We start from the raw sequence: 144,179 nt of genomic DNA, 5'->3' as shown, positions 1-144,179 counted from the left end.
ACATCTCACTCATATTACTCAGAGAACCGGGGTTATGTAAATAACCTTAAGTTCTCTTTCATAATATTTCGCTCGATGTCTCACTATGGGATATGGTTGCTCCCGTATTGCCAGACAAGCTTATCAAGCGTCCACCAACCTACAGGGGAAATTACTCCGTTCAAATCAGGACAGCAAAACTGCTCATGCCACGCAGGGAGCAGAGACGTCCAGCATATAGAAACGAACAAAAGTGAGAGGCGAGGACCAACTCGCCGCAGCACAAATGTCCTGAACAGAGACTCCCCTGAATAAGGCCCAGGATGTAGCCATGCCCCGAGTCGAGTGCGCTCGCAGGCCCCCAGGAGGCTGCAAACCCTGACTCGTATAAGCCAAAGCAATCGCCTCCACCATCCAGTGGGATAGACGCTGCTTTGTGACAGGTTTTCCCTTGTGAGGATTAGCCCAGGAGACGAACAGCTGATCGCTCCTCCTGACACTCCTCGTCATATCCATATAAGTGCGCACCGCACGGACCGGACATAACGCATGTGACCGCTGCCCACCTGGAGAGGCAGTAAAAGCCACAAGGTCAATAGGGGAACATGAGCCCACCACCTTAGGCACAAAAGCCGGGTTGGGCTTCAAAATCATCCTCACATCCCCCGGGAAGAGCTGAGCGCATGAGGGATGAACCGAAAGCGCATGAATGTCGCTGACTCGTTTAGCTGAAGCCAGAGCCAGCAACAACACTGTCTTGAGAGACACATGTTTCAGGCTAGCTCCCTCCAATGGCTCAAAAGGAGGGCCCTTGAGCCCCTCCAGAACCACAGCCAGATCCCACGGTGGCACCAGCGGTCTGGACACGGGGAGAAGCCTGCGCGCTCCCTTCATAAAGCGGCAAACCAGCGGGTGCTGGCTCGCTGTTTGCTTTCCAAACCCCACGTGACAGGCAGCGATTGCTGCCAAGTACACTTTAACCGTGGAGAAAGCCCTATGTTTGTCAATCAGGTCCTGCAGGAATGATAATATCACCCCCACAGGACACTGAAAAGGGATGTGGCCGTTTCTGTGACACCATCCCTCAAACACTCTCCACTTACAGTCATACAGAGACCTAGTGGAGGGGGCCCGAGCACTTTGTATAGTGGAAATAACCCGCTGTGAAAGACCCACAGCTGACAGATTTAACCACTCAGGGGCCAGGCCCACAGTGCCAGACGCTCCGGGTGCGGGTGGAATATCGCCCCTCCCCCCTGCAATAGCAGGTCCCTGCGCAGCGGGAGCTGCCAGGGTTGAGCGCACATCAGCTGATAAATCTCCGCCAGCCAATGCATCGCAGGCCAGTGTGGAGCTATCAAAATCAGTGCATGGCCGTGCTCCCTCACTCTGGACAGAGTGGGGGGTATCAAGGCCAGGGGCGGGAATGCGTATAGAGGCTCGTGCGGCCAAGCGTGCGCTAGAGCGTCTACCCCTAGAGGAGCATCCATGCTGCGCAGAGAGTAAAACAGAGGGCAATGCGTGTTTTCTCTTGACGCGAACAGATCCACCACGGCCCGACCGAACCGGGTCCATATCTGTTCCACAACTTCCGGGTGCAGAGTCCACTCCCCGTATACTGGCGCGCCCCTGGACAACAGGTCCGCGCCTGTGTTCAGGACTCCCGGGACGTGCGTCGCTCTCAGGGAGAGGAAGCGACCGCAGCTCCACAGGATCAGTCTGCGTGCTAGCATATGCAACTGACGGGAACGTAATCCCCCCTGACGGTTGATATACGCCACGGTCGTTGTATTGTCCGTCCTCACTAGAACGTGATGACCCATGAGAGACGGAAGGAAGTGTTTCAGGGAGAGGAACACCGCCGAAAGCTCCAGAAAATTTATGTGAGAACGCTGAAGATTCACACACCAGCGACCCCTCACAGACCGGCCCTCGTGAATCCCGCCCCAACCTGTCAGGCTGGCGTCCGTAGTGACCACCTTCCTGGACAGGACGGAACCCATGGGCACCCCTTGGGTCAGAAAGGACGGGATTCTCCAGGGGCGCAGCGCCCTGACGCATTCCAGTGTGACCAACACTTTCCGCGTGCCATGACGCACGGGATCCAGTCCACATGAGGCCACCCAAAGTTGGAACTCCCTCATGTGGAGCCGTCCCAGACGGACTACGAGAATGGCAGAAGCCATCAGTCCTAGTAACCGAAGACATAATCTGAACTGAACAGATTTGCCTGGCTGAAAAAGCGCGAGACACGCCCTGAAACCGTTCACTCGGTCCGCCGAGAGGCGCGCTGTGAACGTCACCGAGTCCAGGAATAATCCCAGGAAGATTATATCCTGTGCTGGGGACAGCATGCTCTTTTCCGCGTATATCACGAAACCCAAATCGGTTAGGTGTCGTATGACAATACGCGTGTGCGCTCTGGCCTCCTGCTCCGATTGTGCCAACAGCAGCCAATCGTCCAGATATGTGGCCAAGCGGATGCCCTGCTGTCTCAGCGGGGCTATTGCTGCTTCCGTGCACCGCACAAACACCCTTGGGCTCAAAGACAGGCCGAAGGGGAGTACTCGGTACTCGTAACAGATCCCCCTGAAAGCGAATCTCAGATACTTTCTGTGAGGAGGATAAATTGGGATGTGGAAATACGCGTCCTTCAGGTCGACAGAAGTGAACCAGTCGCTCTGTCGCACGAGGCGCAGCAGCGATGCATGTGTCAGCATCCTGAATTTGTATTTCCTGAGGTATTTGTTCAGAGCACGTAAATCCAGGATCGGGCGAATACCGCTCCCCCCCCGTTTGGGGACCAGAAAATACCTGGAGTAAAAACCGCTCTGACTCTCTGCGGGAGGTACAACAGAAATTGCTCCTTTGTTTAACAGAGAGAGGATTTCCTCCTGTAAAACACGAGCTGATTCTCCCTGAGCCTGTGAGTGTATTACACCGGTGAATCGCGGGGGAACTGCTGCAAACTGCAGCCTGTATCCCCTCGTGATCGTCTTTAACACCCAAGGTGAGGCTGCAAGCGCGGCCCATTTCTCCCATCTGAGGGAGAGAGTGGATGCCACTTGCAGCCTCTCCACCATGAGAGGCTCCCACCGCGGTGCGGAGGCGCCCTCTCTTGGTGGAACAGTGCCATAGCCTGCGAGTGCCGCTGAACTTTGCTGCCCGAGAGGACAGCGTGGCGGCGGAGCACTTACTACCCCGGCGTCGGAGGAAGCCGTGGCTTCCCACCGAGGGGGGACAGCGGGTGTCGCCACCACGCTGTTTATTTGGATTTTCACATTTTGTTTGGCTTTGTTTATGAACTGCGTCCTCGGCCCTCGGCCTGGATACGACAGTGGGACACTTTTTATTTTCGAACTGAAAATATGTGTGTTTGTGCGTGCTTGTGGACATGAGAGAGGGGCAACAGCAAAACCCTCCGTCGTCAACAGTCCACTTCTCCTGGGTTGCACCGGCACGGTCCGCGGCAACCGGGAGATAGGGGCGTGGTGGGCTCCTAAGTGCACGCTGAAAAGCCAAACAGGTGGAGCTGGAGAACGGGGAACATCCAGCTGCATCACCGGTGAAGAGAGGGGTGGTCAGACCGCTCTCTTCTTCTTCCTCGCCTGGTTGTAGACGGGCTGCGCGGGCTGTGCCGGCGGAGCCGTTACCGAGGCTTCGGGTTTCTTAGGCCAGCTGGTCCGGCCGGGTGGGGGGCCCGGGGCGAGCTGAGACTTCGGCAGTTTAGGAATTTTAAACTGCGAACCCTGGGAAGCAGCCTGCGCAAAGCTTTTACGCTGCGCAGGTGGAGAGGGAGCTGGGGGCTTTCTAGGGAGGCACAGCCGGAGAGCTTCATCCTCCTTCTTTTTGGCTTCACACCGCCGGTGCATGGAGTCCAGAGCGGAGCCAAAAATCCCCTCCGGGACAATGGGCATGTCCAGGATTTCCTCTTTTTCCCTGTCTGATAGGTGTGCGAGGTTGAGCCACCGTGCTCGTTCCTGCAGCACCATAGAACCCAGCGCTTTTCCCGTGGCCTGGACCGCGCAGCGTTGGACACGGAGACACAGGTCGGTGATGAACGATATTTCCTCCCAGACAGAGGGATCCTGTGTTTGCACAAAATCCTCACCTAACTCTGCCTGATAAGCCGTAAGTAGGGAGAGGACATTGAGCGCTCTGGCCGAGAGCGCCGTCGCTCTGTACGCCTTCTCAGTCAGGGCTGACTGGAAACGGTCAGATTTGGACGGCAGGCTGGGACTCCTGGAGGACAACGCTGACAGGCGCGGGTGAAGATGCGCTGCAACGAGTGGCTCCATCGGAGGCATACGGAGCAGACCCCGGCTCTCCATCGCTTCACAGTCGAGGGAAGAGGCCCCGGGAATCGGGCTCCTGCTGCTGTAAGGGCGGTCTCTCCACGAGCGCGCTATCTCATCCAGCAGCTCCGGGAAGACAGGGACAAGCTGCTTCGTCACGCCCTTGGCCGAGGGCAATTTCTTCCCTTCGTAGCGGGATTTGGAGGTCTCAGCTACGACAGAGGGCCAGGGGATGGCCAGCCGGGCTGCAGCGCGTTTACACACGTCGAGCATGTCCAAGCTAGGAGAAGAAGCTGGTGTGCTTCTCTCATCTCCATCCTCAGAGGTGACAAAGGGCGCGGGCTGTGCAGCCTGTGCCGGAGTGGCGAAGATGTAGTCCTCTTCATCCTCTGAGATGAGGTATTCCGAGGCGTCATCTTCATCGTCCCCATAGTCCAGTAACAGGACGTCTTCCTCCTGCGGAGGGACCGCGGCTAGGTTGAGCTGGGAGCCCCAGCTGGCGCTAGCCTCTGGTGCCGACACCGCAACGGCCCCTTTCTCCTCTTCGTCTCTGTTGGCGGCGCCGTCGGAAGGGAGATAGGGGTCATTTCCAGACAGGCTAGTCTGGCGGGCTAGCCGTCTACGGAGACTCTTAATTGTGAACACCGCACAGTGTTGACACGAGCCAGGGACATCGATAGCCAGCCGGGCGTGTTCCAGCCCTAGGCAGCTCGAGCAGACCTGGTGTGGATCCCTGCTCGAAATCTTGTTCCCACAGCGACAGGGACGAGCCCCAGAGTCTCCTTGTCCTCTGGTGTGAGGGTTTTTAGCCTCCATTCCTCGCAAGCTGGTGTGCAGGCAGGGAGTCGAGGCAGTTAGCTGGTGTGCTAACGTTTTAACGGGAGATTAGCTGGTGTGCTAACCGTACAAAAGAGATTAGCTGGTGTGCTAAAGCTCGAAACTCGAAAGCCGTGGTGGGGCGTCGAGGAAAAAAGTGCTAGCCAAGCCGTGGAGAGGCAAGAATAGCACAAAAATCGATCTGGTGTGACGGACAACTAGAGCTAGTTAGCGTCCGGCGACGGAAGCTAAATAAGATCCGTCTGTGGACAGTTAAGCTAGCTAGCCCAGGATGCGAGATATGCTCCGAGTGAGAAGAGGTGTTTGAATGACGTGGTGCCGTCCGCATGAAGTATTTAAGGTAGGGGGACTCTACCTATGGCGGACGGACACGTTTCACCAGCCAATCAGGATTGGCGTAATGAGATTAATGCTTCTGAGGGCTGCAGCAGGGGCGTGCATCCCATAGTGAGACATCGAGCGAAATATTATGAAAGAGAACTTTGCTTTCAGGAGTTAGACAAAATAATTTTTTCATAACAATTTATTTATCAAGATTGTATGTCACAGTAAAAAAATATGCATTTCCAACAAATCACATGTACTATATGATAAACAACAAACAACAAAAACTTTGGTCCGGCACACAGGTGGAGAAGACAGGTCTTACAATGCAAGCTACGCCCGCCATGGGCTTGGAGAGCTGCAGAGTCAGGAAAGCTGTCTTAGAAAAAGGGAACCCAGACATGAAAATAACTTTGGGAAGATGGAAAAGACTAGAAAACAACAGTGTTATGGCTACAGATGCGTTAATGAAACATTTGGCATGACAGTGAATTTGCTTTAAAATATATCATTTCCCCTGAAATGAACTCCATCCCTCAATAATACTCCAGCACCGTCATGTCTAATGTTTGGGTGCTCAATCAGAACTGCATTTATGCTCGTTACAAATGTAGCCATGAACCGGCTGCTGCAGGGACAAAAAAACAGGAAAGCTCCAGGCCCTGATGGGGTTTCCCCCTCCTGTCTACGAGCCTGTGCAGACCAGCTAGCTCCTGTCTTCACCCAGCTCTTCAACAGGTCCCTGGAGCTGGGTGTGGTCCCCTCCTGCTTCAAGCGCTCCACCATCATCCCCGTCCCCAAGACACCCACCATCTCAGGACTTAATGACTACAGGCCTGTCGCACTGACATCTGTGGTCATGAAGACCTTTGAGCGGCTGGTGTTGGCCCACCTGAAGACCCTCACAAAGGACCTGCTGGACCCCCTGCAGTTTGCCTACCAGGCAAACAGATCAGTGGACGACGCTGTCAACTTGGGGCTGCATTACATCCTGCAGCACCTGGATCGTCCTGGGACCTATGCACGTGTCCTTTTTGTGGACTTCAGCTCGGCCTTCAACACTGTGGTCCCCCCTCCCTCTGCTCCAAACTGGCCCAGCTCACTGTGCCTCCTGCGCTCTGTCAGTGGATCTACAGCTTTCTGACTGACAGAAGTCAGCAGGTGAGGCTGGGGCAGGCCACTTTGGACATTCAGACCACCAGCACAGGGACCCCCCAAGGATGTGTCCTTTCTCCACTACTCTTTTCCCTATACACCAATGACTGCACCTCCACAGACGCCTCTGCGAAGCTGCTGAAGTTCGCAGACGACACCACCATCATCGGTCTCATCCAGGACGGTGATGAGACTGCTTACAGACAGCAAGTGGATCATCTGGTGCTCTGGTGTAGTCAGAACAACCTGGAGCTGAACACGCTCAAGATGGTGGAGATGATAGTGGACTTTAGGAGACATCCCCCCGCCTTGTCCCCCCTCACAGTCCTCAACAGTGGTGTCCATTGTGGAGAGCTTCAGATTCCTGGGCACGATCATCACGCAGGATCTGAAGTGGGAGCAGAACATCAGCTCCATCCTCAAGAAGGCTCAGCAGAGGATGTACTTCCTGCACCTCCTGAGGACACATGGGGTGCTTTTCAAAGCTCCAAAGTTCCATCCTTGCCTCCTCCACTCGCCTCCTCCACTTGCGTCTTAGTCCCGCCCACCAGAGATGCATGCCAGAGACGCGAGGAAACGAAGAGAGGAGAGAGGAGACGAAGAGGTTCATTTTAAGAGCATTGAGATGTCCTCTCCTCCGGAGCGTCACATGAAGCGACGTATTTTAGTGATGACGGCGTCACAGCTGGATAAACCGGTCTGAACGCACGGGAGAAACTAAATTAAGGAAAATAATGTTAACAACAGGGCGCTCGACCGCGGGAAATTCATATTCACTTTTAGATCAGTTAAACATGAATATGTTCATGAATGAAAAAGAACAATGTCACGTTTTCCCAGGCCCAGATTGATAGTTTTTAATTCTCATGTTGGGGCCACTTTGTGTTCATAAATAATGTGTTTATTCTGCTATAAGCACTGCTTAGCGCACTGGTGGGACAGGAGGAGAGAGAAGCGGAGTTGTCTGCAGCGGTGCCTTTCATCCATTACGCGCACGCAGAGGGACAGAGGTGAAACTGTTGCTGTATCAGCCAATAATGGCATGATCTCACACCGATCACTGATAAAACAACAGTTTGCTACTGTATGAAAATGGCGTGGTTATGTGTTATTTTTAAAGGCATTATTGAACTGGCTGGAGTGGGCCAGTGGAGCGCGCAGTCAGCTGACCTGGAGCCTTTAGTTTCAATTTAAGCCTAAATTTGTTGTCTGTTGTCTGGTCCCTGGGGCTCTTTCTAATTGTCTGTTGTCATCCTCAGTGAGAATGAATGTTGTAACCATCCAGATAAATATCAAACATGTTTGAAAATTATCGGGGCGGCTCCGACGAGTCTGTGAGACGACCGTGGGGCTAAAGATTCATCTGTCAACTGCTCACACTAGAAGATAATCTCTGCCGAACGTCGGGGCTGATTTTCGTCACGACCAGATTTCTTCCCTGATTGTGGGGAGGACCGAATCTGGGTTAAATCGGGGCGAGAATCCTGTAGTGTGAGCCAGACTTTACACTTATACAGCTTATCTTGCTCCATGGAGCTCACGTTTCACACATGTGGACAGCTGACGCTTTATAGCCGGCTCTGATACGTCACAAGGGGGCGTGTCTGTCAGTGAAAAGACTTCCGCAAAGCCTGCACTTGTGTTTCCTCGGTTATGCCTCCTCCACCTCAGTCTCCTCTCTCCTCTCTCCTCCAAGCACATTTGGCGCTTTGGAATGTCCTCCAATATGGCTGCTTACAAAGTACTTCTGGTGTCGCGGAGGAGAGAGGAGATAGGAGACTGCTTTTTGGCACATTGGGAAGCACCCCTCGACTACCCCCTGAGCTGCTGCTGCAGTTGTACACTGCAGTCATCGAGTCCGTTCTGTGCTCCTCCATCACTGTGTGGTTTGGAGCTGCCACCAGGCAGATCCTTGTATGTGTTGCATACTTGGCAATAAAACCTGATTCTGATTCTGATTCTGATTCATTACACTATTTATAAATTTTCTACTCCTCTCCATCTTTGCCAGATTACAGTTAGCTCTCCACTGGCATCTTTGAGTGATGTCAGACAAAAGTATTTTCATGTCTGGGTGCAGGACACGGAGCTGCTGGAGGTCTTCTTTCATGGTGTTGACCAGGCACACACTGCTGACCTCCCCCACATCGTTGCCCTTTGTTTTTAAAGGTAAAAAGCATGACACTGATTTCGTCCCCTAGTACCATAATTTATCAAAGCCCAGGACATCCTGTTTCAAAACTATGAATGTACCAAATTAAATTACAACTAAATTAAACTCTGACTTTAAAGTTTGAATTTTGGAATTTGCTTCTTTTAAGCAGTTTCATAAATCCTGTAGAAAAATACTATAAAAATGTGCCTGGTGTTTCTCAAAGTTAGTAGCATTTAGCGCCATTTAGTTAGGAGAAATCTAGCTTTGTTGTATCAAGAATTTTCCTCTATGACTTTGGATTTTAAATAACCCGTGGCTTAAATGTTTCCATTTGTACATTCACATGACTGATAAACTTTTTTTTCTTTTTATTTTGCTTCAATATTTCGGGTGAATTAACTTTAACAAGTGTGATGAGTGATCCCGGTTGTTGCAGTGAACCGCATCCAAGGAGCGCACCGATGTTGGCATGTAGCTTTTAGCTTAGCCTCGTTTAGCCATAGGAGTGGTTTCACTGCCCAATCATAATCCAGCCCGTCTGAACTCTGGTCCCCGGACCCTCCCCTGACCAGAGTCATGCTAAAAGGAAGACTGTATTTCAAAGATGGCAATGCCTTCGATTTTGCTTCAAAATGCATTTCAGTAACAGACTGGTGACGTCATCCATGTTTTATACTGTCTGTGGCTTTTACACATGTCTGTGTGTTCAGTGATGAAAGTTGAAATTTTGCTCAAAAACCAAAGTTTTATTGTTGTGTGCTAACCGCTATATCAATGCAGTTTTCCTTTGTATGTTAGAGTAATGCTTGGGTTTTATATTGGAGCTCCTAATGTACCAACAACACTATAAAACTTCCATCTGATTCCGTTGCTAGGCGCTGCCCAAGTAGCTGCCTGTTGCAGCAGCTCTCTCGTCTTTGTCCGTCTCTTGTAATTTTTTTAGTCTCTTTTCGTCATCTTTGTATTTGGAGTGGATCATTACTTTGTATGGTTCATTGTTGGTCATAGACACCAAACTTTTTGTGGCTTCGGCGATATTTTTTACCACTTTTCTCCTGTGTTTGTCTGGAGATCCTACATGTAACCATGGCTGCATTGTTTACATGCGAAATTAGCTGTTAGCAGCCTGTAGCATGTCAATGCTAACTAGTGTAGGGCTTGATGATTTTCCTCAAGGTGAGGAGGAGGAGGTGAGGACGACGTGCTGGTTCTCGGATGTGAGCTGGGAGGTGATGACGTGGACCTGTGCTTCCATCCATCGTTGTTGGGAACGTGGGATCTAGCTCCGGGGGATGGACGAGCTAGCTGTGCTAACCCAGCGGCATCGTGCTGTACACGGACGTGGCTGACGGAGTTGACATCGGAGGAGCTTCGCCTGCTGTGGGCAGACAGGATCCAGGAGACAGAGACTGAACAGACTGCTAGGGAGGCTCAGTCCTGGACCCTGTGGAGGTGGAGACTGGCTGGGCTGGAGAGTGGTGGACAAGTGGTGGACGGGCTGTCGTCATCTCATTTCTTATGGACCCTTTTGCACTTTATAAATAAAGTATATTCTATTTCTATTTCTATTTCTATCTAGATGTCTAACATGTTGAATGTATAAAATAGGAATTTCTTGTAAGATAGTTTTGTATTTAGCTATTAACGGGACTTTAGTCCCATTAATATGTTATGCTTTAATAACAGTACAAAATTAAAGTACACATTATTTAACTTTAAATTATGATTGACCTGAAGCTCTGAACTTTAAACACAAAAGCAAATAAAAACATAAATTTTAAAGCTTTTATACCACTGTCTACATTGTGTCGTACTAGATATCTGGACGATTCTCTGTACATCATTGACAGACACTTTAAGTCTAACTCAAGCAAACCCCTTGTTTATTTAACCTCTGCCATCATAACACCATCTACTGTCACCTTCTACTGTTTCTTTTAGCAACAGGAAACGCCGAAGCCACTTCGCTCCAATGCGGAAACAATCTGTGCATATGCTCAAATACAGTGTTAAATAAATCAAACACACATACTTTTTACCCATTTTCCAACACAAGTGACGGAAAAATAACCATAACTTAACTGTGACTAGAAATCTGCGCCAACAACAAGCATGTCAGGAGATGTGCATCACTTTTAAGTGTCCTCTGGAAACACTTCCGTTGTGTTGCGTTGTGGTCTTTGCAGGGCATTTTCTAAATGCTGCGCACATGTTGTCAAATTGATGAAGATGTTTTCTTAATTTGCTTGTATTTTGTCTTTTTTCATGTGTTTTCTTAAGTTGCAGGGCTGTGAGCTCTCAGGGCCACCGTAGTTTGGAGATGTGACAAATTCAAATCAAGATTAAAATATATATGTTAACATTCATTCCTTTCTCCGTCCTTAGTTTAACTGTAAATCATGCAGTCACAGTTTATAGAAGTTGACAATTTTAGTGAAGTGAAAGGATTTGAAAGACAGCCTTGCCCTGTACCATGTGGATTATCAGTTTGATCACAGCATCAATCAAACCTGTGTTTCTCCATTTTCACAACATGATTTAAACACAACAGTTTATTTTTACACAATTACCCTTTTACCTGGAATGTGTGCTTTGTTTGAGTCATAAAACATTTTGAACGTTATTCTTTTAATGTAAAATATGTGTGTGTGTGTGTGTGTGTGTGTGTGTGTGTGTGTGTGTGTATACAACATGAAATAAATCATGAAAAAAGGACAAATTATGAAGAAAGAAGTGTTTTTGTGTTCTAAAAGTAAAGTAAAGTAGAGTAAAGCACTTTTCTTCCTGTTCTTCATGTCGTCTTTCATGAATAAATGCTGGGTAACAGTGTAACCTTGGTTCTCTGAGTGAAGAGACTATCTCTCCACAGCTACATATTCTATATGTACGGGGAACTGACCCACTGGGGCAGTCGACGTGGATATTTCTTTAAGACACACCACTACGTGGCCCATGCGCAGGTATAAAAGCCCCAGGTGCGCATGATGTCACTGATTTACATTGATTGGAACAGTATCCTTGACCTGGAGAGATAGTCTCTTCACTCAGAGAACCAAGGTTACACTGTAACCCAGCGTTCTCTATCATATCGAGACTATCTCTCCACAGCTACATATTCCATATGTACGGGGACACTGTAAGACACCCCCCGAGGAGACAAGGGAGACGGAGCAGATATCACGCCTCAGAAAGCCTCCCCCAGGGTTTGTCACTCTGGTTATCGAATGAAACGTCCCCGCCACCAGAGTGCAATAAACAGTGTACAATAAAACTGTCACCATGTAAAGTGCTATTTGCAATTTACCAATATATAAAAAAACACACACCCCCACATCAAGTAGCTAGTGACACCGCCAGCCGCTAATGTCACTGCAAAGTACTTCGGAGCCCGATGCAGCCGAAAGCACCCTCAACCTCGCAAGACGCTAGAGCTGTGTGTGTGAGGAGATACTGTCACTCAGTAGCCAAAGCTCATTGGCTAACCGGCTAGTCATCCTGTCATCCCCTGAGGCCGTGCTAAGGCCAGCATGCTGCCTCAGGGGCAGAAGTTTCTGGTCTAATTGGTGGTGGCTCCAAGCACCCGATCCCCAAAGGACAGGCTTGCAGCCACATTCAGGTTGTAAAATCTGGCGAAGGTGGATGAACATGACCATGTTGCAGCCGCACAAATTTCAGGTAGGCTAGCACCCCACCATAGGGCCCAGGAGGTTGCCACGCCTCTTGTAGAGTGGGCTCTCACTCCTGCAGGTACTGGAACACCAGCCCGTCTATAAGCCTGCTGGATTGTTTCCACAATCCAATGAGACAGCCGAGGTCGAGAGACTGGCTGGCCCAAACGTTGGGGCTTAAAACAGACAAACAATTGGTCTGTTTTCCTAGACCCCTGTGTTCGTCGGATATAGAGCCGCAAGGCCCTGACCGGGCACAGGAGTAGTTCATCAATGTCCAGTCCACCCTCTTTTTGTTCTTGGTGGAAAGAGCGCAGTTCCACCTTGTCATTTAGATGAAAATCAGAGAGCACCTTTGGTAGAAATGCAGGGTTTGGTCGTGGGATGACCCCTGCATCGTCAGGCAAGAACCTAAAACACCCTTCGTGCATTGAGAGGGCCTGAAGTTCAGACACCATCTTAGCTGACGTAACTGCTATGAGGAATGCCACTTAAAATGATAGCCACTTCATCTCAATTTGCTCTAATGGCTCACAGGGCTCTCGTCGTAGAGCGGCCAGCACAAGGCCTAAGTCCCATTCAGGAATGGTCAATCTCCTGCGTGGCCTGAGCCTTTGGGCACCTCTCAGGAACTGAGAGATAAGGCTGCACTCCTCTTCTGGTAGCCTATATCTGCCTGCACGAGCAGCTTTGACTGCTGCAACCGTGCCTCTCAAGGTTGCTGGTGACTTATTGGCATCAAGGAGCTCTTGAAGATACCTGAGGATATCCTGGGCTGAACATGACAGTGGGTCGACCTGGTTCACCCCACACCATGACCTGAAGAGCCCCCAACAGTAGGAATAAACTGCCCTCGTAGATGGTGCTCGAGCACTCTGGATGGTTTGCACCACCGGGTCCGAAAGCCCCAGGTTTAGTAAGCTGGCCCTCTCAGGGGCCAGGCCCAGAGTTTCAGGCCCTGTGGGAAGGGATGGAGCAGAGCTCCCTCCCCCTGGCTCAGGAGATCCCTGCGAGCTGGATGTTCCCACGGTGACCAGTCCAGCGGAGGTGTCAGTCCTGAAAACCATGCCATGAGGGGCCAGTTTGGGGCCACCAGAACCAGCCTCACATCTTCCTCTTGGATTCTCTGCAGCAGAGATGGAAGGAGACTGAATGGGGGGAAAAGCATACAGTAGGCCTTGTGGCCAATCGTGTGCCATGGCATCTATGCCCAGAGGGGGGTCGTCCCTCCCCAGAGAGAAGAACAGCGGGCATTGCGTGTTGTTCCTGGACGCATAAAGGTCCACCTGTGCCTCGCTGAAGTGATCCCAGATGTCTCTGATCACTTCTGGGTGAAGACTCCATTCCCCTGGGCTCGGGCCCCCTCTGGAGAGCAGATCTGCTCCCTGATTCATCTGTCCAGGCACATGTCTGGCTCTCAGGGACAGAAATTTTGTGATTGCCCATTCCCACAGCTGGAGTGCTATTTTGCAGAGGCGTGGTGAGCTCAGGCCTCCCTGCCTGTTGATATATGCTGCAGCTGTAATGCTGTCCGTTCTCACCAGCACATGACGGTCCTGCAGCTTCCATGTGAAGTGCTGAAGCGCCAGAAAAACTGCCTGCATTTCCAGGATGTTGATGTGCTGACCAACCCATGGGGCGCACCATTCTCCTCCTGTGCCCTCCCCATTGTGGACTGCTCCCCATCCTGTCAAGGATGCATCCACAGAGACCACTTCGCGGCGAAGAACTGGCCCAAGTCTGCTGCCCTTTGCAATATCGGTCAGGTGTTTCCACCATCTGAGTGCCACACACAGCCTTTTGGTGACCTTTACCCTGGCTTGTAGGTGTTTTTGCGGGCATAGCCCCAAGCACCAAAAGCACCTCTGAACTGGGCGCATGTGCAGAAGAGCTAGCGGAACCACTTGCACTGACGCTGCCTTCAACCTAGGAGGCGGAGGCAAAGCCGCCAGGTCACACTGGCTCCCAACTGAAACTGTGAAAGGCACTGGAGTAGAGCATCTTGTCTCTCCTGCGTCAGTGTCACAGTCCCAGCTCTGGTGTCCAGCTGCATACCCAGAAACTGTGTCATCTGTGAGGGTTGCAGCCTGCACTTCTTTTTGTTGATTCATAGCCCCAAGCTCTGTATGTGTGACAACAAAATTGCCATATGGCTGTTGCACACTGCCTCTGTTCGTGCACATAGCAACCAGTCGCCGAGGTAATTCAGAAATCTGAGACCCCTGCGACGTAGAGGCCCCAGGACTGCATCCATGCATCTGGTGAAAGTTCGCGGAGCCAGAGAGATGCCAAAGGGTAGAACGCGGAACTCGAATGTCCTGCCTTCGAAGGCAAACTGGAGAAATCTCATGTGGCCTTCCCATATTGGTATTTGGAAGTAGGCATCCTGAAGGTCGATGGTTGCGAACCAGTCCCCAACAAGAACTACCTGTTTCACTCTCGGCACTGTCAGCATTTTGCATTTCAGTGGTCTGAGAAATTTGTTCAACCCCCTGAGGTCTAGAACGGGTCTGAGAGTCTTGTCCTTTTTCGGCACAAGAAAATAGCGGGAGTAAAATCCTGCCTGTCGAATTGGTGGGTGCACCTCCCTGATGGCTGATTTTGCAAGGAGGGCTACAACCTCCGAGCACAGGGCCTCTCTGTGCTGCTGATTTGCCATGGTTGTAAAAACGGGCACCTTTGTTACTGGAGGGGTGCTCATGAACTGTATCCGATACCCCCAGCAGCAGGCCCGGGGTGACATACTGTCAGGACCGGTGCGGGGGCTGGCGTGGCACCTGGCCACTTCTACCCCTTCCACCCCAACCAGCCCGACCTCTTCGGGATGACTCGAGGTAAGCCCTAAGGTCTTCATGGCTTCTGGCAGGCTGAGGATGGCTGGGCTGAGGAGGTTGTTTTTCTCCTAGCTTACGCCAGTCCCTGTTTCACCTCAGGGTGCTTGATACTTCACGGGCACACCGTCGGGCTTCCTGTGCCTGCTGCAACATTTTGGAGGCATCTGGTCCAAACATAGCAGATGGCTCCACCGGCAATTTAAGCAGGCAGGCCCTGTCTTCCTGCTGCAGCATTGACTGTGACAGCCAAAGGTGGCGCCTAACCGCCCATAAGCCTGTCATGGCCTTACCCGCTGCTACTGCTTGTTCTTTTGACAGCTTGGGGAGGAGTGAGGAGACCTGTTGTATCTCCGACAGCAGCTCAGTATCCCACTTACCCTTTAACTGTTGAATCAGCTGGCGTTGGTACAAGGCTAGTATGGCTCCTGTATTAGTCAGCCGAGTCTGGACTGCCATAGCCGCATGCATTCTAGTTAGCAATGCGTCCATCGTCCTGCAGTTTTTGCTTGGGCAGCCTCCCTGGCCAAGCACTGACTTGGATGATGAAAACAGGGCCACCAAAGCCTGATCTATGGAAGGCAACGACTCTCAGCATATTTTCTCCCTGTTGTCAACTGCAGCTAGGCGTCGACAGAGTGAGGACCAACGACTAGTGCCTGCGGAAGACTGAAACTGACGTTTCATTATGTCTTCAAAATCTGGGAGGAGAGGTATCTTGGGGCGTTTTGGCTGACTCCCTGCTTCGTCGTCAAAGCGAGAAGACCCTGGCTCTTGATCTGGCTCCATCTCAATGTTTAGAGCTGCTGCTGCTCTACCTATAATCTCATGGGTAAGAGGAGTTAGCAACTCATGTTCCCCCAGGTTTGTTTCCTGCTGTCCTAATGGAAGCATATCCTCATCATCAGATGGTTCCAAACTGAGGATGTCAACCTCCCTGTCTGAATCAGGGGAGAGACAGGCTGTAACCGCCCTCTGGCCCCTAACTGAGCCCCTGGCTGGGGCCACAGGGGGAGGCATGAGTGATGGTTCACGTATCACAGTATGCCCATGACTGTCCCCACAATATTTTTTGGCCTCATTTAGGCTCCCTACAGCAGTGGAAGGCAGTGGAGTTGCTCTACCTGCAAGCTCCTGAACTGCTGTAGCAGCAGATCTAGCACGCTTGGCTGGCTGCAGCGCCTCCACAGTGGGGGATGGCCTCTTCCCAAAAGCATGACACCGTGCCTCTCTCTGTCTTGCTGTCATACAGAAGCAGCTCATGCACAGAGAGGGCTCATCTCTAGCTCTTAATGCGTGTTCTATGCCGAGACACAGCACACAATAGTCATGGCCATCCTCCATGGGCATTTTACTGCCACAGCCCAAGCACGGAGGTCCTTCCTGACTCGTCATACTGACGTCACCGGGAAGACCAGGAAGTAAGCGGCCACACGCGCCTGTGTTTTTAGCACCAGCGGCAAGCTGCTTGGTCCTTTCCTCGTGCTGTATTTTCCCCCACTATGTCCACTGTCAGCGACAGTATCAATAGCAGCCTGATGTGTCGTTTAGTACTTACGTACACAAGGAAGAATGTAGGATGCGGAAACCGGTAACCCGGCAATACACCCCACAAAGCTCCCGAGAGGAACGCCACACTGCACCACTGCACCGACCGGCACCGGCTTGGGCAGTGGACTGTACCTGGGCGCGTTAGCAGAGCTACTCGTGCAATACGCCGTGAGGTACACCTCTCTCCAGTTATTCTAAGATGAAACGAGATAAAACAGCAATCCGGAGAAGGGCCCGGAGACCAGCTCTCTCTTCCTACACACGTGGTAAGTGGATATTATGCCGTTTTCACTCAAGATTCTGTCTTCGATCTCACGTCTCACTCCACAGTGGAAATCAATGAATCAGTGACATCATGCGCACCTGGGGCTTTTATACCTGCGCATGGGCCACGTAGTGGTGTGTCTTAAAGAAATATCCACGTCGACTGCCCCAGTGGGTCAGTTCCCCGTACATATGGAATATGTAGCTGTGGAGAGATAGTCTCGATACGATAGAGAACTACCAGTTCAAGTTTTTTCTCGTCTTTGTCCCAGCATGTTCTGACAAATTTTCCCTCAGCTTGGCCGAAATGCTAAGATACAGAAAAGTTTCCTCCTTAGAGCTGATGGAGGAAATGCTTGACTTAGGTGCCCCGCTGTGGAGAAAGTTGCGTATCTTTACGTCTGAAGGTTGCATATGTTTCAAAAATTATACACTGACAGGTAAAAGTTTCAGAGCGCCCAAATTTTCCATTTTTTTTATTGAAATCCATTCAGTTGAAATATAACACAGATTAAAATGATACAAAAGTAAGAGGTGAATTAGTAGAGGTTGAGAAAAAAGGGCCAAGTTACCCAAAACTGAATAATAATGACCATTTCATAATTATACAGAAAGGCCCTTTAACAAGTCAGAGTTGTTCTGCAGCATTGGAGGTTGATCAAACCCTGAAAGTGTCTGACAGTCAAATGCTTCAAAGAGCTCACAGTGTTGCAGTCTCAGTTTCTACTGTGAAGAGAAGACTTTGAGACGCAGCTTTGACAGGTCAGACTGCAGACAGAGGGGGCTTTCACACCAACATCCTTTGGTCCACACGTTCAGACTATTGTGTGTGTTGAACCAAAATCATAGGTGTGTGACCTCCCCTGGACCCTGGCGGGTGGCCCAGGTTCAGGTCCAGCTTGTGGCCTCTTTCCTGCATGTTGCTCCCCCCTCTTGCCCTGTTTCCTCCACTATCCACTCTCCTCTCTCTCCTGTCCAACTGAAGGCATAAAAGCCCCAAAAAACAACCCCCCCCCCCCCCCCAAAAAAAAAAAAAAAAAAAAAAAAAGAAGAAGGAAGAAAACATCTTCATCATCATGTGTGCAGCATTTAGAAAACACCACAACACAACAGAAGTGTTTCCAGAGGACACTTAAAAGTGATGCACAGTGATTTTCAGTCACAGCTGAATGTTTGTTGTCAAATTATTCAAAAAGGTGCACATACAGTACTTTCTACTCTTTCTTTCTTATTTATTATCTATTCTTATTTATTTTGTTTGTTCGTTCATTTGTTTTGTTTTTTTTTTTTTACATTGTTATAACATAGTATCATAACTGTGGGAAAAAAAACCGAAGCTCTCGGAGTAAACCCGGTGTAGAACAAACAAACAAACACACAAACAAAAAAGGTCTTCCTCAACCTCCAACCTACGAGGTCACTGATCCCTAGTGACGCTTGAAGAGGGCAGTGAAAGGCTTAAAAACACGCTGGAAGAAGCCTTTGATGCCTCTGGGCTGTGCTGGGAAGAGGTGTTTCTTCAGAGCCTGAACCACAGACTGGTTCACTTGGTGAGACTGGTCTAATAGTCCCATCGAGAGCCTCACTTCACCAATCTCCTTGATGAGTTCTTTTGTCACCTTCTTGCAGATCTTTTGTAGATTCTTTGGTCTTAAATCTACATCCATGCTGCAGCCTTGAACCTGCTCCCAGAGCAAGTCTGCCACTGTGGCCAAAGCGCCTGTGTAGTCGCTGTCAAAGGGATGGATGGGGTAACCTTTGAGTACTTTGTGTAAGAGCACTCTGACGGTCATTTTGCAGGCGGCTTTGCTCCACTGATTGAATGTGGCAGCTTCAGGCACACTTTTAGCAGAGGTCCCGTAGCAAACCTCTGTTTTAGGAGAGCTCCGGTCTTCATCCTGGTCCATGGAAGAGCTCTGACCTTCTTCAGGCTCAAGTGTGATGTGTGGGGCTGATTCAGGCCCAGGTGTGATGTGTGGGGCTGATACAGTCCCAGTTAAAGGGCAAGTTGAAGTCTTGGTCTCTTTTTCTTGGGAACTAGCATCTTTAAGCTCAGAGACCACAACCTTCTCGATCTGATTTAGAACCATGTTTACCTTGTCCTCCTTCTTCTTGCGCTGCTGTACCTGCTGTGTTAGCCAGATCCACATGCGCTTCATACAGCTGTCCACTTCACGTTGAATCTCAACTTTAGAAAGTGTTCCTCGGTCATCCTCAGGTGTCAGGTCACAGTAAAGTGTGTCACTTAGCTCCTCGACCAAGCTCTCGTGTTTCCTGCTTGAAATGATGCTTGAAATTTTTACAAACAGGTCTTTTGAGCCACTTTCTGTTTCTTTTTCTGCCTCTGATATAAACTCTCTCATATGCTCATCAATACTTTCAATTAGCGTTTTGGTGGTGTCTTCTGTGTGTGATCCACGTTTGTTAAGTCTGCTTCTTAATCTGTTCATTCTGCTCAGGATCGACCCTTGGGCAAATTTACAGATAAAGGCGGCCTTGATTCTGCTGCAAATATTTTTTTTGCTGGATTTTTTAGTTTGTTTGCTCCCTGTGGTATCCAGGTCCTGTTGAATTTCATTTGAAATGAACCCAACAATCTCAAACGCTAACTCCTCAGACTCCTGGGAGGAGCTGGAAGCAATTAAAGCTATTTCTTCCTCTGAAATAGGATTTGAAAGGTCAGAAACAGCTATCTGGCTCCCATGTTCCTCTAAGATATCCTTTGCTGCTTTTACCACAGACATAAACTTGCTGTCCCTAGACTCAACAGATCCTGCTTTCTCTGTTTGCAGAGGATTCGAGGAGGTCTGAGATATTTCTGTGACCCCCTCCATGGAGACATGTTGGAGTGTACTTTCCAACAGTGTGGTAAGAATCACTCCAATGGTGAGAGCATCCTTGTCCTCGACTGTGGGAGCTGCTTCAGCCTTAGTTACAGGGCAAGTTGATGTCTTTGTCTCTTTTTCTTGGGAACAAGCATCCTTTAGCTCAGAAAGCACAACTAGCCTTATCCTTTTCAGAGCCGCGTTCACGTTGTTCTCCTTCTTCTTCTTGCGCTGCGATACCTGCTGTTTTAGCCAGGCCCACATGCGCTTCATAAAATTATCCACATCCTGTCGAAACTCTTTCTCAGACAGTGTTTTTTGGCTATCTTCAGATGTTTCATGTGTCCTGCTTGAAATGTTACTGGAAATCTTCTCAAACAGGTCCATTGAGCTGTTTTCTTTTTCTTTCTCTACCTCTGATATCAACTCTCTCAAAAGTTCATCCACACTATCAATAAGCAGCTGGGAGGAAGATGTATCTTTTTTCTGTGACCTAGGTCTGGTCTGCCTGCATCTCAGTCGGTTTATTCTGCCCCGGATCGACCCTTGGGCAAATTTACGGACAAAGGCAGCCTTGATTCTGCTGAAAACATTTTTCTTGGCCGATTTTGTAGTTTGTATGCTCTTTGATTGGCTCTTTGTAGCATCCAGGTCCTGTTGAAATTCATTTGGCATTACCTCAGCTATCTTTAATGCTGATTCCTTTGACGCCTGGGAGGAGTTGGAAGCAATTAGAGCTAGTTCTTCCTTTGATATATGCTTTGAAAGGTCAGAAACAGCTATTTGGCTCCCCTGCTCCTCTAATAAATCAAAGGCTGCCATGACCATAGACATCCATAAGCTGTCATCAGACTCAACAGATCCTGCTACCTCTACTTGCAGAGGACCTGAGGAGGTCTGAGAGATATCTGTGACCTCCTCCATGGAGTAAGACTGGAGTGTTTCTTTTAAGGCTGCTGTCAGGATCACTCCAAAGGTAAGAACATCCTTCTCCTGGACTTCTTCAGGCTCAGGTGTGATGTGTGGGGCTGATTCAGTCCCAGTTAAAGGGCAAGTTGAAGTCTTGGTCTCTTTTTCTTTGGAGCTAGCATCTTTAAGCTCAGAGACCACAACCTTCTCGATCTGATTCAGAGCCATGTTTACCTTGTCCTCCTTCTTCTTGCGCTGCTGTACCTGCTGTGTTAGCCAGATCCACATGCGCTTCATACAGCTGTCCACTTCACGTTGAATTTCACTCTTGGAAAGTGTTACTCGGTCGTCTTCTGGTGTCAGTTCACAGTAAAGTGTTTCACTTAGCTCCTCGACCAAGCTTTCGTGTTTCCTGCTTGAAATGATGCTTGAAATTTTTACAAACAGGTCTTTTGAGCCACTTTCTGTTTCTTTTTCTGCCTCTGATATAAACCCTCTCATATGTTCATCAATACTTTCAATTAGCGTTTTGGAGGTGTCTTCTGTGTGTGATCCACGTTTGTTCAGTCTGCTTCTTAGTCTGTTCATTCTGCTCAGGATCGACCCTTGGGCAAATTTACGGACAAAGGCAGCCTTAATTCTGTTGAAAATATTTTTCTTGGTGGATCTTATTGTTTGTTTGCTCTCTGACTGGCTCTCTGTGGCATCCAGGTCCTGTTGAATTTCATTTGAAACGAACTCAACAATCTTAAACGCTAACTCCTCAGACTCCTGGGAGGAGCTGGAAGCAATTAAAGCTATTTCTTCCTCTGAAATATAATTAGGAAGGTCAGAAACAGCTATCTGGCTTCCGTGTTCCTCCAAGATATCCTTTGCTGCTTTTACCGCAGACATTAACTTGGTGTCCTCATCAGTGGACCTCTTTGGTTTCAATAAAACACATCTCTTGAAGAGTTTTATGACATTTCTGATCAGTTTTTTCATCAGACCAGGGGAAGGTTTTGTTTCCTCAGTTGTCTCTGCATTGCTGCTTGTAGAGAGTCTTGAGTTTAATGGGTCTGTGACCACTCTGACGATGAGCTCTGTCATATGATTTGAGCCCTGGTAACAGAGGTCATCCACACCCTCCACCTCAGCTATAGTCTGTGTAATAATTTCCCCCACATTTCCCAGACACTCAGACACCTCCTTCTCAGACACAGAGGGGCTTTTCTGTGTTCCTGCAGATCCAGAAGAGGCTGATGGAGATGATATGTCTCCCTTTTCTGTTTGTCTGTGTTTAAAAATCTTATACAGAGCTTTGATGATAATATCTGCGAGCTCTGAACACATTTCCATTACTAAGGCTTCTTTTTCTGGGTCTGGATTATTCCATGTTGTTCCTCTCAGCTGGTCCAAAAACATGCGGACAGTTGAGAGAAAATCTTCTTTAGTGACCAGGGGGAAGCTCTGGTTCATGTTTCCTAACTTTCTGTTGCTGCTCATTGTTTGTTTGTTGTGGTTGTTCAAGTTCACCTTGAAAAATGCTCTGAAATTAAACCTGAAGTCGCTGGTTAAATCTTGTCTTGCACCCTCCTCGATCCTGTTAGGTACACTGAAAGATTCTCTCTGTGTCGAACGTTCGACATGTCCCATCATCTTCTATCATTGTGACGTCATCAGTGTCCTTTATCCAGAAATAATAAAAAAAATGTTTTGATTTGAATTCGTCACATTCCAGCAGCTGCTGGAAGCGTGTCTCTCTGTCACCCGCAAAACGCGATGACGTCACACGCAAGAAGCGTATCTCCGGTCTCAAGTTTTCCAACATGGCGTCAGGGCCGGAGCACTCTAAAGTTTGGCAGTATTTCACGCGAAAAGGTGATACTGGGCTCACTTGCAAAACTTGCAAAGCTTTAATTTCGTCTAAGGGGGGTAGTTACAATACGCAGAAACATATGTACACCTAGCATGCAATTAATTTCCGGAAATATAACGTGTTTGACACGCTGCTTAGCGAAGCTGAGTCTCATCCAGGTGAAAGCGGGAACGGAGCTGACGTCCCGGCGTCATCTGCTTTACATGTCGAAGGTAACGACAAACTCCTCCAGGTTCGGTCTCTTGTGTTTATGCTGGTGCCATGTTAGTCTACTTTCGCCAAATGAGATCTCCACCTCCTGGAATTAAATTTAAGACCACGATGACTGTCAGAGTCTTGCTAGCTCAGAGGCTAGCTCAGAGACTGGCCCTAAGGCTGCCACAGGTAGCACTCGCACACCTTTAAGAATAGAATAGAACTTTATTTGTCATTGCAACTAGTGCAACGAAATTGCAATAACAACCCTTTTCATTGAGGCAGGCAAGACTGAACTGACAGAGGCGAGGGTGTCACCGAGCAGTTACCAGATGTGTTCGTTTGTTGTTTGTTTACACCATTTTGCTACAGCAGATGCCTCGTTAGCTTCGGTAGGTTGAAAAGAGCAATCAGATCTCAGACCCGATACTTGTCACTAAAGCAGCTGTCATCGCTGATAGTTCGACCAGTTTTAGTCAAGCTCATTACCTCAGTCTAACACTACACTATACCAGGGATGGTCAGAATGAAGGAAAGCTTCTCAAAACCAAAGTAATCAGTGAATCTCAGACAGAGACAGGGACAGCTGTTTCAGAGGAGATTAAGGTGATCCTGGAGGAGTCTGGAGTTAGGTGGTGGCAGCCACAGTGGATAATGCAGCAAGCATGGATGTAGCTGTGGAAAAGCCGGGCATTATGAAGTTTCCATGTTTTGTGCACACACTTAAACTTGGGGCTCAGAAGCTGTACAACTGAAGCCCAGTTTCCAACTGGGACGCAATGATTTGTTCTGTGATTGTAAGAATGAAGAGATCCCACATGGCTAAAGTAGTCTGCAACTCCTCAGTAAGAAAACATTTTCATACTAATGTCAGAGTCTGCCAATATATACATTTTTCAACATGTTAATGTACATGAGTACACTCTTATCACCCCTACCTTTGTCACGGCCCTCATTGTGACTCCAGTCTGAAATTTTAGACATGTCACTGCACAAAGGCAAGTAACAGTGTGGTATGAAAGCTATCAGGCTAAAAGCCTGAGCTGGAGGAAAACTCCTCTTTAGATCTTTAAAGAATGAGAGAAAAGATAGCCAAACTACAGCTCTTGTCTCAAAGCGACAGCAGAAAGGTGACTCCTGAAGAAGCAGAGGATTAACGACCAGCAGGTGTGTAACAGCTGGAGCACAGCACTGATCATTATTCCAGCTCTGGTAAATGATCGTAGTAAGTGTGTAATGGATTTCCTTCAGTGACTGAGTCTTATGTGCTGCCTTGTGTGATGCAGAGCTGTTTGTAAACGGCAAAAACCTGCCGAGCTCTGTCTCTGGTTTAGATCACGATATGATCCTTTCATGCGTGTACAAGATCCCTGAACAATAAGATTTGCATGGGAAACATCTGAACAAAGAAGATCATAATTCTGAAGGCATGGCAGCTTTTATTTTGGTGTGGCACTGCACCACAATCATTTACATGAGGCGGAAACCCTGATATAACTAAATGAAGGCAATAAATAATATATAATACAAATAAACAAAATCTCTTCAAATAAACAATCTCAGGTTGGCATGTGCTCAGAGTTTAGGATTTAAGTGTTTCTCTTAGGAAAAACAGCTCTCTGGTGTTTAAATAGGGCATCACAATTGATTTTTTTATTTCAGCCGATTTGAATCTTTACACATTTGTATCGTTTAACTGCCCCGGGATGCATCATTACATCCTTAGAGTCAGGGCGGTAGAAGTGGCAGCAAACACACCAACAGCTGCGGCAGAAGAGGTATTCAAAAATGAAAATGCCTTTAAAAGTAGAACAATTCTGTTGTGAGAATTTTCTTCTTTCTCATTTCTGACACAGTAAATTTATTTTTCAGCTGACAGAGTGGGGAGACACACTGGCAGGCAGAAGAAGAGGATGAGGAAGAGGATGACTATGTAAGTTTCGCTTATTATGCTGAATGATGATAGATGGCATAGAATTTGTGATCTCACTGAACTTTGTGGTTATTTCCATAATTTCAGACCCTGCCCATAAAGCAGCAAAAGAAGTCAGCCCTGGAGGAACTTTTTGAAGAAGAGGACAGTGAGTTTCTGTCTGTGCAGCATCAGCCCCCTGTCTCCATAGTCCAAAGAGTTGATCAAAGTCCAACTGTAAAGAAGCCTTCCTCCCATCCCAATCAAAGACAGCGCTGCTCTCTGGTGGTGGATGAAGAGCAACACACTTCCAGTACTATCAGCTTTAGCTAAGGAGCAACACTGTGTCCAAGCATCCTCCACAGCATTTTGGAGTTTGCGGTTGTACTTCTGTCTAAATATTCCTTTTTTACATGAGAATTTTTTGATTAATCTAGTTTTGGATCAAGTTGAATGCAAAAGCTGCACTAAGATTTTTTTTGTTTCTAGTGCATACTGCTTATGCTGTATCTTCTGTCTAAAGCTGAAGGAAGTAAAGAGCTAAAGCAAACAAACTTGTTTGTATCATTTCATTCCCTCACCTAAGGAGAATCGATAAATTCTTATCAATTCCGATCCCTCGCCCTGACCACCCTCATCACCTTGTGGCTGTTGAAACTTATGTAGGAAGAAAATCTGCTTGAAATGTTAATTCAATTTTCCCTTTTCATGTTTTGTTTGAAGAGCTGACCAAAATATACAGTATTAAAATATTTTAGAATATAATAGAAAATACTTTATTTATCCCCAAGGGGAAATTCAGGAGTCACAGCAGCATTCAAGAAAACAAAAGTAAGAAAGTGTTTAGAAAGTGCAAAAAGGTTCACAAGAAAATAGATGACGACAGCCCGTCCACCACTCTCCAGCCCAGCCAGTCTCCACCTCCTAAGGGTCCAGGACTGAGCCTCCCCAGCAGTCTGTTCAGTCTCTGTCTCCTGGATCCTGTCTGCCCACAGCAGGTGAAGCTCCTCCAATGTGGCGCCGGCGTCCGATGTCATCTCCGTCAGCCACGTCGGTGAACAGCACGATGCCACTCTGCCCTCCGGCAGCCCCTCTGCCGCTGGGCTAGCATGGCTAGCTCATTCATCCCATCGGATAGATCCCACGTTCCCAACAACGATGGATGGAAGGACAGGTCCACGTCGTCACCTGAGAACCAGCTCGTCGTCCTCACCTCCTCCTCCTCACATGTATGATCTCCAGACAAACACAGGAGAAAAGTAGTAAAAGTATCGCTGAAGCCACAAAAAGTTTGGTGTCCATGACCAACAATGAACCATACAAAGTAATGATCCACTCCAAATACAAAGATGACGAAAAAGATACGAAAAAAATTACAAGAAACGGACAAAGAAGAGAGAGCTGCTGCAACAGGCAGCTACTTGGGCAGCGCCTAGCAATGAGAAAATAAACAAAAAACACCCTCTCTTTTTACAATTTTTACTTTGGTCCATTTCTAATAGATGTGTACGTTTCTCCAAAATTTGCTGTGTTTTTATTCTGACTGATCGTATTTACCTTAATGACTGCTGTAAAGTTGTCCCTGGTGCAGCTCTTCTTTTCCTTGAAAATGCTCTGAATACTTCATGTCACTTTACTATGCTCAAACTGAGGTTGGAGAGATACACTGATCCTTTTAGCTGACTGCAGTTCAGGCCTGAGCACCTGGTTAGCGTGTGTGCTGACAGATCCAGGATCAGAGGTGTTGTTTGGCTCACACAGGGTGTGAGGTGACACAGGTAGGCTATATTAGGACACAAGACACAAGATCTGAGCTGGGTCCAACGTGTTTGGCCTGTCGCCGACCAAGTGAATAAGACATAAAGAGAGCGATGACACACCTAGCTTAAAGACGTCTAAATTAGACTTCTTTTCACTTTGGGGAGAGGTTCTTCTTATACTAACACAAACAGAGCAGTGCTTTTGTTTCTCTTATCCTTTATAATGCAGTTTTATTAATAGATTTACTACATAATAGGAGGCCAGGATGAATTAGTTATGCATGTTTAAGGTGTTTTTAATGATACATATACAAGTCATGCAAATTATTAATTCTTATTATAACAAGGTTGTTAAAGAAAATCTCTTCATTATTCTTTTGGACTTTTTACTCTGAAAGTACTTTGGCCAAAATTGTTTCTAGCTGACATCACCTACTGTTGTCAAGACGTCACTCTAACCAAGGTGTGGATTTGATCTTCTTATAAGCTCTACTTTGTTCAAGACAACTTTTCCCAGGATGCAAAGCAGCAAGGTAATGTATTTATTTGTATGTATGCAGAACTATTGTTTTCTATTCAATCAGAGCTAATATAACCTCCCTCTTAATTATACTAATACAGGGTGTCCGCGGGGTCTTAAAAAGTATCAAAAAGTCTTAATTGTGGTTTTATGAGGTATTAAGTTTCATAGGTATTCAAGCTTTGACCCAAAAAATATCCATGAATATTTATTTTCCTCCTTGCAACTGTCCCCTGATTGGGACGTTAAACACTCAGCGGATAAAGTTCTAAAATAGAATAGAATAGAAAAGAATAGAGTTACTTTATTGATCCCAAACTGGAAAAATGTTGTGTTAACAGCAGAAATCGATGGAGTCAGTAGAAAAATACAAAAATAAAAAAGAATAGAATAAAAAAAAATACATAAAGACTCAAGTTACAATAAAACACAACAATAAGGATTGTGAGCTGTATAAACACCAGCTATAAATTAATGTCATTTCTAGTTTCATAAAGAGAAATTAAATACAACATTAAAGCAAATCACACAATCTTTGGCACATGTCCTAAATTTTAAAAATGATGAAATAATTTCTCACTTTCTTCAGCAAGTTGGCCTTGAATAACTCCTGTTTCTTGTTGTGGGAGTGTCGATAAACCTGCCTTTAGTTTAATTTGTTCTTTCAAGCTTTATTCCTCCTTAGCTTACATCATTTCTGTAAAAATGTAAACTACAACTATTAAAAAGTGGATGCCAACAACAACTGAAAGTTGCGATAAAGTCTTAAAACTTTTTTAAAGGTTTTTGAAAAAGTCTTAAAAAGGTATTGAAATCAACCTCAGGATTTTTGCATATACCCTTTAATAGACTCTGAAGTTTGAACAGACCCTCTTGGATTAGTTGATTAGTTGGGTCACCACAGATACAGAGAAATATTGTTTAGAAATAACAGTTTTGAGTGCTGGTGATCTAATTTTAACCATGGATTATGCACAGACAAATATATAAAAGTAAGACTATGAAGTTCACATGTAAAGTCCTCACAGGACCTTTAGAATCAGGTGTCTTAATCTTAAGAGTATTTTCAGAGTGTGAAGCTATTCATCTTGTGGTCACGTTTTTAATTTGAAAGTGCAGACATCAGTGATATTTAGAGAAAGACTGGGACATGAAGATCAAAACACTTAATTAAAGTCAGGAGGCGGTTTGTTGGAGTAAGCGGAATGCAGATCCTATTCAACTCCAAACTCAAAGGTCAATTCAAACTGGTTTTGCTGGTGGATAAGTCAAAAATCCGTCATGCCTTGAACGCATCAAGAGATGCACTTTCTATCTACGTCATCACGCACATCGACGTGTCCCTGTTGTCCAATCAGGTGAGGAGCCTGGAGCTCAGGAAAGAAGCAGATGATATGGCAGCTTTGAGAGCGACCAGGTGGAACTTGTTTTGTTCGCTCGGATCAATCTGAGATTATGAAAACGCGTTGACTCAGACACGGCAGCTGCGCGACATGATTTACTTAATATTGATTTCAGCGTTCTCCGGAGCAGTCGTTACGCTGGTGTTACAGTTCCTGCTGATATACCGGAGGAGCCCTGAGCCCATAGGCAGGACAGTGCAGTATGTCAAAGTAGTGCCTGATAACGCATTGAAGGATTACTTTAATACCCAACATGCCGAGCCAGGCCAGCAGCAGCAGGACAGCACAGCATCTGCTGCATCCAAACAGCAAGAGGCCGCCTCTTCACGGCCGCAGGATGTGTCTGTGAGCGGCGGCAGCCCCAAACAACAGCCGCCACCGCCTTCCCAAAGCGAGCCCGGAGATGCGGCCAAGCCTGAGACGTGCAATTTCCTTAATGCTATCTTTTTGTTCTTATTCAGAGAGCTCAGAGACACCCCCTTGGTGAGGCACTGGCTCACCAAAAAGATCAAGGTGGAATTTGAGGAGCTGCTGCAGACTAAGACAGCAGGTCGGCTCCTGGAGGGACTCAGTCTCAGGGACATCTCCCTGGGTAATTCACTGCCAGTCTTTAAAACCGTCAAACTTATGAAGCCGATGCATCTAAACGAGGAGGGGATGCCGGAGGAACTCAACTTTGAGGTGGACCTCGAGTACAATGGCGGCGTCCACCTCGCCATCGACGTGGAGCTGGTGTTTGGGAAGTCTGCCTACCTGTTCGTGAAGATGAGGCGCGTCGTGGGGAGACTACGGCTGCAGTTCACGCGCATGCCCTTCTCCCATTGGTCCTTCTCCTTCCTCGAGGACCCGCTCGTGGATTTTGAGGCCAAGTCTCAGTTTGAGGGAAGGCCTCTGCCTCAGCTCACCTCCATCATAGTAAACCAGCTGAAACGGGTCATCAAAAAGAAACACACCTTACCCAACTACAAGATCAGGTAGGCTGAGAAAACCAAGTTTGCTAGTACACCTGTGTGCTGAACAAACTCCTCCACTAACTCTCCAACACTGACACAACACAGCTGTCAGCTGACACATCACATCTAAAGGGTCATGCAGGATGGAAATGTCTCTAAAATGAAGATACAGTCACATCAAAGTGTAGAACAAAACTTAAAAAGGCAGTGACCTTTCGTTGAACCAGTGGCAGTGTGTTTTAACATCATGGTATTGTAAAAATAAAAGTATTTTTAAATTCTGATAATAAGAGGAAGGAGCAAACCAAAGGTCACCATTGTAAGTGCATCCCTCTGGAACAATCGAGCAGTTTTATTTCACTGAAATCTCGACCAAAGTCTGCAGCATGGACTGTAAACAAGAGACAGTCCTGCTCTGAAACGCTGGTGAGTCTCAGTCTCATTGTGTTTCAACATTTAGTGTTAGACGACACCAAACCAGCCAGCAAAGTTTAGCAGTAAGAAGCTACATTTACCTTTTTTCTCTGATAAAAATGATTTTTTTGTATCTATTTTGTTGTAATGTTGGCCACTGGAGCTGGACTGTCAAAGAGAAATAAGAGGTCAGAGCAGAAGAAAGCTCAACAGGAGAGTGATAGAGCATGGGCTACAACAATCTGTTTGTGCTAATGTTTGTTCCAACCCACGGTCAGCAGTTATTCTGCAGTCGTCTGTTCAAACTTGAGAGTCTATCAATAAAATGAAGAGTGAGGTTACATTAGCTCTGATTGGTAGATGACTGGCAGGACATAACCAGGATTCACTAACGTTACACAATACAGACACGTCTCAGAGCACCGAGGAACACATAGTCTGCTCACCTGGGCACCAAACTACGAACTGAGTTTACAAAGTTTGACTGTTGTCACCTTTCAAACCATAGTACTACCCAACTGCCATAGACTGTATACATGTAATTAATAGACATGGTCTCCCTGACGTAGGGCTGAACAATTTATCGTTTTCAGATCGAAATCGCAATTTTAGACAATGCAATTTTGAGATCGCCAAAGCAGCAATTTTTTTGCAGCGCTCCAGACTGACTCAGGATCTGTTGTGTCAATTATTATACACATTCTGTTTTACAAATTTGTAGACAATCTATGTGTTAAAAGTGCTGGTAAGCAGGTCAACAACACAAAACCTATGTTTAGGAGAAGAAGTTGATGAAAACAGATTATTTATCATCAATATTGAGGATTAAAAAATCGTGAATTGCAATATCTGCCAGAAAAATTAGATATTTTCCTAAAATCGCTCAGCCCTAGATGTGAATATCCCAAAGCTTGATTTGAAGAAAATCGTGAATCGAATTGAAATCACAATATCTGCCAGAAAAATCGCAATTCAATCTTTTCTTAAAATCGTTCAGCCCTACCCTGACGTCACTTGGGTGTTTCTGAAACAGAGTTTTCAAGTTAGTGCAGCCATACTGGAAATGAGGCAGGCTTTGAGTCTCCACACTGACAGCTATAGGGTGCCTGTCAGTCCCGTGAGCTGAGCTGTGCCTCTGATTGGGCAAACTCATGATCTAAACAGCTTCAAAACCTCAGAGTTAAAACAAAAAGATCCAACCCCATAGTGTGTGAAAGTGAAATTAGTGGTGCAGACAGGAGACCGTTTTTGTAACAGGCTGTAAACATGTTTATATCTACTGTGAAAATGGCTTTTTTTTGGGCTTGGTGTGTATGTGACTGTATGTGATAGCCTTAAAGGGATAGTTCAGTTTTTTTGAAGTGGGGTTGTTTAAGCTCTATGTGACCACTAAGGACATTAGATACAGTAGAAAGTTGTCTCCTCTCCCTCAGTAAGACACAAACTTTAATCGATGGTGACGAGGAAATAGGCGCTAACAGGGACAGACGGTACCAAATTCAAAGGCTATTTTCTCTGCCTACAAGAACTAAAATCAAGAAGTAATACCACAGTTTAAGAGTACGAAACATTAAATATTTTTTAAGTGCATTAAGTCTTCAGAAATATAAACATTTATGTCTGTAACCGGCGCCCGAAGCATAGTTTGTTTACATTCCCTACAGCTGAGAGGAGGAGGGGGGACGGAGCGCACTAGCGCTGCGCGGAAGGATACATGACCAGTTAGTTAGGTCCGGATAAATGTTTATATTTCCGAAGACTTAATGCACTAAAAAAATATTCTATGTAGCGTACTCTTAAACTGTGGTATTACTTTTTGATTTTAGTTCTTGTAGGCAGAGAAAATAGCCTTTGAATCTGGTACCGTCTTTACCTGTTAGCGCCTATTTCCTCGTCACCATAGATTACAGTCTGTGTCTTACTGAGGGAGAGGAGACAACTTTCTACTGTATCTAATGTCCTTAGTGGTCACATAGAGCTCATACAACCCCACTTCAAAAAAACTGAACTGTCCCTTTAAGTGGACACTCAAGAAACAGCAGATTTTTAGCACTTCCTCTTAGAGGCTGCCACTTGGGAAATCCAGATAAATGCATTACCTGGTCACTTTGCATCCTGGGAAAAGTTGAACAAAGAGAAGTAGTGTTAAAAAGAAGATCAATAGCACGCCTTGGCAAAAGTTTGGTCTGTAAGACAGTAGGTGCTCATGCTCAAGGGAAACAGAGTTTGAATCCTGGGAAAACACTACAGATTCCTGCAAAAGGTGTCACTACAATCAACGTCAAATGGATAAATCTCACAGAGAGTTTAAAGAATTAAGTAGAAGGGACCTCTTTGTTTGAAGCATCTGAAATGATCACGCACAGGATTTCCACTGAGGAACTTCAATCTGTGAGTCAGATTTACTAAAGTCTGCTGGCATGGACTTTCACATTTTTTTTAGCAATTTTTGAAAAAGACAAAATCCTACTTCAAATTTTGCTGTTCTTTTAAGTTGCTGTTTAGAGTACATACACTAAGAAATCAGAAAATGTGTTACAATATGATGAAAACAAGATAAAAAGAAAAAGAGGAAATCAAACTCCAAGCGTCTTAAGTCATATCATATAATCTGTCCTTTAACTGCACCAATAAACTACTCAAAGTGTACGATGAGGATCTTTGTAATGGATTCGGCACATGACTTGCTCCTGATGTGTCTCAGTATAACGACTGTCTAGTTTAGACGTGGTTCCTGTGTGTGCTGCCACACTGGCACAGTTATGTTTTAGTGAAACAAAGGAGCCACCCAAACCAAAAACAAACTATCCCTCTGTATGAGTCAGAGGACTTCAAGCTCCCTCACTCCTACTTACAGCTGCTACTCTTTTTTTTTTTTTTTACACCACTTTTGCTTTTTGTAGCATGAATCATGAATGTGGACTGCATGTGAGGATGAAATTCACAGAGCTTTATGAAATCAGTGAAGAATCATTATGATGATAAAGGCTTTAAATGACAGTGCGGTAGGTTTTTGCACCTTCTAAAACACTTAAAGGGGACATGTCATGCTGATCCCTGATTTAATACTTACATATAATACAATCAATTTGAAAACAAAACCTTACACCCCCTGAATTTTCAAAAAATGAGATATTGTATTTTTTCTGATATCCTAGAACAAGATTTGATGCCTCTGAAAATAGGTCATTGCCATTTGGCCGCGAGATTTCGACCTTCGTGACGATACGAGGATCCTTTCTTTTTATTGGAGTAATCTGATAAAGCAGCTCCTCCTCTGTGATGTCAGTTAGTCACACAACTGCCACTGAGGGATACACCCACCAAGAGCCGAGTATAAACGTATAAACTATACATGTTACAGTACCGGTTTGACTCACCACACTGAAGCGTCCTGAGATGATCTGTGCCGAGGTGGATTTTCTTCCTCCTGAGCTGCAGAACCGTCCGGGTCTGACTCGGGGTCCAATACAAAAGGACGTATCCTACACTCTGCCATTTTATTACTGCTATCAATGCCTTACGGTGAAGTTTTGGCAAACAGCAAACTCGCTCAGTCTGCCCCATCCAATATGGCCATTTTGTAAATACTGCCATGCTGCAAAAACCGCCCCCTGGCTCTACCCCCTCCGCCCCTCTGATAGAACTGACCAATCAGAGCACAAATGGCTGTGACGTTGCGAGGTTACTGGAGGTCATTCTCCAATCGGAGCGTCTCAACAAGATCTTCAGAATGGCCTAAAATGAGGATATTGAACACTCTAACACCCCACTCTGTGGGGCAATGAAGGAACTAAATGACTTGTACTGAGGGCAGAAATGCTTTACAGGCATCCTAGTCTGGCATAGTGAAAAGGAGAAACAAGCATGATATGTCCACTTTAAAAACTACAAGACACAGCACAGTTCATGTTTTCCATGATCAGAATCTACACAACCAAACCAAAGAGACTTGTATTTAAAGAACAGACTGGAAGACATGAGATGGAAAAAACGCTGCACCTCAGTGGGGAGTAACCTTCCTGTCATTTATCCATTAACCTAAGAAGATTACGTCACACAGACATCAAGTCAGAAACCAATTTGTCTGAACTGTATGCAGCCTGATGCAGTGTTTAGATGCCAGCTGTCATTCAGCACAGTCTGACTGAAATCTCATGGAGCCACCCTTACCTTTCGTCAGTGCATTTTATTACAATCAGGTCGAGGTTTAATGTGTGACAGTGTCATCATCTCTGTAGCTGTAATGTAACTGCTCTTTCAGCCCTAAATGACACGCCTCTGTGGGTGTTTCACGTCTACCCAAATGTGTTTACTGCTGTGATCATCCTGTAACTTGTCCTCACTGCTCAGACTGTTTCCGCTTTGTTTCTGGCTCTCATGCCTTCCAGCGAACTTGTCCAGATGTCATGTGAAACTTTTTCAACAGAAGCTCTTTTCTTCACCTTTCATGCACAATGCCAGCACCAGAAAAGCTCCAGGGCAACAGTTGCTACGTATATGCCCTCCTTCTCCCATTATAGCTGGCTGGGTCCCTGTGGCTCCTTAAGGCTGCAGGCTTTGTGTCGGCTCGCCTCATTGGTGTTCTTCTCACACAGTCAGTCTGTGTTTGGAGAGGAAGGGCTGCTTTGGCTGATTAAACGTGGTGTTGTTTTATTTCTGTTTTGTCTTACATTTTAGACTTCCTAATTCTGATCTTGTCCATCATATTAGCATCTTACCATGATTATTCACATCAGCTGTCATAAACTGGGTTTAACTAGCGTGAACAACTTAGGGTTAGCAACCCTGCTTGATAATTGTCATTTTAAACTAGAGAGAAGAAACTTTCCAACAACTCAAGTCAGCTGCAGTAGGCTGCGTTCAGTACGAACAGTGTTGGATTTGTGTTTCTCCTGATCACAGTGTGTCCCTTGAGACTTACCGTAGGCTGTGGCTTGTTGTTTTTATATCTCGTCTGGCTTTGCACACGTGTTTGTGCAGTGATTTTAAAGGCCTTAGTGGGAGTTCCTCATTAATGCCCCATTTATTATGCTCTTTTAAAGTTAAGAAACCCAGGACTGAAATGTTGTGGCTCAGTAGTATAGTGGACCATATCCCACTCAGGAAGTCAATGGTTAAATCCTCTGCTTTGTGTGGATGAGTGTGGAATATGGTGAGGAACTAAAAAAAGTCAAACTCATGTATCATGTAGATTCAATTCACACTGAGTGAAATATTTCAAGCATGTATCTCTTTGAACGATGATGATTATGACTAATCGCTGATGAAAACCAAAATTCAGTATGTCTTAAAATTAGATTGTTACATAAAACTAAAAGAAAATTATTTTGAATACAGAAATGTTGACCTTTGGAAAGGTATGTTTATTTGTAGGGGTGTAACCTATGTATCCGTGCCAAACCGCTCCATAAGGCCGTTCGGTTCGGTACAGTGCTGTATTCGAACGAGTACAGTAAGTTTACGTTAGCCACTGCACATGGCTCTTTAATATTCACGTGAGTGCTCGTCTATGATTGGCTGAGCAGGGAAGGAGTTTTAATATTCATGAGGAAAGTGGTCTGTGATTCGAGCTTTGCGATCATGTTCATATCATGTGGACGTGACATCTCACGGTGAGCCAATCAGAAGATGAATATCAAAGAGCTTCCGTAGCCACAGGAGCTTGTGTCTGAATTGTGCATCATGGCTGCTGCTAACAACCTGAGCTCCGACCGGAGCTTGAAGAGCCTCCCCCCTCGCTGTATAATGGCAAGTTTTGGTTTAATAAACATGCTAAACAAGCAAATGGTTTTGCGTTGTTCCATACTGTACCGAAAATGTACCGAACTGTGACCCTAAAACCAAGGTACGTACCATTTTTGTGTACCGTTACACCCCTATTTATTTGTATGCTTAAAATATTTGGTTGGGGCTCTTTTGCATGAATTCCTGCCTCAGTGTGGTGTGTCATGGAGGAGGTTGGCCTGTAGCTCTGCTGAGGTGTTACAGAAGCCCAGTTTGTGTCACTCAGGCTAAGGGATGGGTACTGAATTAGGTACTTTTATAGGTACCACCTGAATTCTGTCAAAAGTACCAGGTACCGATTCAGGTAGAATCAAAAGGTACCATGTTTAGGTACCTAAACCTATCCTTGTGACTGTGAGGGAGTGGAAGAGTAGGTGATTTTCCATGCTGGACATGAACACAGCATTACAGGGTTATACATTGAAGAATGAATATGTTAGATTAAAAAGAATTTACATTTTATTATTAAACAAATTGACATGTTTTACCACATAAACACACAAAAGTACAGAAAATTGGTACTGTTGAATACCGATACCGATTGCTAGGTACCCGGGATCAATAGCCGTGTTTCCACCAAGCAGACCGGTTTGGTTTGTCTTGGTACGGCACGCATTTTGCTGTGTTTCCACTGACTTATCACGGGACAGATCCCTTGAAACCGAGACGAGCTGGCCTACTTTTTTGGGACCCTTCTGTATGGGTGCCAGACTGAACCGATCCGCTCTCGGATGGTGCAGCAACACACTGCAGACCGTTGATTGGTCAAAAGAATCATCACTTACTGTGCGACAGCGGCTGCATTTCTCCTGGCGGCACACAGACTTCTCTGAAACAAAGCTTGATTGCACTTTGTATCAAAGAGCTACATGCCAATCACAGAGAGGACGAAATGCTGCATGTCTTCCATCTGTGCTCTTTGTTTACTGTGTCGCATTTTTCTTCTTTGTTGGATTTAACAGCGGGGTAAACTGCTGCGGCGTCATGCTATTGTTTAACAGCTGCGGCTTCCGGCATCCGGCTTACATGCCGCCTACCATGAGAGGGCACAGTTTGCTGTGGAAAAGCAAACGGGATCAGGCTTAACTGTACCAAACTGTGCCAAACCGTACTGAACCGCTAAACCGACCCGGACTTCTTGGTGGAAACGCAGCTAATGTGAAAGGTACCCATCCCTACTCAGGCCCCATTGTCTCAACTACTGTTTTAGGAAACACAAAAGTATTGTTGCGTTGCAGCCTTGCATTTACATGGAAACGGTGTACAGCCAACCCAAAACTTTTGAAAACGGCCTCCAGGGTGGAATTTTTCGGAAACACTGACGCGTCTGCGACATTTCATTTTTGATGGAGTAAGGCCAAGATTAAAGTTGAAAAAAATTAGATTACAGTCGACGAGAAAAAAAGTCAAAATAACCTGCCCTTATGTTTACCAGTAGTACACCGGGTACAGTCAGCTCCTCAACAGCCACAGGCGCGACTGACAGTAGTGGGAGCTGCCATACAGGAGCCTAAACCACAGTCTTCAGTATCCATGTACTGTATGTAGGACAGGGTCAATCTTTTCCTTTTTCATTGCATCTGGTGTTTAATGAATTGTGTGTATGTAATGACTTTTCCAACTGACCCTGAAGAATTGCCCGTTATCAGCTCATAGGAGACCCGTGTGCACGACTACAGGACAGACCCCAAGCAGCAGATAGCAGAGAGGAACGACAGTGGGACAGCAGCACAGAAAACCTTGTCCTCGCCTGAGCCTAAAAATACCGACCCAGAGAAACAGACTAACTGGTGGTTTGGGAGTTCGAGGTGAACTTTCATAAATTACTGTTCCAGTGTACAATCACATCTGCAGGGGCAACAAGTTGCTGGTAGCTGACAGTCGCCGCTATCCTCTCATGAAAATCTGGAAGCATGTACTCAGGCTCCAAGCCCCGCCTCCAAGCCCCACCCCTCCCCTCCATGTCAAAACACTGCCAGTAAGTTGAAACTGAAAAAAAGGGAATTGGAACTGAAAACCAGTGACGCTAAAAGAAAAAGAGTGTAAAACCATTTCTGCATAGTGGCATTGACAAACAAATCATAACACAAAAAATCCTCAAAAAAATATTGTCTTTTCTAACGTCCGTATTTTGATTTTCAGTTCAACATTTCACAATGTCAATCCTTGTTTCAGATTCAATTCAACTTTTTCTACAATGCCAATTTTCTTTTTCAATACCAAATCTTACCGTCAGTGTTCTGACTCCATAGGGACCTTGGTGCATTTCACTTTAAAGGATAAGTTTGGTTAATACAGCTTTTACATTGTTTATAGAATGAAGTAGAACAAAATACTCACCCAGAAGGTTTTCCTGATCCAAGCAGTGCTTTGGGAGATATTCAGATACAAAATCGTGCAGCGGACGTCCGTATAATGGGATCCATCGTGGCATAGACAACGCCGCTCCTAAAACTGCATTAATCGTCCAAAAACTCATGTTTTTCACCAATATTCCATAGTGGTCCGCTGTGGGTTAGTCCTCTGCTGCAGTCTGTGTCACTCCAGACAGCACTGTGTGGCTGTAATGACCTCTGAACTGACAAAGATTTTAACGTTTGCCCCTCCGCGCATGCGCAGTACTCTCTGGAGAGCTGACTCCACTTTCTCCTTTCTTTGAGCTCGTCATCTGTTAACTCTGGCTCACAACTGTAATGACACCCATCATATTCAAAGTTCTCCTCCACAACATCTTCATCAGATAGATATTCGTCCATTTTACACAAAACTGGAAGAAGAAAGTCATCATGTAGCCTGCCGTCTTCCCCTGAAACAATGAGCCGCACTGCACGTGTGGAGGGGAAAACGTAAACAAAGCCTTTGTCAATTCAGAGGTCATTACAGCTACACAGCGCTGTCTGGAGTGACACAGACTGCAGCAGAGGACTAACCCACTGCGGACCACTATGGAATATTGGTGAAAAACATGAGTTTTTGGACGATTAATGCAGTTTTAGGAGCGGCGCTGTCTATGCCACGATGGATCCCATTATACGTACGTCTGCTGCACGATTTTGGATCTAAATATCTCCCGAAGCACTGCTTGGATCAGGAAAGCCTTCTGGGTGAGTATTTTGTTCTACTTCATTCTATAAACAATGTAAAGCTGTATTAACCAAACTTCCTTCCTTCCTTTAAGAAACCATCTACTTATTTGCATTCATCAACCAGCTTGAGCCTGGTTTATTCTTGTGTTGACTCCATGCTGTAGCCACGCCGCAGTGACCAGCCCCATCACAAACTCTACACATTGGTTCTGTAAGTGTTCATAAGAAGAAAGAGGTGGAAAGCTAGGATTAGACCTGAAGTTTGTCAAAGAACAGATGCAAAACAAGTTTGAGGAAGTGGGAGAAATGGAAGAGGGAAAAGGGAAGTGCACGAGAGAGAAAGCTAAACACCATGGTGACTTGCACTTTTAGTTCCTTTTTGCATGGCTGCTTATCAAATGAACACAGTTTGAAAAGATAAGACTCTGCAGCTCTCAGTTAGCCCACATCCTCAAACTGCTCTGAAACAATGCTCATGTTCTGTCGAGCACAGTGACACAGAACTGAGGCGTCGTCTCATTTCATACTGAACTCACTAAAGTCCCAGCTGTCCTCTGGGGAACAGTGGGCGCCTTCTCACCCAGCAACGCTGCAACAAGACAAATGTGTGTTCTGACTGGAGTCTGGGCCTGAGTGGAGTGAGTCCCGCCCTCAGCCACCAGGGGAAAGACTGGCTCATTATGTGATTTCCTCTCAGTTATCACAGCCCAGTGTGCAACGTTTGCCACTCTCACTAACTCCATTTCACCCTCTCTTTGTCCAAGTCACCTTGCAGTCTTCTTGTGAAAGCTTGGCAGATTTCCTGGGGCAGGGATTTTATCATCCTATGCAGAGGTGGTGAATAGCTCTGCAGATATGAAACTCAAACTTCTATTAATACACAGCCAGAAGGTTTAACCTTCAGCTTCTTCTTAAAACCACAGAACTTCTTTTAGAGAGCATTAAGACAACACAAGTCTGGTATAGTCCCCAATGTAACCATGATGACCTTGGAGCCTTGCATTTGTAGCATTTGAGACTGGGAGGCATGAATTTGACAGCTAAAGGTATGATGTCCTTAAAAAGTTTACAAAACTGGTACATCTGAATAAATTCCAACATTATGAAAAGTTAATTAATTTCAGTCCTTCAATTCAAAAGTTTAAACTCACAATATTTAGATTAAGTAGACAAAGAGTGAAATATTTCAAGCAATAATTTATTTTAGCCGTGATAATTGAAGCATAAGTTAATGAAAACCAAAGATTCTGCAGCTCATAAAGTTGCAGAAGACCCATAAAAAGGAAGTACGTTTATTTATATTCTCTCAGTACTTGGTTTGGGCTCCATTTGCATGAATAACTGCCTTGGTGTGGTGTGTCATGGAGGAGATCACCCTGTGGCTCTGCTGAGATGTTAATACAGCTGAGGTAGCTTTGATAGCAGCCTTCAGCCCAGCTCATCTGCGTCTGTGTCTCATTGCCCCTTAACGATACCTGGTGTATCTTTTGAAGGGCTGTTTACATGACAAGAGTTTAAGGATGAAAAGCAAAGGTATTGTTGTATTTGGACCTCTTGTTTAAACAGAAATGGCATTTCAGAACTAAAACGGAAACTTTTGAGGAGTAGATATCTTCTACAATGCCACGCTCTTGGTTGCCATGTTAGACAGCAAGCCGACATTTCCAGTAGAAACGCTGATGTCATGCTCTGCCTTGCACATTTTACTTTCATTGTGGTGACTTAAACTGCCATTCCTGAACTGGACCCCAACAGTTACAAGTGCGGACTATCATACTGTTGCTGTTAAATCTGTTGAATCTGCTGAATCTGCAGACTGCCTTTCAATAAATGTGCATCTGTTGAACCACTTGTGCAATCAGGGAAGACACATTCAATATGCCCTAACTGGCCACTTTATCAGGTAGACCTTGCTAGTTACTGGGTTGGACCCCCTTTTGTTGTCAGAACTGCCTTAATCCTTAATGGCATAGATTCAACAAGGTACTGGAAACATTCCTTCTGTCAATGTTCACATGATAGCATCACACAGTTGCTGCAGATTTGTCGGCTGAACATCCATGATGAGAATCTCCCGTTCCACCACATCCCAAAGGTGCTCAATTGGATTGAAATCTGGGGACTGTGGAGGCCATTTGAGTACAGTGAACTCATTGTCATGTTGAAGAAAGCAGTCTGAGATGATTCCAGCTTTATGACATGGAGCGTTATCCTGCTGGAAGTAGCCATCAGAAGATGGGTACACTGTGCTCATAAAGGGATGGACATGGTCAGCAACAATACTCAGGTAGGCTGTGGACTTTAAACCATGCTCAGTTGGTACTAAGGGGCCCAAAGTGAGCCAAGAAAATATCCCCCACACCATTACACCACCAGCAGCAGCAGCCTGAACCGTTGATACAAGGCAGGATGGATCCATGCTTTCATGTTGTTGAGGCCAAATTCTGACCCTACCATCTGAATGTGGAGCAGAAATCCAGACTCATCAGACCAGGCAATGTTTTTCCAATCTTCTATTGTCCAGTTTTGGTGTTGCTGTGTGAATTGTAGCCTCAGTTTCCTGTTCTTAGCTGACAGGAGGGTCACCCGGTGTGGTCTTCTGCTGCTGTAGCCCATCTGCCTCAAGGTTGGACGTGTTGTGTGTTCAGAGATGCTCTTCTGCAGGCCTCGGTTGTAACCAGTGGTTATTTGAGTTACTGTTGCCTTTCTATCAGCTCCAACCAGTCTGTCCATTCTCCTCTGACCTCTGGCATCAACAAGGCATTTTCACCCACAGAACTGCTGCTCACTGGATATTTCCTTTTTTTTTGGGACCATTCTCTGTAAACCCTAGAGATGGTTGTGGGTTAAAATCCCAGTAGATCAGCAGTTTCTGAAATACTCAGACCAACAACCATGCCATGTTCAAAGTCACTTAAATCACCTTTCTTCCCCATTCTGATGCTCGCTTTGAACTGCAGCAGATCGTCTTCACCATGTCTTCTACATGCCTAAATGCTTTGAGTTGCTGCCATGTGATTGGCTGATCAGAAATTTGCGTTGACGAGCAGTTGGACAGGTGTGCCTAATAAAGTGGAAGGTGAGTGTACATGCTAGATGATCATCCCACCTCTACCTCTGCGGAGGGCTACCAAAAGACTCAAAAGTCCACTCTTTGTGAAGTTCTTGAACAGGTTATTATTGACAGTCTTTCACAGGCTGCTTCTTCATCTTTTTCTACCACAGCGTTTTCTTTCCGCTCATCTTTCTAGTGCTCTACTTGGATACAGCACTCGGTAAACAGCCAAGTTCACAACATGCTTCACTTTTTGCCCTGTCTAGTCATCTTCTGCAAACTTGCATCTCCACAGTGCTGGAGGTACCTGTTCAGCTGCTCAGTCTGTTCTTCTGTCAGGATTTTCACACTTATCGAGCTTCAGCCAAGCAGCGGCATGTGTTTTTCTTTCTGATCGTAGGGTTTGGGATTGTTTTCCCTGCCTGCCCCGGCTTTGAAAAATTATTAGATTAACTCTTATGAAAATTACTTTCGTTATAATTTATTATTGTACATAATCATAAATAATCAGATTAATCACTTGAGTGTTGAGAGAAACTTTCTTTGTTCTTGCTTCTCAGCTTGGATTTTGTTTTTTTTCTCCTCTGGGATTAACTGCTCTAGCTAATATTAAACGATTACTTTCTATACCAATTAATCTATAATCAGGGTTTGGACTGTGGGACAAAACAAGATTTGGAGGCATTACTTTCAGGTTAAGAAGAGCTGTGATGGTTTTAGATCAGAGAAAAGAGAATTTTATCAACAAAGACAGTAACAGTTAACGGGAGGAGAAAATGTTTGAATTACTTTTGACCAATACCCTTTTTGCTCTTCATATGTATTTGCTTGTTGATGTGTTTTTTTGTCTTTTATTTGAACATTGGCTTTGGCAACATTTTTTTTTAACTTCATGCTTAAAGCTTATCTGAATTTGAATTTGTTTGAAGAACAGCCTTTACCTGCTCAGCCAATTCAGACAGGCTGGGACTCACACTGGCTGGGATTATATGACTGGCCTTGACTTTTTTTTTAACCAAGCTCTGCGTTTTCACTGAGCACGGTTTCATATTTCGAAAAAGTTCAAAGGAAATCTTCTTTGAAAAAAACCCCAAAGTTTCCTGTTTTTTTGTCATTAAAAGTGTTCATTTGTGGATTAAAAGTGTTCTTTTCTTTACCCTAAATTTCTGCAATCCCCATAGACCTCCACACCTGTAGATGTCACTTTTGAGTAGCCGTCAAGGGTCACACAGGAAAAATACACAAATTTTAAGACCAGTTGAAAAATTGCAAGAATTTACATTTAGCACTGTTTGATCTGAAGATGGTTCTAAGTAAAGCTTCAAAATGCAAAAACAAGAAATGGGTCAAAAATAATTGAGAAGGCAATTTATTGAAAACAATGAGTAGAGTGAAATAGGCTTCATCAGTTGATCAAAAGTTCAAGATCACAGCTCAAAACCCCCCAAACCCCCTAAAATGGAAATGGAAGTTAAAAATAAATCACCCAGTAATGAGGAGCTCCACCATTCTTGATGTGAGTGTTTCCAGGAGGTTAGTGGGAATGTTGCTCCAGGTGGTGAAGATGTCTTCATGGAGGATCATCCACTGTATGGCCCTGATGTCCATTTCTGTAAATGTCCCTCTCCATCCATCCTCAAATGTTGTCAGAGTGATTTAGATCAGGGGATGGTCCAAAGAGTGAGCTGATTCCTCTGGAAGAAGTCCTTTGTCAGGCGCCCATTGTGACCTGCAGCGTTGTCCTGTTGAAAAACCCAGTCATTCCACACAGACCAGGGCCCTCAGTCATGAAGGAGGCCCCCTGCAACATCTCCACAGAGCCAGCCGCCGTTTGACGCCCCTGACCAACCTGAAGCTCCATTGGTCCATTGAAGGAAAAAGCCCCAGATCATGATGGCGCCCCCTCCACTGTGCCACCGTGAAAACATCTCCAGTAGGATCTCCTCGTCATGTCAGTAACGCTGAAGCCATCAGGACGTCAAGGTTCAGTTTTTTCTCCTCAGAGAATTAAACTTTCTTCACCTTTCAGTGTCCCATGTTTGCTGCTCTCTGAAAAAGTCCAAACGGCGAGTTTGTGGCATTGAAGGAGACGAGGCCTTTAAGGACGTGTTTTGTTCTTAAAGCTCTTCTCTCTCAGATGGCGTCTGATGGTTGTTCGGCTGCAGTCGGCTCCAGTAACGGCCTTAATCTGGGTCCAGGGTCGTCCAGATCCCCTGGCTTTTGGATCTACCTCTGGACTTTTTTGCTCCATAACCCTCAGGATCTTTGAAGAAATTCAAAATGTCTGTCTTCCTGCGTCCAACCTCAGCAGTGATGGCGTGCTATGAGAGGCCTTGCTGATGCAGCTCCACAATCTGACCACGTTCAAAGAGAGAAAACTTTTTAGCCCTTTTCTACAGGAGGTCATGACCTTTAATTGTTGTTTGCAATAAATTGCTTACTCACAATTTTTTTTTTGTCTCTCTCCTACTTCTTCTACTTGCATTTTGAAGCTCTACTTAGAGCCTTTTGAATATCCAACAGTTTAAAATGCAATTTGTGCACATCATCTACCGTGCTGCACAAATGAAGAAGGCGCTAAAGTCTGTTTACATGCAGCTGTTCTTAAAACGCTGGCTGTGTGTGTGTGTGTGTGTGTGTGTGTGTGTGTGTGTGTGTGTGTGTGTGTGTTTGTCTCTGCTCTGCCCTCCATCAGACCTGCATCCCTCACAGAGCGAAGTCAGGCCCCGTTTACATGACGCCGAAAACGGTCAATTCCGCAAACATTTCGTTGCGTTTTAGCCTTCCGTTTAGATGAGACCATGTTGCGTTTTCAGTGAAAACGCAAACTTTTGAAAATGCTCCCCAGAGTGGAAAGATTTGAATCCGCTCCTCCATCCAGCCTCGTGTAAACACAGAGCGGAGCGTTTCAGGGCGAAACGCTGACGTCACCGCATGTGCACTCGCAGTTTTAGGTGAAGGCTCCGCGCGCAGCCACATTTCCAGTTGAGCCAGTAGGTGGCGGTAATTCGCGTTATGGTTTGATTGCTGACCGACTCACACAACAAAACGGCAGAAAAAGAAAGAACAGAAGAAGTGACTTGTCCTCCTGGAGTCATATGAATGTGGATCGTTTTCATGCCGTCCTCATGTAAACGTGGGTGGCTTTTGGAAACGCATAGGAAGAATCTTTGCGGGAGTCTCCGTGTAAACGGGGCCTCAGACTGAGCATTCAGCTAACACCCACACTCAGTGTGGTCCATATGGCATCGCATTAAGATTCACAAGTTGTATTTGTGTTTGCTGCAGAAAGATGGTCCATGAGACTGTCGCTGATGTCATCTAATGGCTGCCATGATTAGTAAAGTCAAGTTACTTTACAACGTGAGATTTTGGAACAGGCGCGTAGTGATGGTACGTACCGTATCATGAGGTCTTTTCTCTGTAGTAAGTGAGGTTTGTTTCCCATGAGGAGGAATGCCTTGACTTCAGAGAAAACCACTGCAGGAAATGTGATTTGACACTGCTTTTAGAACCGTGACCTTTGAGCTGCTTATTCCAAATAAGGTTATTTGGCAGTCCCTGATTATTGGTGTTCAATACCCCAGCAGGAGCGTGCAGGGGCTGGCAGGATTTACTCTTTCCTTAAAGCTCAGAGGCTCCTCAGAACGGCTGACGTGAGGTATGTTTAAAGACCTCATTAAAGGATCTGTGATGCTGTTCAGCTGTGGAGTGTGAGCATTAAACACATATTTACAGCCTCAGACTCAGTCCTATCTCTGAGCCGTGTGGGAGACTGCAGCCAACAGACCAACACTAAACATGCGTGTGAGTGTGTATCTCCCACGATCATGCAGAGTGTGATGAGGTGATGTAATGAAGAGAGGCCTCAGAGAAGCGAGGCTGGACCTTGGGATTTGCTGAGTGTCACAGATGGCAGCTCAGTGGAGGGAGGGAGGGAGGGGAGGGCTGGGACCGCAGCCCACTAAAGGTAATCCAAGCATTACAGCACCGTGTAGTGTCACAAGTGCAGCTATGGGGGAATACTGTGGTTCAAGCCAAATCTGGGATGCTTTCACTTTGTCACAGTCATGAGTCCAACTTCCTGTTTTGGCTTCATCAAAGCAGTATCATAGAAAACATTGTCCATCCATTCATTTATTCATTTATGTGGTAGCTGAACGGGGACATCAGTAAAACTCCTCGGAGTGTGGAGTGCAGTAAGCTCTCTGAGCTCTTCAGATCAGAGATAACAGTATATTTGTTGTACCATTGAGGCTGTAATCTCCATCTTTTGAACACACTCAGTCAGAGCACTTTTGATCCGAGGCTGTCCCAGTTCAGCAGAGCCGTTTGATAGTGAAAGCACTTTAACGCACTTCTCCTCATTTTTATTTCCACATGGAGCGAATGGAAACTCTCTGAAGTAACAGAAGCTTTCTTTGTCTCAGCTGTGAGCCTGAATGTCAGCAAGGCTGGTCTTTATCAGGTACACCTGTTTGACATTTGACAAAGAAAGGTGATTAAAAAGACTTTGAATGTGTCATGGTTGTTGATCTGAGTGTTTGAGAAACTGATAATTTACTGGGTTACAACCATGAACCATCTCCAGGGTTTACAGAGAATGGTCCCAAAAAGAGGAAATATCCAGAGAGCAGCCGTTCTGTGGACCAAAATGCCTTACTGATGCCAGAGGTCAGAGGAGAATGGACAGACTGGTTGGAGCTGATAGAAAGACAACAGTAACTCAGATAACCACTGGTTACAATCGAGGTCTGCAGAAGAGCATCTCTGAACACACAACACGTCCAACCTTGAGGCAGATGGGCTACAGCAGCAGAAGACCACATCGGGTGACAAAGGATGGGCACCAAATTAGGTACTTTTAGGTCCCGACCAAAATCCGTCTGTAATACAGAGTACCAATTCACGTAAAATAAAATGGTACCATGTTTTGGTACCTAAACGCACCCCTGGTAACAGCAGAGTAGGCGATTTTTCTTGCCAGTTTACATTTTGAGGTATAAATATTTTGAACTAAAAAAAAATTACATTTCATTGTTTAACAAATAAGTATTTATTTCTGTATAAACACACAAAAAATCACCAAAAATTGGTACCGTTGAGTACCGATACCGATTGCTAGGTACCAGGAATTGGTACTTTATCATTCAAAAGTGAACGGTACCCATCTCTATAGGTGCCTCTCCTGTCAGCTAAGAACAGGAAACTGAGGCTACAATTCACAGACTCACCAAAACTGGACAATAGAAGATTGGAAAAACGTTGCCTGGTCTGATGAGTCTGGATTTCTGCTCCACATTCAGATGGTAGGGTCAGAATTTGGTGTCAACAACATGAAAGCATGGATCCATCCTGCCTTGTATCAACGGTTCAGGCTGCTGCTGCTGCTGTAATGGTGTGGGGGATATTTTCTTGGCTCACTTTGGGCCCCTTAGTACCAACTGAGCATGGTTTAAAGTCCACAGCCTACCTGAGTATTGTTGCTGACCATGTCCACCCCTTTATGAGCACAGTGTACCCATCTTCTGATGGCTACTTCCAGCAGAATAACGCTCCATGTCATAAAGCTGGAATCATCTCAGACTGCTTTCTTCAACATGACAATGAGTTCCCTGTACTCAAATGGCCTCCACAGTCCCCAGATCTCAATCCAATAGAGCAGCTTTGGGATGTGGTGGAACGGGAGATTCTCATCATGGATGTTCAGACGACAAATCTGCAGCAACTGTGTGATGCTATCATGTCAATATGGACCAAACTCTCTGAGGAATGTTTCTAGGACCTTGTTGAATCTATGCCACCAAGGATTAAGGCAGTTCTGAAGGCAAAAGGGGGTCCAACCCGGTAACTAGCAAGGTCTACCTAATGAAGTGGTCGGTTAGTGTATGTAACGCATGAGGGTCAGAATTGCTGAACCTGACTGTACATTGTAAGAAATAAATCATCATTCACTTTGAAAAGCCTTAGAAAACAAGTGAAGTCAAACCATCTTCACTTGGGTCACATCACATGAAATCTTGTATTGGCACATTTCCCACAATCCCACAGTACCTGAGCTCTGTGGGTAGGAGAGGAACAGCCAAATGGGCACAAGGGGGATCGCTAACACTGCCCGACAGCAGCCACACTAACGAGGTCGCCTGCAGAGACATAATTAGATTAATTTTTGAATCAGCCTCATGAGTGCAGGTCGGTGCCAATCATGTCAAAATGCCGTTAATCAGGTCAGTCTCTAATTTATCCATCAACATTGCTGTCCTCATTCAGCTCTCGGTGTTGAAACCATACCATGATTGGCTACACATGCAGTGTACGTATGAAGTGCTCCTGTTTACTGCTTCATGTGGGGACTTGGGTCTTTGTTAACTTTAGTTCTGTGCTGTGTAAGAGCTGAGCTGTCTCAAGCAGGTGTTGAAACAAGCTAAGTCAGCTGTTGTTGCTCAGTAACAGCAGCCCATAAAAACAGAGCATGTGTCTTCGAATTTCAAAATTTTCTGTTTCTTTTTTTCTGGTTTTCCATCATAATAAACCATTGATTGGTGAACTGGACTCCCACTTCTGTTGATATGGTTACAGTAAGTCCTGCGGTGTCTTCAAACAAAGCAACAGTTTGCCACGTAAGGGGTGATGTATAGTGAGTAGGTGGTCAAAGGAAATAGAGTTTCAGGAGGTTTAGGAAAGATGAAGCAGAAACCTCTGGTGTAAAAACATGAAGCCTTCGCTGAAGCATTGAAAACTGTTGAGAGTTCCCTTGAGACTTGCAGCAGAAACACCAAAAACCACAAACGCCAAGACATGAATGTCGATTTTTTTTTACAGCAAAAAATAAACATGTTTACATTCTGGTTCAAAAATCAGTTTGAGTCTTTATCTCCATCCATCCATCCATCTATTCTCTATACTGCTTATCCTGTTCAGGGTTGCGAATGGCTGGAGCCTATCCACATACACTGTACAGAGGATAAATTCATTTATAACTTGCTATTGCCAAGGTCATACTCACACATTTTGCTTACTAACAGTCTATGATGTAAACAAGCAGAAGCTAAATGTTCCTAAACGCCACAAATTGACTCAAAATGAATCAGTCTGTCTCTGGTGCTGCTCATGAGTGAAAAATAGTAAAGTTATCAAGAGGTTTGACTTTTCAGAAACAAGCATCTTACACAGGCAAAAGAACAGTAAGAAAGCCAGGTAATAAAGAGGAGTAACAGACCATTGCTTTGAACTGTAGTCCATAAGAAAGAGCAGGGCTCCGGAGTGAGACCAGAGTTTTTAAGGTCGCTCTGGTACACCTGCCGCTGCTGGGGTGAAAACATAGATTTCTTTTAAAAGCCCATCATCTCTGTGTTCTTCTGTGACCGAACCCACACTCCACAGGGTCCAGGACCAAGGTTATAATAGTTTTGGATTTGTCATTATAGTTTAGTTTTAGTTAGTTCGACATTTTATTTTCCATTACAGTTTAGTTTTAATTAGTTTTAGAGCAGGCATTCTAGTTTTTATTTAGTTTTGACTTTTGCAACAAGGCTTAGTTTTAGTTTAGTTTTTTCATACCTTATCAACCAGGTGCAGGATTCAAAAAGGTCAGAGTAAATATTTTGTAATACTGTTTAATTTAAAGTCCAACATAGTGCTCACTGCTCAGTCAATGCAGATAATGAACTGTTGGCTGCTGCCTTTAACACATAAAAATAATATAAACTTAATGTAAAAAATACAAGCATCAATTATATGAAATAGTATTGACATAAATTACATAAAAATAATATTAACATAAATTATAAAAAACGATAAAATATGAGCTTCAATGAATAAAAACTTTGACTCTGTAACAATAAAGGCAGACTCAAATACAATAAAAACTTGGACTCTGTAACAATTGAACTATTGCAGATGCTCTGATTCATTGCTCCACTACATTTCATCGCAGAACAGCGCACAGCCAGTCAGTGCAGTAAACAAGCTCGCCCCTAAACACCGGTGCTGTACAGCACTGACAACAACCTAAAACTGTCTAAAATTGGTTGGGAAAATGTGTTGGATTAATTTAAATCCTAAAGGCTGTTACTATTGTCAAAAACTATAACTAAGGGAATTTTGTCTATCATTTTAGTTAGTTTCAGTTAGTTTTGTGAACACAAGATACAGTTTTAGTTTACATATCGTTTTTGTTTTCTTGTCTAGTTTTTATTAGTTTGAGTTAACTGTAATGTATTTTAAATTTTAGTTTTCGTATTTAGTTTCGTTTTAGTTAGCTATTACAACCTTGTCCAGGACTGAGCTTCTTCCGCAGTCTTTTCAGTCTCTGTCTCCTTCAGCAGGTGAAGTTCAACTTTTTCACATGGGCTTATATTAAAAAAGCAAACAAAAAAAATTTCCCAGATTCAAAGAATCGCAATTTAAATTGAATCTGCTCTCCAAAAATCACAAAAGAATCAAATCGGGAGAGAAGCATATGGTCCCAGCCCGATGGCGTAGCCCAGCGCACTGCACTAACTGCTGGTATATGGCTGGTGATGGTGCATTTGTAAGTGGGTCAACCACATTTTGTATCAAGGCACACCAGTGCAACCAGTGCAAAATGTTAGTCTGGAAGAATCTGATCTAAGCCTTTCACACAGCAGTAGAATCATGCTATTGACTGTTCACCTGAGGAAGCTCTGAAAAGTGAAACAAAAGTTTTTGCCCTAAACCACATCACCGTGGGGCTGCAGGAGGAAAAGATAAAACAGAGGACGTTGACTTTCATGGAAGCACCAGTACATGCACTCACTCCCTCTCTCTCACACACACAGTGTGTGTTGTGGTTTTGTGTTACATAATTACACATCTGATATCTGTTGTGACTCTTTAACCTCTTTCCCTCCATCACTAAGTGTCAGACGGAGAGGATTGATGACAGTACGGTTCTGCACACAGCGAGTCCAGTTCCCTTACAGCTCTGCGTCTGTGTGAGACGATACGGGAGGAGACGTGTGCATTGATTGGACCGTCTCTGTAGTTTAGCGGTTGTTTTGGCTGTTGGCCCAGAAACGAAGCATGATGAGGATTGTAAAGCAGCACAGCTGTAATTGCCCTGTGATCAGAGTCGAGGAGTTTGACACAGTCATACGTAGTTCTATAAGGCAGTATTACATCAGATGAAAAGATGCTCATGTTACATTTCCACTCTCAGCCTCTCAGTGGAGTAAGAGTCCATCTTTATGAGAATGGAAAGTGACTGCTCAGGGGAACGACAGTAGATGCTGCGTATTGATTTAAACTATTCAATAGAGGCTGATAAGTCTGGGAGGAAGTGAAGACAATGCATGTCTGTTTCTGGTTTTAGCATCAGTGTGCACAATGTCATCAAGAATCACTGTCTGATTCATGTTTAACTCCAAACAGATCCAAACTCTCGGGTGTCTGCAGCCCTGTAGTACCTTATCTATCCACCAGGAGGAGCTGTGAAACTTTTATCCATACCAGTGAACTTATAAAAGGAGGTGTTCTGCTTTCCCATGTTTTACACATGAATATAACTCATCAGTACTGGATGTTGAGACTGATTGAGCAGATTTTCAAACCTCTACATGTATTCATATTGGAGAATTCCCTGAATCTGTCTGTGAAGTGTTTCCAACAGAACAATTCCACAGACAGACGGAGTCAGCTTGATGCGTATGTGAAGCTTCATCTGCACCACACCCAGCAGAGGTAGCCATGGTGTGGACAGATCTCAGTGTGACTGTGAATACTTCTTACATTCTTCACAAACAGCAACACCTGAGCAGAAACATTACATCCTGTACATCAGGTTACACTTTTCAAAGCTGGAGAACAGGTTCTACCAACCTAATTAAGTCTCAATTTGTCTCAGCAGGGTCACATTTACTCCTTTTTAGGGATGCACCGATCCAACGTTTGTATTGTCATCATGTTTAAACATTCAATACAAATCTTTTAAATGAAGCGTAAGAATAACAATATTTTACTTTTTTTGCAAGTGATATGGTGTCAGAAAAATGTGTCGCCCATAAATCAATAAATACATAAATAAGTAAATGATTAAAAAAAAGCAACAACAACAACAAAAACAAACCAAAAAAACATTTACGATATAGAGATACATGTATTAGAATTCTTCAAAATAACTGGAAGTAAAATTAAATTAACATGAATCCGTGTTATAAAAATTCATTGATTTTTTTTTTCTTTACCACGATCTTATTCCCTAAAGTTTTCAAGAGATGGACAAGCAAATTAGTTAAGTTATAAACTGAAATAAGATAAAACTAAAGGGAAAAAAGAAGAAGAGTCAAATAAGAAAGAATGGATCCAACTTTTCCGATATGGATACTGATCCAACAGCAGGTCTCTGGATGCTCTACTTTGGGATAAAACTGGTAGTGTCTTGGGTAATTGGCAAAAAAGTAAGTTTATGGATTTACTGAAATTAATATTCATTTAAACTGCAAAATATTTAAATGTTTGCTTGCTTCAGAATGTACAGAAAAAAACTATTCCATGTTGAAATTCTATACCCTGTAGACTTGTAACGCAACAGAGAAACAAAAAAGGGCATCAGAGGTAACATTTTGAAATCAAGTAACCAAAAGCACAGGAGAAAAAGACATAGAGCTTGTTGCCTGGATCGGCACCATGGATTGGCCCCTCCCCGCGGATACCGATCCAGCTTTGAGGGGAACAGATACACTGATACCCGTACCCCAGGAATAATACGGGTTAGGGATGTTTGATACTTTTTTTCAGACAGATACCGGTACGAGCACTCACTGGTATCGAGTACTGATACCACATAAGATTTAAATTCACAGTGACAGATCATTATGAACAAATACGGCACAGTCACTCTGACACTAAGTCCAAATTGAAACACAAACAACTCTCTGAGTTTACGGTTTGTTTTACATTAGCAAAAGTGCAAATAAAACTAACAGCTGTCTAGAAATTAAGTATTTTTTGAAAACAAACCAAAGAGCAAAATAAAACAGTTTAACAGTTAACTCTTCCTGGTTCATTCATGTTGTTTGAACAGGAGCTGATGTATATATGATGTGTTGGCAAACTGCAGCAAGTAGTGCCAATTAATGGCGAAGAGAACTTGCTTGGCTTAAGATTTTTTTGCTTTGAGTATCAGCAGCCTTTACGATTACCAATAGAGGGATTGTCAGTCCATGTCATCATAAAGATGCGCATGCATCTCGACTGCAGAAGCAGCATTTAGCTCCACTCATTCAGACGAGTTAGCATTTTTTAAACACCAAATCCAACCTGTTAGAAGCATCAAAATGTATGTTTGTTCTGTGGTTAGTTGTCAAAAACAATACTACACAACAGAGGCAACTTCTGTCAAGTTTCAACCATTACAGCGCAACCGGTGTTTCGGCGTCCATGGTCCCAGTTAGCTACCATGCTAACTGGTGACTTTCAGCCAACGGCAGCCATGATTAACAGCCGAGAGTCACCAGTTAATAGGGTCACACTTTGCACTGATACCCCAGCGATGTCTTGGTGTGTGTAATTAAATGTGTATTCTTTATCCAACCTCAGTTAACAAGGTTTGACTGCAAACAAGCAATAATAACTGCTTATACTCAAAATTCAGATTTGACTTTGTTTATTTAATGAAAAAGTTGGTTTGGGGCTGAGGTTCTGACCAAACATGAACTCAATATGGACAGTAAATAATGAGTGAAGCTATAAATTATGATTAACAGAAATGGATCTTATAACCAAAGTAAAATTAGGGAATACTATGGAACAATGTTTACATACTGGTCTGTCACAGTCTGATAAGTGTCCACAGATAACGCAGTCATGTTGTCTGTCCACTTGCTGATCTCTTCTGTCCACTCACTGCAATTTCACAAACCTGGGAGCTGTTTACCATCCTTCAAAGTGACATTAAGTTAAAAATGTGTTTTTTGGTGGTTAACTCACCCACATCCCACGTTGACAAACCATTAAACTCCACAGTGCTGCTGCAACCAAGTTGTGCGCGCATCCGCTGTTATTGATAAACAAATAATCCCTCTATACCTTGAAAAAAGGCTGGTATCAGCCTGTTCCTGATTCCAGTCCCTATTATCAGTGCATCCCTAACCTTTCAGTCAAATTAAAGACACTTTTGGATCACTTGTCTGTGCAAAATGAATGCATTAGTTGTTTGTTCTGAAGTGTACTCTTATTATTTAAGTGTAAATCCTAACTCGAGCTCTTCTTTGTCTGTCTCTGTGTGTCTGTCTCCAGATATAAGCCCTTCTTCCCGTTCCAAGTGCAGCCCCCGCTGGGTCCGGCGTGTGATCTGGACCTGTCAGTTCAGGATAGCAGGCTGGTGGAAGGCCGACTCAAAGTCACCCTCATTGAATGTAGCAGGTGAGACTCTGTAATTCCTTTGGTGATTTCCGACACACTTAATGTATCTGACATCCCTGTCCTAGGGTAACCCTTCTCCTACCAGAGGCTGTTTTCCTGGTGTGGGTCAGGCCTTTCTGCTGAACTTTGAGGGAACTTACAGACAACACACGTGGAAATCTGAATGGAGTGACAGTCATACTACTGCATACTTAAAGGGGACATATCATGCTTGTGTCTCCTTTTCACTATGCCAGACTAGGATGCCTGTAAAGCATTTCTGCCCTCAGTACAAGTCATTTAGTTCCTTCATTGCCCCACAATAGCGTTCTCAATATCCTCAGTTTAGGCCATTCTGAAGATCTCGTTGAAACGCTCCGTTTCCAGAATGACCTCCAGTAACCTTGCAACGTCACAGCCCTTTGTGCTCTGATTGGTCAGTTCTATCAGAGGGGCCGAGGGGGTAGAGCCAGGGGGCGGTTTTTGCAGCATAGCAGTATTTACAAAATCGCCATATTGACTGAGCGAGTTTGCTGTTTGCCAAAACTTCACTGTAAGGCATTGATAGCACTAATAAAATGGCAGAGTGTAGGATACGTCCTTTTGTATTGGACCCCGAGTCAGACCCGGACGGTTCTGCAGCTCAGGAGGAAGAAAATCCACCTGGACACAGATCATCTCAGGACGCTTCAGTGTGGTGAGTCAAAGCGGTACTGTAACATGTATAGTTTATACGTGGAAATATAGGCAGACTTCACCAATAAACTATTTCTATAACAGGACTCCATCCTGCTCCTTCACTTTTCTCTGTCTGTTTTATCCATCATGCTGAAAGTGTAGTCTAAGGATCGCCTCTACCATCAGTTCGTCACTGTTATTACCACAGCATTATTGTGGTCCAGGTTCACAGTGCATGTCAGAACAAGCATGCAAATATCACAGTCTCACAAGTATTACGACGTCTGCTAAAACTACAGTGTTTTAACTAATTCACCATGTAAAGCCGAACTGCTCAGCAGAGCAGAGTCCCTGCATCCAGCACTCAGTCAAGTTAGCCAGAGCTAGGAGGGAGTTGTATTTATACTCAGCTCTTGGTGGGTGTATCACTTGGTGGCGGTTGTGTGACTAACTGACATCACAGAGGAGGAGCTGCTTTATCAGATTACTCCAATAAAAAGAGAGGATCCTCGTGTCGTCATGACGTTTGAAATCTCGAAGCCAAATGTCAATTACCTATTTTCAGAGGCATCAAATCTCCTTCTAGGATATCAGAAAAATACAATATCTAATTTTTTGAAAATTCAGGGGGTGTAAGGTTTTGTTTTCAAATTTATTATATTATATGTAAGTATTAAATCAGGGATCCGCATGATATGTCCCCTTAAAATGAGTGCTGAGCAACATTCATTTGATTTTGTTTTGGAAATCTCAGGTCAAATTTCTGTTTAAAGAAAGGACAAAACGCCAAAGCTCAAAAACTTAAATGAACATTCAAACATGATCAGATTTTCTTCATGCTCGTTTAAATTACTTTCGGCTGCAGATGAACACTAAATCAAAAGATTTCCACTAGCATGTTTAGAGTGCAAAAGATTTTGAATACCTAACACTCTGTAATAACTGAGTGAGGTCAGGGCTTTACTCATTAAGTCGTCATTTTGTTTAAATCACCTGATTCCAGTGATCAATAACTCATGAATCTGTAATTTCAAAGTTTAGTTTGATGCTGAATTTCAGTTGTATTGTCTCTATGACATCAACAGCTGCTGTTTCTGTTTCACAGCGTCTTCATACCCTTGTGTGAAAAGCTCTTTATACCAGCCTGCCCACACACACACACACACACACACACACACACACACACACACACACACACACACACACACACACACACACACACACACACACACACACACTTTCTCTCACTGGGCCCTCCTTTCTGAGACACACACACTCCGTCTTTGTCCAAAGCTGGCATGTTTAAATTTTAATAGGCCAAAGAGTCAAATCAATTATCACAGGCCTGCCGTAATAAAGAGGCTTACCCTTCATAGCCTTGGAAAGAAAGACAGGTTTTGTGTGCTCCACTATACTCATGTGAGTGTGTGTGTGTGTGTGTGAGTTATGGCTGGGTGTGTTTGATAGACCACAGATTAGGCTCTTCTGTGAATAATTCATGTCCCTCCCATTATAATCATAAAGCCTCTCTTCCTTCCTGAGTTCCCGATGTCGTCACCTTCTCTGGAGGTGTCGGATTCTGGGTTCGAACATTTTCGTCTTCACGCTCACCAAACGAGAGCGTTAGATTATGTCATCCCACGTGCTTTGTGGGGCAGGGATTGAACTTTTTCTGTCAAACATCCCAGATGGTTGATGCTGTCAATGTCCAGCAGAGGGAGCTGTCCCTCTGTGAAATCTTCCACAGAAAAGAGTCGGTCAATCAGAGGAGGATCACCAGGTCTCTGCAGAGCCACTAGGTCCCTGAAATATTGAGATATTAGTCTGATATTTTAAGTTTATTCTGGAGGTGCTTTGTAATCAGACTGATGAAGTCACACAACACATTTTCCAAAATGCTTGATGTGTTTCTTAATTTTGTACAGCAGGGGGCAGCAGTCACCAATGTTGTGCTGCTGTGTCCTCTGCTTTTGCCAGTTTACAGCCAGGTGTGGTGCTCCAGAGCGGCTTTATGCTGTTTGTTAAATAAGATGTTTAACTCAAAGGTACTCTACAGCAGCTTTCATACTTTAATCAACGTGTTGGAAAACTAAATGGTCTTATTTTCTGTTTTCTTCACACCACAGAACATGCTTTCCTTTTTCACTCAAATGGTTTGAATTTATTTGTAATTGACAATAAGTTAATCGAACGGGACAGTGAACCATGAATGGAGACTAAATATATTAAAAGAGTAGGTGTTCTGCTTCATACTTAATGTGTGTAGATTTTCAAACCTATACATATGTTAAAGAAATCCCTGAATATGTCAATATGTAAACCGATCAAAATGCTGTTGATAACAAAGCCTCAGATTTTCATAAGACTTGCTGTAATGATGAGTTCATTATATAAGAATCCCCTGATTGGTCCATGATACAGTAGAGGGTTGGGCCTCAAACACCAAGGTCTGCCCACAGCTCTGCCCCTGACATGCCTCCAGAGGGCTGGCCAGTCATATTGAAAAGAGTTTGAGGAGTCTTAAAGTGATACTCCGGGATGGAACAAGTTGGGTCCTATCACAAGGTTTAGGGCAGAAATTACCCCTACAGCAGTGTTTTTGTGCAGCAGAAGCCCAGAGCGCTCGCAGCAAACCTCCTCTCTGCTCCTCTGCTGGTTTCCTCTGCACTCAGACAGGGCCACATTTTACTTGACCAAAAAATACAAATAAACGGACTCCCACCAAAAAAATCTGATATCTGTCTGCATTCACGCTTTATTTAGAGAATTTTCAGCACGTTACTTTCACACAAAAACCCCGCTAAATAAGGCTCTAGTTCTCATCGTGTCGTAAAACGGCGCTACCTCCGCTGCAGAGCCACAGCTGGCTATGAGGCGCTCGCCGCTTAGTGTATCAGTCCGTGCACGCGGCGTGCCAGATATAAACAAACGCAGGTAGTCTGCCAGGACGAAGAGGATATTCAGAGGATATTAAGATCCCAAGCTCACCCAATCAGAGGCACAGCTTAGTGTCACATGACTGACAGGCGCCCTATGGCTGTACGTGAAGCCCTTGTCACTACCAATATGGTGGTAGTGACAAGAACGTCGCTATAGCTGACGTTGTTTGTTTTCTGTTTCAGAAATGGACGGATGACGTCAGGGAGACAACTTCCATGTTTTATACAGTCCATGGTTCAAATATTTTGTTTCTTTATTTATATATATATATATAACTAATAAAACAATAGTCATCAGCTAACATAACAATGCATGTTTGGTATTGCGAATTTTACTATTGTGCATTCTTATTCTTTTTTTCCCGTCTAATTAATTAATCATAAATGTAATCGTCAGACTAATCAATTACTAAAATAACCATTGGTTGAAGCCCTTAAATCATTTAAAGCTACTACAGGGGTACCAGGAAGAATTTAATTTAACTTAATTGTCAGATGTAATCATATTTCATAATCATAATGTTCTTAATGAAGGAATAAAAAACATTAATCAACAACCAAATAAATACATGAAAAAAAGGTTTTAAACTCATTTAAGTCAGAGTGTTGTAATCCTTTCTTCCATAAAGGTTGTCTTTAAAATATCTAAATGATCCTCACTCATGCAGTAAAAACAGGAGTTAAAGTTTAGATTAAAGAAACAGTTATGATGATATTTTAAGAGAAAAAAAGGTGACAACTGAAACGTGGAAATTTAAATCTTATTTCTGAGCTGTAGAAATAAAAAAAACGATGAAAAAGTGATGTTGTATTTCATCCTCACGTCTCCACACTCTGGTTATGAAATGTGAAATGTGAGGAAAGATTTAAGTATCTGTGGATGAAGAACAATCAAAGATTTGAGTCCTCAGGTTGGGGCTTCCCCTGAGAAATTTATGGAGAAACTATGTTTATTATTCTTCTAACTGCTGGACTCAGAGAGCACAGAGATGAAGGTTTTCAGCGTCTTTGAACTGAGCTTTCTGCTCATGAAGGATGAATCTGATGATGGATACATTGATTTCATGCTTTTAAATGTTTTGCTCTAAGAATCTCTCAGACTATTTATTTTTTCATTCTGTCCCTGCAGACTGTTTATCCTGGGCTCGTATGACAGAGAAACTTACGTCCACTGCACCCTGGAGCTGAGCAGCAACCAGTGGAAGGAGAAGACCCGCAGCTCCATCAAACAGGTGAGAAATGTCTCCTTCCCCGTCTGTTTCCTCTCTTATCTCTCTTATTCCTCTGAGTTAGGATCGCTAGAAGTCAAGCTTTAAGGTAAAGATGTGCTTTTTCACTCCGTCTTCATAAATAAATACTAGCGTGTGTATTGAGGGAGTTCTTAAAGAAACATACTAACTTAGAATTATCATACACACACACACAGACACACACACCTCTAATACGCATACCACTCTGGACGCTGTGTTTCTGACACATTAATACAAGCTCATTTTCATCTCCTGTGCCCTGATGAGATTGTCCGATTGTTGACATTTGAGCGGAAAGGAAAAATTTCAGGCCCCTCCGGGAAACCTTTTGTAATTGTTGCAATTCAGAGATATTACAGCTATCACATCAGGCTTGTCTGGAAGTGACTAATGAGCATTTTTGAGAGTGAAATGTCAGCATTAATTACCAGCTCTGCCCCCAGCAACGCCTGACGCTGCTCTCCTCACGCGCGTCACGGTTATATGCAGTGGCTCAAAGATTATTCTGTTGAACACTAATTGTCCTGAGCTGTGCTTTCACATCATGTTTATTGATTCTGATGGACGACCTGATCCAAGCTGGGGCCAGTGAAATATCAAGTCTTTCTATGGCTCTCCTTCCAGGACAGCAGTTTGCTGCACATTTACTACATTTACTTTCAACTACAAGTTTTATTTGGATCATGTTTTCAGCAAATTAAACTTCAGTACCAATTTTTATTTATTTCATTTTGTATTTATTTCATTTACTTACCAGTGAAAAACTTCTCAACCCAGAGATGGTGGGAAATGTCAGGCTTATACTGCAATCAAAAATATGGTACTAAGTACCGTATGTTTTCTGCTGGTAATTTCTCATGTTGAGTCAAAGCTTGGGAGACTCATCTCTGATGTGTTTTCTTGAAATTTCAGAATAAAAATAAGAAAAAAAACCCTCTCATGTTGCTGTAGTGACATTAAACCAGCGGTTTGTCTCTGTTTATCAGGTATCGGGTGTGTCTAAATATGCCTGGCTTGCAGTTTTTTGATTATTGGAGAATCCCTGTGTTGAGATATTAAAGAGGGGCTATTTTGAAAAAATACCCCCTCTTTAATATCCACCTTTGGAGGCCTTTCGAGAGCAAGGCCATGGGCAGACCTTGGTGTTTGAGCCCCCCCCCAAAAATAAGTCATAATCCTGATGTGATGATGCCATCATTTCTGCAAGTGTCATGAAGATCTCAGAAACATCTCCTGCCATTTAAAAGACAGAGTGTTTTGATCAGTATAAAGACAGATTCAGGGATTTCTTCAACATATGCATATTTAGAGGTTTGAAAATCTATACATTTTGTCTGAATGTCCAGCATTTGTACTTTATATCTATTTAAAATATATGAAAGCAGAATACCCCCTCTTTAATGTTGCTACATGGGAAGTAAAGGTTATCAAATCCACAGATACCGACAACTCTCACCCCAGTTGCCATTCACACACATCATGGTTTCACATGAGGCTAAACTAAACATAATTTCAGATCCTGTGAGGCTCATTAAAATGGACTCAGTTGACCTTAGGCAGGTAGAACTTTGTAATAGCCTTTTAGCTTCATGTCAGCAAGGAGAGCAGAATATCTAAAGTGTTAAATAATAGAGTAGAATAGAATAGAATAGAAAATACTTTCAGCCAGCCTCCACCTCCACAGGGTCCAGGACTGAGCTCCTTCAGCAGTCTGTTCAGTCTCTGTCTCCTGGATCCTGTCTGCCCACAGCAGGTGGAGTTCTTCCAATGTGGTGTTGGTGTCTGATGTTAGCTCCGTTAGCCATGTCTGTGAATAGCATGATGCCTTCACCTTGTGGGGAAACATCAGGCCTTGCACCAGTTAGCATTGACATGCTACAGGCTGCTAACGGCTGATTTTGTTGTAAACAATGTGGCCATGGTTACATGTAGGATCTCCAGAAAAACACAGGAGCAAAACTAGAAAAAATATCACTGAAGACAAAACCAGTTTGGTGTCCATGACCAACAAATGAGCCACACAACGTAATGATCCACTCCAAATACAAAGATGATGAAAAAGAGATGAGAAATCACAAGAAACAACAAGGAAGAGAGAGCTGCTGCAACAGGCAGCCACAACCAACATGGCAGCGGCCAGCAATCTGTTGTGCTTGTTGCATTTTGACTAATTCAGTCAGTCAGTGTATTACAGTTAATGAAGAACTGAACCTGGAAGCCTTGATGAAATAAAAAAGAGAATAGCATCCTCCACATGTTGCATATTTACTTCGATAGAGAGGAGTAGAGGACTGTCCTCTGTGTCCAGTTTAAGCTGCAGCCAGTAATCCAATAATTAATGAATATGTGAACTACCCCCCACCACCACTCAAACTACGAACCATCAGCACAGCCGTCTCCAAGTGGACCCACTTCAAAGCACTTGTGTCTCTTTTTTGTTAATATACACATAGAAATGCAGATCCACGGTGGCATTTGGGTCTGATTTATCAGACTCCTCCAGTCTGCATGTTCCCAGCAGGACTCTGTAGTACGGATTAAAGGCTATACCATCTGGAAAAGGTCAATTCACCATCTTTCTCTCACTCTGCCTTTTTTCCACAGATGATTGCCAGATATGAGCTTCCTTTGCTGTCTTTCTGAAAATGGCAGCTCGTCTTGTGTATGTTAATGGTTTCATGCAGTTTCCCTCATTTGAACCATTGTGTTCACCGTTCACTGCATCATGTGTTTCTCCTGCTTCTCGAGAGGCCAACCAGCGCTCCTTTAGATAGAGCTCGGACTGTGTTCAACTTGTTTGTCATCTGTCTTTCTTTCACTTATTTATTTATCACTGTTTGTGTCCTGTGACTCTGTAGCGTCACAGAAACACTTGTGAAAATTATCCAGATGTTTGTTGGACATTTACAGGATATAATTGGGGGATGGGTGGACAAAGGTGCTGCACTGATGCATCAGTATTGTTAAACTTGTGTCTAATGAAACTGTAAGTGTCCTCAATTTACTTGAACTGCATGTTGATGCACCAAGATCAAACTCTGTGCAGTGAGTTCAAACTGTCTGACATTTATCAGGACGAAACTTTCACTAGTCCACAATTTTTCATCATTTCAGAGAACAAATGCCAGTCACAAGAGAATGAAACAATATAGTTTACAGTATTTCTGCTCAGTATTTTTCATAATACAGATTATTTTGTCACTCATGAAAAGTAAAATGAGCCAAATCAGTCCTTTGTTTGGAATTCAACCAGTCACAATCCTTCTGGGATAACTTCAGCATTTCAGCAAGTCTCATGAGGGTTTGGAGACTATCATTGTGAAGATGTCTTGTGATTTTTTTGGAACAGACAGATTCAGGAATTTTTACAACATAAGGTTTTAAAATTGAGTGTTTAGTCAAAACATTCAGTGGTGGTACCATAGACTGTTTAAAACATGGACGTAGTCTTGCTGACGTCACCCGTCTGTTTCTGAAACGGAAAATGAAGCACATCGGCTATAGTGGCCATATTGGTAGTGGCAAGGGCTTCGCCTACAGCCATAGGGCGCCTGTCGGTCATGTGACCCTCAGGTGTGCCTCTTATTGGGGGAGCTAGTGATCTTAATATCCTCTGAACAGCCGCGTTAGAAAAAAATTCACCCCCCCGTACAGTGGGAGCCGGTAGTAAAATTAGTGACTCAGACAGGAGACGTTTTTTGAACCAGGCTGTAAATCGGTTAATTTCTGCTTTGAAAACAGCTTTTTTTGGCTTGGTGTGTATGTGACTTCTGCTACTCCCGGAGCCAGCCTCAAGCGAACACTCCAGAAACAGCAGATTTTAGCATTTCTGCATTGTCTCATATTCTGAGACTGGAGGTTGCCGCTTGGGTGTTACTTTATGTCTATGTTTGAAATATGAGAAAGCAGAACACCAACTTTCTAAACAAATTCACACCATGTTGATAAAATGCATGTAGTAACCCCCAGTTCACACATATCCTGTGCACTTCCGTTGGCGCCATACTTAACTGCCACACTAGTCAATCATTGTGTCTTTCTCCAGCGCGTGCCACCAACAGCATTAAGTCTCTGCTGCTGTGCTGCGAGTCTAACTTTGCTGGAGTTTGCTGCAACCACCGTAGAGCAGATCATACCAAACAGGACAACGGACATAAAAAAAAAAACACGAGTATCAGGTCGATTTCAAAATAAAGCACCATGTCCTGGCTCCAGCCGTTAACCTCATCCTTGCGAACATACTGGTCACAGAATGAGCTCAGAGTAAACCACAGACTATCCTCTGGAAGGTAACGTGCCTGTTGTTTACATGTTGTTTCTTCATTATACATGTTATTTTCATGTGGTTTTACTATCCCCATGGGAACACGTGGTTCCCCTGTGATCTAGCTGCTATTGAGTGCGCTGCCCTCCACTCCAGAGACTAGAGATTAGATTTTATTGTCACATGAATTTATTAAAGGTCTCATATTCTGCTCCTTTTCTGCAGTTTAATATGGATCATTAATGTCTTCATGAAATGGTAGTAACATGTTTTGGTCCAAAAAGCCAATAAATCAAGCACAGCAGCATTGTTTCCAGGCTCTCATAGCCCCTCTGTTCAGAACGCTCTGATTTAGTGGGCGTGACCTTCATATGTAAATGAGCCACCGCTGATACCGCCCCGCTCTTCAGCGTCCCTGAGAGAGGCACCACGAGCTCCGAGTGCACAATGTTTAGAAAACAGCGACGCTCGTTTACAGTAACATTACAGGCTAAAACAACAGGCTAACCACAGCTAAAGTTAGCATCCTGAAGCTAACACAGAGACAAGTGGGACACAGGAAAAGCTCTTACATCTGCTCCACAGCACACAGCATTTAAGATACTCACATTTCCAGGGTCCGGGGTTTGTTGGCGGATAGTTGGTAACGTGGAGTGACTAGCACATGCACAGTTTTACCGAGTGTAGCTGGCACATTTCCTTGATAAATGAACTCTAGCCACTTAGTCTTGTCTTCCTCCGAGATGGGAAGCTTGTGCATGGAACTATGTGGCTGTTTACAGCCAAATACAAAGCAGTGATGGCTCTTCCACTTTGGCATTCTCCAAAGGAGGAGTGGGTGGGGAGGGGGTTTGGGGGTATTTACTCTGGTGGACCAATCAGGTCAGACTTGCTCCTGATTGGTCAAAAAAGGGAATCGCTGATGTCGGCAAACCCTGGAAACTCCAAACAGCTCGTTTTAGGTTGGGATTTTACATTTACAAGCACTACTAAGTACAGGTTTTGTCATTAAATATCACATTTTGTGGGCTGGGAGGAAAGCCAAAGACCCACATATTTCACTAAAAGACTTAATAAAGTGATTTTTGCATAATATGGGAACTTTAAGTGTTCTGAATCTAATGTATTTTAGATATTTTTAAAAATGTTTTTGTAGATGTATTGGCACCAAATATAGTTTAAGTACAGACCAAAAAGAGATATATTTTTGCTTTGATGGCTACAGCAAGGCAGTGATTCCAGCTCTGAAAAGATTCAGTTCTGTCATATTTACTGTACAGAGGCAGAGATCCCTCCGTCCCCTCTGTCTCCTCTGCTTTCATTGGTTGATGTTCACTTCAGCGTGTTCATTGTGTCGTGTGTGAGCTCGCATCAACAACACGGACCACCTGTGCTCCGTGTGAATGAAGCCCTGTTCCATTACAGATTGGGCAGGTGTTTGGTTTTCTTTTATTACTCATTTATGGTGTGTCAAGGTTAAGGTTCTGTGTGTGTGTGTGTGTGTGTGTGTGTGTGTGTGTGTGTGTGTGTGTGTGTGTGTGTGCGCCTGTGTCTGTGGCGATGGGGGTGTGACTCTGTCAGGCGTGTTTACACATCTGCCCCGTCGATTCCATTGCCGGCCCTGAGTGCTGATGCTCGCTGACAGCCTGGCTGAAGAGGGAATGATGAGTGTGTGTGTGTGTGCACACGTGTGCTGCAGTGACACACACTAGTTGTAGTTGATGGGTTCAACTTTAGCCTTCATTAAAGAATGTGTGTTTGTCTTTGCTTATTGAGGCTGTTCTCTGGATGCTGCTTTGATGCCGTGGATATTTGTGGACTGACAATCGGTCTGAAATAATCCAGCATTCACTGCCTGTGTAATGTTTTTTTTTTTTTTTTTTTTTTTTAAAGAAGACAAAAAAATGATAACAGTTGTTATTTTAAAGGGACAAGAAACCGTTTTTTTCCTTTTATGAACTTTTAATGTTTTATTATTATTATTTTCAATGTTTTTTGTTGTTGTTTTTTTAACCTGTAAAAGTCTGTCAACCCCCCCGCCCCAACATCCTCACTGAGATCTCATCCTTTCCCATTTTTGTTTCTAAGCCTCTCAGAATGTAGTCAATATTCACCTCAGACACACATATACACACACACACACACACACACACACACACACACACACACATGCGCACCCACGTACACACAACACCATTGAGACAGGGAGAAGACACACAGGCAATTTTTATAGCGACCATTTAAGCATCTCTGACGCACACCACACAAACTCTTTGCGTGCACACACATACACACACACACATACACATACACACACACCTCCTCTTCACTAGGTTGTTTGATGTTCCACTCAGGGTATCTTTGTGTCTTTAATCTGCTGTGGACACCTGATGAAAGACAGTTGGCTGATGAGGAGGCAAACACACACACACACACACACACACACACACACACACACACACACACACACACACACACAACAATGAGTCATCTCAGCCAGGGTTCTCATTCCATTCAGGCCTATTTAATCACAAGTTATCAGTCTGGATTATATTATCTGTACTCTGATTTAATCCTGGTACATCACATGGTTTTTTAAAATATCTTTAAAGAATCTGGATTAAAAAGGATTTTTTAAGAATAATTTGTGAGTTTTTTATTGATTCTAGAAAAAAACAGAGGTCTGTTGCTCTGGAGGTCCAAACATCCCACTGAGTGATTTTCTCTCTGCTGACTTTAACAACTCAACAAACACTTGCTTCACCTTCTCAACAACCTCTGCCATGTGTGTGAGAGCCCCGGTCAAAGAAAAAAAAAAGGCGTAGAGCTGGTTGCTTGGACGTACTCCATGGATCGGCCCGTTCCCATCACTACCTGATCCAGATTTGAGGATGAGTGCATCTCTACTTTTGATACACAGCTTTAAATAGTTATTAAGCTCCCTGTTCTTGCAGTAGGGCGCATAATAAATCGGTATCAGTATGAGTATCAGATGATGTTGGTAATTTTTTTAACATATCGGTATCAGCTGATGTGTGAAAGTGGGCTGATATTTACTCATTAGCTGTCGGCCATTTTCAGAGCATCTTGAGCAATCTTTCAAGACCCAAACAAAACTTTTTTCTATGACTACATAAAACAACGAAACTACCTAAGAAGAGTGGATCCTCTTCTTTTATGTCTCTCTTCCTGTTTTTGATCCTAAAAACAGGCAAAACATACTTTTCATGATCGCGTTCATCTTGGGCTCTCCATCCTTTGATCCTCTTCATGGTCTCTGTCATCTTATCTCACAAACGCGCCGCTCTTTCTCTATGAGCTACCTCGACACATCATCCCATATTGTTTTTATTTTTGTGGGGGTTTTTTTTGGTAATATTGATATCACTGAATATGTGTGATCAGCCATAACAGGCATCTTAATATCGAATATGCATCTTGATTTCTCCTCTAAATCACTATATTAATATTAAATCCAACCCTTTGATGTATAAAATGACATCAGTATAATGATTCAAGCAGACCTTTTAGTTGGATTTTTAAAATTTGAATGAAAAAAGGGGAAATCTCAGTCAGGTGGAGTTCAGCAGACCTTTGATTTTAAACCAAACTTTATGTAGTTACATATGTTTAGTTCCGGTAAAATAATTCATTCAGATTTATTCAACTGGCTTAGATTATTATATTATATTATATTATATTATATTATATTATATTATATTATATTATATTATATTATATTATATTATATTATATTATATTATATTATATTATATTATATCATATTATATTATATCATATTATATCATATTATATTATATTTTATTATATTATATTATATTATTTTATATTATATTATATTATACTATATAATAGTATATTATATTATATCATATTATATTATACTATGTTATATTCTATTCTATTTTATTATATCATATTATGTTACACTATGTCATATTATATTATATTATATTATATCATATTATATTATATTATATTATATTATATTATATTATATTATATCATATTTTATTATATTATATTATTTTATATTACATTATATTATACTATATTATAGTATATTATATTATATCATATTATATTATACTATTTTATATTCTATTCTATTTTATTATATCATATTATGTTACACATGTCATATTATATTATATTATACTATATTATACTTTAAAATATCATGAACTAAAGTTGAAGATGATTTAATACTGTTTAATTACCATAAATCAGCTGCTGTATATTGTTGGTCATGCTTAAAGGCATATCGTGACTTCTGTCTGTTGCAGTATTTTGGTATTCAGCTGTGACATCAGACTCCTCTCTGCCAACATGTATCAAATAGTGCAAAGCTGAGTGCCGTGATTGAACAACAAGCAGAGGAGGGGGAAGGGGCAGCATATGCAGAAAAAGGAAAGTGAAACTTAAGAACATGTCGCTTTTTTTTCACGTTGTGAAGAGCTGGGAGAGAATCAGGCAGGGATCATACGGACAGCTTATCATATCCAAATGAGCAAGTACACTCTAGAAAACAAGCCCCAGGAACCCACAACCCGCGACTTTCTTTCCTCCTCCCATAATACCAATACACGCATGCACAGGATAGTTTTTCTGGGTAGGCGGGGGAGGGTGTTGCTCGCTGTGAGAGGAGCACCTGCTAAGCAGCAGAGAGTGAAACAAGCGAATCACCGAAAAGATTTACATTACGATGTCTGAAAACATTTAGGTTGCTGTTTGTACTCGATGATTGCGATACAGCCATTTTATATATCTCACGCGCAAAAACCCTCGATACATCGAGTATACTCGATATATCCCCCAGCTCTATCCGTGCATCCTTATTTTGCAGCATGGGAAGGTCTCTTTTTGGGTGGTGTATTTTGTAGGGAAAACAATCTTTTTTTCCAATCTACAAAACATGCGAATGCATACATTTTACACACTAATGCTAAAGCAAAACAAACTGTCACATCATTCACTGTCTCATCACTGACGTTTGGCATTTCAAAATTAAATTAGAACGGACTGAACAAATAATCCCACAGAACTCACAGATAAGATTAAGTACCTGGATAATCACCTGATAAGAGACAATATCACACGGACTACAGCTGATGATAGTTTATTTACAGTGCAGAAAGAAACATGAGAATGTAACTAATGGGGTACATAACAAAAAACCCAGCAAATAAAACCCATTAAATAAAAGCAGATGTTAGAGTCTGTAATGGGTTTGAGTCTTAGCTTCATCCCTGTTTGCTCCAAACATCAGGAAATGAGCCGACAGAGTCAAAACATCAGGCTGGGCAGAGGAAGTGTCCAGCCGCTCGAACCCATGGCTTCTGTTTCAGTCTGACCATTAGTGAAAGTCGTCAAAGCGTGGAGACACTGAGAGATGTTTTTAAATAAAGTAAGGCTCGATCATGTCGTCATTCACATCTAACACATAATCAAACCGTCGGGGAGCCAATCACCTCGGTCCTGTTTCCAAACACCTCAATCGACTTCTTGTGAGTGACACATTTGCCATCTATTTGCCGATTTGAATGGCCTGCTGTAATTCTCCGTGACAACAGCTGACCGGGTTTGAAGAGCAGATTAAAGGCATGAGAGATCGGCCGCACAAGCTGCTTGTTCCTAATCGTTTCCTCCACAGATCAATTCATCTCTGAGGAAACTCAATAGACCAGCCGCTACGTGCATGACAGACAGAGACACAGCTACATTACAGTTTGCTGGCTATTTTCATTTCGAGTGATTTTTTTCTGATCCTATAGACCTGCTCTCTCATTAGACAGGAAATGACTTTTACATTGTGTTCATACCACAGAGGGACAGAAAGTCTGCACTCGTATGGAAGTACTGATAGTCGGAGCAATAATTGATCCTTGATCATTTTACCCAGCTGCAGGGATCCTGTGATCAAAAACCTTTCTCTATTTGTTTATTTTTATTCTCAGGCCTGAAGGGGAAAGATCTTCTCCACAGATTTTGTTTTGGGACTTTTTAAGGTTTAGTGTTAACTCTGAAGAGTGAGGTTACATTAGCTCTGCTTGGTAGATGACTGGCAGGACATAACCAGGAGTCATTAATGTTACACATTACGGACATGTCTCAGCACCGGGCTGCAAGGAACACTGATCAGATAGTCTGCTCACCTTCTGGACACGAAACTAGAGCTGAGCATTTAGTGAAATTAATTAAATGAAACTGGCATCACAATTAAACTAGTGAAACAAAAAGAAAAAATAAAGAATAAATAAAGATTTGCTGGTATTAATTCATGCATGCATCATCTCATTTAACCATAACATGTAGGCCTGGCCTTTAGGATTAAACTGTTTATATGTTAACAGTTGTGTTGGTCATACAAAAGAAAGATTTATTGGTTGTGTTTGGAGAATAATGTGAAAGACAAAAGTCCTTTCCAAAAAATTGCAATCGCAATATTGGTCCAAAAAAAATTGCAATTAGACTACTTTTCAAAAAGGTTCAGCCCAACTTTAAACTAGAAACTGAGTTTACAAAATTTGATTGTTGTCACGTTTCAAACAACTGCTCTACGTAAATTTTCTTGTCACTTAGAGGTTGGGGATGTATCAAAGATACTCAGTATATCCCCCAGCTCTAAGTTGTTGCAACTAAAATGTATCATGTATCATGTATGACTGTATCGCGACCATTAAGTACAAATTGTCACGTAAATGTTTTAAGACACCACCAACCCAGATAAAAACTCTCCTGTGCGTGTGTTTTTGTTTCAGGAGAGGAGGGAAAACCGTTGCATGTATATAGGATTAGCAAATGCAACTTTTAAAAATCCAACTGGACGGTCTGCTCAAATCGTTATACTTGTGTCATTGATTGTGATATAGCGGAGAAATCAGAATATTGAGATTGTGTATCACAACATAGCTTAAAAATATTGAGATATTGTTTTTAGGCTATATTGTGCAGCCCCATTGTCACTTAGCATCCAACGGAAAAGTTGTCTTGAACATAGAAAAGACAATCTGCTCTCCAAAACAAATGCACACCTTGGCAAGAGTAGCATCTTTATGACGGTGGGTGATGGCGCTCATGGGAAACTGAGTTTTCATCCTGGAAATACTACAGATTCCAGGTAGTCCTCATAGCCCTTCTAAGATGTGGTGTTGCTCTTAAATTGATGCATACACAAAAGGGACTGGTTTGAGACCTCCCCACTCCTCCTGATCTCTTCCTGCAGAGCGTGTTCGAGAACATGAGAGGCAGAGAGCGACACCAGAGGCTTTAAAACATGGAGGTGGATGGTGGTTAAGATAGATAAAAAAGAGAAAGAAGAAGCTTTGTTGAATTTTTAGGAAGGAGAAAAATGATTTTTATGCAGCCCATCCAGGTATATCTCTGCGTTTGGAAACTCTAAAGCTGGATAGCTGCTTTGATGCTAATATTTTATAAACTAAAAGGAACAGATCTTGATGATCTTCTGCTACAACAACAAATACACTCAGTAAGTTTGAACATCCCCCCACAGTCTTTGACGGAGCAGAGATAACACAGGCTCTTGAGTTATGAAATTACTCTGATTGCTCTCTGAAAACTGCCGTGACGTAGGTTCGTCTGTTTTTCTTCTGCTATGTCTCTGTTATTTAGAGTGATGGTAACTGCTCAGGATATTTACTGTTTGTACTTCTCCTCCACAAAAAAATGATATTATATCAGATGTGTTGTGCAGAAGTAGAGACAAATGGCATTAATGCCTTTTTTTTTTTATGTCTTCCTGTCCAGCTCACTGCAGGGAGAGGGTTGGCGTGAATCGCCTGTTGTTACGCAGCGGTGCAAAGAGCCAACAGAGCCCATATGTTCATGAATCTTAGCCCTGTTAATGCATCTGCTGAAACGATGTGATGAAGATGAGCAAAAGTTGAATGAAAGATAAGGAAATGTTACGTGGTCAAGCAGTCAGGTCACTCTGGCTGAAGCAAAATGACACCGAGCGTGGAGAAACTGAGGAGGGAGATACGCGCAGTGTTTGTTCAAAGGAGAGCAGAGACTGAAATGCCAACATGATAACACGGAAAATGGTGTCCTACTTCTTTATGGACCAGCAGCAGTGCTTCAAAATGTAGTTGCCATTTAATCAACTCTGATGGTGTAACCGTCACCAAGGATCCCTGTTTGTTTAATGTGAGGACAATGACAGAGGCACATAAAGGGAGCGTGTGGGCAACCGGCCCGCCGCTGCCGTCCATACAAGTGCAAATCAGGCAGAGCACCTTTTTGTTTGCCCCGGTCTCCATAACAACTCTTTGTTCTTAGTCCTTTTGAAACCTGCTCCCTTATGATAAAAAGGCAACTTGAAAATCCAGGTTTAGCAGCTCCATGAACAAAAGTGTGGAAGTAAACTTCACGTGATTTACTGCTCCGCTCCTCCACAGCACATCTGACTGAAAGACATGAACTGGGCCATGTTACTGGAGATGGAATGAGTCATTTTAATTATGCTCTTATCTGGTCCAGCTCTCTGATTAACCCTTTAATACCTCAGCCTCAAAATGTCCATAAAAACCATAAAAAGGTCAGAAAATGTTCTGTGAGGAAATGCTTTGACCCTTTTCCATGGGATGTTTGGAATTTTTCCGATTGACTTCATGTTATGTGAGAGTAAAACAGTTTAAGGTGAAGAAAAACACAAAACAGAATTAGATTTTAGAGATTTAATGAAGGAAAAAACACTTCAAGTGAACATAAATAAATTTTACAGGATAAACTCCAAAATTATTTGTCTGCTTCTCAGTATGGGACAAACTGAAACCGAAAGTAAAGGAGAGAAAACGTATTCAGCTGGTCACACATTGTACACTACAAACAAGGCATGGCACATTATTCTGCTAAGATTAGCTCACAATACAAAATTCAAATTATGCTCATGCAGGACAGTGAAAACCTGGTTCACTGCTCTAACATCACTTGATAAATACATAAATACATAAATACATGTGCCGTTTTACCAGTGGTGTCAAGTAATGATGTAAAAATACTTTGTTACCTTACTTAAGTAAAATTTGAGTAGTTATTTTTTTAGAGACTTTTTGCTTCTACTCCTTACATTTCAGGCAAATATCTGTACTTTCTACTCTGCACATTTTAAAAACAGCCTCACTACTCCTGTTTCATTCCAGCTTGTCATCGTTCAAAAAGACACAAACCAAAAATAGTAAAAACTTATCCTAAAATCTCTGAAATCACATGATCTGGAAACAGTGAATTTGATTGTGAATGGAAAATATGTTTAAACATAATACCATTCCAACACCCTGCTGGTTTGTACGTGATCCATCCAACCTGCACATGACACAAATCATGCCACACTTCAGCAATGACATAACAGACGTATGTAGCACAGTGTGAAGATGTCCGTTTCAGAGACTCTGGAGTGGAAATGAAACATATAAACTGTAGGTCCCTGTAGGGCATCCTAAGCTTTTGACCTTGATGGCAATTATCCCCCTTTGAGTTTCTTACTTATATACTTTAAAGTGATACTCCAGGATGGAACAAGTTGGGTCCTATCACAAGGTTTAGGGCAGAAATTACCCCTACAGCAGTGTTTTTGTGCAGCAGAAGCCCAGAGCGCTCGCACCAAACACCCCCTCCCTGCTCCTCTGCCGGTTTCCTCTGCACTCAGACGGGGCCATATTTTACTTGACCCAAAACACAAATAAACGGACTCCCACCGAAAAAATCTGATATCAGTCTGCATTCACGCTTTATTTAGAGAATTTTCAGCACGTTACTTTCACACAAAAACAGCGCTAAATAAAGCTTTAGTTCTCATCGTGTCTGTTCGTCCTGGCAGACTACCTGCGTTTGTTTATATCTGGCACGCCGTGCGTGCGGTTTTATACAGTAAGCCTCGTAGCCAGCTGTGGCTCTGCAGCAGAGGTAGCGCCGTTTTACAACACGATGAGAACTAGAACCTTATTTAGCGGTGTTTTTGTGTGAAAGTAATGCGCTGAAAATTCTCTAAATAAAGCGTGAATGCAGACGATATCAGATTTTTTCGGTGGGAGTCCGTTTATTTGTGTTTTTGGTCAAGTAAAATATGGCCCCGTCTGAGTGCAGAGGAAACAGGCAGAGGAGCAGGGAGGGGGTGTTTGGTGTGAGCGCCCTGGGCTTCTGCTGCACAAAAACACTGCTGTAGGGGTAATTTCTGCCCTAAACCTTGTGATAGGAACCAACTTGTTCCATCCCGGAGTATCACTTCAAGGATTTTTGAAACCAGCACTTTTACACTTTTACTTGAGTAAAAAGCTTGAGTTGATTCTTCAACTTCTACAAAAGTCTTTTTAAACCCTAGTATCTATACTTCTACTTGAGTAATGAATGTGAATACTTTTGAAACCTCTGTGTTTATGGGGTGCACAATGCACACACTTACACATACAAAGTACAAACACAGCATGGTACTCTGCTCAATCCTAAATAATAAACATTGAATTATGGACATAGCCAATACAAAAAACAAGCATCAATCAAAACGTTCATCACATGTAATTACAAAGAGAACTTCATTCATTGTGAAATTCATCCCATCTAAATTACATCTTTACTCTGTCTTTAGAAGCTGCTCCTTCAGATGCCCCTTTAGTCTCAAAATCATGTGGAACCCTCAGCAAAGGCTTTTAAACCTGGGAGGAGCTTATTTTTTGGCATTTTTGGACAAACTCGACTTTATTTTTCTGGCTTCCTAAATAACTGTCAAAACCGCATACAAGCTGAAAGAGTAACATCTCAGCTTCTACAAAGCACAGGAAGTGTTTCGTTTGTGAAAAGCGTTTAGGAAAAATCGGCAATCAAAATATGCAAATGTGTCAACTAGGTATGGAACTAACAATTACTATAAATGTTGACTTATCTATTGGTTACTTTTTCGATTAGTCAACTAATCACAATTATTTTGTGTTTCAACCTAATTTGGCCTTTAAAATGTAAACCTTTATAATTCAACCTGTGTGTTGCATTTTCACTGAATATACTCAGAGTTAAGTTCTCAACTCTGATTGGTCAGCCCTGTGTCATGCGTTTTTGTTTTTATTTCATTCATGATGACATAAAAATATTAGTACAATGCAAAAAAAAATTAATAAATCTCAAAATGAAAGAAGCAGGTAATAAGTAAATTAAGTTGTTGTTCGCAGTGTTGGTTGACGAGACCGCTTATTAGTGACTTTGGTCTTATTTTCTAAAGTTTATTTGTTTATTGGGGCTTGCTTTGCTCTCTGTATGATCCCACCTGACTCTCTCCCAGCTCTCAGTGACAACACGTTTAGTTTCATTTCTCTACACACGCTACTTCCACTTTGCTCAGTCCTGAGAACCAGCATGTCATCCTCACCTCCTTCTCCTCACCTTGAGGGAAATCATCAAGCCCTACACCAGTTAGCATTGACATGCTACAGGCTGCTAACAGCTGAGTTCACATGTAAACAATGCAGCCATGGTTACATGTAGGATCTCCAGACAAACACAGGAGAAAAGTAGTAAAAATATCACTGAAGCCACAAAAAGTTTGGTGTCCATGACCAACAATGAGCCATACAAAGTAATGATCCACTCCAAATACAAAGATGACGAAAAAGAGACGGAAAAATTACAAGAAACGGACAAAGAAGAGAGAACTACTGCAAAAGGCAGCCATAGCCAACAAGACGGCACCTAGCCTATATCAGACCGATATCAATAGTGAAAAAGGTCAATAGTGAAAACCCTCAGACCTCGCTGTGGGTCAACAGAACAGGAAAACTCATCTGAAGACTGTTAAAGCAAGGAGACACATTGACATACTAATTGACAGCCCGCCCCTCCTGTTTTTATCAACTCCTCTGTTAACGGCCCGTGAATGGGACTGCAGCCGGGGTGACACCTGAAATGTTCAAGCACAGACTTCATACCCCATCTCATCAACCTTCTTTGATCATCTTCTGTCTGAAAACATCCACCACACCAGCGCCACAGCCCAGTTAGTGCCCATGTAAACACCTGAGCAGCTTCTGGCCGTGCCCCCCTCCCCTCACCCCGCTTCACCCCCATCACCACTGAGGTTGCTAATCAGACGTGGCAGGGAATTGCTGTGCACTTGCCTCGCAGCGACTTGTACCCTATAACCATACACAAATCGATCTGACATGTGGTATTAGATTAAATTACCAAGCAGCGCAATGACAGGGGAAAGGATTTGTTCAGCCCCTCCTCCCTCCATCACACGCACCCTCCCAGACCTGCCGCCGAGCTGAGGGATGTTCAGCCAAGCAACAGGAGATGCTGCTCCGTCTGATTTATTTGTCAAGCTGGGTATCAGAGCAGCCTGCAGCGAGCCGCCTCTCTCCGTAGACTGCTGTCAGTACTCACGTCACTGTCTGAACCCGAGCTGACTGAGCTGAGCGAAGCAGACGTGAAATCTGCCGCTCAAAAACTCTACAAGGAAAGATCTGAGATAAATCTGAAAGCCTGTTGTATTCCTCACTTCCTGTCTGTGGAGACCTTTGACTGTTCATAGCGGTAAAAGGTGGTGATGGACATTGACCCCCTCCAGCATTTTATGTTCCCAACAAGTTCTCATTTCAAGAAGGCGCTCAGTTAGGGGCTGAGCTGTGCGAGTATAGTGGCCGGCCCATCAGTTTGAAATCATAAAGGCAGAGAAAAACTGAGTTATAAAAGTGATGTGAACTCGTGAAGGAGCTGTGTGGCCTGATTCGATTTTAAAGCTACCAAATGTTTCCCTTTTAGAAATCAGAGCTTCCTGGTGTGGTGGTGTACTGTCATTTATCTGCACTACTACTTTGCTTTGTATGTCATTCTCTATCGCTTTTAAGTATTTATAAGAACACCCTGTTCCCTTTCTTGAAACAGGCAGAATTTTATACCAAGTCTACAACAGAATCATTCATGTGAGGACACTGATTGTCTTCCTCCTAGATTTTCAATTTTATTACCTCTGGTGATTCCAGGATTTTAGAAATGCCAAAAAAGGTCTAAGGTATTTAATTTATCTGATCAGTAGACAACAAGTCTACCTATGTGCATGTGTTGCTGTGTTTCCCAAATTCATCCGCCTCCACTGATATCGTCGTTACCCGGGTTTTGTCACTTCAGGGGTCTTCAACAAAGGAATGCAGAAAACAGATCAAACATTTTCTGTTTGTATGGTTTTGTATGAATCTGAACCAGAGCTATTTGTATTTTTTGTACAGTAATGGATGAAATGCACCGTTTAGAGGTTTAGTTTTTGCTTTAAAAGGCATTTTTGTGATCCACACTTTTGGAATTCCTGGTTCAGACAATACACTCCTGAACAAAACTTCAAGACCATGGTAAGAATAACAAGAATCTATGTTTGGCAATGGCAGATCACTGGCAGGTTGTAAGTGGAGCTTAAAAATGCAAGATCGAAGAAAACAGGAGGAAGAGACGAAAAATCAAGAGGAGTGCTGTGTGTCAAATGGACCACCAAGTGGTCCGGTATGGATCTCTTAAGTTTGGTACAGGTTGGATGAGTAAAGCCTGATCCTGTTTGCGTTTCCACAGAAAAACTCTACCCCCTGGTAGAAGAAAAATGCTACACAGTAAACAAAAAGCAACGATGGAAGACATCCGGCAATTCATCTTCTTTGTGATTGGCATGTAGCTCTTTGATACAAAGAACAATCAAGCTTTGTTTTAGAGAAAACTGTGTGCTGCCAGGAGAAATACAGCAGTCGTCGTGCGGTAAGAGACGATTCTTTCGATCTTTCAACAAATTAACGGTCTGCAGTGTTGCAGCTCCAACTTCCAAGGTTTAGTCTGGCACCCCAACAGAAGGGTCCCAAAAAGTGGGACGTCTCGCCTCAGTTATCAGTGGAAACGCCGTAAAATGCGTGCTTTACTGAGAGGAACAGAACTGAACCACTTCGTGGAAACAGGGCTAAAGACCTGAGGAGTGTGTTACATAGCACAATCGCGCTTTGTTTCAAAGAAGACTGTGTGAAAAGAAATGGGGAAAGAATACAGCAACTGTGGCATGGGAAGTGATGATTCCTTTGACCACTCAACGGACAGCTGAGTTTCTAGCTACACCTTCTGGGGTTGGACTGTGTGAATGTTCAGTCATTAAACAAACGGGACAAGTAGTCCTAACTAACGCAGGTATAGATTACGTCATAATTAAGAGGAACCTCCTGGAAAACCCCATCAAACTAACTCAAACTACATGTCTACCACTCATAGAGAGCAATAAACCTGATGAGCAGTAACGGTGTGACTGAGAGAAGATCAAGAAAATACTTTTCAGAGTAAGAAATGGAGATTTTATTACAAGAATACACAAACAGCTGTTATCAGTGAGTCAATCAGGTAAACAAAGAGAAAGAGAAAGTTTGGCTAAAGATCCTGAACAGAGTAAATGCGTATGGTGTTTCTAAGCACAAAGTAGAAAACCTCAGTAATAAAATCAGTAATATGAAAGCTGCTTTGAAGAAAAAGCGCTGCAGCAATGCCCCAGTACCTCGATGAAGAACTCCTAAAGCAGTTTATGAACTCCAACATTTGACCTGGATGCAGACAATTGAAGAGCGAATCAAATTTGTAAAACTGCCGGCAAAAAATGTTGTGTCTCCTAAAACTGAAGTTGCTGTATGACTACACATCACCACCTTTCCAAAGGATTTTCCTGTCTTTGCATATTTCGTCTTAAACTGTGACGTATTGCGCTTATTGCGTATTGCGTATTGCGTATTGCGTATTGCGTATTGCGGCCCTTTTTTCTTTGCTAATTGGTGGCCATGCATACAGGCCCTGATCTCCAAGATTAGTTTCAGGAGTTTATACCTGATCCTCTAGGTATGTTGACAATATTCCATTGTTGTTATATATTCAGGGACCTGTTGTTTAGATGCGACTGAGGGTTACAGAGGATGAGCCTGGTGAAACAGAAAGTGTCATTGATGATTTTTCTCTTCACAATGAAGGTTTTTATTTCAAAGATCAAGAGCAGATTTGGTAAGGTTTCAGTCCTGGAGGTGAAGGAGAGAACTTGAAAGAACTGATAGCTGCCATCTGAGCACATTAACCTTTCATTTGTCCTGTGTATCAGAGCAGATAAAAGACAGACTGGATCTGCTGAAACACAGGCTAAATTGCTCCATCTACATCCATCCTGTTCAACGTTTGCTGAGTTCTTTGTTTGCGTTTTCTGCTCAGAGACAAGAAGCCGAGACCTGCCTGTCGGTCTAGTCGATGCTAACAAGGTTAGCCCAGTCGCTGCTGCTCGGCCCCCAGAGAAAGCTCCATTACACAACAATTAAACTCGGCAATTTGGAGAGGCACAAACGGCTACTTACACCCTGAAAGTCAGAGGGGAGAGGATCCAGAGCTTGCTCTTTCATGGAAGTCTGATTCTGATCTGCAGAAAAACAAATGTTGTCGTGCAAATCACACACTGTCGTAGTAACATTTTTAGAGAATCCTGTTAATGTGTTTTATTTTTTTCTTATTGAAACAAGGCGTTTTTTCAAAGGAAGGAGCCATGAAACTTGTGTGTGTGTGTTAGTGTAAATGGAGCAGACTGTCTTATCACTGGAGTTTTGTGTAAAGCAACATGTGTGATGAGGTTTGAGTGGGCATGTTTTACTGATGTAAGTGTGTTAAAGACACATTGCTACTTTTTGTGCTGCAGCAGAGCAGCCTTGTGTGCTTTCTTTTGTATATCTATCATAGACACAATGGCTACATGCAGCCAGCAGCTGTACACACACACACAAATACGTAAGGATTAAACAACGAGGAAGCGTGCATTAGACCGTTCTAAAGCACGGCGTGGAGTGGTGTTACTCCACAGGCAGCTCCGACGAGTCTGTGAGACGATCGTGGGGCTAAAGATTCATCTGTCAACCGCTCACACTAGAAGATAATCTTGCCCGAACGTTGGGCCCGATTTTAGTCCCAGACCAGATTTCTTCCCCGATTGTCGGAAGAACCGAATCTGGGTTAAATCGGGCGAGAATCCTGTAGTGTGAGCCAGGCTTTATAGAGACGGGGCCCAGTAGGAGCGCAGGCTGCCCTCACATGCGTTGAAATGTGTGTGACGCGTTGCTATGGTAACGCGCACAGCGGAGTGATACAACGGTGATTTAACTTGCCAAACTAACTTTTCAACTGGCGTGCATTAGACCAATCTAAGGCACACCAGTTGACATTGGAATTCTCACTGACCATGGTATTAATAGTGATATACAGTAACCACTTTCATCTGTTCTTATTCTAAGGACGTATTATTTCCCCTGTTTGACTCTTGGTTGTCTGGTCAGGCAGAAGGTGATTGACTCAAAATCTGTTGTTGCCATCGAACATGATTCTGATGCCAGCCTATGTGGGGTAAACAAGCAAAATATAAAACCCCTGGAGGAGGATTAGTTCCTTTCCATCTTTGATCAGACTTTATCTCCAAAGTGCACATTGTCCTTTCCTTTTTTTGTCTTTGTGCATGAGCTTTACACTGCTTGTTGATTATGAATATTTTGGGTTTAGTAAGCACGGTCATGTCACAGTCAAGGACCTACAAGATAGAGTCCAATTTAATTCAAATTGACGATGAGTAGTAAGAGCAGAACTGACTGATCATGTAAACTGTTGCAGATGCTGATAACTGACTGCTTTGCATGTCTTGATTCACGGCATCAACTTTCTGAACCACAGACAGCTCTGTTCGGTTCAGCTATGCAGTCTCTGGCAAACCAGTTTTTAGATTTTTTATAGCCTTAAATGTATTTTCTCTGTCTGCTAGAGCCTGTTGCATTGATTAAATAGCACAAGAAGAATAAAAACTTTTTTTAAAAAGATTTATTTAGAAGCTTCAAAGCCATTTTTTCTGCCGGCAAAATCAAAAAGCTTTGGACGTTTTCAGTGGTTCTTTGTTCTTTGTGAAGCCATGCCACAAAGATAGAGGATGGTTCTGGAGGTAAAGTGCAGTTTAAAGGGCATATTGCAGGTTAAATTTTTTACTAGATTAAAGCTATGGTCTATGACCTGAAACCCAGTTTGGCTGATGAGACACATTTGAAAAACACAGCCTCACTCCCCCCTTCCCCCCAGTGTTCCAAGATCCCGCCCCCCAGCTCGTATCACCCTTCTTTGCCTCCTAACAACACGCCCCCTCCGACAGAGCAAGAAGCGGCCGGCAGAAAATGTAACAAACAAGACAGTCACCCTCCTTGTAACACACAGTGGAAGCTTTTTCAATTGAACCGGCGCGATCAAAACCATGAATTAGCCGGCAAAGCAGGTCTGACGTTGCCACTGCCAGATGATCAGAGCAGAGCCGACTGTGGGCAAGGCTTTACCTTTCTCAGTGTGTCTTCACCAGCTCAGTTTACAATGCTAAAGATGTGTGGCTAACTTGTGCTAATATCTATTGACAGAGCCGACCTGTTTCGGCCAGCAGCGTTCAGTCATTAGCCAGTACAGGCACAGACTAACCAGAGTTATTCAGCTGACATCTCCCACTGTGGTAAACAAAGTCATTACCTGTTCAACAGAAACTCAGCTGTCTCGGCGTCAGTCTTCTGTCCCAAATCCCTCTGCAGTTTTGTTTTCATTAGTTATACAGCTATACATTTCTCCAATATTCAGTCTCTGTTGGCACCTGTATCGCTCATAATTCTTCCTTGCTTTGGCCTTTTCCTTGAAACTTTTTCGTTTTCTTTCCTTCCCTGTGGAGGGTAACAGTAACAGCTTCCTGGTTTCGTTTTTTAATGTTAAACAGAGGCAGAAGCAGGGGGACTCCCAATTGTGATTTCACCTTCAAATGCTGGTTTTTAATGTGGTAGTACAAAAACCCATACTAAAACATCTCCAGGAGACACTGTGGTTTATTGATTTTGGAATTTCTTTCAGGATATTGTTTTTAAGTTATTTTCCTATCAATTTCTTAAGTTGTCTTTAACCTGCAATATGCCCTTTAACCCAAAAGATATAAGGAGCACCTGTTAAAGAATCACTGAGTCAACACACCCACACGCCATGTTTTTTTTTTAATTGCACGATTCTCACTTTTACCTGGTGACTGAATGGTCTACATGCTGTAAATAGCTGTGCCATTACATATTGAGCATCGTGCTACATGTTGTAGAGGTTTTGCATCTTCTCCAGGTCAGAGCTGCAGAGCCTCCACTTATTTACTGTGTGATTTGAAGCTCAATAGGCCTTTAGCCTCCACATTCTCCCCCACAGCAACCTGTTGCCTCCACAATGTTGTTAAAGTCTTCATGGAAGACCTGTAACATGGTCTAATCAGATTAAAGCTGGAGACAAACACACACACACACACACACACACACACACACACACACACACACACACACACACACACACACACACACACACACACACACACACACACACAAACAGAAATGTGTTTGATGCTGAGGCAGAGCTCTGTGAAAGGAAGGGATGTTCAGCAGCCCTTTAAGTATCATGTTTAAAGATCTGCAGCCCTGAGAATTATGGGTAAACTGGAGTCATCAGGTCTGCCTTTAGTGTAAGTACTACTGTTCTGTTATTGGACCACATTAATTAGTTTTAATAAGTATTTAACCTTTTGTAAGAAACTTTCATCTGTACCCTGACATTGGAGGGTAATATTCACAGTACAGCATCTGTTTATAACATCTTAGTCCAGTCTCCTCACCCTCCTCACCCTCCTTGCCAGCTTGTATAGATCATCTGCTTATTCATGGCTAACCCTAACTCAATCACAGCCTTCCACCAGAACTGTAACAAATGACAGCAGGGAAATTACAGTCATTTGTCTTCGTCTTCCCACATCAGTCTGTCCTCCTCTTCTGCCTTTTAAACCAGCACACCTGTACCTTCTTCTCCACCTCCTCCACCTCTTTTCTCCTCGTCTTTGGATGCGCGCCTCTGTAAAATAACAACCCCGACCAATCACAGTGAAATCCAAGATTTTTTTTAACATTTCTGTCCTCTGTCATAGACAATGTGAGGTTTTTTTAAATTTTTGCATGAAAGTGGGAGTACTTGGGATCTTGCTAGAGCCCCTGTAGTCCTCCAGCAGCTCACCTCTACATCACAACAGGTGTTATGTATCACATGATGTGACTGTGGCTGTACGCTTCGGCTGTTATTAAGGCAGACGGGGGTGGGGGCTTTAATTACTGCTCTCCCTCCATGCAGGGGCAGAATTGCCACTTTCACTTTGGCTGTCACGTCAAAGAGCTGGAGGCGCATGTCAGTGTTACACTTGTGTTTGACAATTTGCAGCCTATTCAAATCTTTTGTTTTTCATCTTAACGGACTGTTAGCTATTTGTTGAGTGCTTTTAATGTACACTACAGTGAGAATAAGGCATTTGATTTATCCAGAGGAAGTGGTTATGACATTTTAAGATGTGTTTTATATTTATTTGTGTTCCTTTAGCATTTCTGTCCTCCAGATAACCTCTTGGTGTAATCATTTTAAAGCAGTGTGATGATTGTCTTTAATAGGGATGCACGATATTGGATTTTTGCCGATATCCGATTTGCCGATATATCGAAACCCCTTTAGGCCGATACCGACAATCACAATTTGTTTGTTTTTTTCACTGTAAAGAAAGCTAAGTCTATCCTGTACTGGAATTTATATGTTACTCTTATTGTGACGGTCTTATTTGTTTAAGAAACACACATAAAACAAGACAAAAAACTTTTGATTTTACCATAAATAAGAAATGTATTATATTTTCAAACTCAAGACATTCAGTATTGAAATACAGAAAAATAATTTCTTTAGATCACATGAACTTTAAATGTACAATGCATTTTTAAACATAACCAAGTTGCATTTGATTATTTTAGAGCTACTGTAACAACCTGGTGACAGACACAGAGCTCTGCAGTGCAAATAAATGAAGTGCTACATTTTGTTTAAGGAGCTTATTTTTCAGATGGAAAATAATAATAATCCTAACTGAATAGCACCTCATTGGCTGTGCATATCGGCAGAAATTTTCATATCTGCCGATACCGATAAATGTGTTTTTAAGCTTTTATCTGCCGATACCGATATTGTGCCGATAATATCGTGCATCCCTAGTTTTTAACTAATGTTTATGGTTAGCGAAGTGTTTTAACATTCGTAGATACTCAGCTTGCAGCCCATGGTTTGACTGTCAACAGGTGTTGATTCATTCTTTATTTCTCTTTTGGTTTAGCGCTGACTCACATACACTTCATTCAGGTTCCTCTCCGCTCCATCACAAATGCATTCGAGCTGCGTCTCAGCTCTGGCCATAGACTGTAAATAAAAAATAGACGTCCGCTTGCTCGATGCGAAGTGAGGTCTCCACAAAAAATGCTCCCCCTGGTGGCTGGCTGCAGTATAGGTTAAAAAATCTGGTTTTCCAGTCATTCCAGATGGGCTGTGGTTAAACTTAAAAAAATTGATACTCCTCGTAGAAATGTTTCTCACGTCCGATTGTTGTGGTGATTTGAAGATATCATTACGCTGCCTTGTATTCAAGTCCTCTTTTTTCTGAAAAGTTTCGTTTTCATTAGTTATATGAGGTTAAAAACATGGTTTTGCATAAAATTTAACACTGATTGACAGCTGCTGTTCTCGTGTATTTTTTTCGGGGACTGTAAAATATGTTGGGAGGTAGAGTCAAGAAGTGATTAGACTCTCAAAAGAAAAAAAATATGTATTATTTTTGTCACCCAGCTCCACTTAGAATCTCCCAGAATCCCTCACAGTCTCTACCACACAGACTCTGGCTGCACAACTGTAGAATGGTGGCGCCTGTGACGGGGGAATTTTGGCTTCAAAACTGTACAATGATAAATGGCGGAGCCATGCTGTCCACTCTATATACAGTCTTTGGCACTGGCAGGTTGGAGCCCTCTGGATCAGGGCCCATATTCCCCAAAGCAACTTAAGTCTAAAAGTAGCTCTTAGTGCCATCATTCTTTGCAAAATCTTAGAAATCCTTGAATTCTGGATTTATTCACAAAGCGTCTTAAGCCTTAAGAGAGCTCAGAAGGTGAAAAACTCTTAGGAGGAGTGAGGACTTTAAGAAGCCTAAAAGTAGCTGGTGATACTGATGTCGGACTCTTCCAACGCGCTAAAAATCTACCTTAGTTTTTTGCATTTCTGTCCTTCATTGTGGTGCATCACTGCTGGTTTAGAGAAGAGAGCCGGCAGAGGAACTCACATGCTGGACAAACTGAACTACTTTTATGGTCAAATGCGACTGGAAATGTTGGTAGTGTAGAGATATCACACTGTTTTTAAGACGTGTTTTAGAGACATCTCAATAGGAGGGAGCATCCGCAAAAAATGATCATACATGTGTTCAAGTAATGCAAAAGTTATGGCGTCAAAATCAGCGTTCAAACTAGCCACAAGTTGAGAAAGGTGTAGGTGTTAAGAGAATTTTTTGCTTTGTAATTGAAAAACGGATCATAAACCATTCGACCACGTCTACAATCTCTGGTCACGTTCAGTTGATCTGTGATGAAAATACTGAACCTGATTTTTCTGTTTTGTTGTGCATCAGACGGAGGTCATCAAAGGAACATGTGGCAGCGTGGGGATGACCTTCAGACACGTCCCTGCCACTGAGGGGGATGCTGTGCATGTCAGCATCGAGACAGTCACACCCAACTCCCCTGCAGCCCTGGCAGACCTGCAGAGAGGGGATCGCCTCATCGCCATTGGAGGTTTGTAACATGTCATTGTGTCCATCATGATTTACAGAACTTTTGAGTTATTTCAGGTACCAACACAAACCTGTTCCTGTTTGTCTCCTTCAGGTGTCAAGGTGACATCCTCGGTTCAAGTGCCAAAACTGTTGAAGCAAGCTGGGGAAAGGGTGATAGTTCTGTTTGAGAGACCGGTCCGTCACCAGCAACCCTCTTTTGGAAGTCTGGGAACTCTTCAGGAAGGGTTTGGGCAGCTTGAGGAAACAGGTTTCGTTACCCAGCCAGGGGGTTACGAGGAAGACCCAGCCCCCATCACCACCCTGTCTGACATATCTGACAGCAAAGACATGGACTCTGAGTTTGAGGAGTTAATTGTGGACTCTAAACCTAACCAGACTGGTGGCTCTCTGAGCAGCATCTCAAGCTCCAGCGACATCAAGGAGGATTCATTGCTTACAGTTAACCAAAGCCCAAAAAGAACTGTGGCCAACCTGGCCTCTAAACCCCTTGGTACCATATCACCCATCCTCAACCGCAAGCTAAACCTGGTGGGTCTCCAGTCACCACTTAAACCCCACTCCAAAGAATCACCAAAGCCCTCACCACAGAAGACCAGTACTGATCCAGGGGAGGGTCTGCAACGCCCCAGTGTACCTCCCCCACCTCCTCCCTCTCGACCCCCAGTGCCACCAAGACCTCAGATCAGGTTGACATCAGCTTCGTCAGAGACCAGTCTAGTGGAGGGTGCTGAGACAGTTGCACTAACAAATGCTGCAGTTACATCGACTCCCCCCAGCACCACCACTGCTTCTGAAAAGTCTCCTGAAAAAATCTCTGCAACTGGAGCCATGGAGGACAAGGCTGGCTCTGAGAAAACCTGTGCAAAACAGCTTGAGGCACGGCAGTCCACAAGGCCAGCAGAGCCCAGTGACGAGCTGCCGGTCTCTTCCACTGTGAGCGGCAGCGGCGGCAGCGGCAAGGCCGATCAAGCAAAGGACAAAGCATCAGAGAGCTCCTGCAGCACTCGAGACAGTTTAGAGGATCATTCCCTCTGGGAGTCCCCTGAAACTATGTATCGCAACCAGAACTCACGCTGGCCAAAGGCCTCTGTGGTGTTTGAGGTGGAGAGCAACCATAAGTACCTTAATGTGGCCCTGTGGTGCAAAGATCCCTTTAAGCTAGGTAGTTTGTTGTGCCTGGGTCATGTCAGCCTTCAGCTGGAGCATTTAGCCCTGGAATGTATGGCTACATCTTCAGCAGAGTACCAGAGCACCTTTAGGCTGGGGCCCCCAGAGCCACGGGCCAACGTTAGCCGCACTGCACTGCGCAGCCTCAGCACCCACAAGGGCTTCAATGAGAAGCTGTGTTATGGGGACGTTACTCTGAACTTTTGTTACCTCGCTGAGGGTGAGTTTGAGTATCCTGTGGCAGAAAGGGAGCGGGAGGGAAGTCTCCAGGATGAGGATCTAAGAGAGAGGGAGAGAGACCATATCTCCCCGGCACCACGGGATGATCTGGCTTATGGCGCCATGCAGTTAGTCGAGGTTCGTCACAACTTCCAGGACACCCAGTTCCAGAATCCCACCTGGTGTGAATACTGCAAGAAGAAGGTTTGGACCAAGGCGGCCTCTCAGTGTATGGTCTGCGCTTATGTTTGCCACAAGAAGTGCCAGGACAAGTGCCTTGCTGAGAACCCCTTCTGTGTGGCAGCAACTGAACGCCGCGGAGCTGATCCCGAAGCCAAATCAACCATAAACCGGGCAACCACTGGCCTAACGCGCCACATCATCAATACCAGCTCCCGTCTGCTCAACCTGCGCCAAGTGCCCAAGACTCGGCTGGTGGAGCAGGTGGCTGACGTGGTGCCTGGAGCCGTGGAGCCCTCACCCAAACATACCCCTAACACCTCAGACAATGAAAGCAGTGACACGGAGACCTACACCAGTGGTGCGAGCCCCTCGAAGCAGCCCGCCAGCAGTGGTGGCAGCAGTAAACTCGTACGCAAGGAAGGCGGTTTGGATGACAGTGTGTTCATCGCTGTGAAGGAGATAGGCCGTGACCTGTACCGCGGGCTGCCCACAGACGAACGCTCCCAGAAGCTGGAGTTAATGCTTGACAAGCTGCAGCAGGAGATAGACCAGGAGCTGGAGCACAATAATGCACTTCTACTGGAGGAGAGGGAGGCGACAGATGCACGGCGCAAGGCACTCATTAGTACTGCCCTGGCCAAATCTGGGGAGAGACTCCAGGCCCTCACCCTGCTAATGATCCACTACCGGGCAGGCATTGAGGACCTGGAGTCAGTGGAGAGCACCTCTCCGTCAGAGCAGCAAGGCTTCAAAAGCAAAGCAGAAGGTCCGGAGGAGGAGGCTCTGATGGGAGCGGAGCTGTATGACAGTGACATATGCAGCCCCGTGGAGGTGCAGCTGCTGGATGACATTACCGAGGAGCAGATCTGCGTGGAGGCTCTTCACTGAGCACGACTTGAAAAAGAGAACACGGAGGAACGAGTGCCCTGGGCGTAGCCTCCCAGCTAAAACATGTCCCGTTTGTATCCTGAGGTTGAGTTGTTTCTGAAGTTTGTTCTAGATATCGAGGATTTGGGGTCCAGTGTTTGATGATTCACTCTTTTTGCTTTGTTTCGTTTTCTTTTGTTTGTTTTTAGGTGAAAAAGGGTAAAGGTATTTCCTGCCTAAGGATTCTCTGTAAACCTGTTATTGATATTTTGATTTGCACAATGTAATGCTGTTTCCATGCTCTTGGTTTAAAAGGGAAGCTTGAGAGCCAGACTTTTATCTGCCCTCAGTAGTGCTGCATGTTTATCCTCAGTTTTTTTTTTCTTGTGGCTTCAAGATTACATTGTGAGCTTCTAATTCAGTTTGCTTTCTTGTCTGTAACCGCTTTGCCATGAGGACTGAAAAAGACGAGCACGTGGCTGTGCTTCACTGGTCTGATTTAACTCTAGTGATAAAAAATGTGTTTAATTATTTTCTTTTTTTTCCTGGAACAAGCTGATATGAGGGTGAACATCTTTAGTCTTTACAGTGTGAATAAAACCAGGGAAAATGGGCTGAGACATCTGCCTCAGTGGGACAGACATTGACTCGGCTACAGTCACATATCTTTTGTTTTGAGCACTTTTTTTTGTACTGTGACACATTTGGATTTTAAAGTGAATCCACTTTCTTGCAGAGAGCTCTTTGGGATTTCAGCAGCTGCATAAATATCAGTGAATCTTTATGTTTTGCTTCTTTATTGTGGTTTACTCGTTTGTATTGGTCAGGCCAAAAACAATTGACTATCTTACCCATTTTTTTGCTTCTTTATTGCTCAATCCTGTACCCCCTGTCTGTTTACTTCAAACTTCTTATGCATTTTGGAAAGGCACACTTTGGCGTCTTTGGCTGAGCTCTGAATGAATGTTGCACAGCTTGCAGCTGGATGCTGCTCGCTCAGATTGATGTTCTGATTTTCAAGTGTTAATTTAACTTGTTTGATGTCAGTTTGTGCGTGTATGAAGGTGGTTTTAATGCTTCCAAAAGTTCTGTGATTTAGTGCGCTTTATTTTGGCTTCATCGTTTTTTTTTTTTTTTTCAGACCCCGATGAATGTATGTCCAGCCCTTGCTGTGTGTTTTGTGCATATGCAGCCGATTGGCACTGCCTTCCCCCCTGATTCCTCACATTACATCAATCGTCAGTGTATCCTGTTAGAGTAAGTCCATCATAACCAGTTACAGCTCTGAACTGCTTTGCTGCTCATCTGTTCTACGAGCTCAGAGAGCCATGGGAAAATCATGCAAAGAGGGAAAATTACAGCATGTGAATCAAAAGGAAAAATCTACCCCAACCCAAGCCAACCTCAGTGTGCTCCAGGTGTCGTATTTTCACCCGATTGCTCTTTAGCTGTGCTTCTCAACTGGTCTGGCTTCGGGACCCACCATCACCCTTTTATGACAAACCATGACCCACAACGAGGAAAATGTTCAACCTCAGATTCATTAAACTAGAATATGATAGTTTGAACTTGTGATATTAAAGAATATCACAGTCAGCCAGTTTTGACAGCTTCATTCGTGTATTGTTCATGTGCCAACACCTCGCTGCACAAAAATCAGGAATTTTATCCTCTCCTTGTTAAGAGCAAGATATATGACAACAACCTAAAATGTAAAAGAAAAAAAGGAATAAAAACCAAAAAGATATAACTGATCAATAATAATAAAATAACAAAAGTGCTGAGCCAAAAAAAAAAATGTAATAACTCCCAAAATGTAACAATGCTGAGCCCAAAATGTAACAACTTGTAACATTTCAGGTCAGTTATTGCATTTTGGGTTTTATTACATTTTTATAATTAATACTCTGGCTCAACACTTTGTTACATCATCGACCAGTTAATACATGTCTGGTTTTTGTTACATTTTCTTTATTGCATTTCAGGTTCTTGTTACATTTTGGGTCGTTGTTACAAATTAGGCTCTAACAGTCCCAAATTAAGAAAGTCCACATCCAATGGTTGTTTTCGTTCTGGTGTATCGTCATGCTCAGTTCACACATGAAAGCAATCTTTGTGGTTTATCTTTTATACTGTGAAATGGAGGTTGTTGCGACCCCCTGAAAACAGTTCGACCTTGACCCACTTTTGGGTCGCGACCCACCAGTTGAGAAACACCGCTCTGTAGCATTGCAGGAAACAATGTTTCACAGCATTCTAGTTAGAAGGTGTCATCCATCAAAACTGTGGCGCCAACAAGCACGGGGAGGAAGTGTTCGTGCAGAGTAAAAAACAATTAACAAGCTGGAAGACTGGAAACTAGTTATTAATGAATAAGAAAAGGGACAGTATGGCACATTTGGGCAGCCATCGTGGCTAAACACGTTTTTTGCTGAAGTAAAGAAAAGGATCTCATAAAGTAGTTTGAAACAGACATTACGCCTTTAATCAAACCACACTAACATATAAACTCAAACCTGATTCCTGAACATGTTTTTGTTGGATCTTGAAATATCTGCTCTTGGATGAGGACCCTGTTTCTTTTAACAATCATTCTTACTTGCAGTGTGAAAACCAAAGTGATAGTGATTGCAGAAAATGCATAAGAATGACATCATCCAGGTTGTGGGTAGATTTTTCCTCTCCATGCAGCGCTGCTCTACAAGGACTGTTTAAAGAGTTACCGTCAGACACACTACATGTTCTCTTCTGTTTTTGTGCAATCGATGTGTCGCTCATGTAGATACCGGCTTCCTGGCTGCTAAACCCGTCACTTCCTCTCATTTCTGTACATCCAGATTTTTTGTGCAATATTTTTGTAAAAAAAAAATGAAGCAGATAATCACGAGTGAATCCCCAGTGTCTTTGCCCTCTCTCCTCTGTTCTCCTTCAAAACGTGCAGTCTGTGTGCCCTCATGTCTGGTGGTTACATACCTGCTGGGTTTTGGGGACCAGTGAGAACCTGAGTGGAGTGGACCCCCTCTGTTGGCCTGAGAAGCGCTGCTTTTTGCTGCTGCTGCTGTTGTTATTATTACGATGTGCTCTTCCACAGAACTCATAATCACACGCTTCTGCTCCCACCTCCAACTCCTGAATCTGCACTCACGGTATGAGCGCCCACCACAGCTTTCAGCAGGTCGAGATGGCGTCCTTTTCTTTGTGTGTATGTGAGGGATCTTGTACACAGTTTTTCAGAAGGCCCCTGTGATGAAGCTTTACTGTACATAACCTGAATAAACAAGCTCAAATGAACTCAAAGCTCTGCTGCAGGAGTCCTCATTTCTGATCTCCACATGTGCAGGAATCAAACACAAGATCTGAAACTTCAAGACAAGACATGCAAGACCTTTCAGGACAACAACAGTTATACTTTTTATTTGTTATATTGACCCACACATACAGAAACAAATACTTTATTAATTATTTAAATTAAAAACATTCATGAAGTATTCTTTTTAAGCACACTGGGAATCTTTGTGCTCCAGTTAGAGCCACTGTAAGGAACTGTTTCGCTTTGTGTTGGTTCTGGCGCCCCCTGTGGTCAATGATGGGCATTTAACTTTTGCTGATTTGGTCCAGATAGGCAAAGAAAGTAAGTCATAAAGTCACTGATACTTTACTAAGAGTGTTTCTCCAGCATCCTGTCAATCATTTAGCCTGGCTGTCATCCTTTCACAGCTTCTACAGGCAATAGAAGTTACTGTACAGGAACTTTCAGTCCTGTTTGCTTCGTAGATCATAGACATGATGACTGGTATATTGAAGGGGCAACCTTTCGTATTCTTTTCTCTCAGACTTTATTTCACTTAGTGCCTGCCCTCTTTGGTTTGGATGGGGATGTACATTTTTCTATGACTAATATGAATTCACACAGGACATAAATACTTGTCTGTTAAAGTTTGACGGATTAGCTCTGAGAAGAAAATATGGGGAGTTTAATGACCATGGTCATTGTTCTGTTAAGTTTACAAAAAAACACAACAAAAATTGGTTGAAAAAATTCCCTGAGCATGATACCTCAGGAAGCTAAACTGGTGGCCCTGATGTTTAGCTGAAATACTGCAAAAACCAAAATTAAAGCAAGTGTTTGTCTTGTTTTTAGCAGAAATTATTTTATTTGACTAATTATTAGACACGTTCACCTGGCAAGCCCAGGAAAATGTCTAATTTAAAAATATTAAATAATAAAAAGTGATGCCTGAAATGCTTGTAAAGAGGGAAAAAATGTCAATTTTTTTCCATACCTTGTTGACAGAAACATACAGAGCCTCAGTCAAGACAATCTCAAAAAATAAACTAGAAAAGCACTTTGAGAGCGCAGACCTCCGCCAAACATATTGTGATTATCACCAACACTTAAGTCCTACTTTAATGTTATACTCCCTTTCAGCAGACTGTCTGCTACAATTTGGTGGTAGTTGCAGGTTTGAACGATAATTTGTTTCCTGACAGTGTTGAAAATTATGATGACCTAGTTCATATTTCATATTCTGGATCTTAGTATCCAGAATATTACCAGGATCTAAATCGTACTTTTAAATCTGTCAAAAATTATGGTGACCTTGTCTTGTATTGTTTTGCAAAGCAATCAGACCGTTTATGGTGGAGTTATATACACATATGGTGAAAACGGCCCTATCTCACAATGATAAAGAATCCTTTAGAAAAAAAATACTGGATCCAGATGGTGATCCGGATCACCTCCAAAATTTAATCACTTCTTCCTTATCCCATTTTGAACATTTCCTGAAGATTTCATCAAGATTGAGTTATGTTGTTCACAAACAAACGAACAAACAAACAAACAAACAAACAAACAAACAAACAAACAAACGGATAAAGTCTCCAAAATACATAACCTCCTTGGCGGAGGTAATACATTTTGGCCACAATACAGCTAAACTGTGTGTACAAAATACTAACACATAGCCGTTAAATATCAATTTGTTGCTATGAAATAGGTATAATGTTCGCACATTGTACTACATAATACTAAAAACATTCCTGGACAGCTGGGTAGGCAAATGGAGCGCACCTTCTCTGAGGTCTAAGGTAGAAGCAGTAAGGCCAAAACTACATGATGGAAAGGGACAGTATTATAGATTTTATTTTAGGCAGGGAATGAGCAACAAAGATTCAGAAATGCAAGGACCCATTATAAGAGGCATTTAAACAGGAAACTAAGAGCCAGGTTGTTTTACCGGCAGAGGTACGACTTAGTACACTGGGGTTGATTTCATTGCTGACCAGCTGCAAGTCCCTGGAAAGAATCACAGTTACAGGTGGATGTAAACAGAGCGTAAACAACAGAATGTTTCTTTCAGTAAAGAAGAGAAAATCCTCCTCTCTTTACTGGACCTAAGTTAATGTGGCACAGAGGCTCGTACCACAAACTGAAGCTTTGTGAGATATCCCTGTCCAAAGTTTTTATGGTCTATCTTATACCTCAGGGAAACTGCACTTGATTTGCTTACCCATCTGTACAGGAATGATACATTATTAATCAGTATTTGTGCACATATTATAGCAATGCTGTGGCCACAAATTAGTGAGTTTTCAGTGTTGAAACAGATGATTTCTCAGTAGATTTAACTTTTGTTACTGTTCAAGTAAGCATAACTTAAAATCATTAGATTTTTTCTTTTCTTTTTTTTCTTTTTTCTTTTTTAACAGAAAATAAGACAAACACTTGACAACCCATAGCGTCTATAATGGCTCTGACACTCATCTCACTACTAATTGTTCACTCCCTGGTCCAGTTTCTATGGTGGCCCTGAGGGCCAATGGGAATAAAGATTTTAAAAGTGCAAAATAAATTTCAGAGGCACTAATAAATCTCACGGACAATGTATTTCAAAAAAGAGCAAATACATTTTACAGAACGCAAATTGAAATCACAGATCACAGATTAAATTTCACAGAGAAGCCTCATTACGGTCTCCCTTTTGACACGCAGACCATAGTTTGGTGTGATCTATTTTGTGATTGGTTAAATTTAATTTGTGATGCGTGATTTTGATTTGTGTTCTGTGAAATGTTTTTGTATTTTGTGAAATATATTTGTGGTTTGTGAAATCTCTTAGTACTTCCTAAATTTATTTTGCACTTTTGAAATAATATTCCTATTGGCCTTCAGGGCCACTGTAAGTTTCACTCGATGGCTGGAACAAAACCCATATCACAAGTCACACCTCCCCCCTCAGCCCAAAGACCAGTCCAACAAACCTGAGACCTCCTGTAATTCGTCCCTCACTGTTTTTGCTGACCGTGTTCACGGTGAGTTTTTTCTGTTCCTCATCACCTGCCACAGAGCTGTCACTACAACACATCCTACGCTACAGGAGACTGAGGTGAGTGTTTCACTCTTTGTATACAGTCTCTAAACTCCTTTGTGTTTCATACGCAGGTTTCTCTCAGCAAACACAGCTGGTCCTGCTATGGTACGTACATAAAACACAGACTTGTTGAAGCTCCCCTGAACCTGTGCTGTTGTTGAGCTACAGATGTCCGTGTTTTTAGAAGAGGAGAGGAGAATGTGTGGGCATCTGCAAAGTAATTGAAGCCCAATGTTCAGATGGACAGGCTGATTACAGTGTGTCTGCTCCCACATTTCCCCACCACGGAAACTCATTCTGCTGTCTTCACCCACCAAACCCAGGCAATCAGCGTCAGTGTCTCTGTAACCAAACTGAAAAGCATTCACCTTCTCAGCTGTTTGATGTTTCATGGCACTGAAACATGAGATTCCAGTGTGTGATTTGAGATATCTCAGAAAGAGGAGAAGCATACGTTCAGTTCAGTCAGCGCCAGTGGCGTGGCGTGGAGATTTTTTTTGAGGAAGCCAAGTGAGACAAAGCCTGTTATCTGTATTATTTTTAGGGAGTGGGGTACATAAAAGGCTATGTTGCAGTTTGTATCGCTATTTCATGTAACGGACCTGTTAGAGTGCCCAGAGAGCGCTCGTTTTACTTACTTTGAACACCGACACACGCCCTTTAGCTCTCCCACCCTCAGTCACTCATTCACACATGTACATTGTCCTCTTGACTTAGCTTAAACATCTTATTAATTCATTCAGTGGCCCGGCCACTGAATGTTACTTTGATTAAGAAAAAAGGAAAAACAAAAAACAAACAAACAAACAAAAAAAACAATGATAAGTTAAGGGTGGGCCTGTCGAAAAATGGGTGGACCTGGGACCCTTGGTCCCACCCATATTGCCTCCCCTGCTTCATGCTTCTTCTCTGCTGACGTTCTTTATGGTGATGCTGAATTTTTGTCATTTCAATCATTTCAATAAACGAGTTTCACTTTTTGAAATTTAATACTGAAATAAATTAAATTTTCCATCATATTCAAATTATTGAGTTGTTCTGTATAGGGACAGTCATTCTCTTTAAAGGTGTAAAAAAAAATTAAGGTCGGAGCCAGCTCGTCTAGTCGAAGTAGAGTTGTAATCAGTGAAATGTTTATTAACTCCCACTTGTTCTTCAGTTGAAATCAATTTAAGCTATAATAAATTCAAGTTTAGCAACTATTTCTTGGCATTTTCTCGGCTTTACAAAGAAATTGTGCAGAAAAAAAACCCCTGACTATGAGTTTTTGAAACAGCAGAATGAGTTAGAAAGCTGGGTAACATATTTTTCTTCATCAATCTGCGGGACAGATTGATCACGTGATCTGTCCCGCCAGCTACTACCGGAAACAGCTGATAAAAAGACACGTCACAGCTGTCAGGATGACAGCTTCTGAAGAAGACGGCAGAGTATGTTGAAACATGTCAAGTTAACCATACCTTTTTGTCTTTAAAAAAGAACACTAAAACACTTATGTTCTAAGAAACAAGATGAACCTAATCAGTAAGTCTTCGTTCATGTTTAAAGGTCCCATATTATGCAAAAATCACTTTATAAAGTCTTTTAGTGAAATTTGTGGGTCTTTGGCTTTCCTCCCAGCCCACAAAATTAATAACAAAACCTGTACTTAGTAGTGCTTGTGAATGTAAAATCCTGACCTAAAACGAGCTATTTGGGAATTTGGGGATTTGCCGACGTCAGCGATTCCCTTTTTAGACCAATCAGGAGCAAGTCTGACCTGATTGGTCCACTGAAGCAGATACCCCCCGAACCCCCTCCCCGCCCACTCCCCACCCCGCTGCTCTGCTTTGTTTTTGGCTGTAAACAGCCACATGGTTCCATGCACAAGCTTCCCATCTTGAAAGAAGACAAGACTAAGTGGCTGGAGTTCATTTATCAAGGAAATGTGCCATCTACACTCAGTAAAACTGTGCATGTGTGCGCTAGTCACTTCACGGCCGACTGCTTTTCCAACTTTGGACAGTACAACAGAGGGCTAGTGAATAGACTGGTCCTGAATCCAGGTGCATTACCAACCATCCGCCAACAAACCTCAGACCCTGGAAATGTGTTTTGAATGCTGTGGAGCAGATGTAAGAGCTTTTCCTCAGTGTCCCCCCTGTCTCTGTGTTAGCTTCAGGATGCTAACTTTAGCTGCGGTTAGCCTGTTGTTTTAGCCTGTAATGTTACGGTAAATGAGCTTCGCTGTTTTCTAAACATTGGTCACACGGAGCTTGTGGCGCCGCTCTCAGCGACGCCGCTCTCAGCGACGCCGCTCTCAGCGACGCCGCTCTCAGCGACGCCGCTCTCAGCGACGCCGCTCTCAGCGACGCCGCTCTCAGCGACGCCGCTCTCAGCGACGCCGCTCTCAGCGACGCCGCTCTCAGTGACGCGGAAGAGCGGGGCGGTATCAGCGGTGGCTCATTTACATATGAAGGTCACGCCCACTAAATCAGAGCGTTCTGAATAGAGGGGCTATGAGAGCCTGGAAACAATGCTGCTGTGCTTGATTTATTGGCTTGTTGGACCAAAACATGTTACTACCATTTCATGAAGACATCAATGATCCATATTAAACTGTAGAAAAGGAGCATAATATGGGACCTTTAAGCTTCAGTTGGACGTCAGTGGGCATATTTTCCAAAGATCAGCTCATTCCTTTAGTGTAGACTGCTAACATCAGTTGGAAATGGACAGATCTACAAAATAACGTCTGTCATCATGTAGCCTCCACTTGACATCATCTAACAACAAACGCGACTCAGAGAAAACAGGGTGTCCTGTCATGAACATAAATACTCAGGTGTAAGTAATGAAATAATGATAGCTCAGGGCAGAGACACAGAGAGGAGCAAGATGTCAAAGAAATCCTGTCGCCTCCTTCAGCCGCCAGAGGGGAGATCCATCCAGCTGTCAATCATAACGCAGTGTACTGCAGCTCTAGCTGTCGCTGCTATTTTGGCTCATAATACGGATCAGGAGCTACATGAGTTACATCTACGCAGTGTTGCCAGTATTTACGGCTCACCCCACACGCTACCTGCTGATGTCTAACAGTTTGTCCCGCCTCACATCAAAGATGAGTTCATACCTCAGGTGGATCAGCTAAAACACTCACAACATGAATCTGATGTACCGTCATACCATTCACTGTGCTGCTCCACGAAACAAAATGCTGTTTTTATGGACAAACTGATTCCAGCCTTTCAGCTTTGGGAATGTTAACAAACTACAGTCATTAAATCCTTCATAGAGTTTGAAAGTAAGGCTGCAACTAACGGTTGTTTAAGTAATTGATGACTCTGACGATTATATTTACGATTAATCAATGAATCAGAGAAAAAAAAAGGATGAGAATGCATAATAGTAAAACTTGCAAAACCAAATATGCATTATTTGGTTGATGACTAATCTTTGCGTTGCAGCCCTAGTTGAAATCTATCACAGGTTCAGCATGGACCAGGTCTGATCCAGGCTCCCAACACAAAGCCAAAATTCTTCAAACAACGTCAGTACACCTCTGTCCACTTTGACAGCTGACGAACAAACAAACTGAAACACGTCTTTGCAGCTGTGATCAGATGATTGGGGGGTTTGTGTCTGTAGATATTCCATGAATAAAATTTCTCTCTGCATGAACTGGATCAGAGCAGCCTGTACTGAAAGGTGTCTTTACTTTAAAGAGGGGGTGTTCTGCTTTCTCAAATTTTAAACATGGATCTAAAGTAAAAATGCTGGATGTTCAAACTAAGTGTGTGCTGATTTTCAAACCTCTACATATTCATGAGTTGTAGAGGTTTGCCTGAATCTGTCTTTAAACTCATCAAAACACTCCGCTAAAGACAGCACGAGATCTTCACGACATCTTCGTAAAATCTGCTGAGAGGAGGAGGCCATCGGTACGGATCTCCCAACTGCATCATCACAAGTTGGAAGGGCAGGCCTTGGACACCAAGCTCTGCCCACAGCCCCACCCCCAGCAGGCCTCCAGAGGGCTGGCCAATCAGAAAGAGGGGTTTTGTGGAGTGCGAAGCCTTAAAGAGACAGCGGCAAAAAACGAACCATCTGACAAGTGAAATTTGCAGAAGTGTTTGCAAAAAAAAGATGATCAATAAGAGTTGACGTTTGGCTGTGCTTGTCCTTTTCCACACACACACACACACACACACACACACACACACACACACACACACACACACACACACACACACACACACACACACACACACACACACACACACATACCCCAACTTCCTGTGGGTCCATTACAAGGTCAGAAAAATGAAAATAAAAATGTGATTCCTTTTTTTTCGGTCAGATTTCATTAAAGGTTCTTCAAAAAGGTAATCCAGGCATTAGTATGGATCTTTCTCAGCTAAATACATGAACTTTGCTTACAGGAAGTGTGTTGTCTGTGTATCAGAGGTGATATAAAAAAAAACTAAAACCAATATTTGACCAGTTGAAATAATAATTTATTTAAAAAAACAAACAAAAAAAGACAAAAGCAGCTTTTATTCACGTTTCCCTCTGAATGTAGACTCTGTGTATTAAAATGAATAGTTTGTATTGAATAATATGTGTTTATATTATGTTTAACAATACATTCCTTACAGTCTCTTATCAGCATGCAACGCCAGCCATGACATCACCCAAATATTCCGCTTGCATTTGGTTTATTTGCTCAAACGGAAAGAATTTAACCTTTGTAAACACCTCATTCTGAAAGAAAAGTGCCAATCTGTATTGACATTTAATCGGTTTCACAGGGGTGGAATATTCCTTTCCCCAAACCGATTGAGGTATCATGTATCCACTCAAATGGAAAGTTGTCAGGGCGCGTTCTTTCAGCGCATGCTCAGATATGACGTAAGACGCAACTAGAGACGTTCCTCAACTTTAAAAATGGTGGCGAGTCGTCAGCACTGGACTGCTGCGGAAAGTTTGTTTTTGATCCAAACTTTGAAAGAAATTAACATAATTTCAAGACTGGATGGACGAAAAACTCGCAAAAAAAAATCTGTCATCCTCCATCTTTGATAAATCACGTGTTTCATTACAGCGGCGGATGAAGACCAGAGATTGGAATATTCCTTTCAATGTACACTATTGTTTCCGTAAAAGTCATTCGGAAAGATTCCATTCGGAAAGACGAAAAATTCCTCATGTAACCGTGGCTAGTGAGATTACATCGTTTCTGATCTGGACGTCGACATGATGCAAGAAGCTGATTCGACTCCAGGCCCTGTCTCTATTTCCACTTCTGTTGCTTGAGCCGACCTGGACGAGGAGCGGTTTGTCATGACCACAGACTGTATAATTAATAGGGGTGTAAATCACCAGTTTCATGAAGATACGATACGATATCAATTCCTTGGACAACGATATGATATTTGCCAATATCACAAAGTCTGTCACAATACAATACAATACGATACAATTCAGGGGCCTTCAATCGATTTAAGACGATATAATGTCCTCACTGAACACAATTAGCAACATTTCACCTGAGGCAAGAAAGAAATACAAAACAATTTTGATAGTTTTATTACTGAAATGTGGAACGATGTGCTGACCTTTAGGTATGATAGTTTGTAGAGGATTATAGCCATCTGTATGATCTAATTATGTTTTAAAATTAAAACTGCTTAAATTCAGGTTTTGCCCCCACAATTACCTTATGGGTCTTTCTGTTATACTGTAATGTTTGATTATTATATCAAGTAATGATGCAACACTATAATTAAAAATGACTGATTACATAAACTTTATTATTGACCTCCAACATTTGACCATTTTCTATCAAACCAAAAATGTGAAGCTTTGATTTTAATTAAACCCAAACATTTCTATTGTTCAAAATTAGAACTATCAACTTAACTAACTTAACATTGATAGTTTTTTTTTTTTTACTGTGATGCCTGACAACCACAGTTTGTATGTCAGTGTGATCAGACTTTGTTTCACTGTGTAATAGTCGATGTGGAGGAGGAATGAAACTAAGCTCTCACCGTTTTACTTTTTAACTTTATGAAATTTCATGAATCAGTGGCTACAAAATCAAATTATGAGATAACTCACTGCAGACGTGTGATGATGCACTCCTGTCCTGTGTGCAGCCTGCATCCTCTGCAATCAGGTTGACCGGATCTTACCCGGATACAGGAGAGCTATTTTATGATTGGCCGATATGTCTGGCTCCCTTTTAGCTCTGTGATGCTAACAGCGTCTTGCTACACGTTCGCCTACAGCGGTGTGACTCGGTGGGCGCTAAACAGTACATTTTACAGCAGGAGAAATATCAGGCGTGGCGTGTCAGAGAGTGAAAATGTTCAAATGTGTGTCTCATACACTGAGTGCGTGAGGCTTGAGAGGAAACTTCAGAACAACTTGCGGTTGGCCGGAAATGGACATGGGTGTCCGGTCAGGATTTCAAAATAAAGGCGAACATTAAAGACCACGATGTTGATTGATGTTTTGACTTTCCATCGATGTGATTGGATCATTGCTTAACCAATCGATGTATCGATCTTTATTGGTGGATCATTACACCCCTAATAATTAATGGACGTAGTCTACCTGACGTCACCCGTCTGTTCTTGAAACAGATTTTTGAAGCACATCAGCTGTAGCGGCTATATTGAAAGTAGTGGAGGCTTCAAGTACAGCTATAGGGTGCTCATCAGTCATGTGACCTGAGCTGTGCCTCTGATAGGGCGAGCTCATGATCTTAATATCCTCTGAACTGCCAAGTTAGAACAAAATTCACCCCCTGTACAGTGCGTGCTGATAGTAAAATTAGCGACTCACACAGGAGACATTTTTTGAATATTAATATGTTGATTTCTGCTTTGAAAATAGCTTTTTTGGCTTGGTGTGTTTGTGACTTCCAGTACTTCTGGAGCCAGCCTCAAGCAGACACTCGAGAAACAGCAGATTTTAGCACTTCAGGATTGTCTCATAAACTTATGGATCTTAGTTGAAGTAGTGGTATCTTAGCCTGATTAACAGAGATGGTGGTGCACCTATAGCCTCGTATCTGTCTGTGAACTGTTGTGGCTTTACTTGTGTTTACACTTGTGTTTCAAAAGTGCAAATGCAGGAGGAAACATTGGACATCTCCAGCGGCTCGTCCATGTGGTTTGTTCTGTGTTTCTGAAATGTGTATAATGGCTGCTGTGTGGATGTGGTGACTGGTGTTGCATGCTGATAGGACACACTGCCATCTTCTTTAAGCCTCACAACTGTTTCAGCTTCTCCTCATTGGGCAGAAAATTCTCTGTAAGTTGATTTTGTAACAGTGCTGACAAAGACCATAAACAGGGACCACAAACCCCTCTGAGTTTCAAACAAACAGTACATTACATACCACACAGTTATCCAGTAAAATAGCCACTTGCACACCAAGGTCTGGTAATAATACTCCGGACAGAATCATGGACACACAGCAGATAAACAAACACATGAGTCTAGACAGGTTTGTGTTTCAAATAAACCAGCAAAGCGTGCTTGTAGCTCAGCACCTCCTCCTGTCCAAGAGTTACTCACTTCTCTCTACTGAATAAGGCGGTTGGCTAAAAAAATATCTCTCAAACAATGCACTTGCAACCATAGATCGAGAACAACTTTGGTTTCCCCCAGAACAACCGCTACGAGGACACTGGACAGTGAAGACTGAACGCAGGACATTCACATGGAGATATCTTGGCTGTTTTTCCCCCTCTGTGTTCCTTTTTTTGTACAACAAAATATATCCTCTGAAGGGTTACCCTGCATGGCTGGTGGTTCTGTTAATCATAATCGTCGTACTCTGGGTCCATGTCTTCACCCTGGTAGTACGTCCCCTGAGCCGAGTAGGACCTGGTCTTCATGGAGCAGTTGGTGTCCATCAAAATGGCCTGAAAAGAAAGTGTTGAAAAAGATAAATGCAGATATTTTCAAAGTCCCAAAGTCTAAGGTCAGACCACTCTTCATTCACGCGAATACATGTTAAAGAGGAAAAGAGGTCAGTGTGTTTGTTTCCACATTTAACCCCTTGATGCCTGTTGTCTCAAATTTGGGACATACCCTGTCAGGTCTTGATGCAGGTGAAATGACCTTTGTATCTCATTATTACCTATTGATTCATCTTCTACACAAACCAGAGATGGTATCAGATCCACTTTGTCACTTTACATTGGTCAGGGGATGAACTTCTCATGTCTATATATATAATATAACTTAGTTATAACTATTTTGTGTACTATAATCAAATTTACAATCTACACTTAATCTAACATCTGTAAGAGTGCTAGATGCCGCCCTGTTGGCTATGGTTGCCTTTTGCAGCAGCTCTCTCTTCTCTGTTCGTTTCTTGTGATTTTTTTTGTCTCTTTCTTTGTATTTGGAGTGGATCATTACTTTGTATGGTTCATTGTTGGTCATGGACACCAAACTTTTTGTGGCTTCAGTGATGTTTTTACTACTTTTTCTCCTGTGTTTGTCTGGAGATCCTATATGTAACCATGGCTGCATTGTTTACATGTGAACTTAGCTCATATCAATGCTAACTGGTGTAAGGCCTGATGTCGTCCCACAAGGTGAGGAGAAGGAGGTGAGGACGACGTGCTGGTTCTCGGGTGAGAGCTAAGAAATGACGACATGGACCTGTCCTTCCATTCATCGTTATTGCGAACATAAGATCTATCTCCAATAAGATGGACGAGCTAGCCGTGCTAACCCAGCAACAGAGGAAATACCAGAGGGCAGAGTAGCATCATGCTATTCACACACATGGCTAACGGAGCTGACATCAGACACAGGCGCCGTGTTGGAAGAGCTTCACCTGCTGTGAGCTGGCTGAACTGGGGGATGATGGACAAGCTGTCATCATCTATTTTCTTGTGGACCTTTTTGCACTTTCTATACACTTTCTTACTTTTGTTTTCTTGATTGCTGCTGTGACTTTAATTCCGTTGTACTTGTTACAGTGACAATACAGTTCTATTCTATTCTATATTCTATTCTCCAGCTATCAGCCGAATTACCGATCTTGGTCCATCCATAAAACAGCCACTCTCTGGTTGACAACCCAGGTCCTAGTGGACTGAGCTAAATCCATCTGCATAATGAGTTCAACACTCCACCTCCCCACCTGTTGACACTGTGGTAAAAATTTTATTGTTAGTTTCAGATTTGCCTTCAGAGCTGAGAGATAGTGGCAGTCATGATAAGACCAGACTCGTTTGCACAACTGAGACTTTTTTGTTTGTTTTGTTCTGATGCTTATTTTTGCTGTTGATCAAATCACTATGTAAACTCATGTTTTCAAGGGTGCTATAGAAATAAATTCATTTTCACTATTAATTCTCCAGGTCACTGAAAATCTAACGTGTGTAGTCACCTGATAACTATACATCATCTCTGACATCTCTGGGTGTGATTTCAAACTCACAACTTTTTCCTCTTGTCCTGGTGGATTCCTGAGAAAGATACAGAGCGGAGCAAAGAAAATATCCACCACGCCAATGATGGTCATCAGCCAGGGGAAGCCAATGTTCTCAGCTACAGATCCTCCAATGGACGGCCCTGGGGGAGGAAACATCACATGACAGATGAGAAGGAGATGGGAACATTTTTAAGGGTTTTTCAGGGTAACAAAAACTGACTACATGTGTTTTATAAGTCTGCATACATATACTGTAGTACTCCGTCTTACCCAAAGCAAATCCCATGCAGAAAGCCACATCAGCAATGGCGTACACACTTCCATACACAGACACATGCCGCAGGTCTACTAGATATCCCATTATTGGCATCATAGAGGAGTCCACCATACCTGTAATAAACCACCAACACTGAAGATATTACATCCTGAAATGGAAGTGAGATTTTCAGCTCAGAGTTCATTTAGGTCGACTTACCGATGGCAAAACCAACCCCAAAGTTTGGAATTATCAGTCCATAGATGTCTTTGGCAAATGGGACCTAAAGCAGATAAATATCAGCAAATGTATACATTTCTTTGTTTCTAAATTATGTTGCAGGCTCAAGGCTGGTACACATTACAGGATTCTTCAAAACTTTGCACATTTAGAGAGCACACACTTGATGATAACAAAAGACAGATTGCACAGATCGCAAAGATCTCTCCGCTTCCAATCTTATAGTGTGTGTTGTGCACCCTAAGGACACCACACAGTGACAGATTCTTCAGCAGAGCTTCGGCTTCTTCACCTCAATATTCCAAATCAGTAAAAAAGCAGTAAAACTAGGAATGCACCGATCACAAAACTTTAAAAAGCCTGACCTGCCAATACCGATTTGGACTGATACCTATTTTTATTTTTTAAAACTCTTATCATCTACCTTCAATGCTCCAATTTTATTTTGTTGAAAATCTTTGAACAGTATATGTGAAACAATAAAATCTTTATGTTTTAACTTAAACAACCAATAAAGTGTCCTGAGTTTTAGGTCTCAGAGCAAAAAGAAAAAAAGGCTGGCTATTAGACCTTCCTGGAGGAATATAAGACCAGTTTCATACCATGTACAATGTAATACCATGAGATGAGAAACAACCCCATGCCATGATGCTTCCACCTCCAAACTTCACTGTTGGTGTAGTGTTTTTTGGGTGATGTTCAGTGCCATTTCTCCTCCAAACATGGTATGTAGTATGACAGCCCAAAAGTTCAATTTTGGTCTCATCTGACCAGACAACATTCTCCCAGTATTCTACAGGCTTGTCAAGATGCTGTTGAGCAAACTTTAAACCAGCTTCAACATGCCTTTTCTTGAGAAATGGAGTCTTGTGGGCTGAGCGTCCATAGAGGCCATGGAGGTGGAGTGCATTGCCTATTGTTTTCTCTGTAACAATTGTACCTGCTGCCTCCAAGTCTTTCTGGAGAACTTTCAGGGTGGTCCTTGGCTCGTTGGGTACTCTTCTGACTATCTTTCTGACTCCCTGGTCAGAAATCTTGCAAGGAGCTCCTGTGTGTGGCCTGTTGATGGTAAGGTGGTGCTTCTTCCACTTGTGAATAATGGCCCAAACGGTGCTGACTGGAATATTCAGGTGCTTTGATATAAGTCTGTAACCAGTTCCATTCTGATGCTGAGCAACAATCAGGTTGTGATTGTCTTCAGAGAGCTCTTTGCCTTTTCCCATTATGAGGTGTGTTGTATTTAACTGCTTGGTGAAAAAATGACCTTTTTTATAGGACCATCAATTTGCTCTAGTCCAGCTGATGTTGGTTTGCACTAATTGGAAGTTCAAGTAATAATTACTGACAGATTTCAGGTGGTATGGTGCATTTCCTTGCCAAAGTATTCAGCCTTTCCATGGTGTGTTCTATACTTTTTTCCTGTGTTATCGTACTTAATTCCACATAATCATTATTTATGGACCTGAACGTTGTGATTTCTTTTCATGTGTGGATTATTTGAGTTAATACCAATGTCTGGGAGAAATTTTGTTTGAATTGCATCTTTGAAAATAAATGTAATGGGAAAAAAATTGACACGTTCAATACTTTTTTTCCCCACTGTACATCTTCTACCTAAATAGGTAGACTAAACAGGTCTATGATATACTTTAATTTTGACATTGAAATATTGTGAATCTTGATATTTTTGTGTCTGTTTGAATTATTTGTAAATCTGAAAATGAGGGTTCGGGTTCAGTAATGTGTGTAGAGTTTGTGATCTCTGCATATCCATCACCTCCAGCAGCAAACACAGTGTACTCTGACGAGGTGAATACACAATAAGGATGATGAGTTGAGCCATTATTGAAAACAAACAAAAAAACAAACAAAACAAAACTGTGAGAGCTGGAAGTGTACTTTAAAGACACGTTTCCACTCAGTTTTTCTGCCCTTCCTTACAGTTCCCTCTGAGCTGACAGTAGCAGTGGTAGTGAACTGTTGATACTCACACATATTACACTGATGCCAACCACGGCCATTCCAATGAGAGCACAAAGCCACCTGTAGAGGACAGAAGATGTGATCAGTGACTAATAACTCTCACACAGACAGATGTGATCTTTCTGAAAAATAAAAATATTGAATACACATTTCTATATATGTGCAGGAAATAAATGCTGCATCATGCCTGATTTTTAAGTTCCAAGGTAACTGCTTACAGATATATGCAAAAATTAAAAGCTCATGCACTGATGGCTGTGCTTCTGGTATCTTAAATTCAAGTACGCTCTTCTCCCTGCTGCAGAGAGTAATGTGAGGAATATCTGGAGTGATATAGATGAAAATGTGGGAGCACTGCAAAGACTTTCAGTTATAATGAAACAGGAAATCACCCAGTGGAACTCCAGGAAGTTTTCCTATCAACAGATTAAATTTGAAAAGAAAGACAGAATATTAAAAAGTTAAAGTTTTTGGATGATGTTGGTAAAATACAGAAATCAAATCTTTATACCTTCAGTGCTACTACTGAAGAACAAGTTCAGTTACTTTTAGGGAATGAACAGTTCACAAAAACCACGGTTCAGTTCTTTTCACTGTTTTGTGGTCATGGTTTTCAGTTTAGTTTGGTGTATTTTGTTGTTTTTAACAGCCCAGATTTCCATATGCCCTAATAATCCACTATTAACAGATGATTTTTAATTAATTCTGCCATGTATAGTCATGAAAAAGCTGAAAGAATGAGGCTGTTTCCCATTTCAAACATCATTAAAGCTGAGTGAAATATTGCTTGTTTCAACATGCCAGCTCCTCAGTAAGGAAAGTCACTATTGGCTGTCCCAGAAGTTACTAAAAGTCACTAAATGACGCTGCCAAGAGTTGCAGAGTAATGCATTTGCATGTAATTGTCTTAAGGTGGGAGAGGCAGAAAGCAGGTAAAACACAACATCATGAATATGTTTACAACTACAAATGAACTTTCCTCTGTCCATTCTTGTTTTTTTAATGTCTAAATATCAACCCTCCTTTATCTGGGCTGGGGACCAGCAGAAGTGACCATGATGAGACACACACTTGGTTGCTTTATCTGCTGTGAGTGAGGAAGACTGTCAGTCTGTTTTGGATAGGGAAGGGACTCACACACACCAACCACTGAGGAGATTAAAACCCGCTTTAATCTCAGATTCCTCAAACACCAGAAGAGTTTTAAGAATTGTTGTCTTTAAAAAACTCATCGGAGGGGTCTGAAAAGTCATTAAATGTAGCGACAAAGTCTCTAAGTTGGCAACACTTTGTCCTCCACTTTTTTACCGCCGTCATCAGAGCTCACAGTGGCCCTCATTTATCAATCTTGCGTGGGAATTGGCGCAGATCTGGGTGTAAAAACAATCCTACGGCAACGTTCACGTGTGATTTATGAAACGTGCGTACCAGGGCCAATCATGGCGTACGCCTGATCAGCTGTTGATAAATGTGGCGAATGAAAATAATCGTACTTTACGTAACACGCCCCCAAATATTCAAGGTTCAGCTGGCCGAACCCACAGAATTTACGACATGGAGGGACGCATTACAGGAAAAGGGAACTTCTCCATGCTTCTCCAAAGTAAAGTGAATCAGAAAGAACTCACTTGCAAGGAAATCACTGCAGTGATTCAGCAGTGTGGATGTGAAAAACTAAACTACAGTAAAGTTTTAAACGTTTAATTTACAAATCCTTTGTTTATACCTTGATTAATTAATCCATGATGTCTGACTATTAGAAGCCACAATATTATAAATTTTTTCTGTTCAGGTCCAGAAACGTGGAAAGTTGTCTTAAAGATGTGTTTAAACTCTGAAGGAAGCTGCAGACTCCAGCCTGAGCCTGTCACAGACTGAGGAGGGAGTGGAGCTGAAGTGTGTCCATCGTGAGCAATTACGCACGGGTAGACCAGAGTTTATGATTATTTGTACCACGAGATGAGCACATAGGTTGTGATCTCATGTAAATGAACATCTTCTGTTAATAACTAGTCACTTTTTCACAAACAGTTCACATTTGTATGATAATATTATGAAGAGTGAAATAATAATCTTCACAGTGAATCCTGTAATCAATACAGCTTCCTTAAAAATATCAGGCTAAAAGTTTGATCCAGCATCCTCTGAATGTTCTCTGCAGAGACTTTATTTTGAACATGGGAGAGTATAACTGATTACCGCCTCCCTATTTTAGTTGTTAATTTGTTTTTAAGTAAAACGATAAAGAACACAAATTTTTGGGGCGAAATCAGCTGACAGCTTGCACTGCTCTTTTATAGTGATGTATTTTACAGATCGGCAGAAGAAGAGTGAACTGTTAGAAACATTCTTGGTGTCATATCTAAAGCCGCGTTTCCACCAAGCAGTCCAGGTCGGTTCGTCTCGGTACGGTGCGCTTTTAGCGGCGTTTCCACAGACTCATCCCGGGACGGATCCCTAAAAACCGAGACGAGCTGTCCCACTTTTTTGGGACCCTTTCGTATGGGTGCCAGACTGAACCGATCCGCTCTCGTGAGGTGGAGCCACACACTGCAGACCGTTGATTGGTCAAAAGAATCGTCACTCACCCCGACAGCGGCTGTATTTCTCCTTGCGGCTCACAGGCTTCTCTGAAACGAAGCTTGATTGCACTTTGTAACAGAGAGTTACATGAAAATCACAGAGAGGACAAAATGCTGCATGTCTTCCATCCGTGCTCTTTGTTTACTGGGTCGCGTTTTCTTCTTTGTTGGATTTAATCGCGGGGTAAGCTGCTACGGCGTCGCGCTATTGTTTACCAGCTGTGGCTTCCGGCATCCGGCTTACATGCCGCCCACCATGAGAGGGCACAGTTTGCTGTGGAAACACAAACGGGATGAGACTTTACTGTCCCAAACCGTCCCAAACCGTACTGAACCGACCCGTACTGCTTGGTGGAAACGCAGCTTAATTCAAGGATCTAAATATTAATCTAAGAACATCAGTTTTTATTTCTGAAAATGTTTTGTGCTTATATGATCTGATAATTCTCCTCCACAGACAGATTTCCCTCGCTGCACCGCGCTCCCCACTGATATGAAACTTGCGTACACGAACTCAGACCTGGCGTGGGATTTGAGCGTACCCGACGCCCACGTTCAGATTGATAAATGCTGATCTGTGCGTGGAAAGGAGCGTACACCCAGTTTTTGGGTGCTCGTTTGATAAATGAGGGCCACTATATCTCAAGTGCTCCCAGACAGCAGAATGACACAATGCCACAGGTACACCCTCTAACTCTGACTGTCATGTATACAACACACACACTTCCCCACAAAGTGTCCTGCTGTACTCATTCACCTTGAGTTGTGCGTATGATTCAAGACAGGATAACAGAATGGTTTGTGTTTTTTCATAAAGCGTTCCATTCCTAGTTACTTTGGTGTAATTTTACTGGAGTAAAAGTAAAAGTATCAGTCTGTAAATCTACTAAACTCAACCTAAAGACCTTGCTCCAAAAAGTGCTGAGTACTTATTTCAAACCAGGAATTGTGGAGTTGTAAAGATGTCAGTAAGATCTGGACTCCAAATGCAGTCAGAACGTCTCTTCCTGTGACTGATAGTTGAAGTCTGACCAACAGGAGAGCTTTTTATGTGAGAACAACACAGATTTAGGCTGAAGTTCCTGAATATTTGAGTTTCCTGTGTTTTTATTTTGCCCTTTGTAGACGCTCCCTACATCAAGTCACAGCCAAGAGTTGAATTCAGTTTAAAAAAATATCCCAGATTTAAGATGAATGGTATGTGATGATGATAAAACTTTTGACATTGGCAGTGATAAATAAAATATTCTGTATGGACACACCCTGCTGGAGACAGACACACGCAGAAATTACAGACGCCCTGTATCATCAAGGCTTCAATAAAGCCGGCCTCTCAACCCCTAAAACACCGAAAACTCATTTAGAGGAGCGGAAACAGATACCACATCCACACAGGGAAAGAGACAGAGAGCAGATAAGGATGATTTCTCCCCTACCTCCCCATCTTGTGCGCCAACGTGCCAAAGATGTTGGTCCCAATAAGGTAGGAGATGGACGCTGGTAAGAAAGCGACGCCTGGGCAAAAGAGAGACAGAGGGAGGGGAGGAGAGTGAAGGTGTGAGCAGATAAGCAGATTTCTATCAGGGCCTCATCACTGAGCTGCTGCACATCTTCTGTTGTCTCTAATGAAGACTTGTGCCTTCCACCTGCCAGCATATGACACCCTAATATCCTGTTTCCTCACTCACTCGTTTTTTTTATCTGACCCAGACTTCATATACAAGATACTGAAGAAACTAATATCACCTCAGGCTGACAGATACCTCTGAGGAGAAAATATCCAGCGCCGTGGAGGAGTGACACACTCACTCAGCACAGGTTTACAAAACAAGAGGCGTGGCTCCATTATGTTAATGAGAGACATGAGGGCAAAGCTGATGGTTTTAAGAAGCTCGATAATAAACCAGTTTACCATGGACAGGTGAGAGAAGAGAGAGGTTTCACTGCAAAAAGTGACTCTAAGCAAAGGTTTGTGTCTTATCTTAAATAAAAACTGTCTGTTAGGCTTTATATGAGCCGCATTCACCTGAAAAGTCCAGAAAAAAAAATCTTATTTAAAGATATTAAAAGGTAGAATGATGCCTTTATTTTGTGGAAGTAGCCTCTTTTTTTGTTTATGTGTTTCTGCCTTTGTGATTGTTGTCCCCACCCTTACTGTCCCCACCCTTACTGTCCCCACCCTTACTGTTCCCACCTGTGCCTATTGCCTCGTGCACAAATGGACTGTGGCTGTTTTCCAAACCTCCTACAACATACTACCTGTGAATGTAGTATGTAGCGGACACTGCATGCTGCCTACTGCTTATTCATGTAGTATGTAGTATGACTGTTCTGTTGGGTCTGTTTTGTCGTATACTACTCTAGTTTCCAGTTTCAGAAAATGAAGCTACAGGTGATGGATTTTTATTTTGCCTTTATCATAAATGTACTATTACGGTCCTGGTCTCTGATGTGTGCTGCTGAGTGTGTGTCTCTGAGTGTGTGTGCGTGCGCCGGGTGAGTTTCTTTTAAGGCTGCTAGGTGGTGCAGGTGATTGCGGGTTACTTGGTGTCCACCAATAAGGAGCAGAGCTCAGCCAGAAGGGGAAGATTTCAAAAGGCTGGCTGGAGTTTCGGGCAGGAACGGCTGTCGCCCGAAACTCCGTCTGAGCTTGGCTCTTTCGTGGAGACTGTTGTTAGATTTGTTATTTTTGTTTTGTTACAAGGTTGTTTGTTAACAAGATTCAATTTGATGAATAAAGCTTAGTTAAATTCTTCCTTTTAACATTTATTTACATGAAACATTCATGATTTTCCTTTAACACCTGGCTCATGTTACTTCCTTTACCCCCTTAAGAGTTGTGGTGGTAACATGTACAAAACAAACTATGGGTAGACATTAACATTTTGGTTATTCTGCTATTACTATTGCTAGGTGCCGCCCTGTTGGCTATGGCTGCCTTTTGCAGCCATAGCCTCGTCTCGTCTTTGTCTGTTTCTTGTAATTTTTTTTGTCTCTTTTTCGTAATCTTTGTATTTGGAGTGGATCAATACTTTGTATGGACCATTGTTGGTCATGGACACCAAACTTCTTGTGGCTTCAGTGATATTTTTACTACTTTTCTCCTGTGTTTGTCTGGAGATCCTACATGTAACCATGGCCACATTGTTTACATGTGAACTTAGCTGTTAGCAGCCTGTAGCATGTCAATGCTAACTGGTATAAGGCCAGATGTCTTCCCACAAGGTGAGGAGAAGGAGGTGAGAATGATGGGCTGGTTCTCAGGTGTGAGCTAAGAAGTGACGACATGGACCTGTCCTTCCATCCATCGTTATTGGGAACGTAAGATCTATCTCCAATAAGATGGACAAGCTAGCTGTGCTAACCCAGCAACAGAGGGAATACCAGAGGGCAGAGTAGCATCATGCTATTCACAGACATGGCTAACAGAGCTAACACCAGACACCAATGTCACATTGGAGGAGCTTCACCTGCTGTGGGCAGACAGGATCCAGGAGACAAAGACTGAACAGACTGCTGAAGAAGCTCAGTCCTGGACCCTGTGGAGGTGGAGACTGGCTGAACTGGACAATGATGGACAAGCTGTCATCACCTATTCTATTCTATTCTATTCTATTCTATTCTATTCTATTCTATTCTATTCTATTCTATTCTATTCTCCAGCTATCATATCACAGCAGAGTCATCATCACTTTTGATCTTTAACTTAACACCAAAAGTTATACTGTTTATTTAACACAAATATATGGAAGGGATTGACTTTTTATTTTTACAGCTGTTGAAAAACCACTTGGATGTGGCTCATATGAAGTCTAGAGTTGCTGTCTTTGTTTTTATGAAGCATTGGTTCATGATTGACAGATTTGTCAGAGACTGCTGCTATGATAATGCTGTGGATAAATTAAAGGCCTGAGAGTGGGGAGTGGGGACAGCCCTGGAACACCTGGGCCAGCTCATCAAGCTCCACTTTTAAAGATATTACTCACTGACTGGTGCAAAGAGCAGATTTTTAGTTTGATAAAGACTCAACCACCTTGCTTTTTCATCATGTAACTCCTGCAGATTGTTCCAGTAGGATTAAGTATAAAGATAAATGCCTACAGATATGAGAACATTCAAGTGCAGCTTCAGTTTAAGGAACAGAGAGCCAGCGTGTCAGAAAGAGTATTTTTAGAGTTATTACTCACTGAAAAACTTTTTATGAAGCCTCTGGAGTCATTAGAGAACCCTGCTGGTTTTAAGTGTTTTAAGGTGTCTGCCTGTATTTTCAACCTCCTACCACTTCACACTGAGCAGAGGCAGAACAGAGCTGCCTGAATCCATAATGTGATGAAATTTTATGGGGAAAAAAGTGCTTTTTCAGGGAAAGAAAAACAAAAAAAGTTATTAACTTTCAGCATCTTTTTTTTTTTCCACAAAGTTGTTTCACTAAGTTTCTCTTCAATCATATTCACACATACATATGGAGATCAGTTTGGGCATTTCAGACATTTTTTCTTTAAACAACAACAAATTAGTAACAATTAAAAGTTTATAAGTATTGTCCTTACCTAGCTGCCATTTCCTCGCACACATGGTCTCCATCATCCAGATTGGCAGTGTTGGCTCCATCATGGCGATGGCCATGTTCCCAAAACAAATGGCACCTGGAGAGGAAGTGAAGAAGCAGGGTGAGGTGCACTGCTGTCCTTTGGGTGTTTCTGACAACTGTCAGAGCGATACAGTCAGCTCCTCTAAAGGGCTGATCTGAGAAGTTTGCACTGTTTGTTACAGTCAGCACATCAAAGTGAGGTCAAACCTGGGTTTGGTAGACTTTGACAGGTAAAGCTCTTAGAAAAAAGAGAAGTTTTAGTCTCAAAAACATTTTTTTCTTCTCTCTGATGTTTTAGAAAACCCTTATTTCAGCCTCTGTTTGAAACTCTTCATTTTAGCTGCTGTCTCTTTAAGGCTCTCCACTCAACAAACCCCCTTCCCTCTGATTGGCCAGCCCTAGGGAGGCCTGTCGGGGGCGGATCTCTAGGCAGACCTTAGAGATTGAGGTCTGCCCCTCCAACATATCATAATTTAGTTAAGAGATCCTTCTGTGATGACCTCATTTCAGCAAGTCTCATGAAGACCTCGTGTGACTTAAAGAACAGATTGTTTTGATCGTTTTAAAGATAGATTCAGAGATTTCTACAGCACAGGAATATGCAGAGGTTTAATATTACATACCCTAATTCTGAAAATCCAGTGTTGTTCTGTAATATCCATATTTGAAGTATAGGAATGCAAAATACCCCCTCTTTAAAATTTAGCTATCAACAACAGGAGTAACCTCTACCTAAACTTATACAGTTATTGTCACAGGTCTCAGAAGTATTGATCTCAGTTAGCGCTTGAAAAAACAGTTCAAACAAACATTTTAAACCCTGAAGTTGTTCAGATATCTGAGCAGGATGACCCCCCACCTGCATGCTTCAATTTTGGATTTCTTGGGAAATAATATTAAGACTGCAAAGATTACACAGAAATTAGTTTCAAGTCAGTTTTTCTCTCCTCTTGTACTTTTCTCATTTCAAAAAGCAAACTATAGAGATGACACAAAGCACATCATCATGTTTTTACTTCCTCACCTGCAGCGATCAGAATGTACGGATCCTTCATTAGGGTCAACAGTGGGGTTCCTTTCTGAGTCTGTGAAGGGTGAAGGCAGAAGTTTAACAAATAGAGTTAACTGAAGTCAAATAAGCCTGAGAAGATCTCAACATGTATGTCTACCATTAAAAGATTCTGTCAGGAAGGATCTCCTCCAAACAAAAACGTTTCATTAGGTAAATATATTTCACCATTTCATGAGCTTAACTTTTCATGCGAAACATCTAGACAAATATACAAAAAATACAAATTGACAAAATGACAAACAGGCAGAAAGAAAAAAGGACAAAAAGACAGATGATTAGATAAAACAGACCAAAAGACGACTGAAAGACAAAAAAATAAAACGACATACAAAAAGACAAAGAGCACCAAGTGAGTTGATGTCAGTGAAAACTCAGTGAAAAGTAAGTGAAAAGTCGCTGCCTCTCTGGTTTTCTTCCCACTTGAGCGCTTTTACACTACAGGTCACATTCACCCATTCACACACTGATGTAAGAGGACACTAATGTGCACATCAGTATTAAATCATTGCATTTATATTCATTCACACACTCTTGAAAAGGGAGCATTATGGGGCTTAGCTCAGGAGCTTCTGCCTTTGAACATGTCCGTCTTATCCCACATGTTGAAGGTAGAGCTGGAGCATCCTTTGTAGCCCAACATAGCCCATACATTTTTTAAATGCCATTTGATTCAAAGTGTTGATAAACTGTTTGGTGATTGTATTAAGTTTAAACTTAACAGAGAATCCTCAACAGACCAAACCATATTGGTTCAGTTCTGCTCTATGCAGGCTTTGAATACCTGGTCCTACTAGGGCTGCAGGCCCTGGATTGGGTCACACCTAGTGTCTTGCCAAAAGGACACTACAACATGTCTGAAGACCAGTGCCTTGCATAGACTTTTTGTAAGGCAGGGGCACAAAGGGGGAAAAAAAAGGCATGTTCAACATGTTCTCACCACTGTAGAAGGAAACATGTTTGTATTCCAGGGTACTTTAGTCAGTGGCGGTTTTTCACGGAGGCCAAGGGAAGCCTGGCTTCCCCAAAAAATATTGCAAGAAAGAAAAAAAATAGCCTATAAACACGCTTAACCACAATGTATTTTATATTGTTATTTCCTTGTCAAAACACTACATTGGCGCACTTCTGCTTTGGCTGAGCGTGCGAAGCAAAACAGCGCCCTGCTGTCAACCTCATATTGTGTATTACACTACGTGTCTCATGCCCTCTGCCCTGTCAGTCAGCTTGGAGGCCCGCTTCACTTTGCCTCCCTTAGAAAAAAAAACAGCCCGTATTAGCCAATCAGGTTGAAGCAAGGCTCATTGCTTACTGGTTGATGCTTCATTAGAAAAAATGTGAGGGAGGCCAGATCGAATCTGGCTTCCAGACACAAGAAAGAAAGAAAGGAGTCAAGAGCCGACTGCACATGCGCAGTACTTTCTGAAGCGCTGACTCCTTTGAGGGGCAAACGTAAACAAAGTCTTCGTGAGTTCAGAGGTCAGTACAGCCAAACAGCGCTGTCTGGAGTGACACAGACTGACGCAGATGACTATCTCGGAGCGGACCATGAAAGAATATTGGTGAAAAACAAGAGTTTTTGGACGATTAATGCAGTTTTAGGAGCGGCGCTGTCTATGCCCCGATGGATCCCATGTTACGGACGTCCGCTGCACGAGTTTGGATCTAAATATCTCCCGAAGCACTGCTTGGATCAGGAAAGCCTTCTGGGTGAGTATTTTGTTCTGCTTCATTCTATAAACAATGTAAAAGCTGTGTAAACCGAACTTATCCTTTAACGAAGGGTAGAGCCGATGGAAAAGTCTGCTCTGAACAATGAATTAAATTCGTTGTCCAAGCTGGCTTCCTCTGTAATTTTTATCACGGGCCGCCACTGACTTTAGCAGGTGTTTTTGACACCCAAGAGGGCACTCTAACCCATGTTTTTGCTACCCAGGAGGACAGCTGGATTTTGCCAATCAGAAGGGCACTTTGGTGCATATTTTTGCAACCCAAGAGGGCATGGTTAGTATGCATTTTGGCTCCCAAGAGGTCAGTCCAAGTGGCTCCACCATCAGACCACAGCAGCTCCATAATCACATGCCTGTGGGTCCTGGTTCAGGGGTATGTATCGTGAAACCTCTTCTGACATCTTAATGGCTAAAATCAGTTTTAAAAAAATCACAAGTGATGTTGCCTGATGTTGTTTGTTAGATCTTCCCTCCAAGCCCTGTTAAAGGGCTGACCTGAGGTGTGCTGACTGTGTTTTTTACAGCCAGCACAACAAAGTGAGACCTGCTGGCCTCACCCTGGTTGGGTGGACTTTGACGAGTAAAGGTCTCAGAAAACTTTTATTCTGTTGATGCTAAAGCCCAGATAGACAATCCAAGAAAAACACACAGGCTGTTTAAACCACTCATCAAAGCTTACTGTAAAGAAACGGTTGTGCCCCACTGGGTTGGCCACTTGGAGAGCGTGACAGGAGTATATATGACCTGGTCTTTTTTACTCTGATGATTGTTTTTGAGAAGTAAAATTCTCTGCCCTGAAACTCTGACCTGTAGAATGAGTGAAGAGACGTCATGAAATGAATAAAAAATACTAACCTGAGTTTGAATCCCACATCCTCAACTCTCTCCATGTATGACCCAGTTTGTTTTATTAAAGCCATAAACCCTCTGTCAAACGTTCTGCAGCTGTAAAGGTCGTCCTAATGAAGTCAGACAGTCTACAGGAAATTAATCATGAAGATAAACTCACCTCAGGTTCCACCTTTGTGGGCTGAAGAACAAAGAGCTGTAGAGCTGTAAACACACAGAGGGTTCACTGAATACGAGCCTCAAACTCCTTTTTTAAACAATGAGGTTATATCTAAAATGTTGATGACTGTACCTCCATCAAACACAGCCAGGAAAGCCAGGATCAGGAACGGGGCAGTCTTCCCGACAAACTCGTACATCACACTTCCGAACGGAGGACCCACTGTGGATGAGACGCTGATGGTCAGTTCAGGTTTTAAAGGTCATTTTTCTTCCACAAGGAAACAGTATTTTATACGGCACTATAACGTAGATATGAGATTGTTTTATTTTCAAACTGATATTTGATGCACTAAAAAGCGTTCATGAATCTGTACTGATGAGCGACAGCTGAACGTGTGTTTTGTTTGAATACAAACCTAACACTCCCAGAGCCAGACCTCCCAGTGCGATCCCTATGGCGTGACCTCTCTCCTCGTCGTCTGTGTACACACTCGCCAGCATACCCATCCCTGGAAAAACAAAGGTTTCTGAAGGAAACAATAACACCAACATGTGCAGACTGACATGGCGCTCAAAGATCGTCTTTAATTGACAGGACGGCTACAGAGAGACAGGATCTGTGGTTGGTAGGGAGCAGGTCGGACCTGGCAGGAAGCTGAACCAGTGACCACTGTGTTGAGGACGACGCCCTCTGTACATGTGGTGCATGCTGAAACCACTTTAAGGATACAGAGCTTTACTGTTAGCCTGGTGTCTGCTGTCCATCAGTTTGTGACACACTGGATCCAGAAATATGAAAACAATGTATTTTCTTTACTGTGCCACTGTTGTATTTGTTTTATTCTATATATCAAACCATGATCAACACCATGTTATGTAGTCACATTTCCAGGGACAACAGTTCTTCATCTCCTCTGAATATTATTTAGTAACTAATTTATTTATTAAGGAGCTAACACAAATATCTGCAGTAATGCTAAAGGCTTTATTTATAGTCATTTATAACGTGTTACAGTCTGTAAAGCACAATTTGCCTTCCTGGTTAAGTAACAATATAATATAATTAAATAATGATATAGGTTGACACAAACATTTGGGCATTTGTGGGCGGTACCAAGGGTGCCGTTTTTTTGGAGGTGCAAACAAAGCGCCAAAGCAACCATAACAACCCATTCTAGAACAAGACACGCCATCTCAGACTTGATGGCTCAAAAAATGGTAAAGTGGTGCAGTGAGGGGACTTGTAAAAATAATCATTATATGAAGGAAGAGGATGGAACACAGCAGTACTCATCCTACAGGTGTCTTGGTTCGGGTTTTTGGTTTCTGTGTTTCTGAGTTTTCTTGTGTTTTTGCCCTTGTGTTTCTTAGTATTCTGTTCTGGTTCTGTGTCACCTGTGTTAGTCTTGTGGAATGTCTGTGTCTCTTGTCTTTAGTTTGTGCTTCTTGTGGTTTTGATTTGCTTCTTGTCATGTGTTTGTCTTCTTGTGATCATTTCTAGTGTTTTGGTGTCTTATATGTATTTAGTCTCTGTCTTGAGTTTCCCTGTGTTTGGTTTGGTTCTCCTTGTGTTTCCCTCCTTGTTGATTGCTCCTCATGTGTTTCACCTGTGTCTTGTTTCACACCTGTGCCAATCACTCCCTGTCTATATAGTCTCTGTGTTCAGTATGTTTCGTGTGGGTTCATTGTATGCTGTCCTTGTTTGCTGTCGCCTGTGGCTGTGTCTTTGTGCCTCCTGTGTCTCCCGTGCCCCTAGTGAGTTTCTTTGTGTTTTTTGGTTTTGTTTCTTTTGTTGGAGTTTCATGTTTGGTTTGAGTTTTTGAGTTCAGTTAAAATAAAGTTCCGTTTCAAAATGCATTTGGGTCCTCCACCTTTTTGGTTTTTTCCCTCTGGACTTTTCATGACTACAGGTTTCCGTCCCATTTATAAGAGCCTGTAAGCCAGCTTCGTTGCTGTCGACAGCCACAATATACTCGTCCGGCTGTCTGATCCCAAAAAGCACACAAATAAATTAAATACGTAACGTTAAATCAGAACATCATGATGACAAGGTGAGGTGACTAGAGATATTGCGAAGTATCCTGTCATTTTTCTTAGCTGCTGTCACTTGGTCATAGTAAAATTACAAATATCCTACTGAATGAATGAAACTTTAAACAGGAGAGCCTCATCAAGAATAAAAATGTCATTTCACATTACCACACGCAGCAAAAGAAAAAAACAAGAGTTATTTCTGAAGTAAAAGCCCACCCACAGCCTTAGCTTCTTTACAATTGACTATGTATCTCATATTTGTGACTTAGTACCTCACTGTCTCATACTTATGAAAATGCATCTCATAGTTATGACTTATCTAATAATTTACGATCTCGTATTTATGACTTTGGCTGATTCTGCCAGACATCCCATGGCAATCAATATGGACACTCTTCCAGACCGCATATATTAAGCTTTAATTTATATCGAGCAAGGGCACTGGGCTCGAGCTAAGTTATGTAGTCCGATGACATGGAAGTTCACACGACCTTACCAAATGAACTAACAAACAAACAAACTTACAAACTGGCATAAAAGTCTTAAAAAGTAGTCGGACCGCAGATTTGTGCCGTTGTTCTGAATGTGTTGCTATGGACGTTGCTGTGGATTGTTTGCACCTCGGGAAAAATGGCTTTGCGTTGCATGTTACGCGTGACGTCAGCCTGTGTGTCCCAAAAATATAACTGATGGACATTTCAGATTGGCTGCCAGTCTCATCCATGATTGATTCTAATTTTTTTTTTTTTAAATCATTATTATTATTTATTTATTATTGATTTTTAAATTTCTGAATGGTCTTGCACACTTTAATTTATCTGTTTTGCTTCATACGTGTCTGTGAGAGCCCTTAGGTCAAGGGGATTTTTCTTATTTTCAGCTGAACGCTATACCCCACTGTATAATCTACTTTAAAGTCTTGTTCATCTTGTTCTCTTTCACTGCTCCAGTCTTTTAGTCTTTTACTGAGTTGTTTATCATCTTATAAATTCCTTTTTATTTTGTTGTTTTATTTTCTTATCTTGAGTTCTAACACTGCATTCTACCTTCAGTGTTTCCTCATTAAGATCCCCTGATAGTGTTTCATCAGCTGGTCAGCACAGGTTTTAATTACGCTGTGATCTTTTTGTGTGCTTAGGAGGGGGGGGGGGGATTATTGTGTGTGTTTTTGTGGTCTAATTATCATCGTCATTAGTTTGTGTAAACTCTTTGCCTATGACAAGTGTTATATAAATGAAGCTTGGTTGATTGTTTTTCATATGAAGAGTGTTTTCTCTACCAACACTTCAGTTGACTGACCCACTTCCTGACTTTGGGCTTTCAGCATTTAGGGAACAACTTGACACATCGCTGGAATGGCCTTAGCATGAGGTAGCATTACCAACTCGTGAGTCTCAGGTGGAATTAACTGATGGATCTGAAACGGTGTCTGAAAAGTAAACAGATGAGCAGGGCCGGCCCTGACAGTATGCTAAATGACAGGTATCATCTCAAAAAAAGCCAAAGCCTTCAGGAGCCCAGGGAGGAAAGAGAAGAAGAGAGGACGAGGAGAAACGCCAAAAAGACAGAGGTATGTGCGTAATGTTATTTAGAAGTTTTACTCACAGTTATGCTAGCTTGTTATCGGTTGGTAGTCACGTTTGACTGTGTAAGTCCTAACTTCTACTAAAGTTAACGTCAGTGATTTTCACTACTTTTTAATCAGGTAAACGAACATATTTATACATGTAGATAAAATAACCAGGTATAGATTTACAGTTTTTCTTTTGTGAGGCAGGTATCATCAGAGTCCTGCTTCTTATCAACATCGTTGTGCACTTAGTAAGCTAACATTCTGCTGATTTCAAATACAAATATTGTAATAAATAGTTTGAAGCTCACTTGCCCTGCTGCTCTGATGGAAAGAAAACAAACCTAGGAACCTCTGGAATTAAGCTTTTCAAACATTTGGTCTATTATCAGTAAATATTCACTATTACTAACTTGACTGATATATGTGACTAACTTGATTTCTCATTTATTGTATTTTGTTATATGTTCCTGTGATAAACTTATTTTCAAATCTTCAATTTGTATTAATAGATCTTTGTATTTCTTTTTTTAAAATTTATTTAAATTTGATTAAAGTGTTTATTTGCAGGTTTTTCTTTTATAAAAATAAAGTCACTAAAGCGTAGAGCTGTATGATAGTTTTATCTAAGTATGTTTTTTTTTTCTTTACCACATCACTAAATATAGAACAACATTGACTCTTTGTATTGGTTCCTGCCTGGGGCTCTGAAAGACTCTTTATTTGTTTAAATCAATCTGTGACATCAGAGACACAAACCCCTCACCCTGCATTTAACCCTTTGGATTTAAACATCCCATCATCCATTGCTAACTGAGTGTAAGCACATGAGAGCTTACCGGCCACAGAGGAGCAGGAGGAGCCAACACCCTGAAGGGATCTGGCCAGAAACAGCAGCGTGTAGCTGGATGAGAAGGCAAACACTTTACGGAGACAGGAGAAAGAAAACAGGACGTCAGACGTGATGTAAGCTCTCTGCCGTTCTCGTTATAAAGACATGTTGGTGTGAACTTACTGATGGTGGAGAGGAACATGATGCAAAAGCCAACAAAGATGGGCAGCTGGTATCCTATTCTGAAAGACAAAGAGAGGAAAAGTCAGATTTTCAGATTTTATATCTATGGTGCTTGAACATATCTGCGCTCTCTGGTGCAGTGAGATCTAAAAATGAACATCTGCAGCTTCAGAGGATCTTTGAAGTGGAAAACACTTCACCCTGTGAGGGGAGAGATCATGTTTAGAATCACACACAGGGAGTCAGCGGTCGCTTCATTAAAACGTTGCTATGGTCACCACCAGGCCAGGTCTGAAACATACACTGACCCTAACAGAGCTGGTGTCACAGAGGAGAAGCACAACGCTATAACAAGCTGTGATACAACACAAAGTCTGGAGCAGGAGAGGAGATCGCAAACAATGAACACAAAGTCAGCATTGTGTGACAGATACAATTGTTGCTCTGACATTTTAGGAGGATGACAACATCTTTGATGTCATCAGCGGGCTAAAAGCCGGCGTGCAGATGAGGAGTGTTGTTCCCCCTCAGATACCTGACATGCTTGACTGGCCTTGAATTGTCCTCTGTCAGAAAGGAAGGTGACTAAGAAGCTGTAATGGGAATGTGTTCTTTGCTTCAATTACAGCAAATCTGAACGCCCAGCTGAGACACTAAACACGGGCTGTGAGGTGAGAGCACACCTCCCTCCCTGTTCTTCACACACACCTCATAACCCAGATCTACACAGAGGAATGACTCAGAAATGAGCAATTTATGTTTTTCATTGTTAGATATTAAAAAGGTTGAGTAGAGTTTCAAAATACAAAAAGAAGAAATGGGAGTGAGAAAAAAAAATTGAGTGAGAAATTTATCGCATACGACAATTAAAGGAAAATAGTCTGATCATCAGCTGATCAAAAGTTTAAGACCACAGCCTTTAAAAGACAAAATCTGCAAAATGTGGATTCCGTGATTTTCTGTCGGGTATTGTCTCAATCATGACCTCCTGATGGTAAAGGCTAAAAATCTTTCTCTCTTTGAACGTGGTTGGATCGTTGACCTGCATCAGCAAGGCCTCTCACAAGACGCCATTTCTGCTGAGGTTGGACGCAATAAGACCGCCATTTGAATTTCTTCAAAGACCCTTAGGGTTATGGAAAAAAAAGAAGTCCAGAGGTAGATCCAAAAACATTTCACCAGCGCTGAGCCAGAGGATCTGATTGGCTGTTCATCAAGACACAGGACGATCCATGACCCAAACAAAGGCTGTTACTGGAGCCAACTGCAGCCCAACAACCATCAGACGCCATCTGAGAGAGAAGAGTTTTAAGAACAAAACAGTCTTTAAAGGCCTCGTCTCCTTCAACGCCACAAACTCACCGTTTGGACTTTTTCAGAGAGCAGCAAACATGTGACACTGAAAGGTGGAGAAAGTTTGATTCTCTGAGGAGAAAAAACTGAACCTTTACGTCCTGATGGCTTCAACGTTACTGACATGATGAGGAGATCCCACTGGAGATGTTTTAACAGCGACACAGTGGAGGGGGCGCCATCATGATCTGGGGCTTTTTCCTTCAATGGACCAATGGAGCTTCAGGTTGGTCAGGGGCGTCAAACGGCGGCTGGCTCTGTGGAGATGTTGCAGGGGGCCTCCTTCATGACTGAGGGCCCTGGTCTGTGTGGAATGACTGGGTTTTTCAACAGGACAACGCTGCAGGTCACAATGGGCGCCTGACAAAGGACTTCTTCCAGAGGAATCAGCTCACTCTTTGGACCATCCTGATGTTCCCCTGATCTAAATCACTCTGACAACATTTGGGGATGGATGGAGAGGGACGTTTACAGAGATGGACATCAGGTCCAGACAGTGGAGGATCCTCCATGAAGACATCTTCACCACTTGGCGTTGTGGTCTTAACCTTTTAATCCGTTGATGAACTGCCTATATTTCAACTTAATTGTTTTCTTTTGTTAAATAAATCCCTTTCTCATTTTTTGTCTCACTCCCATTTCTTATTTTTGCTTTCTGAAACTCTACTTAAAACCTTTTTACAATGCGAAAAACGTAAATTCTTGCAATTATTCAACTGGTCTTATAATTTTGATCAAACCTTTTGTAGAGTAACCTCATTGGCTAAGAAATGTTCGTTACCATGCACTTTTTTTTTTTTTTTTTTTTTTGCAATAAACAACTTTATCAGTGTTATCCCTTTTCAAACTGTACTGAAATGCAATACTGGCATCCAATTTGAAGTGAATATACTTTTTAAAACCTTTGACATCTGATAAGTTGTCTCTGCCCTATTTTGAGTTCACATATGCTTTGCATCAGGCATGTCAAAAGTCATGGCCTGGGCCCCCAGCTTTCATCTCACAGTGAATTAACATGATTCACTAAAATCAATAATTTTTTAATTGATGTGTACTTTTACATTTTCTGTCAAAGTCACAAACTAAACATGAAAAATGAGTAAAGAGATCCCTACACCAAAAAGTAGCTCCCAAGACAATAGTTTAATAGAGGTAAGTGACGTTTTGAGCAGAATCGCTCTTCCTCAGACTTTCAAAGACACAAACTAAACCAAAGTCTATCCAGTAGCGTCTCCTTAAAGTGATACTCCGAGATGGAACAATTTGGGTCCAATCACAAGGTTTGGGGCAGAAATTACCCACCAAAAAAATCTGATATCGGTCTGCATTCACACTTTATTTAGAGAACTTTCAATGATTACTTTCACACAAAAACACCGCTAAATAAGGCTCTAGTTCTCATCCTGTCTCTTCGTCCTGGCAGACTACCTGCGTGTGTTTATTTCTGGCACGCCGCGGGCGCAGACTGATACACTAAGCGTCGAGCGCCTCGTAGCCAGCTGTGGCTCTGCAGCGGAGGTAGCGCCGTTTTACGACACGATGAGAACTAGAGCCTTATTTAGCGGTGTTTTTGTGTGAAAGTAACGCGCTGAAAATACTTTAAATAAAGCGTGAATGCAGACCGATATCAGATTTTTTCGGTGGGAGTCCGTTTATTTGTGTTTTTGGTCAAGTAAAATATGGCCCCGTCTGAGTGCAGAGGAAACCAGCAGAGGAGCAGGGAGGGGGTGTTTGGTGCGTGCGCTCTGGGCTTCTGCTGCACAAAAACACTGCTGTAGGGGTCATTTCTGCCCTAAACCTTGTGATAGGACCCAACTTGTTCCATCCCGGAGGATCACTTTAAGCTACATTTTGACTGTGCATAGGCTACTTTTATAACAGTAAATCTCTGTACATTTTGCAGAAACTCAAAAACTCTTACAGCTTGACGACTTTAAATAAATTATCATGATGTGAGAATGTTAGAATGTTCAAAAACACATTAAAGGGCACAAGACCAGATTAAAGTTATAAAATAGAGCAGAACAGACAAAAACTGGTGCGTAAAACAGTTCAGAATGTGGGATGTTTGGATAATGCCTGTCACTTTAACGCATTAATTAGAATAATTAGTTACACCAAAAATTAATGGGTTAAAAAAAATAATGTGACTAACTCACTGGCTGCCAGCCACTTTTAGAGCACCTTGAACGATCTTTCAAGTCCAAAATGATATAGTTTTCTCTGACTATGTAAACGCCAAAACTATCTAAAAAGGATAGACTCTCTTCTTCTATGCCTCTCTTCCTGTTTTCGATCCAAAAAAAGACAAAACATACTTTTGTAAAAATTGCATTCTTCTTGGGCGCTCCACCCTTTGATCCTCTCCATGATCTCCGCCACTCTTTATCTCTGAGCTACAGCAACACATCCTCAGTTGGAGCGTGAGCTGCCTGAACTTTTCTGACTTGCAGCGTCTCTCTTTGTCTCTGTCATCTCACATCTTCTCCTCATATCCATGCTGAGCTCTCTTCCAAAGAGCGCAACGCTCTCACCCACAGTAGTTTACAAGCAGGATTTTACTAGCAAGCTCCGCCATACCCGGCCTACATAATTGACTTTGTGATCAGATTGAAAAAAAAATTGATTTGTCACACAACACAATTTGTAATGTCCTATTATTTAAATCCTTTATTTGGGGACCTTAAGCATATGTGAGTTAAAAAAAGTGATTCATTGGATTAATTAACTACAAATCCTGTAATTAATCACCTGACAGCACTAATTTGGATCTAAATAATATGTAAAAAATTTAAAATATAACATATTTGACATATTTTCCTCATATCGCCCCCTAATGGAGAACATGTTCCTTAGTCAGCAGAGTTTGCTGGTGTTTACACATCATGTAACACTGCAGAAAACTGACCACTGATCATCTGGTATCAAGAGACACCTGGGGGACAGGTGAGCTTTGATTTCATAAAATGATGTGCAAACTATCAAAATCTCATCATTTTCCACAGCCCAGAGTCCTCCTCAGCAGACTTTTCACCAGAAGACTATTTGTTTTTCCACTTATTGTGACTAGTTGCTACAGCCCTAAGAACAACCACCCTTTAACGTCTGCTTAATGTTGCTGAGTCTTATTTCAATGTGTGAGCCCAGCCAAAGCACCACTGATTAAAATGTGAATGGCTCCTCCATTGTGCAGCAACCCATGAGCAGAAAAACACACACATGCATAGAAACACACATAATCAGGAATTCCGCTCTGCTTGATTCAGTAAGATGAGATCTGTTGGAGCTGACAGGACATTAGAGCCTGGAAACTGCATTAAACCCATTTATTTACCATATGCAGCATCTGATTTTCCTTCTCAGAGCACGAAGAGAGTCTGCTGGAGCTCCTTCTCTTTAATTTGTGTTGGATGATGCATTAGATAAGAGCACAAATGTTGTTCTGTGTTGACCTCTGGTTGTTGTTTTTTATAATACAAAAGGATATATTGGCCCTGGGCTGGGAGGAAGCGGCTGTTGTACGAGAAGAATCCTGTCTCACTGCGATACCGTTGCTCTGTTTTTCGTCATAGAGCTTTTAATGCTTTTGTTTCCTCTCTGATATTTGATCAGCTCAGATTCATCAGGATACACACTTTGTAACATCAAGTGACAGGAACTTTCAGATTATTCTGCGAATATCTTTTTATACGAGTTCAATATTTGTTATTGTATCAAGCTGAATACTGAAGTTTCATTTTCAACTTTCTGTAAAGTGTTATTTCTTTTTTCATTTTTTTTAAAGGGGCTGTGAGGAGTTTGAAAGTGATCTTGAAAAAGTCTCCCTTCAAGATATATGCCAGATTGTAATCAACACTTTAAAATGAGATTAGGTTATTTTTAATTGCTAATTGCTTCCAGCTCAGGTCGTCCGAACTGTTTGTAGATCAATCTGGGCTGTATCACTCTAACACAGGGGCTAAACTGTTTGTGCTAATGTTGACTCCAACCCACAGTCAGCAGTTATTCTGCAGTGGTCTGTTCAAACTTGAGAGTCTATCAATAAAATGAAGAGTGAGGTTACGTTAGCTCTGCTTGGTAGATGACTGGCAGGACATAACCAGGATTCACTAACGTTACACATTACAGACATGTCTTAGTGTACCTGGCTGCCAGCTGTGCTACATATAAACAGCTACTAAACTACAAACAAATTGACAGTGTTCACTTCTTGTCACGTTAGTCTACAGATAAGGGATGGGTACCGAATTAGGTACTTTTGTAGGTACCCACCGAATTCTGTCAAAAGTACTAGGTACCGATTCACGTAAAACCAAAAGGTACCACGTTTAGGTACCTCAATGCATCCTTGTGGCTGTGAGTGGAAGAGTAGGAGATTTTCCATGCTGGACATGAACACAGCATTGCAAGGTTATATATTGAAGAATAAATACGTTAAATTGAATTTTTTTTTAATTTCATCATTAAACAAATTGATATTTTTTTACCACATAAACACTAAAAAGTACCAAAAATTGGTACCGTTGAGAACTGGTATTGAATGCCAGGTACCAGGCATCAGTACTGTACCATTTCAAATGAAAGGTACCCATCCTTACTGCAGATACATTGGAACACCGGGCAAACATGCAGCCAGCAGCTATGTTTGCTTGATGTCTTATTTAAAACTGTAGCACTATGTAACTGTACTGATAAATACCTTGCTTTGGCTCGTTGTACCCAGTAAAAAGTTTTCTTGAACATAGAAAATGTGTTTTTATCCAGTCTCCATTTAATTCCAAAACAAATAAATGCCTCACTTAAAGTAATTTCCGACAGTGTGCGGAGACTCCGGGCCAGAAGGTGGTGAAGGAGTTCAATTAAAACAGATCCTCCTCACAGCAGCCTTGACTGATAGGTTAAACACAGCACAGAGGAGATCACATGAAAATGGTGGACTCAAACTGAAATAATAACAAAAACAACAAAAACAAAAAAGACAAAACAAACAAACCAAAAACACAGGAAGCTGATGAGCCTGATGTTATCTTTCACATGATATCAGCTAGTTGTAAAAACAGGCTGGATTCAGGGAGGCAGAGAGTACGAAAATATTCTACACAAGTAAAAGCTGATGAAACTCTACTGAAGTAGGAGTAAAAGTATCAGTCTGTTAATGTACTTAAGCAAAATTAGAAAGTCTGTTCTTTAAGATCTTAAAGTCCTGAGTACTTTATAAATCCAGGGGCTGGGCTGTGAGGTGAAGGGGTTGAATAGATGTCAGTAAGATATGAGCACCATGTTAATCTTCTTTGTTTCTCTGAGTAGTCAATGACCTGAGCCTCTATGTAAGTCCAGCAATTATCGATATACTAATGGTGAAAAAATCAATTAATGGTTTGCATGGCCAGGTTAACGCCCCAACAGAACATTAAATTTAATGGCTTTAGCTTGCTAGTTAGATAAATGAGCTTCAAGACCTCTATCTTATCAACATGAGAAATAGTTTCCTTTGGGGCATAGATGGCCTCGAGGTCTTGGTCGTGCCCCATGAAGTCTGCCCTTGAGCAGGTGGCACAGGCTGAAATCCAGTCTGCTGCCTGTTTGTTTTTCTTACTGTTTTCTCAGTGGCACTGTTACAGCTTGCCATGCTTATCACGGTTTATGCAGAGTACACATACTTTATTATATTGGTGGCCAAATGGGCCTTTCCATAACTCAGTGTTGTGTCTAATGATCCTGTTTATGCAATGACTGGACCTGCAAATGGGCCCTGAAGGACCAACCTGTCAAAGTATTTGTTGTGGTTTCAGCATGAGCAGCGTGTTCTTCTCCTCCCTTACATTAGTTCACCTGATCACTGGACCAGAGACATTAGCCAATCAGCTGCAGGGACACTGCTGATGGACAGCTTGGATCCTATCTGCCTTTTTTTTTTTTAATAACAGAAAATATTTAAGTAAAGGTAAAGTTGGTTACTGATTAAACACCCTTATCTCATTGGTCTAATCAAATCAACTCACATTTTACCTCTGCCTGTTAAAAATGTGACTCTTGGAGAAGTCCCTGCTTGGGTTGTAGTATTTTGAAAAGTTCCAGGAACTTTGGGTGCTGGGGCCTGCATGGCTGAGCGCTTCTGGTGGATTGAGAACTTGCATATTTGGAAGACTAAATCTGGCAAACTCACTTTTAAAGAAACATAGTTTTTTCGTCTGTTGTTGCTTTACTCATGACTCTGTAATTATTGAGCATTTCAGACGGATGATCACTCAAACACATGAATCCACACAGAGATAAAAAGATAACCCACCTGTTTGTGAGTGGTCCTATAAAGGGGTTGGTAATCAGCTGTACGGTGGCCTTGGAGGCGAACAGCATCCCCACTTTGACGTTCTCATTGAGCAGCATGCTGCTGGACTTGGGGCAGTCGGAGGAGTTCTGGATCAGGGCTGCAGCGGTGGGGGCTGGGGGGATCACACCAGCAGACCTCGCTGTGGTGTTGGAGCCTAAGGACTTGACCGTGTTGTCGTACAGAGAGACGATGCTGTTGAAGGCCCCAGGAGCCCCCGGCTGTGAGAGGGTGTTGTTCTTCATCGCTGCCTGTGATGACTCATCGAGGTTGTACAGGTAGCTGGGGATGATGGGAACTGCCGGGCGTAAAGAGGTGAGAGGAGATGGATGCAGTGAAATTTGACATGACCACTGACTGATGCTCACTGGCATGATGCTAATCCACGTGTCGCTGCAACATATGTCAGAGAAGAGGGAGGTGGTTCACAGCTGCTTTACCCCTGAGAGGAAAGGAAACCCTGACAGATCTGTTTTGACTAAATCACAACAAATGTCCAGTTTAAGAGTCGACATCCCGCTTCCTCTGACAATCACTCCCGTTATAAGCACTAAAGCTGACAGGTTATCATCCAGTATTAGTTGGTCTTTGCTTTTTTAGTCATTTTCATACTGAGAGCACAGAGTGTGTCCCATCAACCTCCTCTCTATCAGTTTTATGGGCTTAATTATGTAATTTGCAGATCAGTTTTCCTTTAGAGTAGCTTTTAAAATTGGGCTACCAGTCTGAGTTAAAACGTGAAAATTTGGCTAAAAACTGAAGACCTGTGGCTTCTTCTCCTGAGCATTTTTGATGCACCCACAAGCAAGGCATAAATTATTTTAATCAAAACAAAAGCTGTATTGGGATTAATATGAGCCACATTCACAAGCAACTAACCAGGCACAGGCAGTTGTTTTTTTTTACTATTGAAACAATTCAATCAAGTTTGTCTTTAAATATCTTCAATATGACTTTTTTTCAGGACTTGTCAGATTAAAGTGTCTCATGTTAGGTCCGTCCATCCATCAGCAAAGACCAGTGACCAGGGATGGGTACCGAATTAGGTACTTTTATAGGTACTGACCGAATTCTGTCAAAAGTACCGGGTACCGATTTATGTAAAATTAAAAGGTACCATGTTTAGGTACCTAAATGTATCCTTGTGAGGGAGTGGGAGAGTAGGCATTTTCTGTACTGAGCATGAACACAGCATTGCAAGGTTATAGAATAATGATGTTAAATTGAGAAAATATATTTTTTATCATTAAACAAATTTATATGTTTTACCACATAAACACAAAAAAAGTACAGAAAATTGGTACTGTTGAGTACCGGTACCAATTGCCGGGTACTGGACATTGGTACCGTATCATTTCAAATGTGAAAGGTACCCATCCCTTCCAGTGACCTCTGTCCCCAGCCACTTCCACCAGCTCCTCTTGGGGGATACTCTGGTTTGTCCCAGTATGGCACGCATTTTCACTGGCTAATCCCTGGACGGATCCCCAAATAAACAAGATGAGCCGTCCCATTTGTTTGGACTCTTCCATTGGGGTGCCAAAAGCCTCGTCCCCACTTAGCAGTCCGGTTTAGATCAGTACGGTTTGGTACAGGTTGGCTTGATTAAGCCTGGTCCTGTTTGCGTTTTCACAGTCAACTGTGCCCCCTCGTGGTAGGCGGTATGTAAACCAGATGCTGATAATCGCATCGGTTAAATAATAGCGTTACGTAGGGGTGTAACGGTACACAAAAATCACGATTCGGTACATACCTTGGTTTTAGGATCACGGTTCGGTACATTTTCGGTACAGTATGGAACAACGCAAAACCATTTGCTTGTTTAGCATGTTTATTAAACCAAAAACTTGCCATTATACAGCGAGGGGGGAGGCTCTTCAAGCTCCGGTTGGTCGTTAGCAGCAGCCATGATGCACAATTCAGACACAAGCTCCTGTGGCTACGGAAGCTCTTTGATATTCATCTTCTGATTGGCTCACCGTGAGACGTCACGTCCACATGATATGCACATGATCGCAAAGCACGAATCACAGACCACTTTCCTCATGAATATTAAAACGCCTTCCCTGCTCAGCCAATCATAGACGAGTACGCACGTGAATATTAAAGAGTCATGTGCAGTGGCTAACGTAAACTTACTGTACTGTTCGAATACAGCACTGTACCGAACCGAACGGCCTTATGGAGTGGTTTGGCACGGATACATGTACCATTACACCCCTAGCATTACGCCATAGCAGCATAACACAGTGTACCGTGCTAATTAATCCAACAAAGAAGAAAAATGTGACACAGTGTACCGTGCTAATTAATCCAACAAAGAAGAAAAACGTGTCACAGTAAACAAAGAGTAATGATGGAAGACATCCAGCAATTCGTCTCCCTTGTGATTAGAAGGTAGCTCTTTGAAACAAAGAACAATCAAGATTTGTTCCAGAGAAGTCTGTGTGCCGCCAAGAGAAATACAGCAGCTGTCACATGGTAAGTGACCATTCTTTTGACCAATCAACAGTCTGCAGTGTTGTAGCTCCACCTTCTAAGATCAGAACTGTTTAGTCTGGCACCCCAATGGATGGGTGCCAAAAAGTGGGACGGTTTGTCTTGGTTATTTGGGGATCTGTCCCAGGATAAATCAGTGGAAACACTGTAAAATGCATGCTGTACCGAGACAAACCAAACTGAACTGCTTGGTGGAAACAGGGCTTAACTAAACCAAAGCTTGATCTAAGCCTTAATCTGACTGTTGAGCTTCAGGTCAGGCCCCGTTTTAACCCCTTTTTATTATACTGGGCCAAGGAACCCAGATCTACAAGGGAGACTCACTGGTATTACCAAGATCAACCATTACCTCTGTCTTATTATAATCAAAATTTAAAAAGTTCAGAGCCATCTTCACCACAACAGACTAGTAAAGCATGGACATCACTGCCTACGCAACCCTGATCGTCTGTCAATCTCGCTACATTTTCCACTCACTTACGAACAAGACTCAGAGACACCTGAACTCCTCCAGTTGTGGCAAAGACTCTTCTCACCTGGAGTGAGCGGTCCATACCTATTCAGCTGAGAACCTTCATGGCCTCAGACTGAAGCTGGGCATACACTGTGCGAATGTCAGCTTGTTTTGAGCCAATTTGCCATTCGGATTGGGCTGAATTTCAGCTCAATTGTGTGTCATGTAGTACAGTAGTGGGGTAACGAAGAGAGGTTGACACCTTGCAATGTGCTCACAATTGTAAATCTGTTGATTGCAAGATAATCAAACGTTTGAAATCCTGGTCACTCCTCCTACTCCTACTCCTACTCATGAAGGTATCACACAGTAGAAGCAGCACCACAAGCTGACTTGTCTCAACCTCTCTCAATCTCTGGAGTGACGTCTAGAGGTTGGTCTAAAGTTCAATTTAGCTGTCGCTGCATACCTCCTGGCTGAGTCTGATGCGTGGACGCATAATGTAAGCAGTGAAATCACGTCAGAGCATCGTAGCGGGTCGTATGGTGCGAGAACATGATTCTAGGCTGCAAAATTTTGAGCTCAGCGATAGAGTCGTGCAGTTTCAGATGGAGCTGAGTCAAACCATTTAAAATATTGCACAGTATATGCCTGGCTTTAAATGGCTGCTTCACTCAGCTGCAAACCGCTTCAGTGGGAGCTGGAGGTCGGTGTTTGATGAGGCCAGTAGGACCACATCATCTGCAAAAAGCAGAGGGACCCTAAGACCCCCAGACCTGAGCCTAGAAATCCTGTCCTTAAATGTAACAAACAGAATCAGTGAGAGAGGGCAGCCCTGTCGGAGTCAAAGCCTGACTAAGAACGAGTTCAACTTCCTCATATTAAGTCTAATAACTCAGTTCTATCACTAAAACAAGAAATTAGCTCTTGCTTTGATTTCGTTTTTTGCTGTGGAGCCCCCTCACTCTAAAGCAGGGATCTCGAACTCGTGCCATGGAGGGCCAAGAGGCTGCAGGTTTTCTTTCCAACCAAAAACTCCACCAGCTGATTTCATTGATTACCTCACCTTCAAGCAGAGAGCAGGGAACAATCAGTGAAATCAGCTGGTGGAGTTTTTAGTTGGAAAGAAAACCTGCAGCCTCTTTAGATCCCTGCTCTAAAGTTTCAGTGTCTGTTTGTGTCTATCCAGGTGGGTATTCCACAAAGCTGTCAGCTGACCCAGAGCCTTTAGTTTCACTTTGAGCCTGCGTCTGTTGTCTGCTGTCCGGTCTCTTGTAAGGGGGCTTTTTCTCTCTCTTGGCTGTTGTCATCCTCAGTGAGAATGAATGTTGTAATCATCCAGATAAATATCAAACATGTTTGAAAATTATCGGGGTGGCTCCGACAAGTCTGTGAGACGATTGTGGGGTGAAAGATTCATCTGTCAACTGCTCACACAAGAAGATATTCTTGCCTGAACGTCGGGCCGATTTTACTCCCAGACCAGATTTCTTCCCCGATTGTCGGGAGGACAGAATCAGGGTTTAATCGGGGCTTTAGCGAGGCTAACTGAAATAAGCGAGGCTTTGAGCTACAACAGCTTCGTGGAATAGCCCCCAGGTCAACATGCTGGTTCCATACTGAGTAACAGAAAGTAAACATTTCATTTCCCTTTTTTTTTATTAGCAAAATTTATCATCTTTTTGTATTCATTTAAATTTCCTTTAACATGACAGCAATCAATAAATCAAAAGCCCTGCAGAGAGTGAGAGATCAAAGTTTATGGCTTTCCAGGGGCCTCTTATTAGTCCATCCAGTTGTTCCATTAGGAAACAAATAAAGCAGAGTAATTCAAGAAGGAAGTGTCACAAGACTGCCAGCTGCATCATTAGACATGTACATGTGTCAGTATGTTTTTTTTTAATAATGCAAGGTTGATTTTTTATATCTGTGTGAGGTAGGATCAAATTTTTGGTCTGATTTGAACCAGGAGGTCTTGATCCCAGATGCTGCAGTGTATGAAGGGAACTTTATTTATAGTTAAGGAGGGAGGGGGGGTTAATAGAGCGCTCCACATGACATGATTCAGGCTGGCAGAGATTTGCCCTCAAGCTGCTGGTTCCAGAAAATAAAGAGGGGGTTGCATGCAGACATTTATAGAGATTAAACACAGGCGCACTACGAGCTGAGAGAAAAGGAAGAGAAGAGACGGGGATCAAGGCTGTTCAAAGCAAAAAAAAAAAAAAAAAAAATCCATACACCTGTGCTGCAAACTAAATGATTTTTGAAGAGGACACACACACTGCTGCTTCTCTCTAAGTGAGGACAGTCAGTGTCTCAGGAGAGCATGGGAGCATCTTCTGCAGATTTATACAATTCAACAGATCTAAAACAAGGTGAAGTGAAGCTGCCACACCCTTTAAGCAAAGGTTTGAGGGTTTACGTTACTCCATGATGACGAACACGAACATTTACACTGTTTCTTCACACATGAATCACCATCAGGTAGCAGTTTGTGCAGATAAAGACTAAAACAGCTGATCCTTTGACTTCATACAAAGAAAAAATCATATTCCTTATTTTCCTGTTCGACATTGTGAGTGTGAGTTCACATGAACCAGATGTTTTATTGATGGACTTGAATCATCTTCTCATTCTGCTTAACGACAGTCAGCGCATGGAGTCAGAGATATCTGCAACAAGTATCAGAAATCATCCATCACTCTGACGCCTGACGTGTGACTGTGAAATGAGTTTAGTTTTAAACCACGTCCGTCAGGATCTGCTCCAATTTGGTCTCATACGCTTATATTCGCCGGTTTATTCATGAATAACTCCGCCATGATCAGGCTCTTTTCTCTCATCTAGGTAGAGATAATCTGCTCTATCTGACAAATCTGACTTTCATCTTCAAGTTTTATCCCTGAAAGTTACAAATTTGACCAGAGACAATATGAAAAATAAATTTAGACAGGATTTCAGCTGGACACAGGTGAGATTTAATCAATAGAAGTTTCGAATGATTAAAAAAAATTCCACAGGCGTGAAGACGAACATGTTAAAAACCCCTGAAATCATGCAGCTCATTCTCACAAACCACTTCACATCCTTCCGTGAATTCATACGTTAATTTATCAAAAGGCTCTGATGAAAATGAACAAACATCTCATCAAATTTTCATCATTTGGCACACCAAAACCAAACACCCCAACCCAATGACAAGCCGACTGATAACCCTGCGAAACTCAGAGAGGAGGAAAAGTTTCTGTCTCACATTGGATGGTAATCTTAATTTAAGGTATTACTGATGAATTATGGGCGATAGACTTGTTTTCTGTCTGATTTAGTCACTCTGTCACCTTACAGCGCTGGCTCACAGCAACCTCCCAGGATCTTCTATGGCTGTTCTGTTCAGTATGATATAAAGCTCAAAGATGATCAACTTTTTGCTTCTTTCTCTCTGTCTGATGGAGCCATTGATGTTGCGAACAGACTCAAACATCTCGGGGCGCTTTATCAGACATGACCTCAGTGATGATGCCGACAAGAAACATTCACATGACGTTAAAACAGAGCTTTTCAGAGCAGACTGCACCGCTGTCTTTAAAGCTACTATTAAAGTTACAGGTGGCAGATGATGATGTTTAACCCCTTGATGCCTGTTGTCTCAAATTTGCAACATACCCTGTCAGGTCTTGATGCCGCTAAAATGACCTTTGTATCTCATTATTACCTATTGATTCATATTCTACACTAGTGTTTCCCAACCCTGGTCCTGGAGGACCCCCTGCCCTGCATGTTTTAGATGTTACCCCACTCCAGCACGCCTGATTCAAATGATCAGCTCGTTACCAGGCTCGAGCAGAGCTTGATGACGAGCTGATCATTTGAATCAGGTGTGTTGGAGTCGGGAACATAAAAAACATGCAGGGCAGGGGTCCTACACAAACCAAAGATCGTATCAGATCCACTTTGTCACAATATATTGGTCAAGAGATGAACTTCTCATGTCTATCGATTTTATGTAACTTAGTTATAACTATTGTGTGTACTATACTTAAATTTACAATCTCCACTTAATAACAGATCTGTAAGAATGCAAAAAAAAAACCCATAAAAACAATCTACATTTATAAATGTTAATTAATTCAGGCGGTAAGGGGTTAAAGAATATATATTAAAATACCAAGGTGAGCAAGTTTAAGTCATGTGCCCACATTTGATGCTGTACTGAGAAATTTAATGTATATATATATATACATATATATACATATATGAACTCTATATATACATATATATATACATATGTATATATATACATATGTATATATATACATATGTATATATATATATATATATATATATATATATATATATATATATATATATATATATATATATTTTACATATTTATTCTTCAATATATAACCTTGCAGTGCTGTATTCATGGAAAATTGCCTACTCTTCCACTCCCTCACAGTCACAAGGATGCATTACGGTACCTTTTGATTTTGCATGAATGTGTACCTGATACTTTTGACAGAATTTGGTCGGTACCTACAAAGGTATCTTATTCGTTACCCATCCCTACTCACTCGTCAGTGACATAAAATAACCCCCCTTGCTTCTGGAAGCACTGGAACAAATCTGACAACTGAAGTAATTTTATATTTTTGTTGACTGTATTTGGATGGTTTTATGAAATGGATCTACTGGGTCTGAAATAACGTTTCTATACATCTAAACTAAAAAACAAAAACAAAAAACAAAAACAAAAAAACAAAAAAAAAACAGTTTAACCTGAATCAGGTTTATTAATAGTGAAAAAAGTATAAAGGAGAAAAAAAAACAGATAAGAGGAAATCAGTTCTGATTCTTTGCCTGTAGTATCTGGATTTCAGATTTGCTTCTTTGACACACACACGTAAAGAGAAAGGTCTATACCCTAGAGGAAAAATAATTTATCCTTTAACTATTCGATATAAAAAACGTTTCACATTTTTATCCAACCCACTGTGATGACATTTTAGGATAATAGTGCCTCCTCTTCACTTTTAGAAAACGTGATGTTATTAGATGATAGTTTAGAGAGAAATTAAAAAGAAATATCACTGTTTTAAATTTATACTTTTCAATTTAAAGTCTCTGTGAATTTTAACCACACACACTGTGAGGACTGTTTTAATAAAAGCTCTCTGCGTGACTCGTGTCTCTCATAACCCTCTCAGATATCGCTGAGCTAAAGTGATAAAAGTAATAATTAAAAAGTCTACCATCATTGCTCCAGTTTGGAGACCAACCTTCGCGCTCTGCTTTCATATGTTCAGGACTAAACTTAACATCTAAGAGAAATCCACGCAGAAAACCTCCAGTGTCACGCACACTCTGACCACCCTGTGTTAAAGAGGCATGTTTGTAAATGTACAGACTCGGTGAACCTGTTGCGCATAAAACTTGGCACAGATCTGCGTGAAAGAGCAGAGAAGCACCTACCGACTACAGTGAGCAGCATGTTATCCAGGAGCAGAGCCACAAACACGATGAACAGAATCAGTTTCCTCGACTGCCTCTCCTCCCGGAGCCAGTTTAAAAAATTACACTGCCGGAGCGCATCCAGTCCCCCCATGGTGTTAGATCCGAAAAGAGCAGGACAGAAGAAAGCAGACGGATGGGAGTCCTCCTGCAGGGAACAAAGCAGCAGAGGAGGGTGAAAAGAAATCCTGCCCGTCTCTGTCAAACTCTTGGTGAAAGGTGAGAGGTGTCAGGGAGCGCTGCGGGAGTCTTACCTCGGACGCACAGGGACCAGCAGCAGCAGCAGCAGCTGTGCAGGGAGGAGGAGGTGCTGCCTTTACTGTCTGGACCCGCTGCTGACGTCATTCAACCTTTATGTGTAGGTTCCTGTCAGACCTGCCTTTAAATATTCAAACCAGGAGATCTGGATCAGAGCAAAGGGAGCACACTGGCCTGGAGCGACCTCTGATGCTGTTTCTACTTTTATCACTGATATATCCCTTGAAAGCCCAAATCATCTGCTGCTGTGTCTTATGTTTGACTCACTGTCCCTCTGTCTGTTTTTCTGACTTTGACTTTTTGGGCAGACAGCTGTGGAGCATGCTCTGCATTAAAACATCTCCAGGTCTCTGTGTCCTGATTGATGAATAAATGTAACTTGAAATGTCTGGTTGATGTCTGTGACAGGGTCAAGGTGAGTCCAGTCACTTTGTGTGCCTGTCACTTTTTCCTAAACTAAGCAGCTGCCTCACTGTTCAAACACACACAGCGGTGCATGTTGGGAGCTCTGATCATCCATCATGACGGTGGGACGTGGTGCAGCTGCTGACTGTCTGCAGCTCAGCTCTGGTTCAAAGTGTTTCCCTCAGCACTGTCTGAAATGATCCTGATGAGCTCTCTGAATGTGAGGAAGTCAGTAAATTCAAGTTAGTAAAGCCCCTTTTCATAGAATAGGATCACCAAGTGCTTCACAGGAACATGTGTCTCATTTATTTTACTCTGCACAACAATTGGATAGGGTCCAGTTGTAAGAAAAAAAAATCATGCACTATATAGGCACAAGGGTGAACTCTTGAGAGACAAATATATGACCCTAAGTGCCCTACTTGGTGGAAATAACTTGTGCTAAAGTGCTCACGTTTATTTATTTGATTATTAGGGTCCTCGGCCAAAGGCCGAGGGCACTATTGTTCCTGCTGCGTTTCTTTCTTCTTATTATTATTATTCCACACGCGCTTTGAACGCTTATTAGGTCCACTTAACATATTCAAAAACTCACCAAAATTGGCACACACATTGTGACTGCCAAAAAATTTGATAAAATAAAAAAAATAAAACCCGACATCCCATAATAATCCATCTAGAGCCATAAAACCATGAAAATCCACTCAAAACCACACAAAAATGGCTCTAGCTCGGGCCAGGAATGTCCGATGGTCTTTTTTCGCGTATCTCGCACAGGAAGCCGGCAATTTGCCCGCCAAAATAAGAGATTTCGGCATTTTTAGCCTTTCTGCCAAAATTTTCTCCTCTGGAACCAAAAATGGTACAGGCATGAAAATTGGCTCACATGACAGACCAGACCCTGTTCTACAAAAGTTGCGGAGGAAGTTGTTGTTTCTGGCCCGGTTTTCGAATGGCGAGCCCTCAAAGTCGCCGACCACGCAATGTTAACAGATGGGAGAGCAGCCCTCGCTGAGCAGTTGGGCCTCTAGACAAAAAAGTAAAAGTCGCACAGCTTTAAAAATGACATGGTTGGATTCCTCGCAAAATTTCATATAAGACATGTATATTTTGACACAGATTAGGTCAACATTCTGGCCTACAGGATGAGAAGTTTGTCCCCTTTGGGAATCTCATCCTCCTGCACTTCTGTGATGATGTCACACACTGATTAGGAGCTCCACACAGCTGGTCACATGACTCAGCAGAGGAAACAAAGACTCTCTCCTCCATTAAAGTGCTTATTTGACCCCCTCAACATGCTCAAAAACTCACCAAAATTGGCACACACATTTCAAGCATCAAACTCTTCAATAAAATACCAAAAATCCCATAATATGCTCTCTGTCCACATCTACAACATTCAAACAGCCATAGCAGCCTGGAGGAATGTCCTAGACAGATTAAACCAACATCAAAATGTTCATCTCATTGAGATAAAAAAAAATTCACCGACACCCTGACCTTTCCCAGACAGGAAGTTGGCTATTTCTCTTCAGCATAGCAGAGGATACGTTGCCATGGTATCAACTGACTCCTTGACATCCCATAATATTCTCTCAGAGCCACAAGGCTCACTTCCACCTATGCACAGCAAAACCGCCCTAACTGGGGCTAGGAATGTCGTAGAGAGATGAAACAAACGCCAAAATGTTCGTCTCATTTTGTTGGACACATTGGAGGGAAAACCGGCAGGAGCCCGAGGACCCGTCTAACGCTGCTTGCAGCTTTAATTTATTTATTGCCCCTGTCCTTTGAAAAGTTTGTGCAGGCCACTGGCTCTAATGCATTGAAAAGTTTTGCCTTTTAGGACATGAATAGAATAGAATAGAATAGAAAATACTTTATTTATCCCGGAGGGAAAATTCAGGAGGAGTCACGGCAGCAATCAAGAAAACAAAAGTAAGAAAATGTTTAGAAAGTGCAAAAAATGTCCACAAGAAAATAGATGATGACAGCCCGTCCACCACTCTCCAGCCCAGCCAGTCTCCACCTCCACAGGGTCCAGGACTGAGCCTCCCCAGCAGTCTGTTCAGTCTCTGTCTCCTGGATCCTGTCTGCCCACAGCAGGTGAAGCTCCTCCAATGTGGCGCCGGCGTCCGATGTCAGCTCCGTCAGCCACGTCTGTGAACAGCACAATGCCACTCTGCCCTCCGGCAGCCCCTCTGCTGCTGGGCTAGCACGGCTAGCTCGTCCATCCCACCGGAGACAGATCCCACGTTCCCAACAACGATGGATGGAAGGACAGGTCCACGTCGTCATATTGGGACGACGCTCACACCAGCTCATACCTGAGAACCAGCACGTCATCCTCACCTCCTCCTCCTTACCTTGAGGGAAATCATCAAGCCTTACACCAGTTAGCATTGACATGCTACAGGCTGCTAACAGCTAATTTCACATGTAAACAATGCAGCCATGGTTACATGTAGGATCTCCAGACAAACACAGGAGAAAAGTAGTAAAAATATCACTGAAGCCACGAAAGTTTGGTGTCCATGACCAACAATGAACCATACTGAGTGATGATCCACTCCAAATACAAAGATGACGAAAAAGTGACAAAAAAAATTATAAGAAACGGACAAAGAAGAGAGAGCTGCTGCAACAGGCAGCTACTTGGGCAGCGCCCAATTAGACATACCTGTTCAACTGCTCCTTATATCAAATATCAAATCAGCCAATCAGGCAGCAGCTCAACACATCTCAACATCTAAACATGGTAAAAGATTAGTTGCTGCAGTTCAAACTTAGCATCAGAATGAAGAAGAAAAGTGATTTAAGGGTCTTTACACGTGACATGGTCGTTGGTCTGAGTATCTGACTACTGGGATTTTCACGCACAACCATCTCTAGGGTTTACAGAGAATGGTCTCAAAAAGAGAAAATATCCAGTGAGCAGCAGTTCTGTGGGTCAAAATGTCTTGTTGATGTCAGAGGTCAGAGGAGAATGGACAGACTGGTTGGAGCTGATAGAAAGGCAACAGTAACTCAAATAACCACTGGTTACAACCGAGGTCTGCAGAAGAGCATCTCTGAACACACAACACGTCCAACTTTGAGGCAGATGGGCTACAGCAATAATAATAATAATTAAAATAGATGAATGATAATAATAATAATAATAATAATAATAATAATAATAATAATAATAATAATAATAATAATAATAATAATAATAATAAAAATGAAAAAATAAATAATATTAAAATCATTTTAAAAGTGCCTGTCTGATGCTCAAGGTCACTTCACATTTTTTTTTAAAACACTACAAAAAATAGCACAATAAAAATAAACAACAAACAATAGTAACATGAAGTTTTAATAGATCATATAGCTTCTTATTGATACATGCTGAGCTGCAGGACAGGGTTGCAACAACAAATGCACCTGCTATGGCTGTGCAAAGTTTCATCAAACACAGGCAATTTCAAGACTTAAATCTGGGTTACATCACTCATGATGGATCTCAATATTCAAAAATAACCATTTTTGTTGTTCTTCTCATCTGAAAATGTTGGTTTTGGAGTTCGCGGATGGAAAAAAAACAAATATTTTAAGGTAATATGAGAAGATTTAAGAGGCCTTTCAAAACAAGAGTTGATGTTGAATGTTTTGTTTCTGATGTTATTGGTGTTTTGTGTGCTTATAAACTGGAAACTTTCAGGTTTGAGACTCCTGTCGTACAAAATAAGCAACTTAAGATGTTGTTAGGAATCCATGAAACCATAAACGAAAGTTTTTGGCTTTTTTTTGCCAACTTTAATTCCAGAAGTCTGGGTTTGTACTTCTTTGTACTTGTTTTATTGTTGGAACTACAAATCATATAAACTAGCTGTTTTCAGTTTTACTTTTTTTTTTTTTGGCTTTTTATGACCAAGAATATATTAAAAAATGAGAAAATGTGTTATTTTCATTGTTCAATCCTAAGAACTTGGGGGTTAGAGCAAGAAATCAGAAAAAGAAAGCAGTTCCAGGGTGTAAAATTGAAGTTAAGTGTCATGGGGTTGACCCAAATCCAAGATAGACCCAAAATCAGTGAATGCTGCTTGAAACTTTTGTTTGGAGAGGTGTAGAGAGTTCGGGAGCAGAGTGACTGAAAGCTCAGCAGCAGCAGATGACCACACTGGGTGCTTTTCCTGTCAGTTAAGAACAGGAAACTGAGGCTTTACACAGGCTCACCAAAATTGGACAATAAAAGACTGGAAAATTTTGTGTCATACTGATCAATTCAGTCCCTGCAACCAGGTTGCTCACCTGTTGAGGATTAGAGTTGTTTTAGCAAAAAATGCCAAAACAGAAGATGCCCTAAGACAGCAGGCAAAGATACTTTGTTTCAGTAACAAAACAAAACCAAAATTTGTATTCAAACAGGAAAATAAACTGCTTTGCTTATTTATTCACTTAATTCTGTTTTTTTTACTTCATTAATATTAAAAACAGAATTGAACTTCCTAATATATGGGACTGAGTTCTGTGTGAGTTTAGCTCCAAAAGGAGAAGAAATATGACACCCACTTATCCTCCATATTGTTTTCAGCCAGATGAATGTATTGTGGGATTATACCAAAAATTAAAAACATTTTTTAAGAATTAAAGGGACAGCTCAATAAAAAAATGGTTAATGCCTAAGGCTAGTTTCATCATGACATAAAGACATCTGGTGGTTAACAGAAGGTCTGGCGGACAGCTTTCTTGAATTTTTTTTTTTTTTTTTTTTACAGACATGCCAGAAAAAAGTCTGCCCCCTCTCTGATGGTTTCATGTCCTGAGAGAGATTCATCATTTAGACACACCCGGTAGCTATTGGAGGTAAAAAGAAAGCTCAACGCCAACAACAGCTGGTGTGATAGTTGTCACTTGGCCCTGAAACCATTCAGGAAACGTGTGCATAATGAACCAGGAGACTTTGGTTACAGGGGACACACAGGAGACAAAAAGACAGACCTTGTGTACAGTAAGAGTTTTATTCTGTTTGATTCAGAGGCTAAAGTTAAATTATGTATTTACAAACACAGCAAAACCTCATCTGGAAAAAAAAAAAAATTAAACGACTCAGTTTTTCTTTTTCTTTTTCTTTCTTTCTTTTTCTTTCTTTCTTTCTTTCTTTCTTTCTTTCTTTCTTTCTTTCTTTCTTTCTTTCTTTCTTTCTTTCTTTCTTTCTAACTGCTGTCTGTTTCACACTGACACAGATCCTTATTTCCTGTGCCAGAGGCTGGTGTAATATTGGGAATAACAGAGCAGAGGCTTTGTAGCTTCAGATCAACTATCTATATGACTGGTGGTCACCCATTCAGATCATGGCACGGTCTGATAGTTCCTGAGTCTTCCACTCATTCAGATAGTCCCTCTACAAACCTGTTCACACATGGATCACTACAAAGGCCACCTGAGCCCCTCAGAAGCTTTGATCAGAGTAAAGATATCTGTCATAAACAGGGGTGGATGGTAAGAAAGTTGATTTAATTTAGTACATCATCTGAGCATCTGTCACTTTTATTCCTCTAAATGTAAATAACAAATATTGTACTTTCACTTCACTTCAATCAAAGCTCTTGTTATTCTCTACATTTGCTCAATACCACGGTTAAACATATGAGAATTAGGGATTTTTTTTTTTTTTTCAGGGTTTAGCCCAGTGTTGTGTTCTGAAAGAAATATAAAGCTTAAAGTTTACAAAAACAATATAAAACAGGCTATGGATTAAAAAACCTAACTTTTTAATGAATATCATCTTGAAAAAAATCCATCCTGGTTTGTTAATGTCAAAAGCGACCAACAATAGGGGCTATATCTGGACAATAAGCTCAGTTTAACACTAATTATTTACTTTTTGTTGACTTTGGCGCCCCCCTGTGGACAAACATGCCCAAACATGCCAAGAGAGGAGAGAGGCCTCATACCCTCAGAATTGTACACAGAAATCAGAAAACACACACAATGAGCAAAAACCCTCAATTCTAGTGCAAAATAAAACCTAAATTTCAAAACACTGTTACTTCTTTGCAAAAT

General features: G+C 42.6%; 2 protein-coding genes and 1 long non-coding RNA gene across 3 annotated transcripts; 2 read left to right on the top strand and 1 right to left on the bottom strand.

Moving 5' to 3' along the window:
• Positions 1 to 22,535: 22,535 nt before the first annotated feature.
• LOC141795296 (uncharacterized) lies at positions 22,536 to 25,320 on the top strand. Its single transcript, XR_012598582.1, has 3 exons — positions 22,536 to 22,863; positions 24,719 to 24,779; positions 24,867 to 25,320. It is a non-coding gene; the product is annotated as an uncharacterized LOC141795296 (long non-coding RNA).
• A 3,065-nt stretch (positions 25,321 to 28,385) lies between these two features.
• Positions 28,386 to 90,703, top strand: pdzd8 (PDZ domain containing 8). The gene is made up of 5 exons (XM_074675640.1): positions 28,386 to 29,415; positions 53,995 to 54,120; positions 58,846 to 58,948; positions 84,817 to 84,979; positions 85,073 to 90,703. The coding sequence occupies exons 1-5, from the start codon at positions 28,532 to 28,534 to the stop codon at positions 87,436 to 87,438; spliced, it is 3,642 nt and encodes a 1,213-aa protein (XP_074531741.1). The 5' UTR covers positions 28,386 to 28,531; the 3' UTR covers positions 87,439 to 90,703.
• A 7,556-nt stretch (positions 90,704 to 98,259) lies between these two features.
• slc18a2 (solute carrier family 18 member 2) lies at positions 98,260 to 137,756 on the bottom strand. The gene is made up of 16 exons (XM_074676592.1): positions 137,720 to 137,756; positions 137,427 to 137,613; positions 128,963 to 129,299; positions 121,321 to 121,379; positions 121,145 to 121,228; positions 117,118 to 117,210; positions 116,832 to 116,921; positions 116,700 to 116,743; positions 113,916 to 113,976; positions 112,851 to 112,946; positions 109,737 to 109,815; positions 105,727 to 105,778; positions 103,715 to 103,778; positions 103,510 to 103,629; positions 103,246 to 103,379; positions 98,260 to 101,710 (listed from the first exon to the last, which is right to left on the bottom strand). Exons 2-16 carry the CDS (start codon positions 137,557 to 137,559, stop codon positions 101,603 to 101,605), a joined length of 1,554 nt encoding a protein of 517 aa, XP_074532693.1. The 5' UTR covers positions 137,560 to 137,613; positions 137,720 to 137,756; the 3' UTR covers positions 98,260 to 101,602.
• Between the last annotated feature and the right edge of the window lie 6,423 nt (positions 137,757 to 144,179).

Source organism: Halichoeres trimaculatus, unplaced genomic scaffold (assembly GCF_033239565.1).
Source record: "Halichoeres trimaculatus isolate MK-OKI-2021-1 unplaced genomic scaffold, fHalTri1.1 fHalTri1_scaffold_8, whole genome shotgun sequence".
NCBI classification, from domain to species: domain Eukaryota; kingdom Metazoa; phylum Chordata; class Actinopteri; order Labriformes; family Labridae; genus Halichoeres; species Halichoeres trimaculatus.
Note: the sequence above shows the minus strand (reverse complement) of the source record. Positions and strands in the feature narration are given on the sequence as shown.

Excerpts from the sequence above, each read along its gene's own strand:
- pdzd8 (XM_074675640.1), top strand. The coding sequence starts at position 28,532 with ATGATTTACTTAATATTGATTTCAGCGTTCTCCGGAGCAGTCGTTACG. Across the intron at positions 29,416-53,994 it reads TTACCCAACTACAAGATCAG|ATATAAGCCCTTCTTCCCGT; the intron begins GTAGGCTGAGAA and ends GTCTGTCTCCAG. Across the intron at positions 54,121-58,845 it reads ACCCTCATTGAATGTAGCAG|ACTGTTTATCCTGGGCTCGT; the intron begins GTGAGACTCTGT and ends CTGTCCCTGCAG.
- slc18a2 (XM_074676592.1), bottom strand. The coding sequence starts at position 137,559 with ATGGGGGGACTGGATGCGCTCCGGCAGTGTAATTTTTTAAACTGGCTC. Across the intron at positions 129,300-137,426 it reads CATGCTGCTCACTGTAGTCG|TTCCCATCATCCCCAGCTAC; the intron begins GTAGGTGCTTCT and ends TACGCCCGGCAG. Across the intron at positions 112,947-113,915 it reads GTACATTCTGATCGCTGCAG|GTGCCATTTGTTTTGGGAAC; the intron begins GTGAGGAAGTAA and ends CTTCCTCTCCAG.